Here is a 141,799-nt window from a genome sequence, read left to right as displayed (position 1 = left end):
GGTGCTGAAGACTTGGCTCTTGCGCGACTTGCATCGTCTCTGGAACACAGTACGCCCAATGCACCGATGCCCCTTTTTGAACCATCGGTTCATCCGGTGCCTATAAGCTGATTTAGCTTCGATTCCCTTCTGCACCAAAATACCATGGCATTGGTTCTTCCGACAATGATCGGATGCACCGATATTCATGCGTCGGTTCTTGCGGTGCTACCGACAGAAGAGTTTCAGGTGCCCACCGTGAGCTCACACGCCTCGGGTCAGGTGGCGACGTCGCGTGCGCGCGCCAGGCATGTGCATGTCCCCCCGCTTCGTCCTCGAGCTCGAGCTCGATCGGGGGATGATGGATGGAGGGATGGATGGATGGATGGTGGCCGGAGCGGAGCGCCGAGCAGACGCCGCCGCCCGCGTCGCTGTCGCCGAGTCAGATCGGATCGGCTGTCGACGGCTGTGCTGGCTGCTGGATGACAGAGCTGGCGGTTGGCTAGGGCGTACACGGATGCGCGAGCAATCATGCCACGGCGCCTGCTGATCGCCATCGTCAGTTGCGTGCTTAGCCGAGCCGATGGTTCCACCTCGCGCGTACTAGGTAGGATTCATGCATTGCGCGTCCCGGCCGGGTCTCGTTCGTTATCCGGGTCCGGGGTGATTGGTACGTCTGCGCCTGTATTGGATTCGTACGTGTTGGTGCTGCCAACACGTCGTAGCCAGTTGGAGCGTAGTAGTACGAAAGCAAATCTAGCAGTGATACGGGGGTCGTCACACAGTCCACGCGATGGAGACGCAGGAAATTTCAATTGGGTTCTTTCCCCTTGTCATACACCACCAGGGTTTTATTTCCCAACCGGTTTCCGGTAACCGCCGGGCTCCGGTTCCGGTTTACCGGACCGGTTTGACCGGTTACCGGTGGAAACCGGTTGAATTCAAATCCAAATTCAAATAAATTCAAATTTTCCCGTGCAACCGGTTCCGACCGGTTTACCGACCGGTTTGACCGGTTTACCGGTTACCGGTTTAACCGGTTTACCGGTCGGTTTGACCGGTTTGAAATTCAAAAGCTCCCGTGCAACCGGTTTACCGGCCGGTTTTACCGGTTTACCGACCGGTTTGACCGGTTTACCGGCCGGTTTGACCGGTTTGATCGGTGGGCCTTCATGGGCCGGCCCATTTTTTTTCTTTTTCTTTTTTGATTTAACTTTAAATTCCCACAAACTATACTAAATGAATGAATTTTTGAGAAAATTTGACACCATTAGATTCATCACACCTTGAAGTATTTTTAGGAATTTTTTGGGAATTTTTCATTTTTTGAATTCAAATTTAAAATTTGAATTTTGGCCGGTTGGGTACCGGCCGGAACCGGAACCGGACCGGACCGGTTTGACCGGTAACCGGTCAAACTGGACCGGTTCCCACCGGTTAGGTTAACCATGTACACCACACGCAATACGTGCGCGGTATTTTCAACGAGAGCATCTCTCTCTCTACCTGAGCATCCATCGAGAGCTCCATAGACTGATCGGCGACGGACGATAGGTGTGGCCGGCCAACGTCCGGCGGTCCGTGCGGACTCACAAGTCCAGTGTAGGAGAGACGAGAGAGGCAGAGAGCGAGCAGCTAGCTCGCTGTCGATCGCCATCACCACGCTCCAGTCACCACGCATATGCCACGGCACTGGTGCGGGCCGGCGCTGTGCAGCTCGGACAAAAGCGTCGCTTACGTAGGTGCGCGAGAGGGTCGGGTCGTGTCGGCCGTGCGCGGCGCCGATGCCCCTGCCCTGCCACCCCCGCCGGCACCCCGTCCGTGCCACGCCATACCGGCAGCAGGCAGCCCAGCAGCGACCGGCTGACAAGGCGCGCGCGGGAACAAAGCGAGGGGGCCGCGCGGCGCAAGCGGCCGGTTCACGGGGGCGCGGCCGGCATCCGCGGGCGCGCGCGCGAACAGTTGTGAGGTGACAGGGCCTGCTGGGCCGCGCCGCGCCGCGCGCGGAGGGAGGGAGGGACGCCGACGACGCCACGACGGTTGACTGATCGTCGATGCCCCCGGGCACGCACGCACGACCCGTTCCGCTCCACCACCGCGTGTGTTCACGTGATGAGCGACCTGTCTCTTGCGCCATGGGTATTGGGGGGTAGCGCCGGGTGGCCACCGGATCGAACCAACGGCGAGCCGGCCGGCGTGGGGGCTCTGCGGTCTGCGCGGCGAGCGTCACCACCTCACCAGTGCTAGCGAATGTGCTGGGTCTGCGTGTCCATTCGGGTGGCGTGTGGTGGATGAGCCAGCAGCCAGCCGGGGCCCATGAGCTCTGGACACAACCCGCCGGGGCATCGTGGTTACGCTAAGGCCAAACACACACGACAAATTTTCATTTTTTGATTAAAAAAGTAGCCGATCATCAAGTACACTCTGGTAATGAAAGTGTTAGACTCTTTAGATGGACTACGTAGTAGATCGGCGGGTTACTCACTCATTCTTGAAGAACATACCATCAATGATTGAATACGAACTCGACGCCGATGTCCAGAACGCCGGCGACGGAGTCGTGGACGAGCCGGAGAGGTTCGAAGTAGCGGGCGTTGGCGGCGTGGCGCAGGGGCGGTGACGTCCTCGCTGTGTCGAGGACGGTGGCTTCGGTAGGTTTCCCGCCATAGCAGCAGCCCCCTCTCTAGATCGGGTCATGGTTTAGGGCTAGGTGTCCCCGATCAGGACGTGAGTCAAGGTTGGCCCAGTCGTTGGACTGGCCCGGTGGAGATCAATACTAACAGAAAGCTCAAATCAGTCATCGATCCTAGATAGTCCATATATGCATATGGACCTGTTCTCACAGTACACTAGCACCATGCTTCACAATCGACCGTGACGTACCATTCGTTCCCAAGCTGCGAAGGAGAGGCAATGTTGCCATCAAACAGCGTCGTCGTCCATCATCGCTGTTGCATGACCCACCATGGCTTTTCAGCGACGCCTGCCCCTGTGCTGGGCTCAAATGCTGAATGGGTTCCAAGACACTCCAGAGGCGCTCATGGCCGCCCGCTAGCTACGCCTCCGAGTCCGAGGTAGCTAGGAACCCTACCAGGATACCGACATCGGAACAACTCAAAAGCCATCCTAGTCGTAGCTAGTCTCAAAGAGATACAAGTGGATTCTGCGAAGCCTTCAGCAGCCAACTCATTGCCTGCACAAGAATTCAACCTCGAACTGTCCTACTAGTATATAAGAATCTACTCCAGCTAGCCAGATATTCCTTTTTCCTTTTGTATTGAAGGGAATTTTGGTCCTGCAAAAGAATCCAAATTGCTCAGTACTATAATGGACTTAAAAACACACTTCACCAAACACAGCATATGCTATCTCAAAAGAAAAGAGCGGAAACCAGCACATAATGCACGCTACTTACGCCACCTAGGCTGTGGCTGAGCAGCCAAGAGAATGACGGGTCATGTGGGAAACATGGTACATACAGTTTGAAAACAAAAATAGTAAAAAGAAAGGACACGCTAGAGCTGGTATGCTGGACTAAGAAGCAAAATAACATGCTAAAGCCGCCATCTTGGGGTTTCACATGTTAAGAGGACATAATAAACAGAGTTTATATTAGCACACGTTGCATGTTCTAAAAAAAAAAGGAATCATCATGCACAAGGAATTACCGCCAAACACATGAAAACACGAACACAAGTAGCGGACACATTACAATTTGAGAGGGTAGTTCAAATTTACAATGACACACCTCATCAAAGCACTTCACCATTACCAGAGTCCAGAAATTACAGTAGGAAGGAGGATAAATGAAAGCATGGTATATATCACAATTTAAGAGGATAGACTCCATAGTTTGAACTTACAATGACACGATAAAAAAACAATCAAACAATACTATCTGTGTTATTTGGAAACGAGAACAATAATCGCAGAAATCTGTCATCAAAGGACAGAGCTAACCAGTATATATATATATTAAAAAACAACTTGTTACTGTGAATTTCAGGTCAAGCTGATCTGGTAGTGATGTCAGGTGGCTTTTGGAAGTCTGCAGGTCCATGATTTAGACATGTTTGCGTTCAAAAAATGATTTAGACACATGTAACTCTATTTGACAAACTAATCCTGCAGAAATTACAGGCTATGAATTCTGAGCACAAAAGAAGGTGAAGGTGAAGGTCAAATGTCCGTACCTTCCAGGATTTATCGTTATCAAGAACGTTTTTTGTGACCATGATAAAGGAGATCAGGAATCAGGATGACCGCAACCTATAATTCTATAAGGAGACTGAACTCAATCTAGGTTTTGATCATTTATAATCCAAATTAATAGAAAGACGCAATTACCAGGTAACAAGAAGTCCAGACCCCATGCTTTAATAATACTCGAAGCCTAAAGCAGGCCAAAAAGGTTTTCTAGACTTTGGTAGAAAAATCCCAGGTGTTCGCCATGCATTTGAAACATCTGGGGCCTAGATGAATTTTGGCCAGGTTAGTGTTTGGTGCAAACCAAACACGCATGTGGCATCTAACAGATGAAGAAGTTTGTGAAGCGAAGGGGGGCAGAGCCTATGAAACTTCAACTGATAAATGATACGATGCTTCAGAGGCTGAGCACAATTTCATCTGATATGACAGACTACAACTCATGATGGGAGGAAGAATAAAAAAGAGATGCAGGAGAAAGGAAGCAGCATGTGGTCCTACGCACCTACTCTATAGCTTGTCCATACAGCCATACAAAACCTTACCTCAAAAGAAAAGATAGATTGTCTCAATCCAGAAAGAAACGCATACAGTTAAAGCTAGATTTACAACCCCAGAAAATCAAACGGGTGTTATTACTTGTCAACTGATGAAGAATTTGAATATACTTGGCCAAGTGTTGTGTATGAGCCTTCTGCTTGTGTACGTGTTACACTAACATCTTTGCTGATTCGCAGGTCCATCATACAGCAATTGTGTTAAGAACTAATGTGTTTGTCGTGTACTGAAAATCAGCCATTTTCTTTGAGCTTGTAGATAGTAGTGTGATACAACTAAGCGACCTAAACCCTCAAGGTCAGCAGTGATCATTATTTTCCAACTTGAGTTGGATCAGTATTATCACTTATTTTTCAAATAAATTTATGATTTGCACACAAGAAAATGCCATACCCTTGGCCCATGATGTAATCATTTGACCAGAATATCAGACGATTTGGACCAGCCATCAAATTGCAGAGAAAACGCTGTACACCCTTGTACACTGAGAACACGAAATAAAATAGCAATCTAATTACAAACATGTCCCTAGACCCCTGTTTAGACCCTGAACACCCCGTTAACCTATCATTTTATGCGCCAAACAACCTCCGATCAATCCAAAACTTTATCACGCCAATCCTAACATAGTGTTGGCCATGCCATTAGGAAACCGCCCTAAAATATTACCCCTATCACCTTATCTTAATTATTTCCGATTCGAGCTCAACGATAAAAACTTTTATTTCTTTTTATTGATTGTGTGTTTGTTTGTATACGCCGTAGATCATGGTGTGAACGAAGGAGAGCCCGTCGACGAGCAGTACTGCGAGCCAGCAAACAAGGACCAGTTCTGCGACCCCGAGCCCGAAGGACAGCACCTCGATCAGGACTTCCCGGAAGGATTTGAAGATGGCAAGTTCAATCCCGCCCTTTGATGCATGCTTTGGTCCTAGTTTTTATAAACACAACCCATTGGCCTGTTTTACAAAATTGCATATGTTTTGCCTGCTGAAAATACGGTTGGATAGCCACCCCTTGATTTGTTATAACCATTCCTTGACCACCCAGATTAACGTCTGAATGTGTTTTGTTTGGACGTTAATCACTGCTAGAACGCTTAGGATCTTATACACAATACCACTTGTTTTATAAAGAAAAGGTGTGTGTGTGTGTGTGGGAAAGGATAAAAGTGGAATTTTCGAAAGATAAGTCTAGACGGGATGGATGGCATTTCTGTGTGATTTGCCGTTTGGTGTGCTTGTGCCTGTGTGGCAGAGCAAGGAAGGGAGATATCCATCTTGTCACCACTAAGGACCGAGTTGGTGTGTCATCTCACCTAACTCCACTATCGTGCAAACCACTCGACCGTTGAATGGGCAACGGCTTAGCATAAACCCCACTAGTTAGTCTGATAGCCATCAGGAGAGCTGAGAGCAACGGATGACCAAGGAGAAGGGATTAGCTCTGTGTGACTTATGCCCCGGTTACAACCTCTGTGATAGGTCAATGACCCCTTGGTGTATCCCGTGATCGCTGGTCAAGTCTAGCTAAGGTGGGTAATGGCTTTGTTGGGATCTGCACCGACACTAAGGTGATCGAGCTGCGGTACCTCGCTTGTGGGTAAAGTTGCACACCTCTGCAGAGTTAAAACCTATTCGAATAGCCGTGCCCATGGTACTGGGCGAGTTACGGTGTGGTCACATAACTAGTGTTTATTTTGGGATGGGTTGGCGTGAGTTGTTTCAGAAATGTGTCCGGCAGTTGTGCCGTGTGCTACGGCGGATGAGGAGTCCGGTAGCAGTCTAAAACTTGGATCCTGTGTGGATCAACCCTTCGTGTTACTCGGTACAAGAAAACTGGTTTTGGAAATGCTTTCTTTCAAATGAACCCTTGCATAAAATATTGCTTTCCGCAAAAGTAAACCTTAACCCTATCCTTGAATTATCCTGTGCATTATACTCTGTTTATTCCCCCTCCGTGGGTGTGATTGGATTTGCTGAGTACGTTTGTACTCACCTCATTCTTAATTTTTACAGAGGAAGACACAGACTTCGTTCCTGACGACGTCGAGTAGGGTACCGTCCTGCACCCATCCTTGCCTGTGGATTAGGGTCACCCGCAGGAGATACCGTATGGCGCAAGACTCTGATGACCCCTTTTTATAATTAATATCGTTGTGTGGGTGTGGGTTGTAATCCTCGTGATAGTGGCGCTTCTCTGCCCATTACCGCGTAGAGTTGTACGGTGATGAACCATATGATGTAATAAATGTGTCATCAGCCTCCTGGGACTGATGTTGTTATCACATTTAAGTATTCTCTTATGAGGGGACGCTTCAAGGAAGCAGAAGAAAGAGTTGCCGAGATTAGAGAAAAGCTGAAAGCAGCCCAGTCTCGACAGAAGAGCTACGCGGACAAGAAAAGATGGGAAATAAGTTTCAACCCAGGAGATTTCGTGTATCTCAAGGTTTCACCCATCCGAGGAACTCGAAGATTTCAGATACAAGGAAAGTTGGCCCCTCGGTACATTGGACCATACCGAGTTCTGAAGAAAGTCGGAGCCGTAGCGTACCGACTGGAGCTACCAGAAGAAATGTCGGACATACACCCAGTGTTTCATGTCTCGCAATTAAGAAGGTGTTTGAGAGTACCCGAGGCAGAACACGTGCCAATAGAAGCAATAGATTTGCAGCCAGACCTGCGTTATTAGGAGATACCGGTCAAGATTCTGGACACTGTCACCAGGAGGACAAGAAACTCCGAAGTACGGATTTGCAGAGTCCAGTGGAGCAGACATGGAGTAGAAGAAGCGACATGAGAACGTGAAGATGCTCTGAAGAAAGAATTTCCTCATCTGTTTAGGAGCCAGCTGAATCTCGAGGACGAGATTCATTTTAAGTGGGGTAGGTTTGTGACATCCCGAAAATCTATCAAAATTAAATCACGCGCTAAAACAATTTTTCATCGTTGAGCTCCAAAATCCTCCTGAAACCCTGAACCCTAAGTCCCGGAATCTTGCTCTATTCCAAACGTCCGATCTCCAACACCACCCGCCCCTCCGCTCCACCGCCTTTCCTCGGCTATAAAGAGGTCCCCGAGCTCCACAACCACCACCACAAGCCACGCCGCCACCGCAGCTCCCGCTCCCCACGCCGCCGCTGCCACCTCCCTGTGCTCGCCACTGCCGCCGCCCACGCCTGCCCGAGCCATTCCATCACCCTAGGCCAGCCTCGCCGCCCGCACGTCGCTCCACGACACGCGAACGCGACCGAATGCCATTAAGGCTCGCCGCGCCGCTCGCCTGCCGCCACCACCTGCCCCGCCCGCTCCACCGCCTTCCCTCGGCTATAAAGAGACCCCTGCCTCGCCTCCGAGCTCCGCAACCACCTCCACCACCGCGCAGCTCTCCCCGAGCTCCCGAGCGCCGCCACCGCAAGCTGCTCTGCTCGCCTCCGCCGTCCACCGTGGGTGCGCCGCTACAGGCTGCTCCTGCTCGAGGTGGGTAGGGGATGGGAACCTCCTCGTCCTCCTCCCCGCGTTGCCCATAGTCCTGGCCGCCGCCAAGCCCCGCAGCGTCACCGTCGTTCCGGCCAGAGCCGATCGCCGCCCTCCGCCTTGGCGCCGCCTCTCCAGGCCACCACCACCCGAATCGAGAGGGGGAATCACTTCTCCTTGTCACCCTCTCTCTCTCTCTCTTTCCCCTCCTCCAGGCCGCCGCCGTGCCCTGGGACGCCAGAATCGGCCACCGCCGGCGCCCTGGACCCCCCTCCTCTGTTTCACGGGAGAGGAACGGGCGGGAGGTTGGAGAAGGGCTATTTTGCCCAAAACCCCCTTCCCTTTCCTCTATTCTATAAAGAGCCCTTCCACTCTTTTACCTTTTTGCAAATGAATCCCTGCCCTTTATTATATTCGCAAAAAAAAACCCTTCCACCATAAACGCACAATTTCAATTATACCCCTACACTTTTCCAGAATGGCCCCGATGTTTTCAAAAATTACATCCAAGCCCTTGCCCCTCAAAAATATTTACAAAAAGGCCCTTGGACCCCGCTCGATCCCTAAACCTCTCTGTAACCCATCATTTCATGCGCCAAACGATCTCAGATCGACCTGAAACATTACCACGCCTCTCATAACATAGTTTTGTCCACGCCATTAGGAAACCGCCCTAAAATATTACTCCTATCTCCATATCTTAATTGTTTCCGATTCGAGCTCAACGATAAAACTTTTATTTCTTTTTCTTGATTGTGTGTTTGTTTGTATACGTCGTAGATCACGGTGTGAACGAAGGAGAGCCCGTCGACGAGCAGTACTGTGAGCAAGTGAACGAGGACCAGTTCTGCAACCCCGCGCCCGAAGGACAGCACTTCGAACAGGAACCCCCGGAAGGATTTGAAGACGACAAGTTCAATCCCGCCCTTTGATGCATGTTTTGTCCTGGTTTTTATAAACACAACCTATTGACCTATTTTATAAAATTGCATATGTTTTGCCTGCTGAAAACATGGTTGGATAGCCACCCCTTGATTTGTTATAACCATTCCTTGACCACCTAGATTAATGTCTGAATGTGTTTGGACATTAATCGCCGCTAGAATGCTTAGGACCTTAAACACAATACAACTGGTTTTATAAAAGGAAAATGTGTTCAAAAGATGAGTTTAGACGGGATGGATGGCATTTCTGTGTGATTTGCCGATTGGTGTGCTCGTGCCTGTGTGGCAGAGCAAGGAAGGGAGATATCCATCTTGTCACCCCTAAGGACCGAGTTGGTGTGTCATCTCACCTAACTCCACTATCGTGCAAACCACTCGACCGTTGAATGGGCAACGGCTTAGCATAAACCCCACTAGTTAGTCTAATAGCCATCAGGAGAGCTGAGAGCAACGGGTGATCAAGGAGAAAGGATTAGTTCCGTGTGACATGCCCCGGTTAAAACCTCTGTGATAGGTCAACGACCCCTTGGTGGATCCCGTGATGGCTAGTCAGGTCTAGCTAAGGTGGGTAATGGCTTTGTTGGGATCTGCACCGACACTAAGGTGATCGAGTTGCGCTACCCCGCTTGTGGGTAAAGTTGCACACCTCTGCAGAGTTAAAAATCTATTCGAATAGCCGTGCCCACGGTACTCGGTGAGTTACGGTGTGGTCACATAACTAGTATTTATTCTGGGATGAGTTGGCGTGAGTTGTTTTGGAAAAAGTGTCCTACAGTTGTGCCGTGTGCTACGGCGGATGAGGAGTCCGGTAGCAGCTTAAAACTTGGATCCTGTGTGGATCAACCCTTCGGGTTACTCGGTACAAGAAAACTGGTTTTGGAAATGCTTTCTTTCAAATGAACCCTTGCATTAAATCTAGCTTTCCGCAAAAGTAAACCTCAACCTCATCCTTGAACTACCCTGTGCATTATATTCTATTATACCCCCTCCGTGGGTGTGGTTGAACTTGCTGAGTACGTTTGTACTCACCCCATTCTTAATTTTTACAGAGGAAGATCCAGACTTCGTTCCCGAGGACGTCGAGTAGGGTACCGTCTTGCACCCAGCCTTGCCTGTGGATTAGAGTCACCCGCAGGAGATCCCGGATGGCGCAAGACTCTGACGACCCCCTTTTTATAATTAATATCGTTGTGTGGGTGTGGGTTGTAATCCTCGCGATAGTGGCGCTTCTCTGCCCATAACCGCGTAGAGTTGTACGGTGATGAACCATCTGATGTAATAAATGTGTCATCAGCCTCTTGGGACTGATGTTGTTATCACATTTAAGTATTCTCTTATGATGAGACGCTTCAATGTCTCAATTATTTTTCTCATAAATAAAGTTTCTTAGTTCTTGTGTTCTTCTCTCTCTCCCCTAACCTCACGATGATTCAACCTGTTTATAGCCTATATGGCCGTGCTTTGCATGCTCCACTATTCCTGCGTTTTGAATATTTTTAGCATTCACTAAGACTATCTCCAACAGAGGACCTATCATGAGACCCAAACCCATATATGGGTCATGCATAGTGAATTTGAGGGGAAAATGGGCCTCCAACAGAGGACCCAAACTAGAAACCCATTTTGGGTCCGATGGTGTTGGCAACCCAAAAATAGCTCTCTCTCTCTCCTCGACCCATCTTTTGTGCCAACCGTTCCCTTCACGGAGAGGGGAAAAAAAAGGAGCCGCCGCTGCCGTCGCTCGTTCGCGCCGCCGCTTGTCCCGCTGCCGCTTGTCCGCGCCGCCGCCGCCGCTTGTCCGCGCCGCCGCCGCTGTCGTCGCTCGTCCGCGCCGTCGCCGTTCCCCCAGGCCGCCGGGGTTGAGCTGCCCCATGGCGCCGGGGTCGAGCTCCCCCATGTCCGCGCCAAGGTCGAGCTCGCCCAGGCCGCCGGGCCGAGCTCTCCATGGCCGTCGCCGCCGCCAACCGCGAGGCTGGGAGCTGCTGCCGGCCAGGGTTGAGCTCCCCCATGGCGGCCGGGGTCGAGCTCCTCCAGGCCGCCGGGGCCGAGCTTGTCCGTGCCGTCGCCGCTCCCCCAGGCCGCCGGGGTCGAGGTCCCTCCATGGCTGCGCCAGGGTCGAGCTCCTCCTGGCCGCCGCCACCGAGCTCGCCCAGGCTGCCGGGGCCAAGCTCGCCATGGCCGTCGTCGCCGCTGACCGCGAGGTGGCAAGTATTGAGCTCTCCCATGGCGGCCGGGGGTCGAGCTCCCCCATGGCGCCGGGCCGAGCTCCCCCATGGCGCCGGGGCCGAGCTCCCCCAGGCCGCCGGGGCCGAGCTCCCCCATGGCGCCGGGCCGAGCTCCCCCATGGAGGAGAGAATTTTGCGTTCGCTGTTGGAGATGCCGAGATTTTGGGGTGGAACCCATTTACTGTGCATGACATAAAACATGGAATGGGTCTCGTTTTTGGGTCTTCATTGTTGGAGATAGCCTAATGTGGAGGGATTTAGGTCAATTTCAGTGGGAGTTTCATGGACACAGATATCTAAACTGAAAACTAGGTAATCGTGCCAGATAAATTTCATAGTGATGAAACTCTCTTCACATCCCATAAAACTTCATTCTTCTCTCTTCTTGCCACGTCAGCAAAATTGATGATATTTAATGTCACGAAATTCTCCATGAAAGGGTTGAGACGGGCCTTATAAGGGCAGTCCCAACCCTTCAACTCAGTTGGTTTCCATAGCATTAAATATATTGTCATGTAAGTAAAAAGCTGAGGTAGCAAAAGAATTAACGAGGAGAGAAGAAAAAAGATGAAGAAATCAGATCTCATGCAAGAAACTATATCTACACAAAAAGCAAGACAAAAGAAACTAGGATTAGAGGAAGAAAAGAGAGAAAGAAATATGATTGGATTGCGATTTTTTTAAAAAAAATTATTCAGTGGGGATGTAGTTTCTATAAGTAGTATCTATATAACATGACAAATATAGAAACCATCATTAGTAGTGTTTTGGATTGGGATCGCCTAAAACCCCTTACAAATCCTAGTTTTAGTCGTCCTGCGTCACCAAGGACTCTGCTGGTTGGTTCTCCTTTTCTTCCGGCGCCCCCTACCCTTCTGCGAAAGTCGTTCGATCGAAATTGAAACGGCATGAGTAATTATCCGTGGTGAATGGTGTCACGCCCCTTCGTAAATGCAGCTGTAACAACCCATCCATATCTCAGCCAGCAGCTCCATCAAAGCTCGGGATCGTCCTCATCCGTGCCTCCAACGACTCAGGCCCTGTTTTTCCCACCCATAAACTCCGTAAACACAAAAAAAATATCATATCGAATATTTCAATACATATATGGAGTACTAAATGAAGTCTATTTACAAAACTTTTTGCATAGATAGGCTATAAATCGCGAGACAAATCTAATGAGCCTACTTAATTCATGATTTGCAACAGTGAGGTTATAGTAATCATCTGTTAATTATTAATTAATCATGGATTAATTAGCATCATTAGATTCGTCTCGCGATTTACAACTCACCTATACAAAAAGTTTTATAAATAGACTTCATTTAGTATTTCAAATTAGTAAGATTCCATCGCAAAAAATTTTTGCGTACAAACTAAACACGGCCTCAGCTGAAACCGATGAAAAATGGTGGAAATTAAACGCACGTCCCGATCGCACCGCGTCCGTAACACATTTACTCCGATCCACCCCCCGCCCGCCCTCAACCTCTCAAGCATGGCGGAGCTGTAGCACGCACGTTCTTCGCCGTCCTCAGTCCTCACCCGTCGCCAAGATGCCCCGTCGGTAGAAGAAAGCCACACCACGCCGCCATAGCTGCTAGCTTAGCTAGGGTTTCGTTTCTCTCTCGCTCACACATGAACACTTGAACAGACGCAGGCAGACTGGCAGACAATGTTGTTGTTGGCTTGCTGGCGGCCTGGGCACCTCTTCCGATCCTTTGCGGCGGTCGAGAGCTAGCAGGCTAGCAGCAGCCAGCAGCTGTGTGGGGGAGGGCTAGAGGAGGGAGAGGGAGGGGTCCGATCGGGCAAGAAAGCTGGGCGTGGCCCGGGGAATCTCATTTATGTGGTTGCACCTACATATACATCCATGTACTACTCCACGATGATGTTGGAGAATGGAGATGGAGAAGACAGACAGGGCCTGGTTTCCATTAATGCCGCAGCCAGTCTTACTCATTTGGTAGCCGGAGGGACTTGAATGCCCACCCACACAAGATCGATCGAGCTGCATAAGTTGGAGCCCCTCCTCCATTCTCCAGCCGCCCCAGCCCCCATCCGTCCTCCCTCTCTCCCTTCTCCTCTTCTTCCAACTCCATCTCTCTTCTCTTCTCTTCTCTCCAGCTACTCTTCGCTGTTCATCTTATCTGCATGGCCATGGCGAATTGGCATGTGCCTGCTCCTACTTTCCATCACCAATCGATCTGCAGGGGCCTGCAAAAGGAAAGGAGGTGATGAAATAGTAGCTATGATGTTGGCTCGGCTCACTCAGATGACCACGCGGGATGCCATGCCCGCGATATGGTGTTTCTGATTGAGCCGTGGCAATATCTTAGTACTCTTTCATACGAGATTCGGTCGCACTCCCTACGCTGTCTTGTTCACTTGGGATCTTGTATGATGTTAAGGTAAGAGCGGCTATATATGGGCAGACTGTATTATATACTCCATACTCCTGATGATATGTGAGCATTCTGCATTCATATGCTAGCGCTTATGCCTGCGTTTCGTTCCGGAGCAGTTTTTACCTGGCCTAGTGTCTGCATAAATCCGCTGCTGCGACGTAGTAGTGTAGATGATTTTACTTGTTCAGGCTTCAGAGTTCAGACTTCCAATCATGCGCGCGTGCATATTTAATTCTTGGTGCTTGAAACGCACATACAAATCACGTTGACAAGCATAGATTTTGCACAATCCTGCTGTGCAAAAACCTTCAACTACAATGTTTTACAGGTGATGCATGAGAGCGAGGTTGTCGACCACTGGAGTAGAAACGGGTAGTAGTAGTGCAGCCTGTAAAAGACAGTATAGTAGCTACGGCGAAGCCAAGCCTCCAGGGCACCATACACTGCTTGGCCTGAAAATTCTTCTTGGATCGATCTTGAATTTCTGTTGGAGGCCTGGAACATATGAATCCATGCATATGCAACAGTCAGTTTCTCATACACTTTTTTTTTGAGGGGTGTTCCTCATACACTTGAATGTATGCGCCTTTACTTATTGATCATGTCTTATGTATATATCTCCATAGTATATATAGGATCGGAAAAGTTCACTCGTGTAAGCCCGGCCTCCATTTTATGTAAGGGCATGCACCGGTGCCAGGACAATTTAATGACTTGATTTGATTAATCTGATACTCGGCTGCTATCTAACCTGCAAATGAGTTACACTACATATATAAGCTAATTAGTAAGAAAAAAATCTGAAGTATGGCTCTTACAAATATATATATGCACATCCCAACTCCCAGTTTTCAAAACTACACTCGTCTGAATTCAACAAATTTTAACGATTATGTATGTAACCACTCTAACGTACCTTTTCTTCTAATACAAGTACACAAAAAAATAAACAAATTCAAGTGGTCACGAGACATACGCATGCTGCTGGTCTCGGAGTGTACTGTACCGGTATCTCTGTGTATTAATGATCCAGCGCGAGCAGCTTCTCTCCTCCCCCTCTGCCTCTTTCTCAATCATGTCTTCGTGCTGTAGGCTAGCTCTCTGATCCATTTTGAAATTAAAGGTATGCATGCATCGCAGCACACAGGAAGCTGGAGAGACCTGCCACTACAGTGGATCACCACGAGGTCCGGCTTGCTCTAACGTTCTTATGCTCAGAACATGGATACGGATGACACAGTGTTGTCTTTGCTGTTTGCATTGCTACCCCCAGAAATTGCAGGTCTCCTATGTGTGATTTGTTTTACTTTCATTTGAACCTATACAAGTACAAATCTCCTGATTTTTACTTTTTTTGTATTATATGAAACTTTGTTTGATACACGGAAGAAGAATGTAATTAGATTGATAGAATTTTTTTTTAAGATTGCTATGCATGTGAGACTAATTGGTCAATTTGTTATCTCGTTTTTTTTTTGCCATAGGTTATTGCTGCAATTACTGTTAGCGGGTTGAATAACTTGTGTAGTGGAACAACTGTATAGCATTAGCATATAAGGGTGTGTTTTTATTTTATCCGTGCATGAGATTTTAAAACGTGTGTCGCAGGCTAATCACTCTTTTGACCATGGGGGTCACGCTGTAACCACTACCGGATGTTGGACCCGAGTTTTTTTTCCTACTCTCTGCCCCTATCGACGCACTCCTCCCTCCCTTCCATTTTCTCTCTCCCCCACGGCTCTGGTCTGCTCCCTTCTGGTGCTCCCCACTCCCCTGCGCCCTCCTGCTCGCGGCGTGCGGAGGCCGGCCGGCGCGTGGGGCGGCGGCGGCCCGGCAGAGGGGAGCGCGACGGCGACCGCCTCACGGGGCACGCGGCGGCGGCCAGCTCGGGCGAGGGCTACGCGCGGCGCCGTGCTGCCTTGCGGCTCTCCCCTCGCTCCGTTCCTCCCCACTCTCTCTCTCTCTATCGCTCCCTCTCTCTCCTGCGCCGGTCGGATCGGCGTAATCTTCGGGATTATGTTTTGCAATTAAATAATATGGATTGCAAACAATAAATTCGTGAGATTTAAATAATTACAGGAATTTAAAATGCATAAAATAATAACATGTAATGAAAGTTAATATAGTGGACTTCAGACCACTATTGAATATTATAGCAGGCTTTGGGCTGCTATTATGCACAAATCAAGAGTCTTTGTGTATCTAATCGAAAAAGGGCTTAAAAGGCTTCAGGCCTTTTATTTTTGAGCCGGTGGACAGAGGTCACGAGCTGCTGCAGTCTGGTCAGCAAATATTAATGAGGCTGAGCCTCCCACCGATCTTATCCTCTCGGAAGGCCACACCGCCACTTTTTCCATTCTCTCTCCCTTATCTCCTCATGTCCACACGGAGGAAATAGAGAGGAGGCGGTTCCACCTCTGACCAGGCCGCGTGGGGGGGTCGCGCCCGCGCTGGGCTGGGGGAAGCGCTCCGAGCCGGGGGCCCACAGCCGCGCCGGCGGCCGCGCCCGTGCCCGCGCTGGGCTAGTAACCGGGGCTGCGCCTATGGGGGGCGGCTGGCGGCCGGGATCTGAGCGGGCGGTGAGGCCGAGGCCCCGAGCAACTCACCTGCAGATGGGTGGGGGGTGCGGCTCCGGCGCCCGGATCTGGCAGGCGGACGGCGGGGTTGCAGCCGGGGGGGCGGAGCTCGGGCTGGCAGCGGGCGGCGGCGGCCGGCTCGTGGGGGCGCTCCCCACTCCCCTGCGCCCTCCTAGCGGCGGAGCCGAGGACGGCCGGCGGCGTGCGAGGCCGGTAGCGGAGGGGCGCGGCGGCGAGCAGCAGGCGGCGACGGGACTCCTGCGCGAGGACCGGGCCTCCCGCCGGCGGGAGGTGCGGCGGCACAGCGGCGCATGCTGGCCGTTCGAGGGTCCGATCGGACCGTCGATTTTTTTCTAGTGATGTGGCGCGATGAGAGGCCGGGGAATGACACCGGAATCGTGTTTTAGAGATATATAGTAAAATAATACTCCAAATCTGATAAGACCAATATAGATTGTCTTAAATTGTACAAATAAAAAGATAGCGCTGATCATACTACTCCATAGTGAACCACATGTGATGAGCCAGCAAATACCACTTGGTTTCCCGTTTGAGAGAATGGAGAGCATCTGCAAAATTAAAGAGTGCGGTTGCATTACTTGGGTGACTCTCAGGATAATTTGGTAGTTCGAATAATCCAAATACTACATTATACATTCATCTGATCAGGCTGTGAGTGAGAGGACATTTCAAATGTTCTTGCTTACGCATGCAGTACTCCCATGGTTACATATAGTCAAAAGAGTTGTTGACTGATGAAAGTAATTCATCATGCATGTATAGCTCCCAACCATCTCTGATAGATTATGTCACTGTATTTGGTAGTACTAATATTTCCCAGGGTATATGTATGCATGAGCCGCGGTGTCCATATACTTCTACTACTACTGTAAATCAAAAGGGCGAGATCCCCGTGGGTAGGTAGTTGGGACTTGCAAAGGAGTAACTAGGGGAAGTAATGAGACGAGCGTAAATGAGATGGCAGGGAAAAGCATCAAAGGGGACAGCAGGTAGAGAAAGAATATGGGGCATGCTCACTTTGGTCAGGCAGGCAGCGCCAGCATTTACACTAGTATCACTGCTAGCTAGATCAGCCGGAGGATGAGGGAGATGCACGGCCGGAGTGCCGGACCTGGCCGGAGGAGGCCCTGCCGACTGCCGTGGCCTGGCCTCCATAGCGTCAGACAAAGATTCCCTCATTCACTTCTCCAACCCCCGCTCCGGGCCGCCACGGGCCGCCACGGCAAGGGGGCTCCCGTCCGGTACCCACGCCGATTCATCAATGCCTGGGCAGAGACAAGCGCCACTCCGCCACATGCCCACATGGATGCATGGAGTCTGGTCCGCCCTGGTCTGCCGTCTGCTCACCTTGCTGTGACTTGATTTGCCGCCCATTTCACCTTTCTCTATAGAAAATGTAGCGGTCATGACATGTCTTTATTTATTTTTTTAAAAAAAAGAAAAGAAAAACCTTTGGACTGACTACCATTTTCCTGGGACTTAAATGGGCTGGTTTGAGCTGATTACCATTTTCCTGGACCATGCTTCGATTATTTACTGGAGCTGCAACTGCAGTTCTGCTCTCTGGGAATGTTTGACGTGCAATGCAGGCCATTCAAGGCGGCCCAGAAAATGACCATGAAGAAAGCAAGGGCTAGACAGGATCGTTGGGGGTACGGCAGTAGATCCTGGGCTGGGGGCATTGGTTGCTCATCAGAAGGTGTGTACAAATGGAATTTAGTTGATGCATGTAATTGCCCATAAAGCCTGCTGAGATGGGCAACCAACCCCAGGGACCAAAGAAACTGTCCAGGCACTCTTTAAGACAACAGAACTGGCATGGGTTTTCTGGGAGAAGTTCAGATCTGAAAGTCTGGTAGCAAAATTAGTTGCATCGAGCATATGGACATGAGTGCATAAAATCCTCATCCTTGTACTTTTGTGATCAAGGTTTGCAAACGTATCAGCAATTGATAAGTTGGTGGAATAACAAAAACAAATATGTATGTTACGGACAGTGTCAGTCTAACAGGCTTTGTTTCCGGGAGAATATTACCATCTCGGTACTGGGTAACCAAACTTACTACATAGGTGCATAAAAAATATGAATGGTTAGAGTATGCAAACATCTATCATCATACAAAATTTGTGGTTGAACAAAAAACTTGTGTAAAAAAAACCAAAAAAAGAAAAATCAACACTTGAATAGTTGCGGGTTCAACTATTCCAGGTGGCAACTGCAAGTGCCAAAATCAACAAGAAAAACATAGACAATACCAATCGAGAAAAAAATAAACAAAGAATGCCAACCACAGAAACAATGTATCCAATATTTAATAACGGAATTTCCCAATCCATCACAGCAAACTATATGGGAAAAAGGGTAGGTACAACTCATGTTTATTTGCATATACTACCCCGTACAACTATTGAATAAATGTGAAAAAGGTCTCCACCTAAGGGCCTGTTTGGGACAGTGCAATCATGGCCCATTGCACGTTGGTAGGGCGGAAATCTAGTCAAATTCCTGGCCCGCCCCCACGTTGACTGGGCCGGGATCAGGCTGTCCCAAACACGCGTCCCATGGACCAAAAGAAGACAGATGCGAATCTGATAAAAGTTTTTGGCATTCATTACATATATTTTGTCATAGCTCAGTGGCTCACCCCCAATTATAGTAGAGCTCTGACCTAAGGAAAGGTTTGGTCATCAACAATCTCATGGGCTCAATCTCAACTGTAACCTGATCTACTCATTGCTTTCAGTGTTTTTTTTTTCTTTGAAAACTAGGCCAGGAGCACTGCCATGTCATTGCTTTCAGTTCTGAAGGTAAACTACTTCCTGCAACCAATTGGTCCAGTCAGGCCAACAAAAAGAAAACAAAAAAGGAAAATAAATGAATCAAAAACATCTAGTTGGCCTGTACCTACCTCAAACTCAAAGCAATACCGTACACTGAAAAGTGGCACCCAGCAAGCCAATCTCGGCCATAAACCTCATTGACTCCAACTGGTCACACACCCTCCAGGTAAACCGAAGCATGCTGTTTTTGTCCTCGGAAGCTTTTAAGTAGTTTGATAAGCTCATATGTCCGCACATGGTGGCCTAGACGGAGGCACAACTCCAAAGGGGTCAATCCATCCTGAAAGGAATTCACCAACAAAATTATTCCCCATTTAGCAGAGCACTTGTTTCAGAAGAATATAGGAAACATTAGACTGCCATAATGCATCGTAACTACCATGGAAAAATACAATGAAAAAATTGGGGTGACAACGTGATGTTATTTCAGAATTCAGCGAATGCGATTCACAAACAATTCAGTTCAGCCTCCATAAATGTGTTCATACTAAATCAATTGAGAACTGTTGAATATTCACTTTACTTACTTTGGTTTTCAGAGTTCTATCGGCCCCCTTTATTAGCAGTAGCTTCACAATGTCAGTCCTCTGTGTTTGTACAGCAAGATGCAAAGGTGTCCATCCATACTGCAAGTGGTGAAGCCACGCAGTTAGTCCAACTAACAGAAGAGAAAATAAAGCAAGATATTTCAAGAACTTAGCATACATCGTCTGGATGGTTGATGTCAACATTGTACAGCAAAAGAGTCTTTATGGTCTGACTGCATGCAGTTTGGACAGCATAATGCATTAGGGTTGCACCATCCTGTGTCACCAAAATTGTGAAGTTGGTGGGATTAAATCAGCACAAGTGACAAGAAACATAAAACACATGGAAAATAAATCTCATCTATAATATTGCATCAGACCAGAGGGAATCAAGGAGCATGCCAGTTCATCATCACAGCAATGATGATTAAATAAGGCAAATGCAATAAACTTTGGCATACAGAAATAGAAAAGGCAAATACTCAAAGAGCCAACTTTCAGATCGAGGCACCAAGGGACCTAAAGTAATGAAGACAGGTCCAAATAACGCTGCTTGCAAATAGGTTCTACATAAACAGTTTACAAGCATGTTAGACAAGGTCTGCACTCACTTTATCTTGGATGAATGGATTTGCTGAGTTCCTTAAAAGATAGTTGATAATAGCAGCCTTCTTTGAAAGAATTGCTTTGTGAATTGCTGGCAAACCATCCTAAGGGAACCAGAAAAAGGTGAAATCAACGGTAATGACCTAAAAAACAAAGAAGTCACACAAAGCAAAAGGTTAAACAGTAACAATTACCTTATCAAGCGCATTTATGTCCACATTATGTTTTAAAAGACTTTCCAACAGATAGAAATCCCCAGATGCAGCAAGGGTGTGAAGTGGAAGCCATTTACTCTACAAGGAATAGATAAAAGATCGCATTACACAAGAAAGTAAACTTGAAATGACAAAAATCATCATAAACCAGGCTAAGAGGCAGAAGATCCGCACATCTTAAGAAGTGAGTATAAAAATAAAAATCTCCATGGTTCTCATGACTCAGAAAGTAGCCGCTACTACACATTACTATTGACTCAACAAAAACTGATCTGTTATGAATAGGGATTGCTTACAGAAGCAGCGGCTTCCAGATCAGGCACTCGCTTGTTCAGAAGAACCTTCTCCTCATTCGAGAATAGCTTCTGACGGTCTGAAGTATAAAAGAAGTAATTGTTATGCATAATAATTAATAAACAAAAGAATGACATATAAGAAATTAATGAAAGTTGTATCGAAATGAACTTCTACTTCATCCAACTGGCCAAACAGCAGGTGATGTATTCTTTCAGAAAAGCGGCATTGTCTAACAATCAGCCATCCTAGTATAGCTAGAGAAACTAACATGTCTACTGAGGCAATATAATTTGCAACGCACTATTGATAATATCTGTTTGGGCATAGATTGCTGTAAGGTATGAGTGTGAAGAATTGTCCAAAGCCATTTGCAGTAATATAAGAACCTGGCAACAGCAGTAAAAGCACACGTATTCTACATTGCATCACCACTGAAGGAGCTATTGCATTGCCATTTGATGTAAGCTCATGAACTGCCATGATTCTATCTGTTGCGGTGTTATTGGTGGATGCAGTGAGTTTTTATATTTGAATGATCGATTTAAACTACTCTTTATTGTAAAATCCAAAGGAAAAAAAAGGGCTGATCGGTGCAGCATTTCAATATCGTAAAACATGTCATCAGAACTCACTTTTGGGGCCTTTGCTGTCTTCCATCTCGCCCTGAACATACTCCCGACTGCTAAAAAACTCGGAAATGTCCTCAAGGCTGCCAACATCCATCCCCATCCTCGGGTTCTTCGGGGCCACACGCGTCCCCGGCTCCGGCGGCGGAGGCTCCTCCACCTTCTCTGCCGGCGGAAGAGTCCTCTCCAGTGGCCCCCAGTATACATTTGCAACGTGCTCACTCTCCCCTTGCAGCGTCCCCTTGCGGTACGCGCGGAATTCGTCAGGGGCGGCAACGGCCGGGGGCGCCCGCCGCTCGAGGCGACTCCCGAATCGCAGCCCATGAGATATGCGGCGCTTCTCCTTCTTCGTCAGGTTGATCTCCTCCGCGGCATCCCTCCACCTCTCCGGCACCAGGCTCGAACCGTAGCTGGCCTCCGCCCTCCGGCCGCATCGGGAGGCGCTCGGAGGCGGCGGGGACGAGGGGAGGTCGAGGTCCGGTTCCTCGAAGGCCTCGTCGTCAAACACGAGGCAGTCCCCGATGACGACATCCTCGTCGTCGTCGACGGCAGCGACCGCGAAGGCAGAGGAGAAGGCTGGTCGGGGCGATAGGGATATGACGATGGATTTTGGGAGTTGATGGCGGGGGCGAGGCGAGGAGGTGGCGAAAGGGTTTAGGGTTTGGATCGGGGACGGGAAGGGGAGGAGGAGGCGGTGGTGGTGGTGGGATATGGCGGCCGGCGTCATGGCGTCGACCCCTCTCCGTGCGGTGAGGCCGTCCCGCGTCGGAAGCGGAGAGGATTGGCCGGTGAACCCGACCGTTTATGCCTGGGCCGGATCGGACCAAGCCAGCCGGTCGAATGCTTGGTTCTATCTGGGCTAGGAATTAGCCAATTGGGCCTCCAACTAATAAAGTATGATAGGATTAAATTGTTATACTTTTTAATCGAGCATTACTTTCATTGTCCTCTTTTTTTTTACTCATTTTGCTGCCATGGCGTGTTTCATTTCTAAGCGTTTGATTCTAGTTTGCAAAGTACAGCTACAAGTTACTAAATTTTTTAACAATCTTCCAAGAATCGAGCGTAATTGTCATGTACACCTAGCAAGATAGGAATTGCGTCAGAAGCGAAAAATCATCAAGCTTTCTTGGTTGATACACATCAATATTTTCTACACATGCTAAGCAAAAAAGTTAATCTATTTGAGTATAATGAAGTTATATTTATTTAAGAAGGACACAGCATTTTGAGAGTACATAGACCCAGATGACAACTGAAGTCAAGTTTAAGGATCCAGATATGTATTTTGAAAGCATATATAAGGACTTACTCCCTCCATATAGTAAATAGATGACGTCTAGGACAGCGACACGGTCTTCAAAGCATAACTTTGACCGCTTATTTTTATAAAAATATTTGTTGAAAAGTGATATATGTATATTTTTATGAAAGTGTTTCTTAAGACAAATCTATTCATATAATTTTCACTTTTTCAAACTCAATAACTTAAAAGTTATTCATGATTTATATTCCCAATGTTTGACTCAAATCTTGTCCAAAACGACATCTAAATCCTATATGGAGGGAGTATTAGATGGCACATGAAACCAAGTTTAAGGGTCCAAATATATAATTTAAGAGCAAAGTTCCTCATACAAATAAGTTTAAGGAGATCATGCACTTTAATCTTTTACAATATGTATGCTCCTTCGGTTGAAAATCATAGACAGGTTTAACTATTGCAATCGGGAAGCAGAAAAGAGAATGTACGTACCCAAGTTGGTTACGAGGCACATATGCATATATATTCAGAGTTTAAAATGAATTTTCATCATAGAGCCATATCCGTACGATTTGTGTGTATTCAGACATCGATTTGTTCTTTGTCACGCATCCATGTACGATTTTGGATCTCTACTGTTTACATGGACCATAAAATAACGAATCACTATCATTCCATGTACTAGTGTACGTGCTAAAATGCATATAGCTAGAGACTACTGCGCTTACATACTTTGCATGTCGTCATTGAACTATCAGGGAACAGGATCGCCATATAAACAGGCCAAGTTCTTCCTTGTTCTCTACCCAATATGCTATGTACTTAGCAGCGCCTGCATACGGTTGCTGACTCGCGATTAAGCACCAAGCTAGCAAAGGGAATAAAACCACATAACACTACTGTTTCCTCATATGAGCATATGGTAGCTCCATGACAAATCTAAGAACTGTATGAACCGTTTCCTGGAAGGAAAAGAACAAAAGTCCACAGCTAAACTTACATAAGAAACAATCCAGGTTCTTGGCATTTAACCCAAACCATGTCGCGTGATACATGGTATCAATAATCCCACATACAAGCAGGAGTACTGCATACAAGCCATGATCCAAAATTATACAAACCACAAGAAATGATCAACTTACAATACCTGAGCAAATCTTTAATTTGCTGGGATTCAGATGGCTCATACTAGCTACACTCATAGATGAACACTACTATATATATAGCTCTATATTAATTCATGGAGCAAAGCCACGGGACGGAAGGCATCAAGAACAAGAACGACCAATAATCGACCGGATTTATATTCAATTCCATGCGTTGGATGAAACTTCGACCTGCTAGAGACATCTCCCTCCATACCCGGCACTCCTAAACAATGCCTGCTTTATCTCGTCGGTGCTTATCACTTGCCGCTTCCCGTCCTCCTACCATAAATTGACAACAAATACTTGTAAAACATACAGGTAGAGCTGGATTAATGAGGCCGATGAACGATTGCATATGGAACAGTATTTCAGATCAAACAATGCAAAACCCCTTGATTATTATTACTTACTTGTAAGCAAGAGGCCTGCATGCCAAAGTCGCTGAAGCAGCTCACCACGCACTGCTCGATCTCCAGCCCCAGCACCTCCAGCGCGTTCACCGTGGACAGCAGCACCCCGGGGTTTGTGGGGCAGCAGATCTCGATCTTCGTGCTCCCGTTGTCCCGCTTCTCGACGTCGAACTGTGACGACCCGGCCGGCCACATGGATCAAAAAAAAAAATCACATCAGCTGTTTGTTTGTGTGTGTGTGTGTGTCTGTGAGAGAGAGAGAGAGAGAGAGAGAGAGAGAGAGAGCGAGCACAATCGATATTGCTGTGCTCTACAGTCGAGCTAGATACATGCATAGTGATCGGGACTCGAGAGTGTAGTGTATGCATGTGAATATGAGAGGCGTGCATACCTTGGTGGAGTTCCTCACCATCATCTCATTGTTACTGTTGGACGAATAATCTTTCAAGGTATTCAGAAGGTTCAGGTCCTCCGGCGAGGCGCCGATCTCCTCCTCAAGGGCTTTGATCCGCTCTGTCAGCTCCTTCACATAGTCAATGGTGTCCCCAAGAATGGATGTCCTGTCCATCTGATGACCAGCCGCGACACCAGCATATATACGATCGATCGGTTTTAGTCGTCGCTAGTCATCACATACATACATGCATAATGAAACCTTAACTACAAATTAAAGCTAGCTAGTCGATCAATCGATAGCCCGGATGCTTTGTTTATTACCTTGCTGATCTTTGGAACAATGGAGCGGAGCATGGAGAGTCGGTCGTTGAGCCGCTTCCTCCGGCGCCTCTCAGCCATGAGATTCTTTGACGGCGCGCCGTGGAGCTTGGTCTTGTGGTGGGGGCCGCCGACACCCCTGATGGGCGCCATCTCCGAGCTCTCGCCGGCGCCTCCTCCGAACACGAACGTCGGGGAGCTGCCCCCGCCTCCGTAGCACTGCCCCTTATCACCGCTCGGCTCCTCGTCCACCATGGCGTCGTGAAGGGGAGCGTCGAGCGTCTGGCCGGGCGCTGCCTCCCCCGGGGCGGCGACGCCGGAGCTCCTGTAAGGGTTGCACACCTCGCTCAGGCAGTCGAAGTTGAACTCCTCGTGCGGGGGCGCCGCGGGCGGCATGGGCACCAGCTCCTGGAACGGCGGCAGGTCCATGCCGCCGCCGCTTCTCGCGTCGGCGCCGTAGAAGAGGAGGTCGCTCATCATGACGCCGCCGGGGTAGCCCTGCCACGGCGCCGCCTCCCCCCGCAGCGACATGAGCTCGTCCAAGAACGTCTCCTCGTCGAGCTCCATGCCCGGCCGAGCTCTCCTCCTCGCTCCTCTCTCACTCTCACGGATACTAGATGCTACCCCGCACAAACCCTCACGCTTAGCTTATAACAAAGTGATGAACGCGGCCGTCGGCTGGTAGCACCACCACATGCCCAACTTGCAGCGTGTGGGGTTGAGCACGGAAGCAACCTGGGAATTAATCCCCGGCGGGGCCGGCCGGTGCGTGTCCTTCGCAACCTGAGCGACAATTATTCCTTGGCAATGACCACCGGCCGTCTGGTGCTCTCGCGGGCGCGTTGGTTCAGGCGGCGTATCGCGCTCGGCATGGGCATCGCCACAAACCCGGACACCCGTCGGTCACTCTGCAAGTAGCAAAGCATGGGCGCCTAAGAATGGACTGGGAATCTGCGCATTAGTTTAATCCGATCCCCTCGGCAACATTCGGTTTGAATTATCGGCCGGGGCACGTCGTTTTCGCCTGAAATCTGCAATCTCGCGGCGGAGCGGGCTTCCCTTTTTAAATCCCCCTCGTCGCTGGCGGCGTTCGACCGACCGAGGTCTGGAAGCAAATGGAATTTTTAGCCCTACTAGTTAATCGGGTTGTCATCAGGCTGGTAGGCCCGGCGGAGACTTACTGTCACGGCGCAGCGGCGAGGCGACGAGCGTCAAAAAAGGGCCGGGCTAGCTAGGCGCCGTTGTTTAATTTAATGCCAGATTCCATGGCCGTTTTGACGAGTTGGTACGGCCGCCGGATGGGGTGGCGCACGGCCGCTGCACGGCCCACCGTGAGCTCACACGCCTCGGGTCAGGTGGCGACGTCGCGTGCGCGCGCCAGGCATGTGCATGTCCCCCCGTTTCGTCCTCGAGCTCGAGCTCGATCGGGGGATGATGGATGGATGGATGGTGGCCGGAGCGGAGCGCCGAGCAGACGCCGCCGCCCGCGTCGCTGTCGCCGAGTCAGATCGGATCGGCTGTCGACGGCTGTGCTGGCTGCTGGATGACAGAGCTGGCGGTTGGCTAGGGCGTACACGGATGCGCGAGCAATCATGCCACGGCGCCTGCTGATCGCCATCGTCAGTTGCGTGCTTAGCCGAGCCGATGGTTCCACCGCGCGTGTACTAGGTAGGATTCATGCATTGCGCGTCCCGGCCGGGTATCGTTCGTTATCCGGGTCCGGGGTGATTGGTACGTCTGCGCCTGTATTGGATTCGTACGTGTTGGTGCTGCCAACACGTCGTAGCCAGTTGGAGCGTAGTAGTACGAAAGCAAATCTAGCAGTGATACGGGGGCCGTCACACAGTCCACGCGATGGAGACGCAGGGAATTTCAATCGGGTTCTTTCCCCTTGTCATACACCACACGCAATACGTGCGCGGTATTTTCAACGAGAGCATCTCTCTCTCTCTCTCTACCTGAGCATCCATCGAGAGCTCCATAGACTGATCGGCGACGGACGATAGGTGTGGCCGGCCAACGTCCGGCGGTCCGTGCGGACTCACAAGTCCATGCCACGCCATACCGGCAGCAGGCAGCCGATGCCCCTGCCCTGCCATCCCCGCCGGTACCCCGTCCGTGCCACGCCATACCGGCAGCAGGCAGCCCAGCAGCGACCGGCTGACAAGGCGCGCGCGGGAACAAAGCGAGGGGGCCGCGCGGCGCAAGCGGGCGGTTCACGGGGGCGCGGCCGGCATCCGCGGGCGCGCGCGCGAACAGTTGTGAGGTGACAGGGCCTGCGGGGCCGCCCCGCAAACGAGGGAGGGACGCCGACGACGCTACGACGGAGCCGGCCGGCCGGCGCGCGGCGGATCCCTCCTATCCCCCTCTCGCTAGCTAGCTAGCTAGCGGCGGCCGGCCCGCTGGATCGACGGCTCTCTCGCTCGTGAGGGCACGGTGCCGCCCCGCAAACAGCGGCGGTGTCCGCGCGTGGACGCACCCACCCGCCCGCGGCCGCTACGGCCACGACGCGGGGTGTGGTGTGGGTCGGCGTGCGCCGCTGGCGTATGCGAGGGGGTACGGTCTTCTCTTTTCCACGCCCCTCCTCAGTCCTCCCCTTGTGTCAGCATCGTTTCACCGTAATCTCAAAAAAAAAAAGCATCGTTTCACCGTGGGCATGGGCGGTTGACTGATCATCGATGCCCCCGGGCACGCACGCACGACCCGTTCCGCTCCACCACCGCGTGTGTTCACGTGATGAGCGACCTGTCTCTGGCGCCATGGGTATTGGGGGGTAGCGCCGGCCGGCCGGGCGGCCACCGGATCGAACCAACGGCGAGCCGGCCGGCGTGGGGGCTCTGCGGTCTGCGCGGCGAGCGTCACCACCTCACCAGCGAGACAGTGCTAGCGAATGTGCTGGGTCTGCGTGTCCATTCGGGTGGCGTGTGGTGGATGAGCCAGCAGCCAGCCAGGGTTCATGAGCTCTGGACACCATATGCATGCCCAGCGCAGGGGGCGCAGCTGATGAACCCGGCCTCTGATAGAGAACAGATGTCTGGGTTTGCTCTGTTCCCATAATTGACTGCCGCTCTACCAATCACCACCCGCCGGGGCATCGTGGTTACGCTAAGGCCAAACACACACGACAAATTTTCATTTTTTGATTAAAAAAGTAGCCGATCATCAAGTACACTCTGGTAATGAAAGCTCAAATCGGTCATCGATCCTAGATAGTTCATATATGCATATGGACCTGTTCTCACAGTATCCTAGATAGTGCTGCCAAGGAGAGGCAATGTTGTCATCACACAGCGTCGTCGTCCATCATCGCTGTTGCATGACCCACCATGGCTTTTCAGCGACGCCGTCGCCTGCCCCTGTGCTGGGCTCAAATGCTGAATGGGTTCCAAGACACTCCATAGTCATACAGAGGCGCTCATGGCTGCCCGCTATCTACGCTAAGAGTGATCTGGAGCCCTGTTATTAAAACGACGTTTTCACGACGTGAAAACGACGTTTTCACGACGTGAAAACGACGTTTTCACGAGAAAACGTCCTTGTGAAACAACGTCCGTTTAAACGTTAAAACGTCTATCGTTTCGTTAAAATCTACCCTCTATTCGTTTCGTCGTTTTATCGTTTTAATAAGCTTGATCTGGAGCTCTAACCTAAGACGGGGAGGGGTGAATTAGGTACTAATAAAAAAATTTGACCTATGGCTCTAACTAGTTTGCACAAAATTTAAACTAATTCAAACTATCTAGATGTGCAACTAGGTTGTTCTAGTGTGAAACCCATATCCCAAAAGAGTTATGCACCCTATAGCATTTCCTAACAAAAAATTATTCTATGAAAGTAAAGGCACAAATGTTGCAAGTATTAAATGCGGAATCTTAAAGAGCGGGATAGGAGATAGCAAACTCTTGACGCGGGTGTTTATCCCGTGGTTCGGTTAGCCACAAAGGCACACCTACATCCACATTGTTGTAGCACTCACTAAGAGTATTGCTACTCGGCCACCAAGTCTTTTCCGTGAACACAATCATGGTCACCTTGGCCCCGGGTTCCACTAAGGAGCTTTTCCACAAAGGATGGGGGTCTCCACGTCCCCCGCACAAAGATGTCGTCGCCGCTCCACACCAAGTCGGAGGGTCGATGACGTTGTCGGCGAGCTTCGCAGCTCTAAAGAGGCCGGCGCACCAAGCTTTTGTTTGGTTCACTAGAGAACCACAGCACAAAGGTTCAATACCTTGCAATCTCACTCACTAAGAGTTATTCTAGCACTCACACTTTATAAGCTAGTGCTAAAAGCTAAGGATATGATCTTGATGCTCTTGTATGGCTTGGAGATGATCTTGGGTGTGTGTGGGATGTTCAGCAACTCCAGCAAACTTCAAATGGCCGGGGTGAGGCGTATATATAGGCCACCAAGTCTTGTAGCCGTTGCTCCAGCGGTCAGCAGAAAATCTGCGTATCATCGGATGAACCGATGCCTCTGGCTGGGGTAGCGTCGGTTCATCCGGTCACTCATAATCCGAAGTAGCCATTGAACTCCTAACAGCTGACGTCATTACACCGATGGTATGCACCGATGTTTCACCGATTCAACCGGTGCTGAAGACTTGGCTCTTGCGCGACTTGTATCGTCTCTGGAACACAGTACGCCCAATGCACCGATGCCCCTTTTTGAACCATCGGTTCATCCGGTGCCTATAAGATGACTTGGCTTCGATTCCCTTCTGCACCAAAATACCATGCGTCGGTTCTTCCGGTGCTACCGACCGAAGAGCTTCGGGCCTAACTTTGCCTATCTTCTCTTTGTCATCACTTGAACCTAAAAGCCGGAGAATGATTATCTTAATAATCATATTAGTCCAAGTATTGTGTATGTCATCGATCGCCAAAACAATATATTGAAATATGACATGAGAGGCCATTTTCGCTACATACGCCTCCGAGTCCGAGGTAGCTAGGAACCCTACCAGGATACCGACATCGGAACAACTCAAAAGCCATCCTAGTCGTAGCTAGTCTCAAAGAGATACAAGTGGATTCTGCGAAGCCTTCAGCAGCCAACTCATTGCCTGCACAAGAATTCAACCTCGAACTGTCCTACTAGTATATAAGAATCTACTCCAGCTAGCCAGATATTCCTTTTTCCTTTTGTATTGAAGGGAATTTTGGTCCTGCAAAAGAATCCAAATTGCTCAGTACTATAATGGACTTAAAAACACACTTCACCAAACACAGCATATGCTATCTCAAAAGAAAAGAGCGGAAACCAGCACATAATGCACGCTACTTACGCCACCTAGGCTGTGGCTGAGCAGCCAAGAGAATGACGGGTCATGTGGGAAACATGGTACATACAGTTTGAAAACAAAAATAGTAAAAAGAAAGGACACGCTAGAGCTGGTATGCTGGACTAAGAAGCAAAATAACATGCTAAAGCCGCCATCTTGGGGTTTCACATGTTAAGAGGACATAATAAACAGAGTTTATATTAGCACACGTTGCATGTTCTAAAAAAAAGGAATCATCATGCACAAGGAATTACCGCCAAACACATGAAAACACGAACACAAGTAGCGGACACATTACAATTTGAGAGGGTAGTTCAAATTTACAATGACACACCTCATCAAAGCACTTCATCATTACCAGAGTCCAGAAATTACAGTAGGAAGGAGGATAAATGAAAGCATGGTATATATCACAATTTAAGAGGATAGACTCCATAGTTTGAACTTACAATGACACGATAAAAAAAACAATCAAACAATACTATCTGTGTTATTTGGAAACGAGAACAATAATCGCAGAAATCTGTCATCAAAGGACAGAGCTAACCAGTATATATATATATATTAAAAAAACAACTTGTTACTGTGAATTTCAGGTCAAGCTGATCTGGTAGTGATGTCAGGTGGCTTTTGGAAGTCTGCAGGTCCATGATTTAGACATGTTTGCGTTCAAAAAATGATTTAGACACATGTAACTCTATTTGACAAACTAATCCTGCAGAAATTACAGGCTATGAATTCTGAGCACAAAAGAAGGTGAAGGTGAAGGTCAAATATCCGTACCTTCCAGGATTTATCGTTATCAAGAACGTTTTTTGTGACCATGATAAAGGAGATCGGGAATCAGGATGACCGCAACCTATAATTCTATAAGGGGACTGAACTCAATCTAGGTTTTGATCATTTATAATCCAAATTAATAGAAAGACTCAATTACCAGGTAACAAGAAGTCCAGACCCCATGCTTTAATAATACTCGAAGCCTAAAGCAGGCCAAAAAGGTTTTCTAGACTTTGGTAGAAAAATCCCAGGTGTTCGCCATGCATTTGAAACATCTGGGGCCTAGATGAATTTTGGCCAGGTTAGTGTTTGGTGCAAACCAAACACGCATGTGGCATCTAACAGATGAAGAAGTTTGTGAAGCGAAGGGGGCGGAGCCTATGAAACTTCAACTGATAAATGATACGATGCTTCAGAGGCTGAGCACAATTTCATCTGATATGACAGACTACAACTCATGATGGGAGGAATAATAAAAAAGAGATGCAGGAGAAAGGAAGCAGCATGTGGTCCTACGCACCTACTCCATAGCTTGTCCATACAGCCATACAAAACCTTACCTCAAAAGAAAAAATAGATTGTCTCAATCAAGAAAGAAACGCATACAGTTAAAGCTAGATTTAAAACCCCAGAAAATCAAACGGGTGTTATTACTTGTCAACTGATGAAGAATTTGAATATACTTGGCCAAGTGTTGTGTATGAGCCTTCTGCTTGTGTACGTGTTACACTAACATCTTTGCTGATTCGCAGGTCCATCATACAGAAAGTGTGTTAAGAACTTATGTGTTTGTCGTGTACTGAAAATCAGCCATTTTCTTTGAGCTTGTAGATAGTAGTGTGATACAACTAAGCGACCTAAACCCTCAAGGTCAGCAGTGATCATTATTTTCCAACTTGAGTTGGATCAGTATTATCGCTTATTTTTCAAATAAATTTATGATTTGCACACAAGAAAATGCCATACCCTTCGCCCATGATGTAATCATTTGACCAGAATATCAGACGATTTGGACCAGCCATCAAATTGCAGAGAAAACGCTGTACACCCTTGTACACTGAAGAACACGAAATAAAATAGCAATCTATTGACTAAGGCATGCACTTTCTTTTAATCTCTTAAACCAGCCAGATAAAATTACTTGCACAATTCACAATTCGCATAGTAATAAGTAAGACATAAAAGCTAAATCGTGCCCAGGTCTCTAATGTGAGAGCGTATGACAGGACAGCTAACGAGTCGACAGGTAGGTAATGAAACTCGAACGAACACATTATTATTTTGCAATATTGCCATCAACATCAAGAAAGTAAGGACGAACTAGGGTTTTACCCCCCAAATAGCCGGGACAGCCTGCGCGTGGGGCGTGGGCACAGTGGTTACCTCGTGCAAAGAATTATGGACTTGTTGAAGCGGAGGCCTCGAGCCACGCTGCCACGGCGGACGACCGGAGAAGAAATTGGCTGTGGCCGTTGGCGATGGCGGCGGCAGGCTGCGCGTGCCTACAGAGATGGGCAACTGGCCACGAGCTGCTGCTGTGTGGTGGTACAGCGCCTTTTTTATTTTTATATTTTTCGAAAATATTTTTTACAAAAATATATTTTCAATATCACATTTTACAGTTTTGTACCCCTACCGCACAGCAGCGGGGCGGCAGGGGGCCTGCCGCCCAGCAGCGGGGCGGCAGGGACTTATATGTAAATTTAAAAAAAATTTATTTGCGCAGATGAGCAGCGGGGCGGCAGGGACTTATATGTAAATTTAAAAAAAATTATTTGCGCAGATGCCCTTGGTGGGAGCCTGCCGCCCCCCTGGCGGGCGGCAGGCTCCCTGTTGTGAACGACACCATTAGATGTGTTTTAGATATGGATACAAATAAAAACCATTAGTAAAGAACATGCATATGAAAAGTATAAGCTAGCAATTCACACTCATACACAAATGAGAACGAAATAGGTGATGTATGAGAACGAAATAAGTATAACATGATGACATGTCCATAACAAAAATACAGAAACAGCTAGACGCACATCCTAACCACCCCGGCCATGTCGACCTCTTTTACGCTGAGCGTGGACGTGGTCTGTAGAGTAGGTGTGTCGCTCTGGAGGCCCTACATCTCTACTTGGACGTCCGGTGGGCACAGGTGTCTGGAAGGTAATATCGGCCTGCGGGTTAGGTGTAGAAAATAACCGACTCCAATCTTCGAAGTTCGCCTCAAAGGTATCCTGTGTGGGCCCTATACAGTAGCAATTAAGATATCTTAATATCGTCTTATAAGTCATATATTTTGGTATATATTCATCATACATACCTGGTGGTGGTGGATACGAGGAGTGACCCATATCAGGAAGCTGGTGGTGCGATCCTGTAAACCGTTCAAATTATTTAAAATATTCATAGAGATAAGAAGCACGTGATAAATTCGGGCTACAGATTAGGTATTTACCTTGCGTTCCTTCTGCTGTCGCCGTAGGGTAATACGAAAAAGGTCCAGCATCATACCCCTGTTGTGATCCTATATGTAAATACAAAAGGAATTAGACTTCATACCACAATTAATTGAAATTAAGATATTAACTATATGTTTACCGAAAGGTCGTGGTGGTGCCTGTGTTGGTTGAAATGACATCCCTGCAGCTGGTGCCATGGTACTAAACTGAGTCCCTCCGTGAGGTTGGTAAGGTGGGTGTGCATCACCTGTATGGACTGGGAATTAATTGTTGGCTTCAAAGTAGGAAGTTAGTAAGTATCCTCACGTACCTGGATAATGCTGCTGAGACCAATAAGGTGCTTGGGAAGACTGCTGCTGTGTGGGACCACAAGGAAACGAGGTCGAGGCTTGAGACGAACCGTACGAGTCATCGTACGATGTCCGGCTACCAAAGGATTCAAGCATGGAATGGGCTCTTTGTGAAACTCGGGTCCAGGCTGACTCTTGCTCATTCCTATCCATCATAGATCCCCCTCGAATCCTCATCAAATTCGCCCTGGCATCTAAGTCCATCAACCTGCACATTTCAAACTGCAAGCAAGAAAAAAAAATGCATTAACAATGTAATCCAAAGTATTTGAAAAGCGATGATAATTTTGACTCACCGCCCCAGCTAATGCTTCATCCCTATATCGTGCGTATCCATCCTGTGCTGTCGCAACATGCGGCTGTGGTTGCATGTCAACATATATCAAGCGGCAACGAGTCTGAGGCTGGTACCAGCTCAGGTACGCCCTGTACGAAGCCTCCGTGTGTGCAGGGGTCGCAAGCGCCACGTTCTCCTCTGCCTGGTCCCAGCCGTCGACCCAAGGCTGCACCCTTGTCACCCACATGTTGGAGAAGGGTTGCCCAGTCCTCGATAAACTAAATATTGAAATCAATTTAGTCAAATATGATTAGTTAACTCTACAATGCATAGTCACTGAAATAGTATATGAATTGTTACCTGTGGTCATGGCGTTCGACCCGATCCAATGCGGACGGCACAGGATACAACTGCCTTTGACCGAACTGTCTCCTGACTCTGTCCGGGCAGTGAGCCTCAATGTAAACGTCGTACACCAACGCTGTAGTTGTCATCCATAAGGCCTGGTCCTGAAAGCAAACCGAAGATATCCCGATCGGTGCACGAGTGTTTATAGCCAACTCGGAGTAGGGCTCCCACACGACGTCTTCAGGTGTCAACCGATCAAAATCAGCAACAAAATCAGGATAGGCCCGGCGAGACTGTACGTGGGCCCACCTCTTCTGCACAAAATTAATAATAATATGTACAAATAAGAAATACAAAGAAGGTAAAACAAAGCAACAGAATTGCCAACAGAATAGTACGAGTAGCAGTTATTTCCGTACCTGACGAGCGTACCGGAGAGTCCCCATGGTGGGCCTATCGTCCTCGGTGTCACCGTACATATCCAGCTCATACGGTGAGTGGTCGACAATCGGGCGACCAATTGCTATCCTCTCGTACGACCAAAGCTGTAGCAGAATTGGACATCCTGTAAGAATTGCATTGTGCTTATTTTGCACCGATGCCTTGCAGAGGCCACGGTACGTGGTTGCAAGTACCGCTGCACCCCAACTGTATTGAGGCATTTCCTCCACAGCTGCCTCTGTGATCTCCAGTGCGTAAGGCACAAGCACCCTATCCACATAGGCCCCGTGTGAGTTGTTGAACATTATGTATCCAAACAACCACAACAGGTATGCCTCAAGGGATCGAGTGACGCTATCATCATCAGCATCATGTGCCAAATTGTCGGGCTGCATAGAAAAGATGAACATTTATGAGTACGAGATCAATTATAAAATAAAACCATAACTGCACTAGTAAAAAGCATAACTCTAACATTAATCGTTCCATAACAATGTATGTACCTAGAACTGGAGGATCCATGCCTTGGCAGGGCCTGTTGCTTTTGGGTGCTCTTCTACATCAATCGCGATATCAATATTTGCAAAACGCTCTTCTAGATCGTCCAACCACGTAGGCGGGACGACACGAGGCCCTACGGCATCCCCACTGATAGGAAGACCCAGCAGCATCGCAACGTCCTGTAGGGTCGGTGTCATCTCCCCACAAGGGAGGTGGAAGGTGTTTGTCTCAAGCCTCCATCTATCAACTAGAGCCGTCAGTAGGGACCTGTCCAGCTGTACTAAACCACTCTCAGCAAGACGACCTATAGTAAGAAGACCAGCCTCACTCAACCTGAAAAATAGAACGATCAAATGTAAGTACATTATGTACGAAACGTATACGAAACAAACGTATTTTTAAAAACATAATCCGACGACATATCACCTGGGCACCCATCGTGGCTCAACAGGAATAAACTCCGCTGGTGGACGTGGACGCAGCACGTTAAGTTTCACGCGCTGAACCACAGCAAGAAAGGACCGGTGCGACGAGTCTATGACTTCGTCAAGTAGAGCTGGCGTATCTCCGGCCATACCTAACACACAAAAAATATAAATTTTCTGCATTTTCTACAATTTTTCTGCATTTTTCTACAATTTATCTTAAATTTTCATAAACTTTTCTAACATTTTCGTGCATTTCCTACAAAAGTTGTTGGTAAACCTAATTGGGTTTTCTAAAAACTAATCTTAATTCTACCTAATCTTAATTCTACCTAAATTATATTAAAAACATTATCTAAATCGCGAAAATATCATTACTGCTGCATACACTAATTATAGAATTAAACATACAATAAATTTAGATCGAGAAAGTTGAGAAAAATTTATTACCTGCGGTTAGGATCCAAAATCCGGCAGGGCTTCGCCGTTACAACTCTCTCCCTCACCCCTCCTCTCTCCCTCCCGCTCTCTGGATGTCGTGGGAAGCAAATGAGGGGGGAGAGGGAGAAAAACCCTTTTATACAGGAGTGGGGAGCCTGCCGCCCCCCTGCCGCCCGCCAGGGGGGCGGCAGGCTCCCGCCAAGAACTTCCGCTCAAATAATTTTTTTTAAAATTTATATATAAGTCCCTGCCGCCCCGTTGCTGGGCGGCAGGCCCCCTGCCGCCCCCCTGCCGGGCGGTAGGGGTACAAAACTGTAAAATGTGATATTGAAAATATATTTCTGTAAAAAATATTTTCGAAAAATATAAAAATAAAAAAGGCGCTGGTGGTACAAATGATGCGCGAGGAAGATGAGAAAGCCACAGCCCAGAGCGCATGATGGCCCGTGGGCCGGAAACAAACTACGGAAAGGCATCTGAGGCCCAGTGGGGGCGAGCACGACGAGGTGGGCCGTTGGCGGACGGGCTGCCGTCGCCCGTCGGCACAGCAAAGGCATCACGACTTTTCTGGGATCACGCGCGCGAGCGCGAGTGCGGTTGGGCAGGCGGCGGTGGAACCGGATCCGCTGCAGTAACGTCCCCTGCAGTTGGGTCACTGCCACGTGGGCCCCACTACATGCAGGCCCCACACGCAGTGACTCAACTGCGGGGACGTAACTGCAGCGGAGCCTCGTCCGGCGGCGGTGCCACCGGCACCTTCTCTGTCCTTGACTCTCCTGTTCCTCCTGTAGCGCATGGATGCGGCCTGGAGGCTCTTGTCGCCTTGTCGCCTTGTAGTCTCGGCGTGCCGCGTGCCTATGGCTTCGTGCCGTCATGGCATGCCGATGCCGCCCTCCATGGCGGCCATGCCGGCAGAGCACGCGTGCGACCGCCTTGTAGGTCATCGACTCATCGACGCTGCTGTGGTTGAAACGTGAGAAGATAGCTGATAAAATTCTGAGAGCGTGGTATGGCACGCTTCAGGAAATATGGCAGCTGTCGGTACAGTGGCTAGCGTAGCGTGTATGTACTCGTAGTCAAACTAAAATTCATAATGTGATGTGATGAAGTTCTTTTTCTCTGAATAATGTATCCAAGCCCTTGTTATGGTCAGACCATTCTAGATAGGTGTTGTCCATCTTTAAATATTTTTTTTCACTTTAATATACTTCTCTAACATCTTTGGTTGTCCTTCCTAACTAGTATTTACTAATTGCTATCTATCCTTATTTTCCCTTTTCTGAAGCATTCTAGTGCACAGGCATCTTCTACCATGGTATTTAACGCCTATCTAGCCTGATTTCTTTTTGTCTGATAGAGCGTTCTAGATTTTTTCCCCCCTGCTAGTGCGCAGGCATCTACTAGTATAGGATCCGGCGGTTAATGGATAATTGGACACTAATCTAACGGCTAAGGCCAGCCTCAGTGGAAGTTTCATGGGATGTGAGGATAGTTTCATCACCATAAAATTCATCTGGCACGGTTACCTAATTTCTAGTGTGTGTGTGTATATATATATATATATATGTGTCCATGAAACTCCAACCGAGACAAATAGAAATTTAGCTATCGTGCGGTCAACGAGGTGCATCGGAATGCATCGACTCTTTAGGTGAAAAGATCTGTCTTAGGTAGTTAGGTATTTTAGATATACTATATTTTGCTATGCAACAAGATATACATTCTATCTGTATCTTATGTATAATAAAAGAAAGTCAAAACGAATTGTAACTTGTGACCAAGGGAAATATTATGTTTCAAGGTGTCCACCAAGAGGCTGCAACTTGCAAGGTGAAGAAGATACGACACCACGAAAGTGTAATTTCAGGATTTGAGTTGGATTCTCTAAGCTCGAAAAAAAAGGCATTTGGCCGCTCCATAAGCTATTCTTAATCCCTACCACTACACACTACTCCCTCCGTGCACATCTAGAATTTAAAATTTGTCCCACAAAATATAGCTAATTTGACTCCACTAACATAAAAGACAAGAGTATCCGGAGTCTTCTCACAAAAAAGACAAAACAATATCCGCATCCTTCTCACAAGAGACAAAATAGTATTCGGATTCTTCTCAAAAAACAAAAGGTATTTTTGTAATTTCACATCATACATTGATTTACATATTCGATCTTAAATGTACAAATATTATGGGACGGAGAGCGTACCTAATTTCCAATATTAAAGCACTTTTACTTAGCTTTGCCCGTTTTGACAGATGACGCTTTAGCAGAGCAGCAAAGCTCAAAGGTAAACTTTTCCGGAGTGACAGAGTAGACAGAGTGGGGTGGGATAAAGGATAGAAGTGGGCCTCGATCTCATGCCGAAAGAAGCCCGTGGGCCTCCGTTTGTCTGCTACAAAAGTAAGTCATCTGGTGATTCAGTGAATGCTGATTTGACCGCGGGGGGAGAGGAGATAAATCATCGAGTCCCTTGGTGCACCTTCAAACTCATCCCATCCCCTGCCTCCTCTTCGATGGCAAATGTGGAGAGGAGATAAATCATCCCCGGTTCTTTATATGATTTTCGACAAACTCTTTTGGGCTTTGATGCGCATATGATCTTGCAAAAAAATATTATTGCAGATAACGTTGGCATTACATTTGCATCACATAAACAGACTACAATCCTACATTTTGTGTGCATGAGCTTATTGAGCAACCAGCCAATAACCCTTTGTTTGCAACGCACAATGCTAGGGTCATGTTTGGTTAGGGGGTGAAAAATTTTTCATGAATTTTTTTTGCCATTTTGACAACTAATTAGAGGTATTAAATGAAGTCTAATTATAAAATAACTTCCAAAATTATGGTACTGTAGTATGCGCTGTAGCTAATAAGTTTTTTGACCGCATGATTGGAGAATGATTAGGGACGGTTACTGTAGCATCACTGTAGCCAATCATAATGAAACTTGGCTTATTAGATTCGGCTCGAAAAGTTACCTCCATCCATAAAAAAATTTAACAAATAAATTTTATTTAGTACTCCACGTATATATTCGTCTTTTTTTTGAAAAAGTTTTCACGGGAAAACCAAACACGGCCGAGGAGTAGTTCCATCGTCAAGCCGGATCAGAAGCGAGAACAAGAAGCAAAAAAAACTTCCTTTTTTTTTGCCGAGGAGGAAGAAGAAATTAGAAATCCAGCCGCCAGCGCATAGAAGGATGACGGTAGGCCCAAGGCCCAAGCACGCACACATGGCAGTACAGCAGGATGCCCGTGCGAACCGGCCTCTCCAGCTCTCCTCCCTGTATCATCCGCGTCCGCGCCAGCGCGTTCCGCCTCGTGCCCCCCGCCCCGTGCCAAAACCAATCTGGCTGGCTCTGGAGCCTACCACCACGGCACCACCACCCGACCTGCGTCACTTCCCCATGCACGGGCACGGGCCCGGGCCCGGCGGGCCCTCTCCAAACTGGCAAAATATTTAGGCCCTGTTTCGTTGCAGTCTGTAAAAATTTTGAAAAGACATCTTTCTACATTTGAAGTACTAAATATTGACTAATCATAAAAATAATTACAGAACTGGTCTGTAAATCGCGAGACGAATCTAATGAGACTAATTAATCTGTCGTTAGAGGTTATTTACTGTAGCATTACTGTAGCACTTTAGCATCTAATTATAGCCTAATTAGGTTCGTTAGATTCGTCTCGGCATTTACAGATAGCAGTCGCAATGCGTTTTTTATTTCGTCTAGATTTAAGTCTCCATGCAGGTGCCGGAAAAAAAATTTAGAATTTGGAATTACGCAACCAAACACGGGCTTAGTGCAAACCCCTTTTTCGATAAAAAACATAAAAAATCTTTAAAAATTTATAATTACAAGTGCCTAAAAAATTTCAAACGATGCACATCTATAGTGCCTCATTAAGTGTGCTTTGTATCAAAAGTTGAGATGCAAAGTCATTTTGAAAAAATTCATATGAAAATAACGAATTCCATATACAAGTGCACTACAAGACAAAATTGTCTTGTAGTGCTTTATACACTTTGAGTTTGTCGTTTTTGTTTGAATTTTTATAGATTGAGTTTGCATCTCAACTTTTGATACAAAGTACATCTAATGATGCACTATGAATGTACATCGTTTGAAATTTTTTTGAATCTTCCAACTATATTTTTTCACAAAATTTTTACATTTTCACCGAGAACTGAATATTTCCGGCCCTTCGGGGTCCTACCCATAAAAAAACTCGGCAGCCGCCGCAGCAGCTGCACCCCCGGGCCCTGGCCCTGCGGCATCGCCATCGGTCTCGCGGCAGCCGTCCGATCGGATCGGAGCCCAGCGCCACAGGGGGGCGCGCCCCGCCGCGACGTGCGGCGCGAGCCAGCCGCCCCGCACGCGCTCCGCCCAAAAATCCCGCTTGCTCACGCGCTCGCTTGCTTAAATCCCCGAAGCCCCCCCAAATCCCCCGGCCCTCCTGTTCATTCCTCTCCTCCTCCCACTTCCCCTCCTCGCCGCTGAAGAGGGAGGTTCCCGGCTCCCGCGTGCGTGCGCGCGGGATGGAGGCGGCGACGATGGCGTGGACGGCGGCGGTCGTCGGGGTCGGGCTGGTGTACTGGTTCGTCTGGGTGATGGGCGCGGCGGAGGTGAAGGGCAAGCGCGCGGTGGATCTCAAGATGGGATCCATCACGCGGGACAAGGTGCAGGACAAGTACACGCAGTACTGGTCCTTCTTCCGCCGCCCCAAGGAGACGGCCACCACCGCCGCCGCGGCGGAGAAGGTGCCCGACTTCGTGGACACCTTCTACAACCTCGTCACCGACATCTACGAGTGGGGCTGGGGCCAGTCCTTCCACTTCTCGCCCTCCCTCCCGGGCCGCTCCCACCGCGAGGCCACGCGCGTCCACGAGGAGCGCGTCGTCGACCTCCTCGGCGCCAAGCCGGGCCACCGCCTCCTCGACGTCGGCTGCGGCGTCGGCGGGCCCATGCGCGCCATCGCCGGGTACTCGGGATCCAACGTCGTCGGCATCACCATCAACGACTACCAGGTGAACCGCGCCCGCGCCCACAACCGCAAGGCCGGCCTCGACTCCCGCTGCGAGGTCGTCTGCGGCAACTTCCTCTCCATGCCCTTCCCGGACGCCTCCTTCGACGGCGCCTACTCCATCGAGGCCACCTGCCACGCGCCCAGGCTGCAGGACGTCTACGGCGAGGTGTTCCGCGTGCTCAAGCCCGGCGGCCTCTACGTCTCCTACGAGTGGGTCACCACATCGCTGTACCGCGCCGAGGACCCGGACCACGTCGACTGCATCCAAGGCATCGAGCGCGGCGACGCGCTCCCGGGGCTGCGCCGCCAGGACGAGATCGCGTCCATCGCCAAGGAGGTCGGCTTCGAGGTGGTCAAGGAGCAGGACCTCGCCCTGCCCCCCGCGCTGCCCTGGTGGACGCGCCTCAAGATGGGGCGCATCGCCTACTGGCGCAACTCCCTCCTCGTCCGCGTGCTCACCATGCTCCGGATCGCCCCCAAGGGCGTGTGCGAGGTGCACGAGATGCTCTTCGAGACCGCCCAGCACCTCACCAAAGGCGGCGAGACCGGCATCTTCACGCCCATGCACATGGTGCTCCTCCGCAAGCCCCCCGCCGCCGCCGCCACCGAGGAGGCGAAATAGGGTAAGACTAGGACACTCGACCACCGCAAGGGGGAGAAGAAATAATCTGGCAGGAGCAGCAGAGGTGGTAATTAAGGAGAGCCGGCTACTCGGAGAGCTTCAGGAATCAGATAATTTGATCTCTTAAGAGAGGATACTGCTAGGAAGGAACCATATGCTTGTTGTTACTCTTTTCTTGTTCGTAGATTTCAGTTTGTTTTTTTTGTGTGGAGGATTATCCGGTTGGAGAGAGAGAGGGAGGGAGAGGAGGTTGGAAGTTAGATTTGATTTCTCGCTCGCTTGATCGGTGGATCCATCTATATTTATCTACTTCTATCTATCATCGCATCGGCCATGTTTTTGTCTGCAACAATACGTTGGAATTGAATTGAATTCCCCTATTTTACTGGTACCAGTGAGGAGGAAATTGTTTGCTGAGATCTGTGGAAACCTTAGGGCTTTTCGTACCAGTTTTACTTTCCCCGTGTCCCACGGCCCGTGTTCCGTCGTGCCGCGCACACGGCATGCCGGCCGGGCAGGGCGCGGGCGCGGTGAAAATGGTTGGAAACGACAAACATTCCCGCTGTTTCACATTCTACCTCCTCCTTTGAAGGATTGAGCAGCGTGTGGTGCGTGACAGTCGCGAGCTACGATCTCTCGTCCCATGGCAGATACCGGATCTGAAGCGTTGTTTAGGCGGATTGATGGATCTGCCCGGGTAAAATAAAAATTGGCGGAGTGGTTTGGGGCGGGGCGGGGGACGGGGACAAGCCGGGCACGTGAGCTCGTCACGGCGGCCGAGGCGCGGCACGCCAGTTTCGCCTCCTTTTCTTTCTTTTCTTCTGCACTGCCGCGCCCGCGCAGGGACACTGGAAAAAAGCTGACACCTGCTTTCCCGCGCGTGCGTGGCCCCTCGCGCGCGCGCCACTAGTCGCGTGAAAAATATCCGTTGGGGGCGGCTCCCAGTGGATGGTGGGCCTCCTTCCCTCCCGCGCGTCACCGGCGTGCAGGATCGGTCGCTGTCAGAGGTGGCATGTGCTGCTCAGGGTTAACCGAACCGTCGGTAACCGGTGCGGTTTGACCGGTTACCGGTCCGGTTCCGGTTCGGTATGAAATGGTCTAAATTCAAAATTTAAATTTAAATTAAAAAAATGAAAAATTTCTAAAAAATTTCTAAAAATACTTCAAGGTGCAACGAATCTAATGTTATCAAATTTTCTCCAAAATTCATTCGTTTAACATACTTTTCAGGCATTTAAAGTTAAAACAAAAAAGAAAAAGAAAAAAATGAGACGGCCCATTAAGGCCCACTTGATAAACCGGTCTAACCGGCCGGTAAACCAGTCAAACCGGCCAGTATACCGGTCTAAAACGGTTACACATGCGATTTTAAATTTGGATTTGAATTCAAACCGGTCAAACCGGCCGGTAAACCGGTCTAACCGACCGGTATACCGGTACGAACCGGTTGAACTGAGTTTTTTGAATTCAAATTCAAATTTGACCGGTTTCTACCGGTAACCGGCCAAACCGGTCCGGTAAACCGGAACAGGTGGCCGGCGGTTACCGGTTAGCGGTCGGATACGTTAACCCTGGTGCTGCTCCGCATGAGAGCAAAAAGAATGGCCCAGTTTTTTGAGCAAAACCTTCAGATATTCGGGCCCAGTTTGGTTGCATAGCATGAGTAGCACACACAATTCCAAAAAAAAAATCTCACAAGCATGGAGTACTAAACGAAGTTTATTGGCAAAACCTTTTCACGGATGGTTGTAACTTTTCACGACGAATCTAATGATAGTAATTAATCGATGATTAGCTACAGTGATACTACAGTAACCATCCTCTAATCGTGCGGTCAAAGGTCTCATTAGGTTCGTCTCGCGAAGTAGTGCAGAGTTGTGGAGTTAGTTTTACAAATTGCCTTTATTTAGTACCCTTAATTATTGGTCAAAATTTTTATGCTACTCATGCTACAACATACCAAACAGGGCCTCGAACGGATTATCTCCAAGAGAGTGAGTAATTATTTTTGACTTCCTATTTGACTCTCAATATGATTCTCTAAACAAATTTCTCTTTATATTGAGAGGCTAACTCAAACAAACTCTCCACTTTTCATTCTCCAAATCAAAACATCTCCTTCAATTCTCACCTCCACACCCACTAACATGTAGGTCCCACACGTCATATTCTTCTTCCTCCTTCCTCATCCTCCCCACCGGCCTCATGATCCTCTGCTCCCCTCCATCCCAGCCTGACGGCCCTATCCGCCCCCTCCTCCGGCGTGACGCGGTGCGGGGACAGTGTAACATCCCGAAATCCACCAAAATAATTCACTCGATAAAATGGTTTAAAAAGTTTTTTGTCGTTGGGCTCGAACCTTTTTCCCGCCCGATCTCCCGATCCTCGAAAGACCCGACCCCGACATCCGAATCCATCACTCTGTTCACCCTTGACCCGCGCACGCACCCGACCGAACACGCGTGATCGGCGCTGCGCATGGCCGACCGCGCGCCGCGGATCCGGCGCGAATCTCCCTCCCTCTCTCTTCTTTCTCTCTCTCCCCTCCCTTTTCTTTTTTTCTCTTTCCCATTTTCCTTTTTCCTTTCTCCTTTTCTTTTCTTTTCTTTTCTTTTCTTTCCTCTCTCTTCCCCTCTTCCTCTACCGCGCGGCCCGACCGCGCCACCCTCCCCGCCCCGGCCTGCTCTGCCCCGCTCCCGAGCGCCGCCCGACCCGGTGTTCCTCCCCCTCGCCCTGCCCCGCAGCCGCTCGGCCGCGCGCACGCCGCCCGGCCCGGCCCCGACCTCGCCCCCTCGCTGCAGAGCCGCGTGCCGCCGACCCCACGCGCCCTGAAGGACAGGACCTCCCCGAAGGCTACGAAGACGGCAAGTTCAATCCCATCCTTTGATGCATGATTCTGTCCTAGTTTTCATCAACACAATCCAATAGCCTGCTTTATAAAATTGCATATCTTTTGCTTGCATGAAAACATGGTTGGATAGCCACTCCTTGATTTGTGATGACCATTCCTTGAGCACCTAGATTAATGTCTGATTTTGCTTGGATGTTAATCGATATTAGTACGCTTAGGAAAATGTGTGCGTATGTGGGATGGGATAAATGTGGTGTTTTTTTTGTAAAGAAAGTTTAGACGGGATGGATGGCATTTCTACGGATTTGCCATTTGGTGTGCTCGTGCCAATGTGGCAGAGCAAGGAAGGGAGGTATCCATCTTGTCACTACTAAGGACCGAGTTGGTGTTACATCTCACCTAACTCCACTATCGTGCAAACCACTCGACCGTTGAATGGGCAACGGCTTAGCATAAACCCCACTAGTTGATGTGACAGCCATCAGGAGGGCTGAGAGCAACGGGTGACCAAGGAAAAGGGATTTGTTCAGTGTGACTTATACCCCGGTCGTACCTCAGAGATAGGTCGATGACCCCTTGGTGAATCCCGTGATGGCGAATCAGGTCTAGCTAAGGTGGGTAATGGCTATGTCGGGATCTACACCGACACTTCGGTGCTCGTGTTGTGGTACCCGCTTGTGGGTAAAGTTGCACACCTCTGCAGAGTTAAGAATCTATTCGAATAATCCGTGCCACGGTACTGGGCGAGTTACGGCGTGGTCTCACTACTAGTGTTTACCTTGGGTTGGGCTAGCGTGAGTTGTTTTGGAATTGTGTCCGGCAGTTGTGCCGTGTGCTACGACGGACGGGGAGTCCGGTAGCAGTTTAAAACTTGAACTCCGTGTTACTCAATACAAAAACTGGTTTCTGAAATGTTTTCTGCTAAATAAACCCCTGCATAAAATTTAGCTTTCTGCAAACTAAACCGTAACCTTACCCTTGATTTACCTGTGCATATTATCCTGATATAACCCCCTCCGTGGGTGTGGTTGAAATTGCTGAGTACGTTTGTACTCACCCCATTCTTACTTTTTACAGAGGAAGACCCAGACTTCGTACCAGACGACGCCGAGTAGGGTTATCGTTCTACACCCAACCTTGCCTGTGGAACCGGCCCTGTTCGGGATGTTTTCGCTGACGCAGTACTCTGAGCCCGAGCTAGACCCCATGTGGGTTGCGGTCTGGTGTTATGTCGTAGCTTGGTTACTTTTTATTATCATCTGTATCGAGTATCCTCCTTGGAGGTTTGTATGGTAATGAACCATCTGATGTAATAAATGTGGCATCAGCCTCCTGGGACTGATGTTTGTATCCCATTTAAGTTTTCTCTTATGAGGGGACGCTTCAGGTGGTATCAGAGCCGTAGGTTGGCCGTAGGACGTGACCCTAGGAGCGAAACCCTGTTTTAAGCCCTTTCACACTAGGATTATTCCTTCCTTAACCTTTTCTCACAGAAACACTCACCACTGGTTCTTGCCCTGTTCCAGATGGCTGACAATGGATGGATCGGCGGAATCTGTCACGCAGAGCCCGGCCTTCCTAAGTTGTTGATACTCAGCCTGGAATGCATCGGAGTTGTGGACCCACCAGAGTTTCTCTATCAGGAGTACGACTCCAAGGGTACTCTTCGGTGCGACCTGATGATCTTCGTGGCAAGGAGCACCCGCTACCCAGATGTGGATCCCTGATTCATCTCCACCACTAGTTTTCGCTTCCCGGACACTTATCGAAAGGCCGCCCGCAAAGCCCTGCGACGGCTACGCACAATCTACAGGCATCACCTTCGGCGGACTCCTATGGGATTTTTCCCGCCGACTGAAGGAAGAGGCCGCACATGGATTGCTCGGATGAGAGGACATGGAAGAGAAGAAGAAGACCTAGAAGATACAGTCTCTCACCTATCTATCTATCTCACCGGCCTGGATGAGCTCTACCGCGAACAAGCGGCACAACTGAAGCAACAAGTCCACAGAGCAGAAAAGGCAACCCAAGAGCTGGACGAACAACGGACAAGAACCGTCCACGCCGAGTATTCCCTAGCCGCCCTCCAAGTGCTAATGCAAGAAAAAGAGGCGGAACTAGAGGAACAACAGGCAAGAGTCACACGCGCCGAGAATTCCCTAGCCGCCCTCCAAGCCCGAATGCGAGAGTACGAGGCTCGCAGAGGAATAGGAGGATGGATAGAAGAAGAAGAAGAAGAAGAACCCATGGAAACTCATTGGGATGTAGGTACTCAAACGGAAGAAGAAGAACCTGAAGAAACCCACTGGGATAAAGGTACTCAGACCGAAGATGACGCGATGGATCGGTATCTTCCACTGAAGAAGCGCCCTCTAAGGATCGAAGAAGGGTCCCCATGATAGGAATAACCCTTGAGCTAGGATCTCTGCTCTAATAATCGTGTACCAATAAAGTCTGTATCCCACCATGTTGCAATAATAAATATCATCTACCCCCCTTTTGTGTACCTCAAATATTTGTGCAAACTTTTCACTCTATCTTTGTTTTCAGATGGCTGAGGATGGATGGACCCAGGGCGACTGCCAAGCTGCACCTGGCTTCCCCAGCCTCTTGATCAACGCCCTGGAAAGCCTTGGCGTCACGGAACGCCCAAGGTACTACAGCAGAGAGTACGAACATCGTGGCACTCTCCGCTGTAGGGTGATCCTACTCATCGCCAGAAGTGACCGCTACCCCGACATCCAGTCATGGCGAGTGACCGCTACAGGGTTTAGGCACCAGGACACCTATCCCTTAGCCGTCAGGAAATCACTCCGTTACCTGTGCAGGATTTTCGAAAGACACCTCCCCCCACACCAATGAGGTTCTTTCCGCCGGCCATCAGAACCCCAGTGTGGGAAGCCCGAATGAGAAGCCTAGAACGGCGCCGCCATGAAGAAGGCCTCTTGTACCAAGTGGCTACCTACGTAGCTTCCTTAGATCAGCTTTTTGACGAGCAAGCCAACTTGCTGAGGGAATAGACCCATCGAGCCGAGCAAGCAGAGCTCGCGGTAAGACTGCAACAGATCCGAGCAATCCAAGCCGAGGCAAGAGCCGCAGCCGCGGTCAGCAATGAAGCGGTTGCTCAGGAGAGCCTCAGGCAAGCCCGGGATAGGCGTACGCAGGAATGGACTAGAAGTGGAACCCCAGTCCCAGCAATAGGAGAAGACCAAGTTCTGCTCGGAACGCCCGTCATAGGATGGGGACCACTCTTTGGACACCCACAAGCCCCACCCGAGAACCCTGGGAGGTCTACGGCCGCCGCCGCAAGAGAAGCCACTACACAACCCCGGGAAAACGGAGATCTAGAGGACGGCGAGCAAGGACCGCTCATTCCCCTAGAAGCCGTGAGTTCTCTTCCGAGGGAAGAACCCACTCAAGCCGATGAGTTTGCCTAAAGTACTAGCGACCGTCGAGGGATGAAGCCATGTGGTCCGAAGAAGACTTGCACCCCCTTTTCTTTTGAAGCTGTGTACCGGACGTGTAGTACGCGTTTGGCCTTGCCCCGTGTTGTACCTCCCTTGCAGTAATAAAGTTGTTGTGCTTGTTGTTTGGTATGTTGTGTGCTTATCGGCAGTAGATAGATACTGCCTCTTCAAAAATACGTATTAAACAACTTAAACATAACCTAATCTTAGTCCCAATCCACTCGATCTGCAGATGGTTTCCCGGAGCGTCACGAGGGCCTCCCGCAACCAAATCCCTCCAGTCGCTGATGTGGGAGTGCAGCCGAATGGACAGAGCCCTCCTCAGGATGAACAAGAAGTGAGCCAAAACCGAGGAGAAAACCAAAAAATGCCGCTGCCACCACCACCACCCCTCGGGGACCTGGCACAAATAATCCACAATCAGACCCTCATCCTTGAAACACTGGCCAATGCTCTTGTCAATAGGCAGCCACGAGGACAAACCATGAATGACAAGCTGACAGCATTCCTGAGGACCAAGCCGCCCACCTATGTTGGATCCAGCAACCCGTTGGATGCAGATGACTGACTGCGTGTGATCCAGAGGAAGCTTGAGCCATTCGAGTGCCAGGATTGAGATAAAGTTCTACTGGCAGCACATCAACTCATCGGGTCTGCCTTAGCCTGGTGGGAGAATTACAGCGCTGCTGCCAAAGATGCCTCCACATCACTTGGAATGAATTCGTGAAGGAGTTCCGCTGTTATCACATCCCCTCGGCCACCATGAAGCGCAAGGCAGATGAATTCCGCGCACTTCAGTAGGGCAGTATGTCGGTGGAAGAGTATACTCACCAATTTATGGAGCTGGCTCGCTATGCACCAGAAGAAGTGAACGACGACGAGAAAAAGCAGGATATGTTCAAGAAGGGGCTAAACCCAGAGCTCAGGACCCTGCTCACCCCACAGATCTATCCTGATTTCAACACCTTGATGAACAAGGCAATCCTCATAGAGAAGGCCAAGATTGATGAAAGAAAGGATAACAAGCACAAGTTCCTGGAGAGCAAGTCACGCCAGCAGGATCGTTTCCAGAAGCCCAGAAGTTTCAGCTACAACGCACCAAGGTCCCAAGCCCCAATGCAGTAAAGAACTCAGTCTCAAGTGACAGGACCACGGGCCCCTAACACCCAGCTCAGAAGCCAGAACACCATGAGGGCCCCGCAAAGTAATGCAAGCCAGGTCACCACCAACAACAACAATGTAAGGGCCTGCTTCAACTGCCGAGAGACGGGACATTTTATCGCCGACTGTCCCTATGCCAAGAACAAGCCCGCTACGTCAGCCTTCTCCAACACGGTGAACGGACCAAAGCTAGTCCTGACCGGTGCCAACCGAGTGCCCATCCGCAACAACAGCAACGCCAACAACAACAGTCAACAGATGAGGCAGCCTCAGCAGTCGTTTGGACGAGCCCGCATCAACCACATCGACGCACAGGAAGCTCAAGGAGCTCAGGGCATAGTACTCGGTGAGTACCTAGTCAGCTCAACCCTCGCAATAGTATTGTTTGATTCTGGAGCATCACACTCATTCATATCCTCAAGTTTTGTGGAGAAACATAAAATACCTATAGTACTACTAAAAACGCCCCTGTTGACCCGAACACCCGGAGGTGACATCATGTGTCAACTGGGTTGTCTACGGGTAAGGATCAATTTAAGTGGGGTAGAATTTCTAGCAGACCTAGTAGTACTTAAGTCAGAAGGGATAGACGTGATCCTTGGAATGGATTGGTTAAGCCGACATAATGGTCTCATAGGCTGTACTGATAAAGTGGTACACCTAACAAACCCAGAAGGAGTACGAGTGACCTGCCATACCCGGGAAAGTGGATTAAACCCAATGGTATTTAGCATGGAAGCCAAGTCATTGGAAGAAGTCCCAGTAGTGAATGAGTACCCAGATATCTTCCCTGAAGAACTTCCTGGTATGCCGCCGGATAGGGATGTAGAGTTTGTTATTGACCTTGTCCCTGGAACTGCCCCTATAGCCAAGAGACCTTATAGGATGGCGGCCTCCGAGTTGGCAGAGTTAAAGAAACAACTAGAGGAGTTACAACGAATTGGCTTCATCAGGCCAAGTTCGTCGCCTTGGGGAGCCCCGGTTCTATTCGTCAAGAAGAAGGACGGAAGTATGAGGTTGTGTGTTGATTACCGAGCACTTAACGAAGTCACTATCAAGAACAAGTACCCCCTTCCCAGGATCGATGACCTTTTTGATCAGTTAAAAGGGGCCAAGTACTTCTCCAAGATCGATCTGAGGTCCGGATATTTTCAGCTCAAGATTAGGGAGAGCGATATCCCGAAGACAGCCTTTGTCACCCGATACGGGCAATTTGAGTTCACAGTGATGTCTTTTGGACTGACAAATGCACTTGCTTATTTCATGAACCTCATGAACAAGGTGTTCATGGACGAGTTAGATAAGTTTGTCGTAGTCTTCATCGACGACATACTTATTTACTCAAAGAGCATTCAGGAGCACGAGCAGCACCTGAGGGTAGTTTTGGAAAAGCTGAGAGTGCATAGGCTATACACTAAATTCAGCAAGTGTGAGTTCTGGCTGGAGAAAGTAGCCTTCCTTGGTCATATTCTGACCGCAGAAGGAGTAGTAGTGGATCCCGAGAAAGTCGAAGCAGTCTCCAACTGGCAGCAACCGACCAACGTCAGTGAGATCAGAAGTTTTCTTGGGTTAGCTGGGTATTATCAGAGATTCATTGAAGGATTTTCCAAGATAGCCCGACCCATGACAGAGCTGCACAAGAAGGAGAAGAAATTCACCTGGACAGAGTCGTGTGAAAGGAGTTTCCAGGAGCTGAAGCGAAGATTAACTACCGCTCCAGTACTGACCCTACCAGATATTCATCTGGATTTTGTCATCTATTGTGATGCATCCCGAAAAGGATTGGGTTGTGTACTGATGCAAAACGGGAAAGTCGTCGCATATGCTTCCCGCTAGCTCAGGTCTCATGAGCAGAACTATCCGACCCACGATTTGGAACTTGTAGCCGTAGTGCACGCTCTTAAAATTTGGAGTCATTATTTGATCAGGAATAAGTGCGAAATCTATACTGACCATAAGAGCCTGAAATACATCTTCACCCAGCCAGATTTGAACTTAAGGCAAAGGAGATGGTTAGAGATGGTTAAGGATTATAACTTGAAAATCCACTACCACCCCGGAAAGGCAAACGTAGTAGCCGATGCCTTAAGTCGGAAATCCTATGGACCCAAAGATGACCATCTGCGCGAGGAGATGGCATGATTAAATGTGCACATTGTCCCTCGAGGCTCCAGCCAAGTGCTGAATATCCAATCCACACTAGAGGACAGAATCAGAAAAGCACAAAGATCGGACAAGAGGCTGATGGAAATCCGGAAGCAGACTGGAGAAAACAAGGCACCAGATTTTAGAGTAGATAATAAGGGAATCCAATGGTATAAAGATAGAATTTGTGTACACCAGAAAGGAGACTTCAGACAAATGATCATGGACGAAGCTCACAACTCGGCATATTCCATTCACCCAGGATCCACCAAAATGTATATGGACCTAAGACAAAAATATTGGTGGGATGGAATGAAGGCGGACATTGCACGATTTATCGCCCGTTGTGATACTTGCCAAAGGATCAAAGCCGAACACCAGAAGCCGGCAGGTTTGCTGCAACCCTTACCTATTCCGGTCTGGAAATGGGATGAGATAGGGATGGATTTTGTAGTAGGTTTGCCCAGAACCCAGAAAGGACACGACTCCATATGGGTAATAGTGGATCGACTAACTAAATCAGCTCATTTCATACTCGTACGAACCAATTACGGCGGAGAAAAGCTAGCCAAGCTCTGGTGTGCCCAGCCGAATTGTTTCAGATAGAGGGACCCAGTTCACCTCTAGATTTTGGAAAAGTCTGCATAAAGTCATGGCCACCAAGTTGGATTTTAGTTCCGCCTATCACCCACAAACGGATGGTCAGACAGAAAGGGTAAACCAGATTATGGAAGATATGTTGTGAGCGTGTGTCCTCACTTATGGCAAAGATTAGAGAGAAACTAAAAGCGGCCCAGTCCCGACAGAAGAGCTACGCCGACAAGAAAAGACGGGAAATAAGTTTCAACCCAGGAGACTTCGTCTATCTCAAGGTTTCACCCATCCGTGGAACTCGGAGATTTCAAGTGCAAGGAAAGTTAGCCCCTCGGTACATTGGACCGTACCAAATCCTAAAGAAAGTCGGAGCAGTAGCGTATCGTCTGGAGCTAATGGAAGAAATGTCGGATATCCACCCAGTGTTTCATGTCTCGCAATTAAGAAGGTGTTTAAGGGTACCCGAGGCAGAGCACATGACAGTAGAAATAATAGATCTACATCCAGACCTGCGGTACCAGGAAATACCGGTCAAGATTCTAGACACAGTCACCAGGAGGAACAGAAACTCCGAAGTATGGATATGCAGAGTGCAGTGGAGCAGACACGGAATAGAAGAAGCTACGTGGGAACGCGAAGACGCTTTAAAGAAGGAATTTCCCCACCTGTTTAGGAGCCAGCCGAATCTCGAGGACGAGATTCATTTTAAGTGGGGTAGGTTTGTAACATCCCGAAATCCACCAAAATAATTCACGCGATAAAATGGTTTAAAAAGTTTTTCGTCGTTGGGCTCGAACCTTTTTCCCGCCCGATCTCCCGATCCCCGAAAGACCCGACCCCGACATCCGAATCCATCACTCTGTTCACCCTTGACCCGTGCACGCACCCGACCGAGCACGCGTGATCGGCGCTGCGAATGGCCGACCGCGCGCCGCGGATCCGACGCGAATCTCCCTCCCTCTCTCTTCTTTCTCTCTCTCCCCTCCCTTTTCTTTTTTTCTCTTTCCCATTTTCCTTTCTCCTTTTCTTTTCTTTTCTTTCCTCTCTCTTCCCCTCTTCCTCTGCCGCGCGGCCCGACCGCGCCACCCTCCCCGCCCCGGCCCGCTCTGCCACGCTCCCGAGCGCCGCACGACCCGGCGTTCCTCCCCCTCGCCCCTGCCCCGCAGCTGCTCGGCCGCGCGCACGCCGCCCGGCCCGGCCCCGACCTCGCCCCCTCGCTGCAGAGCCGCGTGCCGCCGACCCCACGCACGCACGCGCGCGTGGTACGCGCCCGCCGGCCCCGAACGCCGCTCGCCCCCGCCTGCCTACCCCGCGCGCCACCCCGGCCGCTCCCTGCTCCCACCCGCGCACGCCCGCGTGTTCCACCCCGGCCTCCCCTCCCTGGCCGAGCAACGCGCCACGCCAAGGTAGGCCGCGCCCGCGCTCGGACGCGCGAGCTCGCCGCGCCACGGTGCGCCGAGCCGCGGCACCGGCCCGCCTGCACGCACGCACACCGGCCTGCCCGCGCACACGCACACCACCACCGTTGACGCCCGCACAGCACCGCCTGCACTAGGTCGCCGCCTGCCCGACGCATCACGTCCAGCCTCGACGCACGCACCGTCGCTCGGCGCACGCACAGCGCCGCCTGCGCCGGTCGCCAGAGGCGTCGCGTCACCAGCACTTGCTTCGCCGACCGCACCACCGCCGCCGTTGACGCACAGCGCCGAGCCCCCCCCACCGCCATTAAAGCCGGCCGCAGGGCCGCCAGGCCGTCGCCACCGCATTCCCACCTCCACCGCCTTGGTCGCCTATAAATAGGGCCGAGGGGCACCCCCCCGAGCTCCACAGCCCCCACTCCGAGCTTCACAACCCCGTGCCGCCTCTCGCCGAGCTCCCTAACGCCGCCACCGGAGTAGCCTAGCGCCGCCGCCGCCCGCTCTCGACGACCCACCGCCTCGCTCCACCTCGGGCCGAGCCAGGTGGGGGAATCAAACCGCCGCCTCACCCTCTCCCTTTCCCCTCTACCCCGGACCACCCCCGAGCCCTGGGGCCGCCGGATTTGGCGCCGCCGACGAGCGCCGGCTCCCTCCCCTGTTTCCTAGCGCGGGGGAGGAAGGGGACATGGCATTTCTCCCATAACCCCCTAGCCCTTTCTCTATTTACTCAAAAGTCCTTCCACCTTTTAACATGTTTGCAATTAAAACCCTTCTCTTTAATGTATTTCGAAATAAACCCTCCTCCAATATAAACATAATTACAAATAAACCCCTGACTCTTTTAGAATGACCCAAATAATTCCTGGAAATTACAAACCAAGCCCATGCCTTCTCAAACATAATTACAAATAGGTCCCTGGACCATTGTTTAATCCCTAAACCTTTGATTAACCTATCATTTCATGCGCCAAACGACCTCGGATCAATCTAAAACTTTACCACGCCTCTCATAACATAGTTTTGACCATGCCATTAGGAATCCACCCAAAAATATTACTCCAAACTCTATATCTTAACTATTCCCGATTCGAGCTCAGCGATAGATCTTCATTTTCTGTACATTGATTGTGTGCTTGTTTGTGTGCGTTGTAGACCACGGAGTGAACGAAGGAGAGCCCGTCAACGAGCAGTACTGTGAACAGGTGAACGAGGACCCGTTCCGCGACCCCGAGCCTGAAGGACAGGACCTCCCCGAAGGCTACGAAGACGGCAAGTTCAATCCCATCCTTTGATGCATGATTCTGTCCTAGTTTTCATCAACACAATCCAATAGCCTGCTTTATAAAATTGCATATCTTTTGCTTGCATGAAAACATGGTTGGATAGCCACTCCTTGATTTGTGATGACCATTCCTTGAGCACCTAGATTAATGTCTGATTTTGCTTGGATGTTAATCGATATTAGTACGCTTAGGAAAATGTGTGCGTATGTGGGATGGGATAAATGTGGTGTTTTTTTTGTAAAGAAAGTTTAGACGGGATGGATGGCATTTCTACGGATTTGCCATTTGGTGTGCTCGTGCCAATGTGGCAGAGCAAGGAAGGGAGGTATCCATCTTGTCACTACTAAGGACCGAGTTGGTGTTACATCTCACCTAACTCCACTATCGTGCAAACCACTCGACCGTTGAATGGGCAACGGCTTAGCATAAACCCCACTAGTTGATGTGACAGCCATCAGGAGGGCTGAGAGCAACGGGTGACCAAGGAAAAGGGATTTGTTCAGTGTGACTTATACCCCGGTCGTACCTCAGAGATAGGTCGATGACCCCTTGGTGAATCCCGTGATGGCGAATCAGGTCTAGCTAAGGTGGGTAATGGCTATGTCGGGATCTACACCGACACTTCGGTGCTCGTGTTGTGGTACCCGCTTGTGGGTAAAGTTGCACACCTCTGCAGAGTTAAGAATCTATTCGAATAGTCCATGCCCACGGTACTGGGCGAGTTACGGTGTGGTCGCACTACTAGTGTTTACCTTGGGTTGGGCTAGCGTGAGTTGTTTTAGAATTATGTCCGGCAGTTGTGTCGTGTGCTACGACGGACGGGGAGTCCGGTAGCAGTTTAAAACTTGAACTCCGTGTTACTCAATACAAAACTGGTTTCTGAAATGTTTTCTGCTAAATAAACCCCTGCATAAAATTTAGCTTTCTGTAAACTAAACAATAACCTTACCCTTGATTTACCTGTGCATATTATCCTGATATAACCCCCTCCGTGGGTGTGGTTGAACTTGCTGAGTACGTTTGTACTCACCCCATTCTTACTTTTAACAGAGGAAGACCCAGAGTTCGTACTAGACGACGCCGAGTAGGGTTATCGTTCTACACCCAACCTTGCCTGTGGAACCGGCCCTGTTCGGGATGTTTTCGCTGACGCAGTACTCTGAGCCCGAGCTAGACCCCATGTGGGTTGCGGTCTGGTGTTATGTCGTAGCTTGGTTATTTTTTATTATCATCTGTATCGAGTGTCCTCCTCGGAGGTTTGTATGGTAATGAACCATCTGATGTAATAAATGTGGCATCAGCCTCCTGGGACTGATGTTTGAATCACATTTAAGTTCTCTCTTATGAGGGGACGCTTCAGACAGCAGCCGCTGGTGAAACCCGCTCTCCTGCTCCTCGGCGCAGGGGCGTGCGGCGAAGGGCGCTGGTCGGTGGGGACGCGCGGCGGAGGGCGCTCATGGGAGGAGCCGCGGAGGCCGCCGGCCGCGCCGCCGGGGAGTCGCGGGGGCTTCCTCGCGTGCCGGCGTGGACGCCCGCGGGGGCTTCCGCGTGCACCGTCCGCGCCGGCGGGGGAGAAGCTGCAGGGGCAAGCCGCGCCGGCAATGGAGGTCCAGCGGCCGTTGGCCGCGCCGAAGGGGAGCAGCGGGAGGGAAGGGCGCGAGAAGAGTGGCTGGCGGGAGAGGAGAGGGAGGGCGCAGGACCGCGGTCCCGCGCAGGAGGAGTATGGCGAGTGCGATTCGCGATGTAAAGATAGCTATCGTGGAAAGTGGGATACTGACTAGGATACCGAGACGAGCAAGATAGAGAGACTCTTGGATCTAGTTTTCATCTTATTTTTGCTACTTTTACCGATTCAACTCATTTTATAGAGACTGTTGGAGTTGCTCTTAATGCTGCTGGCAACTCATTCTCGTGCCATTAACTATTATGGAGTAGGAGGCGGGCGATCTGCCGATCTGGATCTCCATCCAGTGACATTGTTGTATGCATCCGTACCAAGTAGTGACACTACGGTATGTACTGGGGTTTTGTCTAGTTTAGCTTCAGCTTTACTTGCTTTATTCAAATTAAGGCCCCCTTTGGTATAGCTCCGCCAGCTTTAGCTTCGTATATTGTAGTAATAATGTATAGTACTGTAGCACGAAGCTGAAACACTCCTAGGTGGAGCGGTGCCAAAGGAGCCCTAAGATACCGAGTGTGAAGCCGTTTGATAAATGGGAGCTAAAATATACTAGAAACCAAATAAAGCTAGTATTGTTGGTTTCGCCGGTTTTAGCTTCACTAGCGAATCCTTTTTGGCATAAGCTATGCCAAACGACGTCTAGCTGTACAGTCTAGGGCTGCTGATTTCGAATCCTGAAGGCTTAAGAGATCTCTAGAGAGAGACGATTTTGAGCGCACACTAGTACAGTACATTACCCTGTTTGCTCTGATTGAGTGATTGTTTCTCAAATCAAACGAAAAGGAAAAGAATGAAAAAAGCAAAGCAGAACATAAGTAGGGAGACCAACGCTGGGCAAGAGGACCAAGCAGCTCCTGCGAAGCAGCGCTCGCTGTCTATGGAAGAGGTAAAAGCCAGACAGTTTCGTGGTATCGCAAGGCAACGGAGGCGGTTAATTATTAGCGGGCCCGGGGTGGAAGCGAAAGCGGAAGAGGGATCCCTGATCCCTGATCCTGATCTGCCCCGGCGGTGAATCACATGCCGGCCTGCCTTCCTGTCGACACTGCGGCGCGCGTGAGGGAGGGAGCGGGAATATCTGCTGCCCCGTCCGGCGGCTTGGGCACGGCCTTGTTTGTTTCGTTGAGATTCTAGAACACAAAAGCATAGAGGATTAAATGAAATTTATTTATAAAATTTCTTTACGAATTGGTATAATTTTTCATAATGAATCTAACGATGATAATTAATAAACAATTGACTACAATGATACTACAGTAATCATTCTCTAATCGCGCAGTCAAATATTTTATTAAATTCGTCAGGATTTCTAGCACAGAAATTTTGAAGTTGGTTTTGTAGACTACTTTTATTTGATATCTCTAATTAGCATTAAAGTTCTTTCTAGACCCTTTGCTCGGCTCGGCTCGGCTCGGCTCTGCTAGTGTGCTGCTTGTGTTGCTGCTGCCTTGGCAATGGCAACGGAGGGAATATCTCCGAATTAAATGATCTCCCCCGATTTGGATTTGCAGCTGGGCTCCCGCGCGTCAGCTCAGATGCACGCCCGCTCCCAGCACCACGAGAACCAGATGGTCCAGGCTGCTGGCCTTGGCTGGCTGGGCCGGCCCCCCTCCGGCTGCTGCTCTGGATCTTGCCCAGCCTGGCTCTCCTGTGTCCTCGTCCTCCCATCTTGCTGCCGAGCTCCTTTTGTTCTGTTTTGCCCCATCCAATTTTTTTTAAAACTTCAATTATTATTATTATTTTACGGGGCTGTTCCTAATTAAGTATCCCCAATTAGTGAGTTCCACTAGCTGGCATCCAACCATCTTCGATCGTGGGCTGCCAGACAGATGCCCGTTTTTTCCCCTTTTCTTTTCCTCTCTGATCAGATGCTTACAAGGCGTTGCGGCTTTTTTGTGTCGCTGTCCCGGCTCGAGATACGCATCGCTTCTTTGTGTCCTTGTCTGTCAATGTGGGCGGGCTGGGATCTCACCTAATCCCGACCCTTCAACACAAGTGAACAAGGCCAACACAGGTCTAAGACCACCACCAAGTGCCCCGAACGAAATCGCTCATGTGGACGTACACAAGCAAGCATGACGATCCCAGCGGCGCCTCGGCACGTGTTTACAATTGGTGGCACGTGTAGCATTTGCCTCTCAAGTAGAAGTAGGCATGCCGCCATGCCGTTCCCGATCCGAACGTTTTCTTTAGGCGTTACTACTCCTGGCTAGCGGCTACCCCCCCGGATCGCCGCTGATTTGGAGTTGCGTTGGAAGATCAGGCGGGCGGGCCTCGCCGCCTGAATGATGGAGATCTCCCCCCACTGGTTCTAGTCTTCCGTGCCGAGCTGCCGCTTGTGGAGTGCTGGCGACAACTGACCCCGGAATGGCGGAGGGAAGCCTCGTCTCACCTCGTCATGGTGGTGGTCCGAATAAAAATGGTCCCGGGCTTCGTGTGTGGCTCGCGGCGCTCGATCATCTCCATGGTTGATAAAAACTGACAAAAGTCGTGGTGATTCGTTGCGGTAATCTAGTGATTGGAGTTTCTGGATGCCAGTCGGAGCTCGGAACTGAAAGCCAAGGTCGAGCGAGACTTTGGAGTTTGGAGGTTCGAGCGTCGTGCAAGCACCGAGACGTCGTGCTCATACGCCACCGCGACGTCACCGTAGTGTTTGCTGGGTCTTTTTTGGCCGAGCGCGTCGGTGGATACACGTCTCCTCCTAGTGGTGATCGGGACTACCAATTAGGCACCTATCCTTACATTCTGCAGCGCGATTCGTGTTCGTGCTCGGTGCTCTTCTGATTCGAGGCTCCAAGCTCCAGCTGCATCTATCTGTGTGGCGTACTGCTCGTCCTTTGCGCGCAGAACATGTTGACAGCTTGACATCATGCATGACATGTGTTTGTGCTTTTCTTCCGTGCTGTAAACAGGGTGTCATGTTCAGAAAGAAAACGAGAGAAGTTTCTGCCGAGAGTGTACTGACCTGGCCTTTGTAGGTCGCGACTCGCGAACCATTATCTCAGTGGATTTTCTTTTGTCTCCTTGATGACAATAATTCCTCTAAAAATTAAATCGAAGTATTCGTCTAGTTTAAGTCAAAAGCGGGATTTCAGGGTTTACACAGGCTCATTCGGTTCTGGGCTCGGTTTTTTTCCTGATTCCGGGTATCCTGGCTTTCATTTGCGTGCAGAACATGTTGCCATGTTCAGGAAGGGAACGGAAGAATTGTCCGGCCTGAACTTTTTGTAGGTTACTAGTAATTGTTATCTTCGCGGCTTTGTGTCCTGAGGGAGAACAATTTCTATAAATATTAAGTCAACATATTCGTCTAGTTTAAGTCAAAGGCAGGAAATTCGGGTTTACATACGTAGGCTCATCAGAGACCCGTTGTTCAAAGCAGTTATTATTCTGTTCGGTCGGCTGAGTATGATGTTTGTTGGGATGTTAGTTTGGTAGATGTCCAGGCAGGGAGCATAAACAGAATGTAAATGACAATAGAAATGGACGATAAATACTCTAGTAAATAATTAGAAAATTCAACTCCGCACATGGTGGAGGAGAGAGGCTATTTATGCCCTCAGCCTCGGCTATGCTATCTCCAAATTATCCTTCTCCAACTCATTTACAGCTCACTAACAGGCGGTTTCGTTATAAAATTACAAGGTGAGAGGTGCACAAATCCGACTTTCTCACGCATTCACATTTTACAGGCATGCATGACCCTCACGAAGGTCCTAGTATCCTTCGTCTGGGTCCGGACCAACGCTCGATATCCTTCGGGCTTCAAGGTCCTTCACATGTCTTTGTCCCTAAGCTTGTGCTCCTGAGTGATCAATCATCACCTTCGTGTCCGAAGGTGGCCTTCCTGGTCCCCCGTGCCATGGTAGACGCCCCGGACCGTCGACTCCGAAGGTGGCCCTCTTGTCCTTTGTGCCCTGGTAGACGCCTCCGAACCTTCGGGCGTATTTGTTATCCAGCGACGGAAAGTTGCAGAAAGGTCAGGAGATGTTTTTGAGGCTGGGATTAACTTCCGGATGCATTCTCGAAGGTCCAATCTCTAACAATGTTGATTTGCTGTGAGAGAAAAATACGTAGAATAGAGCGTACACTTCAAAAATATGGATTACAGGCTCTGCATCGCTTCAGCAGTGGGGTGGGGCCCTTAACTTGCAGAGTATCGTGTTACTGTTTCAGTACTGATTATCTTGGAATATTGTGCCTTCTCAAAAGCATGATGAAAATGGACGGAGCCGAATGGCACGCAGCAGGACGCAGCATGAACAACAAATCGCAAGATGAAGGATAGGTTCCGCGTTCGATGGGCCCGACTGCTGTTGCATATTCCTAACCAGTTTGCTGCAATTGGAAGCCCAGGAAAGGCCCCATAATTTTCTCTCCGGTCCATGGGCTAATGGGCCAGGTGGCGTGTAAACAGCACAATCGGAGGAGGAGATCCGCAAAATCCTGAAGAAGCCCGTGGCGCGCGCGGGCACACAACGAACTCCTCCAGACGGTAGGTGCACCTGCTCCATTCAAACTCATACAACTTTATTGTTCCAGCAATCGGACGGGCACGACTACTGGACTAGTACTAGCGCTACAACTGAACTGACTCTACTAGGGCTCGGCGGCGGCCGTCTCGTTCTCGCGCGACATCTCCTCGAGCGACTTCCCCTTGGGCTCCGGCACCAGGAACGTGAGCACGAACCCCGCGGAGCAGCACCCGGCCAGCACGAACAGCGACTTTTGCACGCCGATGCCCGGCGGGTACCCGCGCGCCGTCTTGGCCGGGTCCGGGCTCTGCGCCAGGTACAGGAACCCGAACGAGCCGATGATGGCGCCCACCTTCCCCGCCGCCGCCGAGATGCCGTGGCACGTGGCGCGGAGCCGCGCCGGGTAGATCTCCGCCGGCACGATGAAGGTGGTCGCGTTGGGCCCGAAGTTGGCGAAGAAGAAGGTGAAGGCGTACATGACGACGAACCCCGTCTGGTTGCCCGGCGCCGTCCAGTGCTCATACGGGAACGCCAGGCCCAGCATGAAGGCCGTCATCATGAGGAAGCCCGCGAGCTGGATCCCGAACCGCCCCACCACGTCGATGAGGGCCACCGTGAACCAGTACCCCGGCACCGTGCCGCACAGCGCGATCAGCGTCTGCGCGCGCGCGATGTGGAACAGCTCGTCCAGCGCGCTCATCGTCCGCGCCGCCGGGATCCACCCGATCGCGCTGAAGATGTCCTTCTGGAACAGGTTCTGCGAGTAGTAGGCGATGTCCAGGAGCAGCCACGTCGACGCCGTGCCCACCAGGTGGGCGCCGTGCCGCCGCGCGAACTCCCACGAGAAGAGCCCGAACGGCCGGCTGCACTTGGGGCACCCCGCCGGCGCCGCCACCTCGGCCTGCTCCTTGGCGATCTCCACCCGGAGCACCCTGGACATGTCCGCCGCGGCGCGCTCCGCGTTCCTGGCCACCAGCGCCGTGTACCGCGCCGTCTCCGGCATCTTCATCCGCCAGTAGAAGGTGAGCGCCGCGGGAGCCGCGCCCAGCATGAGGATGATGCGCCACACCAGGTCCGCCTGCGCCGGGGTGGACGCCGCGGGGTCCGCGGTGTACGGGGGCGCCGGGAACCGGCTCCGGAAGACGGAGGCGACGCCGATCGCGACCGCGCCGCCGGCCAGGATGCCGAAGCCCTGCATCGCGAACACGGCGGCGATGAAGGCGCCCCGCGTCCGCTTGTTGGCGTACTCGGACATGATGGTGGCGGACAGCGGGTAGTCGCCGCCGATGCCGAAGCCGAGCCAGAAGCGGAAGAAGCAGAGCGTGGCCATGACGCCCGCCGGCGAGTGGCCGAACGAGAGCCCCGACGCGACGGAGCAGACGATCATGAGCAGCAGCGTGATGCCGTAGACGCTCTTCCGGCCGACCCTGTCGCCTAGCCACCCGAAGAAGAGCTGGCCGGACAGCGTGCCGACGAAGGCCACGCCGTTGACGGCCGCGGAGACGTGCGGCGGCAGGGTGCCGGGGTTGGGCGAGCCGTCGACGGTGTAGTAGACGCGGCCGATGAGCTTGGTGACGAGGGAGATGCAGAAGAGGTCGTAGGCGTCGGTGAAGAAGCCCATGCCGGCGACGACGATGGCCGTGAAGTGGTACCACTGCGTCTTGGCGCCGTCCAGCGCCGAGAGCACGTGCACGTTGCTCTGCCCGCCCGCCATTGCCCGATCGCTCTGGCGATGCGCCTCGTCAATTATATTGTAAATCTCTCCAAATTAAAACAGGGCGGCTGACGCAGGAACTGATCGAGGGGCGCACTGCCGCCAATGCAATGTATGTATAGCGAGGAAGAGGTGAGAATATTCTTGGCGCCGGATCCTTCATTCCTTGGCGCCCAACTTCTCAGGCCGCAAATTCTCCCAACTCAGCAGCTTCCTTCCTGGTTCCATGCAAAGGTTTGACGGTTCCATCGTTGTTCTGTTATCCTGGTTCCATGCAAAGATCTTGACCCTCTCGACAGATGAAGATTCGGGAGGGCTACGCGAGCCGTGCAGGCCTGTACGTCTAGCATGAACAGAATTTTTTTTTTTTTTGAGGGGGTCTAGCATGAACAGCTTAGTAGACTGGGCCCAAGTATTTCCATGTTAGGCCGATGCATCCCAATTAGCAGCTGGGCTAGGAAAGCTTAGCAGGTCTGGGCCGATGCGTTCCAAGCCCAGCAAGGCTGCTGACACCTGCCCAGCCTTTGACTTCTTCTCCTCCAAGCTAAGTAGCTAACGCCGGTCCAACGCGGCAGCGGACGGTACGGCGACGACAAATCTGCCGTGCTTCCTTGCTCCTCCTCCCCGGAGTAAAAATCCGGAAACCACCCGAGGCGAGGAGCCGCACAGCCCAATCCCCCACCCTCCAGGCTCCAGCCGAGGCGAGGCCTCCGTCCAGCGATCCCATGGCGTCGGCGCCCGCCGCCCCCGCCAACTCCTCCGCCTCGTACCGGTGCGCGGCGTGCGGCGCGGACCTGAACCTGTCGGCGGCGCACCTGTACCCGGCGGGCGTCTTCTTCGAGGCCGGGAACAAGGGCACGCTGTCCTTCGCGTGGGTGGACGAGTCGCGCCTCCGGTTCGCGGCCGAGGACCGGATCCGCCCCTTCTTCGAGACCCGCAACTACTGGGGCATCCACCGCAAGCGCACGCGCATCAGCTGCGACGCCTGCGGCCGCCTCCTCGGCCACGTCTACGACGACGGCCCGCCGATCATGCAGGGCCACGGCCAGTTCGGGATGGGGCCCAGCCAGGTCATCCCGCGCCGCCCCAGGTACCGGATCAAGACCAAGGCCGTCGCCGCCGCTGCCGCCGCCGCCGCCGCGTATGGCAAGTGAAGCGAGCCTGCTGCCGCGTATGGCTTCGATTCTGGTCGCCGTGCCGTATCGTGGTGCGATTTTATTCTTCCTGTAAATTAGTACTAGTAGCATCCTGTAGATTGATGGTGGTTTCACCTTTGGTTTGGTTGCAATAAATTTCGCCACTGTATTCCTTTGAGGTACACATGCAAATGGATTCTCAAATTTGATGCGCTTCGATGAAAACAAATTGCAAAGAATACACGTAAAACTGTGAAACGATTCAATCTAGTATTGTGAGATTAGGGAGTGATTTGCTTGGGATTGGTGTGGTCGGTATTTCAAGTAACGACCACGGGCCACCCATGAGCACAAGTGATTTGCATGTAACTTAAGAACGGGATTGAACTGTTTTCAGTTCTTGCTCCATCCAATTCTATAGAGAAAATAAAGCTCTTTCTCGAGATCACCATCCTTAATAGAAGTATAGAACGAAGTAGATGCTGCCCCCCCCCCCCCCCCCCCCGGCGAGCACCAGATGTCTTTGAACGACGCGGTTGGTGCTTCTCCATCAGGGCAATAGATTGCTTCAACTGAAACTTGCAGTAATCTTCAGAGACCTCTGAACTGAAGACTCAAAATGCCCCTAAACTAAGTACCGTGGAACATCTGAAACTCTGAAAGTTCAGTACTCTAGTCGCCACAATCTTTCACTTTGCACTCGCAGATCGAAGCAATTAAATCAGATAGAAACTAGACCAAAACAAACAAAAGTACCAGGCGAACGATTTGGTTGTGCGATTCCAAGCATGAAAACAAGGAACACTAATTCCTTTGTTATTCAGCATAATAATCAGACAATATCATTGATAAGCTTTGATGAAACTACAGCCGTGTGTATTACATCGGTTTTCCTCGTAGCAGATGTACAGAAGACTAAGAAACAATTGCATTACAGTAGAGGCCTAGAGCCTCGGCAAGGGCAAGAGCTGATCAGAAACACGTGACGCCAGCAGCAGGGACCGCGATCTTGTCCTTGATGCCGCCATCTTCCACTTCCACCTTCGGGAACTTGACGCGCTGATCGTTTGCTGGACTCCGCCCCCGCTGTGACAGAACTGTCAAATTAAAACTCAAAATTAAACGAAATGACTATTATTTGAACACATCAGGCACATTTGACTTAACGGTTTAATTTGACAGCCCTTTCGGAATTGACCTTCCGATCGAAACAAACACCAGTTGCCTCACACAAAGTTGAGCGCAGACAGTACAAACATATCAAGTACATGCAAATACAACTACAATACAGAGTAGAGTGCATTAAGTTTTACAAATCTGGTTTAATTACATAAATAATATATAAGTGCACTACCGTTTTAAAACAAAGTTCGAGACAGAAAACAAAGTTCGAGACAGAAAACCTGATGTTTATAATACATAAAGAGCAGAGTCGAATCACACACTCAGCCCACGGGTGTGTGATTCGGTAACTAGCTAGGACTAAGCATCTGGTCCGGCCACCTCCCAACCATCTGCGTCAAGCTAGATGAACTTAGCACAACAAGGGCAGAAGTCTATCTCATCCTGGCCTGAAATAGTTTGAGCCACAACCCTGAGTATACTAATACTCCGCGAGACTTACCCGACTATGGGTATACATAGCCCACTATCTAGACATACATGGCTTTCTGGCTGTGGGTTGTTTTGCGGAAAAGCAATTAAGAGTGAGTCCTTACTTTCAATATTTTAGCTCAAGATTAGGAATGAGTACCTATTTTCTACGGTTTGCACTTCTACACCAATCAGTGTGAAAAACAATTGATTAGGTACAACTATACTGATCATTTCATTCCCTTTCATGTTCTTACTACGATGTGACTCGGAGATCAAGGTGCTCATGTCCGAGAGCGACTGACGGCGAATCGATCCAATTTAACCTTGCAAGGTGGGCCTAACCAACACGGCACGCAAAAGCCCCGTCGGACCCCACGCACCGACCTCCCCCCCGCCCGCCTCGAACTACAGGACCGCCCCACCATCATATGGTCAGCCGAGCTCAACATGAGACCACCAAAAGTAAACATATGCAACCCCCATTTCTCCGCGACTACTCGACTACCCCAGAAGGTGAGATGGAGTCCTGTACTTTTGAGGTGAGGCAGTACTTGACTTACCGGTTTCGACTACCTCATACTCCCGGTATGCGGTTAGTACAATTCAAACATGATCAGCAGGGCCGACAACGGTACGGTCCTTAACAGACACAGACGGGGCTAGACAATTCCCGCCGGTCTCCAATTTCTTTCCTTTCCTCCATATTCCAATATTCCATAATCAAATCATAAAGACATCCTATATCTCGCGAGTAACAGAAAATTACTCGACTTCTACCGAATCCTATTTTTAGCATGGCAAGGATAACGACATACACATACTAGTATTCCGACCAATGAAACCTAGGAATCATGCAACTAGGGTTTCATCCAACGCCTAGAAACTTAATGCTTAATCAAGTATATATATATAACATTTCATAAGTTAAAATAATAGATTATGCTCCGGGGCTTGCCTGCGGGCTGCTGCTCAGAGCTAGTGTCCACTGGGCCTTGGGCCGGGTCGTCACGAAACTCCTACGGGGCTTGCTCCGTCTGCTCCTGCGGCTCCGCGATCACCTCGTACACGACTTCCTCGGTCGCGGATTCTATATGTATGCATATGAGACAATGAGTAAATGCCATGCATATGAGACAATGAGTAAATGCCAACATGACTTTGCCATTAGAAGATAAACATTAAACAAATTAACAATTTACATAAAATGACGCAAGTATGGTGATAATTAACTTTAACCCTAAATGCTAGAAACAATTAGAGGCCAAATTATCAATTAGAGCATGATTTACTATAAAATAAAACATGACAAGCAAAGACATTATTACTTGTCTCTTATAATTTGTATAAAATTTTACATGTAAAAATATTATTATTCCTACACACATATTTAAGTTTGGTTACATTTTATATTCATATAATAAACTAGGTCCTATGAATATGAAAATTTTACGGTGGATCACTCATGCTTAAAGTAAGCTACTGCAAAAATTTCACAATTTTTAGATTAACAGATCTATAGAAACTAATTAAGCAAGACTAAACACAATTTAAATTTTTGCAAGGGTAAAAAGGTTATTTTGCCAACATGGATATTTTTCCTCCATAGATCTTACTCTAATAAATCCAACAAAATTTATTTCATATTTTTCACATTTTTCCTTGATTTAATATGGATTTTACAAATTACACCGAAACTAAACAACAAAATAAAGAAAAACCCTCCCCTAACTCCCTCCCCTGACCAGCGGGCCCCACTGGTCAGTGGGAGGGGTGGTCTGCCCAGCCCGGCCACGCACGCCGTGGTCGCGGCGGCGCTCTGGCGCAGGAGAAAAAGGGGTCCGCGGCGGCGATCCGCGCGGCGGTAGCGGTCCGGTGGGGCCCCCGTGCGCCCCCAGGCGGCGGGGTGGCCGGTGACGGCGGTGCCCTAGCGGTGGCGCGCTTGTCCCGGCAGCGGTGGGGCCAAGCGGCGGAGGGGCGGCGCGGTGCGAGCACCAGTGAGGCTGTGCGGCTCCGGTGCGCGTGCAAGCGTGGCAGGGGGGGGGGCGAGCGTGGTGCGCAGCGTACGGCGGCGGCAAGCACCTCGGCCGGCGCGCGGCATGGCGTGGAACGAGCGTGGAAATCATGCGAACGCGAGGGAACATGGAGAGCACGAGTATTAGTGTCTCACCTAGAGTCGATTTGAGCTACTGGGCGAAGAAAATGGGGACCGGAGGTGGGAGTTCGACGTTGAGGTGGAGCTCGGGCGGCTTTAATGGCTGGCGGCCGGGAACCTCAGATTCCCGGTGAGATGGGACTTGGGGCTAGGTTTGGTGGGGTTGGGAAGGGCGCTAGAGAGGTGGAGGAGCTTCGGGTGAAGTGGATTTGGAATCTATGGAGAGGAGCTCGCGAATCGGGCCGGCGAGCGCGAGCAGCTTCAAGCGCCGTTCATGGCGAACTGAGGAAGGAGAAGAAGGGGAGGGCGAGGCGTAGACGGAAGTGAGGCAGGTGGCGAGCTCGGGAAGAAGGGCGTGGTCAACTTGGCGACGTTGCCGGCCAGGAAAACGGGGAAGGCTCTCCGACGGACAGCGCATGGCGGTGAGGAGCTTCGGGAGGCATCGGCCTCCATACCGCGCACTGTGCGGTACAGGGAGAAAAGAGGGTGAGAGAATGACAGGTGGGGCCCACATGTAAGCTCCTTCAAACATTTTTGAATTTTCAATTGAATTTAGTTTGAATTGTTACAGCCGCCGCCCGCTTCTTGTTCCTGCACGCCTCCGAGGCGTCATCCGCGGCCGCCATGTCGAGCAGGTGACCCACCTGGTCCACGACAGCGGCCAGCCCCGGGACTTGCTCCTTGAGCAGCGTCAGGGTGTCGGGACCGTCGGCCTCCAGCGCGGCCGCCATCTCCCGCAGCTCACGCGCCGACCGCGCCGCCAGGTACCGCGTGACGGAGTCGAGCGGCGGAGTCCCGGACACGAGCGAAGCGGCGTGGATGGCGTCCTCCAGGCCGACTGGCTCGCGGTGGCTCCGGGCGCAGCGGCGCTGGCGGCCGGCGAGGCCGACGCGGAGCTCGCGGCCGCGCAGGTTGTGGCCGTCGAGGTTGCGGCAGGCGCTGCGCGCCGTCTCGTCGTCGGGGTACTCGACGAAGGCGTACCCCTTGCGCTTGCCGGTGGCCGGGTCGGCGGCGAGGCGCAGGGAGCGGATGGGCCCGATGAGATCGCAGGCGTCGCAGAGCTCCTCCTCTGAGGCGTGGAAGGGGATGTTGCCGACGAACACGACGCGGCTGTAGCGGCAGTTGGCGGCGGCGGCTGCCAGGGACATGGACATGGTGCCGTCCGTGCGCGGATCGATGGAAGAGACGCCAACGGATGATGGTGCGGGGGAGGAGAGGAGCGCACACCCGCGTTTATAAAGCCGGCGGCAATTCGAAGTGAGGTCGGAGTCGGACACACCCACTGTCGGACCGACTGTAGATGGCGTAATGGTGACGTCACCAGCTGTTGTAGTAGGATCGATCAAACCGCCTTTTTTTTGAGAATACCGGGATTTTATTTCACATATAAGAGTAAAGGTTTACAATGCAACTCTTACACAAACACCCTTGAATAAAAAGAAAATTACATATTAGTCCATACAAGGGTCTCCCAGTTATCTTCGTCACCGGCGAATGGAGGAACCCCTCGACGAGCAGCCATCGCACCAGAGGTAGGAGAAGATGCACGCCAAGGTTGCAACTCGAAGCCAACGCCCTTCCCGACGAAGAAACTTCAAGATTTTTGAATGGCACAACGAGTAGCATGTCAACATCGACATACCGTAGAGCCGTTGAACGCACAAGCCGAAGAACATGACCATTGGTCATGACGCCGCCGGAGTACATGGGAGTTGTTGCCGCAAGCATTGCAGGCACCCCCCAAATCAACGGACAACCAGACAACCGAAAGGGAAAAGGAGTCGCCCAAACAGTTGCATGTAAACCACCACCCGGAATCTCTAGAAAAGTGGTAGGCATACCTCTCTAAAGCTTCGCCGGAGAGGACATCGTCGCCGACGACAGTCCCGAAGAAGCCAGGGTAGGGACAAAAGCCCTCATCGCCGAGATCCGAAGCTTCAAATGAAACTCTAGATCTGATGAGGTAGGAAATCACCGGCCCATCACCGCTGCGCACGGCGAGGTGGAGGAACGGTTGGAGAAGCTTATTCCAAGGACACAACGCCACCTCCACCCTGCGGACGCCGCCTGGAACTACTGAACTTCGCGTCGCCGTCAACGAAGCGAAGGACTGAAACCCTAAACTAGCTACTAAAGCTAAGGGTATATACAACGGCCATCGATCCCGCAACTCCTCACCACCTCCGGCACCGGAACGGTCGCCAGACGCGAGCGAGGAGGAGGCGGCGAGATCGCCTCGCCGCCGCCCTTTTGAACTGTAGCAGGGAACGAGGTCGAGAGAGTTCGAGTGGGACCTTAGAAATTGTGTCTAAACCGCCTCCGCGTCCCTCCCCACCGACCCGACCCACATTAATTCAGCCCAGCCCAGCCCAGTCCAGCCCAATCAAGTCTGATTCTCCACCGCCAGCTGTGCTGCCCGGGCTAGCCAGACCCAAATCAGATTCGGACTCTGCAGCAGGCCGCAGCAGCAGGAGGCATGGCCGTAGCCGGACGCGCCCGCGCCTCCGCCGCCCTGCGCACCCTCGCCGCGCCGAGGCCGAGGCCGCGGCCGCCCGCGCGGGCCATCCACGAGGGGCCCGACACCTCGTCAAGAAGCCGGCGGCGGTCCTCGACGACGACGCGGCGGAGGCCGAGGCCCGGCGGCGGCTGACGAGCTCCCGGCGGGAGGCGCTGGGCCTGTACGGGGACATCCTCCGTGCGACGCGGCTCTTCGCGTGGCCCGACGACCGCGGGGTGCCGTGGCGGGAGGTGCTGCGCGCCAACGCCAGGCGCGAGTTCGAGGAGGCCCGCGGGGAGCGCGATCCGGAGGTGGTGGCGCGCCTCCTCATCGGCGGCCGCGACGCCGTGCAGCAGGCGCTCGACCGCCTCGCCGACGCGTCCCGCCGCGCGATCGAGGCCGAGGAGGCCAAGCGCCGCGGCGGAGCGTAGATTCAGAACGGGATTTCCCAAATCCAAGCGTCCTGTACTTTTTTTTTGTTTAATCTTCTGTAAACGACTAATGTATGTTTGAAAGGAAATGGTTCAGAGGAGAGGATTGATAAATCTGAAGCAGCAACTCCTCTGGTACATGTTTGATTCTCTTGGCAAGAATTGCTGAGAGTTGAAAACAGCCTTCCTAGCATTTGATCAGAGTATGATGTAGGTACAATCGAGTTACCTGTAATTCAGAGTCTTTTCAGTTGAAATTTGAAAAGAATCAACTTGTTACATCATGCTACTATCAATTGCTACAAAAGATTACATCTGGATTTGGTTCGTGTATCAAAACTGTAATCAGTACTGTAAGTCACAGTATTTCCCCCTCGCTGTGTCAAAAGGGGGAAAAATGCTATTCCCTCGAGCCACGCCATGAGCCCCTCAGAATGGATGTCCCACGTATCATTTATGTGTCCTCAACTTTAATCTATGCTGTAAAATCTTGCCATAGATCATACCCTGTGCCAGTTCTAATGGATGCTGGGTGTTCTGCATCCAGGCACGGCGTTGCTCTTCCAGAAGTTCATTCAGGCATTCCATCAACTTCAGGTAAATAACAATTCACCAGTAGTCGCCACAGCAACACGAGCCATCTGAAAATACGTGATAAATCTTTGTGTCACCAACAATAATCTTCCGTCTTGAGTATTTTGATATCAACTTCAGCGCATGATGGCAGTGGTTACATACACGCACATTCTTCTTGACAAGAACAGGAGTTCCAGCCTCAGATGCTATCAGGCCAAAGGCAACAGCCAACCTTACACTATGCTTATTGGGCAATACTGTTTTCCTTGATGCGAAAGGATCCGAATCGCTGAGATTACTTGGGCTGTCAAAAGTTTCTCCAATCTCTCTTGAAAGAATATCTGAGAATTCATGAATTTCCTCGCTCTGAGGGTGAGACATGTCCCCATTGACAAAACTGCACTCTTTATCATGAAGCTCGACAAGGCTTCTTGCTTCTGTCCTTCGGAACCCCTTCTCCTTCATCAGAGATCTTATCCTCTCTACATCCTCCCATCTCCCAGCATCAGCATACATGGAAGACAGAACAACATAGCATCCTGTGTTGTTATGCTCCAGTTGGAATATCCTCTCTGCTGCATATTCTGCTACATCAATATCATTCTTGTTTCTGCTTGCAGTAAGCAAGGAACCCCAAATCCTGGATGTTGGAGCTATTGGCATGTTTTCAATAAACTGGAATACCTTTCTAAGGTCACCTGTTCGGCCCAGAAGATCAGTCATGCATCCATAGTGCTCAATCTGTGGCACCATACCATACTCTTGTTGCATTGAATTGAACTGCTTCCATCCCTCAGCCTCCAGGCCTGAAACACTGCAAGCAGTCAACACGGAGACAAAGGTACTCACGTTTGGTTCCATACTGTTACATTTCATCTCATCGAACATTTCCAATGCAGTCTTTCCCTGTCCATGAATTGCATATCCTATAATGATTGTGTTCCAGGAGATCACATCCTTGCCTGGCATTTTGTCAAATATCTCCTTTGAGGCCACAATATCGCCACATCTTGCATACATATGCACAACTGCATTCATAATGAGAGTGTTGTCTCCATAGCCTAACTTGATAATGTAGCTGTGCATTTGCCAGCATTGTCGTAGTGACCCTAGCAAGACAAATGCTGGTACTACTGTCGTCATGGTGAAATAATCAGGATAAAGTGGTTCATTCAGTAACTTCAGGAACAATGTGATGGCTTCCCAATACATTTCCTTGTACATGTAGGCGGCAATCATATTATTCCATGATACCAGTGTTTTGTCAGTTATCTGATCAAATACCTTTTCAGATGATTCCACCTTACCAACTTTTCCATACATCTCCAGAAGAGCAGTTTCAAGCACCACGTGAGGAAGAAAATGTCTCCGAATCACATAAGCGTGAACGCTCCTTCCATAGAGTGAACCTTCAGCTTGAGCACAGGCGGCAAGCAAATTGATAGCAGTGACCACTTCCACCTGAAACCCTTCCGCTCTCATTTGCATGAAACAATCAAATGCATCCACAGGCCGCTCATTCAGAGCATACCCACCAATCATACAATTCCATGTTACCACGGTCCTCAATGGCATCGTTGCAAACACGTTCACAGCGGACGCAACCTTGCCACATTTGCAGTACATATCAAGAAGAGAAGTCCCCACCTTGACATCCTGCTCCAGCCCGCACCTGATGGCATAGCCGTGTATCTCCCGCCCCTGCATCAGTGCCGACTCCAGGCAGCAAGCCGCAAGAGCAGCTATTATGCCAACACTGTCATGCTGCACCTGCGGGGCATCGTTCATCTCCTGAAAGCACGCCAGAGCCAGCGCCCCCATCCCGTTGGACACGTAACCATCCACCAACGTGTTCCACGAGACGATGTCCCGCGCCGGCATTCCGTCGAATACCATCTCGGCGTCCCCGACGAGGCCGAGCTTGGCGTAGAACGCGACGAGCGAGTTGCCCGTGTACACGTCTTTGCCCAGGCCGAGCTTGATCACGGCGGCGTGCGCCGCGCGGCCCTCCTCGAGAGCGCCGAGGCGCGCGCAGCACTTGACGACGACGGGGTAGGTGAAGCGGTCCGGGCGCGCGCCGGCGGCGAGCATGGCGCGGTAGGCCGCGAGCGCGTCGCGCGGGACGCCCGCGTCGGCGAAGCCGCGGATCATGACGTTGTGGAGGAACGCATCGGGGCTCCTGACGGCCGCGAAGGCGTCGGCGGCCTCGTCCATGCGGCCCGCGGCGACGTGGGATAGGACAAGGCTCTTGGGACCGTTGCCTGAGCTGGAGCCCACTCCCCCGCCGCGCTTGGGCCGGACGCGGGGCGGGGGTTCCTTGGCGGTGGCCGCGGTGAGGTGTTGGGAGGCGCAGGTGGTGGTTGCGGCGGCATGGGCAGCTCGGGAGGGGAGAAGGAGCGGCGTGGCCATGGTGTGAGGGCGGGCGGGGAGCCGCGGAGGGAAGCGGACCGATGCGAGATGGGATATTTCTGTGTGTTGTTGGGTTTTTGCTTTCACGGTTTATCCAATCAGGGAAGGGAGAGGAGGGAACCAACGTGTCGTGGGGAGAAATTCGCAATGCCTCCTCCCGTGCTCTAGTCTGAATGGCGCGGCAATACTCAGCAAAGTAGCAAAATCACAGCAGATTTTCAACAGAGTAAGCATACTGCTTAGGGGTGGTAATGAGTCATGGTGGCCTCTTCACAGCCCAAGACCCTTACATTATTTAGTTCAAAATTGTATAAGATTAGAACCCGTCTCTTAGATTTTCTAGTTAAAAATCTTGAACCCTTTACCACCCCTAATACTGCTGCAGAATCATACCAGTCAATATCTTACTTCAGATCAAATGCATCAAGCACGTAAGAATGATCAATGAACCATTTGGAGAGGGATTTTATTCCAATTTTTCAGCCAAAAATGATCCTCCAGTACATAGGTAAGAGACGAGATTACTGAAGATTAAGGCAGCAAGCACCTATGAATGAACCATTCTTAGTGGCAACTTCTTCCCATTTTCCAGCCAAAAATGGTCATATCATGGTGTGACATGACAATGACATACTCCAGAACATAATTACTCCCCCCTCCCAAAAAGAATGCATCTCTCGTTTCCTAAGGAATCAAACAATTTTAAATTTGACCAAATTTATACAAAATAGTATTAATTGTTATGGTACCAAATAAATATCATTAGATTAATTATGTAATATATTTTCATACTAAGTCTATTTAAAGACATAAATGTTAGTAATTTTTTGTATAAATTTAGTCAAACTTGAAATTGTTTGACTTCTAGGAAAAGCGAGAGTTGCATTCTTTTTGGGACGGAGGGAGTAGGAATTAGAATTACAAACTACATACATGGTACAGTTTGTACATTGACACAAAAAAAAATCTGTAGTTGCTCTGAGTTGGATAAATTTATCAGCAACAAGACTCCACCTAAAAAAATGTGTAGCTCTTTCTGTAACTCATCTGCCACAGGAATACTCGGTACTGTCCATTGTGCGACATGTCAACAATACTCATGTTTCAGAAAGAAGCAATCAACCACATTGTTTCCTTTTCTGGGCCTGCAATATCAAAAGGCCAACTATTAATTCTAACTTTTCAAAACATTCTATGTCATTGTGACTCGATAATGTGACATCCCACACCCTTTATTACACCCCTGAGACACAATCAATAGACTGGGTTATATCTAGTAACTACTAATAACTAATTACCTCTTGAAGTTTCCGGAATACCGATGCTTCCAAATCGCTAAATCCAGTTCCATCAATGTTGCTTGTCCTCGATTCATGGGCTTGAGCTGACCTTGCTGGTAACCCACCCGATTCTTGAACAGGAGCAACATTTAATGGGAAAAGAGAAAAATGGTTCTGTATTGCTAACAGCTGCCAAAAGAGCAAACAAGCATTTGTTAGAGGTAATGCAGAGTAATATAAAATTCTAATGCAGAGTAATACATTTTAAAAAAAAATACCAAAAAGTATGGGAAGTCCCTGCTGTGATTTTTTATAAATAAAAAAAGAAAGGAAAACGGGAACCTAGTACAGACTAAGCAAATGTTGCATGGCAACCTCCAAGGACTTAATTTGCTCCTTGGATAACCAGTAAAAGCTCATCCTTGAATTATCGTTGCCATCAGGATAAAGATGTAGAATTATTAACTTATGCAACATTCACACATAATTGTATTTAGCACTCTCAAATCCTGCCGTGAATTTGAATTAAAATAGCAAGTCTCTTTCCTAGGATGGTATGAGATGCACAGTTGCCCCTACCACCTGATGTAAAGTTTTGGATCAACGTAACACTAACAAAAAAAATCATAGTTTACCAACCAGCACAAGTCAAGCTATTCTTCTAGGTCAAATATTGAATGCTTCCAAGGGCAAAAGAGTAGAAAAACAGGACTTACAGCAGCTTCCTTGCTGCCCATGACTACAATTGCTGAGCCCTTCCTCCTCGATTTCCTTGTCTTGATCACTACATCTTCGACTTTGCCAAATTTCTGGAAGAGTTCTTCCAACTTTGCTGCAGTGTAAGAATCGGCACTCCCATCCCATGAAACCTTCAAGATCTTGCCCTTGTCTGTTTTCACCCCATCTTGCGAGGTTCCACCCTTCTTATCCCCATACGCCTGAACATATAACCAAGTCGTGGCCATTGTCAAAATGCAATTGTTAACCGATAAAAATCTACTATGTTGAACAAGCCTCTTGCAAAGCCTTAGCACCGATTCAATAAGTACAACTATAACCAATTTCCCCAGTGATCACAGTCTAAAAGAAATATGATGCTTCAAGTGAATCATAATGTATACAAATTAGAAACTGAGAGATTTACTGACGCCCAGGATCCCAAAATGTGGTGATTTCTAGTCAAATTAAATGCAAAATCAATTGACGAAGCATTATCCAGTTATCCTACCCAATTCAACAAACTAACTGAATAGATTTCCTAGAGCTCGCAAAGACCAAACTGAAAGAGTTCAAGATTCCTTACCGAAGTTGCCCCGGCACCTGAGGCGGCAGCCTGCTTGGCGACGCGGAACTCGTCGAGCTCGCGCTGGATGTCGGCGGCCGCCCGCTCCATCTCGCGCTTCGCAAGCTCTTCGGGGTCGGCGTGCTGGCCCGCGGCGGCAGCGCGCTCACGCTCCTCGAGGTCGGAGACAGCCTTGCGGCGCTTGACGCCCGCGGCGGCGGCGCGGGCCGCTGCCTCCCGGCGGCCGCGTAGGCGAGCATCGAACTGGCGGCGAAGGGACTCGTCGCAGAGGAGCTTGTAGGAGCTCGAGAGGCGCTGGAAGTCCGCAGTGGCGTTGGGGTCGTCGCGGCGCTTGTCGGGGTGGCGCAGCCGCGACTGCGTCCGGTAGGCCTTCTCGATCTGCTCGATGGTCAGCGCGGCGCCTTCCTCCCCCGACGGGAGGCAGAGCACCTCGTAGTGGTCGATGTCATCCTCCTGCTGCCCCGTCGCCGCCATGGACGCGCGGCCTCAAATCGTTCACGCGGTGACCGAAGAGAGGCGCCCCCGCTCGCCTTCGCCTCCGGTTTGCCGGATGGCGAGTTGAAACGAGCGAGGGACACGGCGAGGACGGGGAGGGTAGGAGATCAGGCGCCGAAACCCTAGGTCAAGGCCGAGGCAGCGGGAGTTGCCGAATTAGGGACGGGACGTGTGAACTGAGAAGGCTGGTAGGCCGGTGCTCGTCGGGCTGAGGACGACGCTGTGGGTCTACGCGGAATTTCGAGTAAATGATGGGTGTTTTTTTTTAAAAAAAAACAGACATAATCAAGCCCCTAGGTGGTGGAAGTAGGGAACCGTGGAGTATTGCTGATATGTAAAAGTTTTCAGTAATGTGCAACCTTTTCGCAATCTTCTTATCAGTATTTATTAAAAATAAAAAATCACTATGGTATTGGTATTGGATGATATGAAACTGATGAAAATAGCACAAGAAAAGATTACATTTTTTTGGCAAATGCAATGCTTTCCATATTGACTTGAATCTTCTATTCCATACATTCCAAATTATAGAATTAATAATCGTCTTGATTTTTCTAAATATAAAGTTCTATGTATTTAGCCATAAAGTATATTTAGATGTCTAACAAATGCTATGCATCTATAAATATATTTTAAATGATGAAATATGATAATTCTATGGATCTTCGGTCGTTACCGTTTTCTTTTTCTAGCACCTTTATTAGTTGGCCCGACATTGTTAGGACCTATCAGTTCTTGTATCATTTATCTGTTTTTTGCATTAATAGCATCTAGAATTTTTTTTGTTGATTTTAGAAAACTGGAATATTCATAACTCTATATTGTATCTTTTTAGAAAATAAATTATTCCTGCCTTTGCACCGTTCAATGTATATACAGCCTATAGTGCTTGCTACAGAAATAGGAAAAAAAGATTACGCAAATCTGTATTACAATTTGCAGTATGAGTACTAGTGGAATGGGTTAGGTTTTTCTTCTTCTGCTTTCCTTATTACAGATCCAGAATGTTTTTTTTTAAACTTTAACTGTCCTTCAAGAGCTACCTAAACTATATTCTTTATTGTATGAGTGTTGTTTATTTACGAACATTGCATGAGGGGAACACCAATACGGCAGTACCCACCAAATAAAGGCGAAATAGTACAGTTCGAAGAAACAGTAGGGGCCGCGCCCCTGCTAGCCCTATGAATCTACATCAACATCTACATCTACAATATACTAATGAGCGAAGAATTTAGGCAGGAAATAGCGTCTCTAAAATTCAAATGTATTTAACATTTACGTACTTCTAAAAGGAATCAAAACACAGGTCTCACAAGAAACCAATAACAATAAGCTAACAGTTCCCACTGCATCAGCATTAAACTTCAACAAGAGACCAATCATTTACATCATGGGTAACCATTGCCCAATGTATATTCAGTGTTTGCAGGATTCGGAAAATTATTAACATGTCTCGAGAAAGGTTAAGATCACGAAGCACCATAAGCACTCCAATTCTTGCTGGAGGGCAGTAGCTCACAAAATTTCTGACAGTTCTCTGTGCCCAGAGATTATTAGAACTTAGAAGTACTCAAAAATGGGCTGTGCTGAACAAACCGTTTACATCAATCATGTTTCGCCTCATCTCAATGGTACAATCTATTGCTCTGCAATCTTTCTAGTGACGTACGGTAGAATGCCTCCATGGTCGTAGTACGCAAGTTCCACCTGAACATTAGTATTGATAAAAAAAACACAATATCAACAGATCAGTATAGTTAAACAGCATCAGCAGCTAATGCCACGGGAAAGAAAAATCATACCTCAGTGTCGAATCTGAGCGTGCAAGCGAAAGACTTCCCAGTATCAGTTGTCACGGTAACATCTTGTCCAGGCTTTATGTCACTCACATTGGTCGGAAGGTGGATCGTGTAGCGCTCATGGCCTGTTAAGCCAAGGGTGTCTGCATCCTCCCCTGCCTTGAAGCAAAGAGGGATAATTCCCATGCCAGCAAGATTGCTTCGGTGAATCCTCTCAAAGCTCTTTGCTATCACAGCCTTGACTCCCTGCAGCCAGTAAGTGAACGTACCCCCATCCGTGAGACAGTGAGGTTAGCTAACGGCATAGCTGAAGAAAATAGTGCAAGCAATGTTACCTGAAGCATTGGGCCCTTTGCAGCCCAATCCCGAGAGCTTCCACTACCATACTCAGCACCAGCCAGGATTATAGTATCATGCCCTTCATTCTTGTATTTCTGTGCCAGTCAACAAAAGGAAATGGATCAACATCAAAACTTGAAAGACGGGAGCACATAGCATGTATCACTGAACTACATGATATGGATTATAATTATATTTACCATTGCAGCATCAAAAACAGCAAGCTTCTCCCCAGACGGAACATGGATTGTTTTTGGGCCAACCTCACCCTTCAAGAACTTGTTCACAAGGCGGATGTTGGCAAAAGTTCCCCTAGCCATGATCTCATCATTTCCTCGTCGGCTACCATATGAGTTGAAGTCCTTCCTTTCAACACCACGCTCCTTCAGAAATTTTGCAGCTGGGCTGTCTGGGTGAATGCTTCCGGCAGGGGAGATGTGATCGGTTGTGATACTGTCTCCAAAGTTCAGAAGGCAATATGCATCCTTCACAGGTCGTGGGCCAGGAGGGGTCATTGTCATATCCTTGAAATAAGGAGGCTCATGGATGTAAGTAGATGAGGGATCCCATGGGTAGAGAGTGCGTGTTGAGACTGACAGCTCATTCCACATAGGATTTCCTTTTGTGATTGCCTCATATGTGCTCTTGAACATATCAGGGAGAACACTGGTCTTGACAACCTAGCAATTAAAAGGACAAGCATTAAAAGCATGTTGTAACAGTACAAGGCTTCATAGCACAAAGGCCAAGTTAGGGAAATGAAATAACTAATTTCTCTGCTGGATGCTGACCTCGGCTATCTCTTCTGTGGAAGGCCAAATGTCCCTGAAGTAAACCTCTTTCCCATCTTTCGAGATGCCAATAGGTTCTTTCTCAAAATCAATATTAACCTAAGAAAAATTAACAATTCATCAAATAAGAAAAGACCACAAACAAAAAATCACATGGAAGTTATAACACATTAATAAAACTAACTTCATGCAATGAATCATTTGAGCATAAAAAAATAGCCGGTACATTAACCAATAAAACACAGGGAGTGCCACTGATTAGTTTGTTTCAACTCCATATATTGTATTAACTGTACTATAACAGCATTTTTCTTGATCAGCGAAGAAAGGTCTTCCTGTAAAAATGTGTAGGATAGCCTTAACAGAATAAGCAACATTTATTTATTCATTTGGTTGCATATTAGAAGCAATCCTCCCACTTACCGTGCCAGCCAAGGCATAAGCCACAACTAGTGGAGGAGAAGCAAGGTAATTTGCTCTGGTCAATGGATGTACACGTCCTTCGAAATTCCTGTTACCAGACAAGACAGCAGCAGCAACAATATCTGCAAAAAAAAGGGGGGGGGGTATAAGCAATATGCTCTACAAAACTTTACATTTTAACTATCAAATGTCATCAGAATCACCATTCTCAGAAATTGCAGCTGACACAGATTCATCAAGTTCTCCAGAATTTCCAATGCAGGTTGTGCAACCATAGCCAACAATATGGAAGCCAAGCTGATCAAGATATTTCTGCAGACCACTGCAGAATGGGGGGGACAACAAAGCAAAAATTACAAAGTCTTGCAGTACAAGATAAGCATTTGAGCTGAGGACCCAAGATTTACCTCTTGTCCAAGTACTTCTTCACAACACCAGAACCAGGTGCAAGGCTTGTCTTGATCCACGGCTTGACCTGATTGACATGAATTGTTAAACTAAATGATGGTATTAGAAAACATAGAACTGTGGCATTGAATTAATTTCATTATACAGAGGGTTAAAAAAGATCATTTGGAACAATAGTCAATCAATATTAGCATAAAAATAAAACTAATAAGGTATAAATCAAACAACAGAGTTCTTATGCTTTCAAGTAGGCTATCGAATATTGACAAAATAAATATGGGGAAAACAAGATGGAAGATGTTGTCCAGAACCAAACCTCTAGGCCTAATTCACAAGCCTTTTTCGCAACCAAAGCAGCTCCCAGCATTACATTAGGATTTGATGTGTTGGTGCAACTAGTTATAGCTGCAATTACAACATCGCCATGCTTTATCTTTGCAGGAGTCCCATGGAATGAAAACTCTGCAACTTTGCCCTGTGATTCTTTGGGGACAGCGAAGCCCTGCAATACAGTTGCTGTGAGCATAGGATGAGGGAAATGGGAAACAAAGTACACAACAATATCAAGTACATAGTACAAACTGTTTGGACCTGTATCCTACTATGAAATGCAATGTTACAAATATATATAGAGAGAGAGAGCTCCAGTGTACTTAAATATCAATTGATAAACATGCAATACAGGGGCTGGTGGAACATACACAAATAAGCATGGTAATTGCAATCCATAGAGGAAATCCTTACCTTAAACCCTACATTGTTGTCCAAGCAAGAATGCCAATCCGACTTCATGTTCTTCAATGTCACTCGATCATGAGGCCTGTTGCAAAGGAACAAATATATTACAGAACAGAGGCAAAGATATGCCAATACCACTTAAAAATAAAGTACACTACCGTTTTGGTCCTGATAGACATGGTTCAACCTCTTCAAGGTTAAGTTCTAGATAAGAAGAATACACTCTTTCAGCTTCAACCTACATGCCAGACGACAGTGTCAATAAAACAAAGCATAAACCAAAACTATCTGATTGTGTTCAACAGACGAAAAACAATCACCTGGTTGTGGTCGACGAACATCTTATTGGCACGCAAATAGGACTCTACCATGGCCACCTAAAACATGATATAAAATTAGACTAGTGTCTTTTTATCAACGCGGATAAGAAACAAACTGAATACAATCACCGCTAATAGCTTACTGTATCATCACTTCTGCCAGTAAGTTTTAAATAGTCCAGTGTCTTTGCATCAACTGGGAAGAAACCCATAGTTGCACCATATTCTGGTGACATGTTTGCAATGGTGGCCCGATCAGCAAGTGACAGTTCACTCATACCTTGCCCTGAAGTTTAGAGGTTTGAAATATATAACATTAGAAAATCTCATCAAAGAAGCTCTTCGTATAGGAAGACATTGGTTTTAAAGGCATTATGATTACCATAGAACTCGACAAATTTTCCAACAACGCCATGTTTACGAAGCATTTGAGTTACTGTTAGAACCAAATCTGTGGCTGTAACTCCATTCCTCAGCTTGCCTGATAACTTGAAACCGACAACACCTGGCAAGACCATGCTCATTGGCTGCACATAGAAACCACACTCAATACGTAAGTTGCCAAAGTAGATGCTGACCAAATGGGCGATAGCAAAGAGAAAATGTACTTGTCCATAACACTGCCAAGGTTCAAACAAGGTTCTATGGTATGAGAACAACAGATTTTAAAGATATCAAAATGAACTTCACCTGGCCAAGCATTGCAGCTTCCGCCTCTATGCCACCAACTCCCCATCCAGCAACACCGAGACCATCAATCATAGTTGTGTGAGAATCAGTTCCTACTACGCTGTCAGGGTAAAGGATCCCACCATTGTTAAACACAACCCTGGCCAGGTACTCAAGATTCACCTAAAAGGTCAAATGGAGGGTTAAAGGGTTTTGAATCAACAAAACCAACTCGGTTGGGATAACAGCTATATCAAAATGATCACATCATAAAATTACCTGGTGGACAATGCCAGACCCAGGTGGAACAACAAGCATGTTACGGAATGCAGAAGACCCCCATTTCAAGAAACCAAACCGCTCCTTGTTACGATGGAACTCGAGCTCCATATTTGCCTGAACAGCATTTTGTGATCTTGCAACATCGACTTGTACTGAATGATCAATAACAAGGTCTACAGGAACCTGCAAACAATACATATACATCAACAAAAAAAATGGTACCAGCATCTATACGCAATATCTATATACACGCAAGCTACATTATGGGGGGTGAACGAGAGCATTGTAGACTAAAAGTTAACTGAAGGGTAAAAAGATGTAACTGGGTTGAGTTAAAAACTCCAGGGTATAAATTAACAGGAAGGGCAAAAACTCCACATGACTCCTTTCAAGATTCCAGACTCAAAAGAAGAATCCATCCAATTCAAAAGAAAATACAACTAACATAGGTTATGCAAGACTCTGGAGAGACCATAAAGCAATAATATGCTTAGCAATTTAAAAAGTTGCATTCTTCGGCCCATTAAAAAAACAAAGGCTGACCTATGATGTATGTGCATTAGATAGTGTATTGCAACTATAATGTGTATAGTTTTCTATTAGAGAAGGTGACACCAACCGTTGTTGATTGCAATGGTAATGTTTCTTAAATTATAAGCACTTCATAATAAACAGATAAGATCCGTAGCAGTTAACATAAAAGGTAATGTTCATATTGGGAGTTTAAAATATATCTACCGTACAAATTGATGGCATACTCAAGGATAAGGTGCATCAATACAAGAAATGGCAGTAAGAAAAAAAAATACAAAACGCCAGAAATTATGAATTGCATTAGACTGTGTACTCACCAGAGGATTAATTTTGTTTGGGTCGCTGCCAAGTTTGCTCACAGCATCCCTCAGGCATGCAAGATCAACAACTGCCGGGACACCAGTAAAATCCTACAATTTAACCAAGAGGTAGAAAGAAAAAGATTGAGTTACCAGTTAATTCATAACAGATCAGCATGCAGAGCAAATATTCACATCAGCTATAAACCTCATTTGAAAAGTATTATAGACTAAATAAAGCAACATGACCAGCTTTTATGTAGCAATTGCTATGGTTCTTTTATCACTGTTAGGAGAGCAGTCAATGTAGATAACTTTATTCTGCCACCAAAACAGTCTGATGTCTGTGTCTGTCATTAAACAACTCAAAAAGTCAACGGATAGTACCAATCAAACACCAAGCAATTGGCAAATGGGCAAGGAACTCCACTTTCTCGATAGGATTGGAAAGTGGGGCTCCAATCAAAAGATTCCTGTAATCAAAAGCTATTGATGGGAATATTTCCAGCTCACACTTATTCTACCCACAGAATTTGGACAAATGTAACAAAAACAACTGGGAATTTGTTCAAATAATTTGGTACCTGGAGAAGAACACGGGCGGGCTTGAATGGGATTTCAACTTGCTTTGGTGCGCTGTTCTCCCAATCCAAGATCTTCTCAACATCCTTACCAGTGACCTGGAAGTCATCGCAGTTTCTGATTGCCGATTCAAGGAGAATCCTTATGGAGTAGGGGAGCCGATCTGACAGAAGAATAGGCCAGACACATGGGTCGAATCATCAGAATTTTCAGATAACTAGGTCATAGAAACAGATAAAAAAAACCTACAACACTACGTGGTGAAAAACAATAATGCTTTCAACAGATATATCAACATCTTCCATTCCAGAAAATTCGCAATCCAGCATAAGAGCAGATCAGAGACTCTAGCCCTCTGAACTGGCCCCACTAATTCATCCACATTACACGCAGTTGAGTGAAGTAAACAGATCGGAGGAGACAAAACTCATTAAATTTCAATTCGACAACAGAAACTCATGATCAAACCAAGTCGCATCTACAAACTAAACAATTCACGCCAAAATTGAGTACGGGAGCGTCAAGACGAACTCACCAATCCTCGGATCGGAGAGAGCGGGCAGACTGTAGTACTTCCCGAACTCCTCTCCGCCTCCTGGCCTCCCGAGGCCCGTCAGGATTTCATCGTAAGTGTTCCTGGTCGCTGGGAGGGGAAAAACAGGCCGAGACAGAGACTAGTCAGAGCAGAGGGATGCAATAATTTGACCCAGTTTGTCCATCCAGGTCGTCGGAATCCGTACCCGCGGAGGCGAACCGGCGCTCGAAGACGGCGGTCGCAGACGATGCGGAGCGGGCGGTGGCGCGGTGGCCGCTGAAGAGGCGGCCCGCGAGGCCGGACGCGAAGGGCGACGCCGGGCTGGGGCGCGGCCTCGGGATCGGGCGGGAAGGGGGAGGCGAGGACGACGGGGCGGCGTCCGCGGCGGGCCTGGAGATCGCCGCGGCCGCCGCGGCGGAGACGCGGGTGGATGAGCCGGTGGTGGAGCGGGAGAGCAGGGCGCTCGTGAGGGGAGGCATGGCCGCGGAGCCAAAAGGGTGGAGGACGGTGAGGGGGGAGGGCGGATGGCAAGGTGGTGGGGGCGGGTTTTATATAGGCGGCCGCGAATTTTGGGAGACGCGTGGTGGGAATGCGCGGCGCGGCGCAAGGGCGACTGGGCGAGCGACCGGTAGGGTTGCCGAGATGGGTTTCGTCGCGAGTTGTGCGGGTCTTCAACACAGAGCCCCGCCGCCGCCGCCGCCGCGCGAGGCTGGACAGCGGAGGAGAAGTTTCGCTGCGATGTTTTTCTTTCTTGGAGCCGGGGCCAATCGGCGAACGGGACGGTGGGAATATCTTTCCGTTCGGTTGGCCAATCCAGCAGGTCCGCATGGCAGAGATCACGACCGTTGGATGGAATCGGGAAGGCCACCAGTTCACCGGGCCCTGTCCTGTGTGCAATCCATTTTGCTTTCGTACTACTCCCTTCGTTTCAAATTATAAGATGTTGGACAGTCAAATTTTTTTATATTTGATCAAATTTATATAATAGAATAATGACATTATTATATAAACTAAGTATCATTACATTCTTTATTAGTTATATTTTCATAGTACATCAATTTGATATCATAACTCTTTATATTTCTCTTTATAATCTTGGTCAAACTTGAGATTGTTTTGACTCTCCAAAATTCTTGGGATGTCTTATAATTTGAAACGGATGGAGTACTATGCTAGATTGCGTAAATGGTTAAGTGCAATTCAGTGCACAGTTACAAAAATTCAGGATTTGATAACAATATCATATGAGTTTTCATGGGATGAACTCCTCTATCATCCTATAATAAAACTCTTTCTTATCTCTTCTCATAATAATAATGCCCAATCAGCAAAATTGCTGATATTATATATTATTTAATGCTCACAAAACTTCTAATGAAACTCACATTAAGACTCGAAATGGGATCAGTTCCAGCAGAGAAAAAGGTGTTTCCAAGGGCTAGGCAAATATTGTTATGGGCATTAATCGTGTTAGAAAGTATCTTGGTGTAATAACATCGTGCACGTAGGTAAATTGCTGCCTAGGTGGTGTGGTACCACGTGCATTGTTGGTATCAACGAATGCCGTGCTTTATAAACTTTTCCTGGTTTAGTTTCTTTCAACGTCCCTTTTCAGCATGTATTATATGGGGACCATGTGCATACCTTGCTGTTCAAGCACATTTTCACTTTTGGAACCGCGTCAAATTGCCATCAACGGGAAAAAAAGAGTCACAAAAAGAATCGGCCTTGTGTACCCCAATCGAATTATATATATAGCTGAAAAGTGAAAACCATTAAGCACGAGACAAAAAAAACGTGACTGCCTGACTGGTTCCTATCGAAGGTGACGTGCCTCATCCAAGAAAATGGTAGCTTAACCGTGATCCTTATCCATAAATTAACAAATCAATCGCTGCGTTTCCGTTCAAAAAAAAAATCAATCGCTGCGTTAGATTAGCAGTACCATTTTTTTATACTTGATTAGCAGTACCATTGAGAATATGTTCTGCAAACGAGCGAATGGCGATGAAAGCAGGGCAGACCAATGGATTTGTCCTTGCGACAATAGAAAAAAATTAAGATCATGTGATTGAATGCTTTTTGTATGTCTGCTTCATCATGGCAGGCCTTTGTCATTTCTACTTAAAAATTCGAGAATATATATTGTACAGGTACCAAAAGATTCCTGCATGATGTTTGGTGCAGGTGGAAGCCAAGCCACGATTCCCTTTGAGATTTGAGAAGTTTCGATCGCATAAAAAAACAGAGGAGAGCAAAGTTAGTTTCGCTTCCTCGATGTTCAGATTGTAATGGGATGCAGTGGACTCTTGCCTTGTGCAAGTTCCTCTGACATTCTCCCTCGGAAAGGTCAACTATGGTTTTTCTTCTACTTTTCAGAGTACCCAGGGCAGGCACACTGCAGGTCCATAGGGATTTTCCAGCTTTGATAACGAAAGTATCATATTTTCTTTTTTTTTCTTAATGGAACGGAAAAATAATCTTCTGCAAGATGTGCTAGCATGACACTTACTACGTCCAGTTGTGTTTCAGAGAATCACAGTATAGATGTGACAGTCTTCCACGTCTGTCTTCCTTCCGTTTTGGAGCTACCCGCTCTTGTAGGCAGCACGCTAGTCGCTGTCGGATGAACGGGTGCCACCAGCTGTCTCTATCATGAATCGCCACAAACGTGCAGTTTTATAAGTCGATGAAACTTCATAAAAACAGAGTTTATATGGAAAGTTAAAAATTAAAAACATTGTTTAGAAAGTTATTGAAGACTTTTAAGAAAAGCTGCAGCTAAAGCAAATAGGCTACACTCTAAACCTATGAGCCTGCCATCCTAGTAAAAAGAACCAATGTGAGAGTGCTAAAATGGATCATCATTGCCGATTGGTATGTTTCAAAAAACTATAGATAACATTTTCTTTCTAAATTCGTATCATAAAACTCCTAACAAGAGAGCGAGTGTCCAGTCTGGAGAGCCCAGACGGGCGTGACACTCAGAAATCGTATGTTTCTATTCAGCGGGTGGAAAAGCTGGTTGATTTCGGCTAGTTCAATAGTGTTCTGTGTAAGAGAATTCATTGGAAAAGCTGGCCGATCCCCGGGTACTTCATCCTCTCCCTTACCATCCTTCTTTAGGCTGCTTGGAGCTGTCCCCTAGTAGAATGATTATCATGCTCCGCTGGACTGGAGTTGTTTCTCTTCATTCGAGTTGCTTTGTTCTTATTCCATACCAAAGATAGAGATTTTAATCCACTCTAGTCATTGAGGTAGAGTTACTCATCAAAGTCCACTGTACTCATTGGATGTAGGTTTCACTCTGGTCATTTCGGAGACTCAAGGCTGCCGTAATTATGGTACTACCTGTACTTGTTTCCAGTTTTCAGGATTGTCCTTCGTACTTGCAACAGAGAGGGTGTACACTTTTTTTGAGATTGCACAATATAACTTATACACTCACAAAGCACGCACAATCATCTTTATGAACACATACACAAAACTCTACTTGTATAAATATGTTTGAAGATTGAGCCGATAAATTGTCGAAGAGAGTTTGTACACTCTATAGCGATTGGCGCAGGTAGAAAAAAGTCTCGTGACTGGTTTCGTACTGGGCCGTGTCTAGGCCTGCAACCTAGAGATAGAGAGCATCTACGGCCCAGTTCTTCTGCATGCCCATCATCAAATACTCTTGGCAGAACTTTTTTCTTTTTTATATTTAAAAAAAATTAAAATTTCAAAAATATATGTCCGTTTTCAAAAATTTCAAAAATATACCCCGGTCGCCCTCCCATAGGGCGACAGGCCCAATGTGTAATTTTTTTTTCAAATTTGCAACGAAGTCCCTGGAGAAAAAAAACAAGCCCTGTCGCCCCCCAACGGGCGACAGGGCCCGGCCCACGGGCGACCGCCGCTGGGCCCGGCCCACAGTCGCGGCAGGGGGCCTGTCGCCCCCCCCCCCCCCCCCCCCCCCCCGCGGGCGACCGGGGTCTCCCCCTTATAAAAGCCCCAGCCCTCCCCTTCCCTCCTCATTTGAGCCCGAAAATTCCACCAAAAATCCAGAAAAAAAAGAGAGGAGTGAGGAGAAGGAAAGCGGCGAAGCCCTGCCGGATTCAGCACTTGTGATCTGCAGGTTAGTACATTTAGTTTAAATATTGTTATATTTAAGTACTATGTATTTAAATATGAGTAATTTAATTTAATTAGTGCTATAGTAGATCCATTTAAGTAGGAGTTCAATGATACTTTAGTTTGTAGTTACGTAGTAGTAAATTAGTTTAGAAAATTAGTTCTACGCATTTATTATTACAATTGCAGTGCTATTAGAGACATGTTTATAAATTAATTATGATTTAGAATAGAATTTGGCATATGCAGTATAGAATTCGAGAGTCATCACGTAGTTATGAATACTTATACGTTATAGTTGAATTCCATACTTAGTTTTTACGGATTATTGAATAAGGTAGTGAAGTAAAGAGTATAACTCGATAAGTATTATGTGATATACAGATATGTCGAGCAAAATGCAGTTTCAAGTATTTTATGGTGAATACAATGTTATGTATGGGCCAAATAGAGTAGATCTTTCTGCCTTTAAGCGCACATCTAGTGGCATAGATAAACCTCTGGAAAGGAGTTTTGGTTCCATATGTAAGTGGCTGCAGCGTGGGTTCCATGTTGATCCGTTGACACATGTGATCACTGTCCAGTCTCTTGTTAATTGGGAGGTAGAAAGTGAATTATGGGAATTAATGATGATACACAGCACTGATGACTGGCAGAAGTACATGCAAGCAGCTCTAGAGCGTGGGTGGCCTCTGGCCATTCTTGTTCAAATCCGGGATAAGACACAAAATGAAATCCAACATTGTGCAGATCAAGGAACTCCGAGTATTCGAAGAGAGACCAATTATGTTGAGCAAGATGAGTCAGAAGAGACAGAGAACCAAAACATGGGACCACAGGGCCTTGCTGATGAGGGAGAGAGGATACATAGCATTGTGGACGAGATGGAGGCAGAAGACCAAACCGCAATAGAAATAGAAGAATATGAGGACTCATCTGATGACGAGCAGTACTCATTGCCAAAAGAGTGGAAAGAGCATGATTTTGGCAGTCATATCGCAGAAGATGTACGAAATCAGGAGTGAGAGTACAGAGGGAATGAGGTAGTGCAAGGTGCAACATATCCAAACATTGAAGCCGTAAAAGATGCTGTGAGACTATGGGCAATCTCATTGAAACCAGAATTCAGAGTCGTGAAGTCTGGCAGTAAAGAATATGAGGTGAAGTGTGTGAATGCTGGATGTCCATGGCGAGTACATGCATTCAAGGAAAAATGGAAGTCAAACTGGAAATGTTCCATTGTCACAGAGCACACTTGTTTGCTGTCAGAAGTTATTCCCTCGCATCGCAATATATCATGCGACTTTGTTGCAAAGCAAATGTATGGGTTTATTATGGACAACTTAAATTATGAGCCAAAAATGATTATTCGACACATTGAGCAGACTTACTAGTACACCATCAGTTATTTGAAGGCATGGCGGGCTAAACAAAGGGTGTTCGAGATGCGGTTCGGCACATACGAGGCATCATATGATAACCTACCTCGTATGTTATCCCAGGTTGCTGCTAGAAATCCGATGTCTTGGGGTATTCACAGCTAGGAGGAGCACCACTTGGGATCTCTCAGCAGCAGACACCGCAGCCCCTTGCGCGTCCTGAGCGACAGGTGAGGTCTCCGGATGTTCTCACCTACTCCGAGGGACATGTCCGTGCCCAGCAGAGGGCTAAGAGGGTCTGACGCCCTAGGGGTGGTTAGATGTATATGATGTTTATTTGTAATGAGATAGCTGTGGACCGCTTATTTGTATCCGATGTTTATGATTGTGGTAGGTTACTTGTCATTTGTTTTTATAGATATTATTTATGTGATTTATTATGTTTGTGGGTTCCATAATGCTCGTGAAATAAGGGAAGTTCTTGCGATTTTTTTCCGTGATTTAATGAAAGACAAGTAACGTGCGGTAGGAGTTAGCGGCCGAGATCTTGCCGACGACGATGACGAATACACGCTCGAATAGCTCAAAATAGGTCCCTGCAAAAATAAAAGTCCGAGAAAAAAAAGGGGGGTCTGTCGCCCCCCCCAACGGGCGACAGGTCCCCCGCCTTTTTTTTTTCTCTCCAGGGACTTCGTTGCAAATTTGAAAAAAAAAATTACACATTGGGCCTGTCGCCCTATGGGAGGGCGACCGGGGTATATTTTTGAAATATTTGAAAACGGACATATATTTTTGAAATTTTAATTTTTAAAAAATATAAAAAAGAAAAAACGGCCTCTTGGCACGCATTCTTAGTCTTACAGGCCTCAGGCCCACTAGACGTGACCCAGCCTGTGTTGCAGGTTTCCCCAATTCATCAAATACTTATTTTTCCCTCTTAAAAAAACCAAATACTTATTTTTCCTTCTTCGGTGGGTGCTCTTTACTTGTCCTTTTTCGGCAACAAGTCTCCAACGAACCACCGCCGCACCGCTTGCTATACCAGTAGTGTATTGTGTATATTTGAATTTTCTACGCGGATTCAAACCACTGCATAAAACAAGCCCGGGAGGTCCAGAAACAGAAACCATCTAATCTGACGCGGACATACGGGGTGCACTGTTGGGCTACAAGCCATTGACTCCTCCGGTCGTCTCGTCCTGGCCACGCCATTTATCAAACCACCAGTTCAATCATCACCTCGCGGCTCGCGCAGAGTCATGCAGTGGAGTGGTCATGTGGCGCCGGCCATTTTTCTCGCATCGCAGTCGCAAGCTCCCTCCCTCCGAAGTCCGAACACAACTCCTATCGACGACATGAATCTTTTTTTATTTTTTTTCTGGAACAACTAACGACGACATGAAATTACCAAGCTTATCCTGTTCAGTCACGAGGCTGCCGCGACCAAATCTCGCCGCTACGTAACGCGCCGTGCCATGTACCGCCACAGTATCAGACGTCATGACTCATGTGGCAGGCAGAAGCAGCAGCTCGGCTCGACTCCCCCACGCTGCTCGCTTCAATACACTGTTAGGCCGTGTTTAGATGAAACGCAAAAAAATTTTGCGATGAAATCTTACTAATTTGAAGTACTAAATGAAGTCTATTTACAAATTATTTTGTATAGATGGATTGTAAATCACGAGACAAATCTAATGATACTAATTAATTCGTAACTAGCAGATGGTTACTGTAGCATTACTGTTGCAAATCATGAATTAAGTAGTCTCATTAGATTCGTCTCGCGATTTACAGTCCATACATGCAAAAAGTTTTATAAATAGACTTCATTTAATACTTCATGCATGTGTCCAAATATTCGATGTGACGTTTTTTTGTGTTTACAGAGTTTACAGATTGTGATAACAAAGCCTTATTGTTCGGCTCCATTTGCCTGATCATGTGACACGGACGGGCAGACAGGACCGGTCGATCAACCAATCCATCTGCCAAACCTGCACCCTTTTTCAATCCCCAACTGGCTGGGCCCGGAAGATAGCCGGCGCCCGGCAGGGGATCGAGCCGGTCGTCCTCGGTTCCTTCCGGAGACGCGAGGTGCGGTGACGCGGCGTGCCCGGCTCCCAGCACAGCCAGCGGCGGCCAATGTTCTCGTGAGCACAGCAGCCCGTATTGTGCTCGGGCGATGGATGATTCGTCGGCAGGCGCGGTGGGGGCCGATGGAGCCGCGCTTGCGTGGCCATCCAGATTCGGGGCTCGGCCGGCCGGAGCAGGCAGTCAACGGCGGCGAATAGATTAGTCCGGCAGGGCGGCTCGGCGTCAAGGCCGAAGGAGATCGACCAGCGTTGTCGGCCCAGGCGATGCTGCACCTGGTGATCACTGCCCCAGAGCTAGGTTAGACTCTGCTTATCTAAATGGGACGGTCAAATGTGGCGTCCTCTCTGTGTGTGTGTGTTGTTGGCATGGAAGGGAGGACTTTGATTAGGGGGCCGTTTATTGACGCCCATGGTGCTGATGATCATGGGATTAGTTAGGTATAGGATCTTGAAATCTATGGTCAAAGCCTGCTCGTCGGTTCATAATTTGCCTTTTGGCACGTAGCGGCGGCAGGACAACGCATGCTTGTTCCCTTGCTCTTATTCTCGCAGCCAGGTACGTGCCACACGCTTCGATTATTGTCTCTCTAAAATCTACTGGACCAAGCAAAGTGCTGCTGATAGCAGATTAGCAGTGCACTGAATCCATTTGGTGCATTGTACATGCCTATTACTTAGAACAAGTATTATAGTGGGTTACAAATTAGCTAAATTCTACATGAAAGTAGTTTAATTCTCTCTTTTGCACTCTATTAGCGAGCGCCCTCTCGAATACGCTTTCCCTAAACTGCTGTAAAAGACCATGACGTATGTTTCCTATCGAAGTAAACGGGGGATCCCCCTTTTCTCTAAAAAAAATCCTACATGGAAGAGAGAATAGGGGGGAGAGAGAGAAAAGCGGGCACTTCACTCCCCGCCGGCTGAAACAGGCGCATTCGCCTATGCTTCGTGGGCCTCAGCACAGAGCGGGTGCATGCGCGCCGCAGGCAGCCGACCGGCGGGCTACGTTGCTAGCCTTGCTCTTAGTATCTAGGTTTCTTAAATAACTAGAGAGCCAGCCCGCGCATCTGCGCGGCTAGTATTGATATTAGAAATACATCTTGCACCTTTTTACATCTAATTATTGTTCATAAATTTATTTTTTCTCAACGACATCATCTTTTTTATTGCACAGTGAAAGAATCTTGATATCGCCTAGAGGGGGGGTGAATAGGCATGACCCGAAAAATTACAACTAAAGCAGCGGATTAAAACTCACTGCCAGTCAAAACCGGTGCCACCGGTTTTGCAAAACCGGTGCCACCGGTTTTACTCTGAGCAGTGAACCCCTCTGAACCAAAAGTGAGGATAATGAACTCAGTTGCAAACCAAACTTGGAGATGATGATCAGAGTATCTTTATCGCCTATATCTCCAAGTATCTGCACTCAAAAAGCACATACAACACAAACGAGCAACTTCACCAAATTTACAAGTGAATGCATAAGAGGCTCAAATCAGCAAGGAGACACAAGATTTGTTTCACCGAAGTTCGGATTCACGTTCACCATGTGTGAGTCCTACTCTCTGTTGAGGAACTCTTTAGGATACGAGTCTTTTCAAACCCGTTCCACCGAGTCGGGTCTCACCGGACCACTTCCCCACTTCCACTAGTTTTGTTTCTTCCCTTTTGGAGGTGAAGCACGACCTTCACAAACTGTCCCGCAGCTCACCACACCTTGGTAGCTCACGAGCGACACCTAGCCGTCTAGGAGGCACACCTCCAAGAGTAACAAACACTTCACACGGGCTTGATGATGTCCAACAGTGCTCAAGGGGTTTGAGTGCTCTCAAACTGCTCACTTTGGCTTCTGTCTCTACTAACCAACTCAAAAATCTCACAAGATCAAGCAACCTCACAAAGAGGGGTTGGGAAGAGCAAGAATGACTTTGGCTTAGTAAGGAATAACAAGGAAGCACACTAGCAACCTCAGAAACAGCAGCATGCCACTGAGGGGGCCGTGGGGTATAAATACTCCGACTTCCCAAAAATTAGCCGTTACAGATCCAGTGAAAATCGGTGCCGCCGGTTTCCAAAACCGGTGCCACCGAGATTCAAACAACTAGCCGTTGAGACCGCTGACATAAAACCGTTCCCACCGGTTTTCAAAAACCGGTGCCACCGGGTTTGCTCTGACAAACCCAAGAAATGTGTACATGTGGCTTTTGTGTCTCTCAACAACTCACATGGGTTACTTGAGCACTGAGACATAGTCAAAACACCTTGTGATGCATCCCTCTTGATAGTACGGCATTCCTATACTCAAGATCAAATATAAAAGCAACGTCATGCACTTGAGCTTCGTCAACATGAACCATGCCATACTTTGTCAATATGTCCATCTGAGAGTTGCATCCATCTTTGTCTCTTTGAAATGAGCACTTCAACCTTGAGCTAGTGACTTGAACCTTTGTCTTTGAATGAAATTCACTTCTAGTTCAAATCATCATCTTTATAATACGATTCTAGAAAGATTTGATACTTTGCCAATATGAACATTATACATGGCCAAGATTCCTCAAGTTGAATCCAAAGAACATTTCTTCACCCTAGCATTGGTCCTTCGGCGCAACCCAATTGCCATTCTCCAAGCTTAGTCCCTCGAAACACTATCACGGATTCCAACTCTTCATCCTTGCATCACATAGAGCTTCATATACGCTTGTATCACATTTAAATCGATAATGAAATTCAATCTTTGATTCACTAGTCATTTTCTTCTCAAATGAAAGACACCTTTCAATATGAAATTCTCCTTGTCTCTTTAGAATTCTTGGACTTGATCATTATTGGTTTCCTTGCTCACGCCAAGCCGTCGCTTGCGTAGCCCCTTGAAACTCGCCTCTCGATCTCATCCATTTATTCACAATAGCCCTCTTGAACTCACATTGACTTGTGCCATTAGAATGAAAACCATTTCTTCAATTTATTTTGATCATCTGCAAGCCTTTGACTTTGAGTCCTCACATATGAATTAAAAGTTTAAAACCAAACTCCTTTTTACTTTTCATGCTTGGCTTGTCAATAATTCTCATTTGATTATAGCATAGCACACATCTTGATGTATGAGCCTTTTGTTATTAAATATTAATCTATCTCCTCACATAGATGACTGATATGATGATTAATTCCTGCTCATATACTCAACATGATGATTAGTCCCTTAATCGTGGTGTCAATCAATCCACCAAAACCCACTAGGGGCCTAGATGCTCTTTCACATAGTGTGCCAAATTGTTAAAAAAATAATTGAAATTTAGCTTTGCTGGCATAATAATTTTGTTTGCTATGACTCTACTATCATTATCTATATTTATTAATCTCCTCTAAATAATGGTATGACAGCAATCATTTTATTTATGTTTAGTTTCTATTATGATGAAAATATATAAAATTTTATTTATAATAATAATTAAATTCTTAATCTTTCACCAACATCGGTTCTCCTAAAGGCCAATACAGGATGCTATTATAAATCGCATCCGCACTTGACACTCATCAAGGCGGTGTGCGACGGTAGTTCTAGGCCAATACCACTATGAGTAGTAGTGTGTTGGCCTTGGGCCTTGTAAGCGTGCATTTATTTGTGTTTGGCCTTGAGCCCGGTTTAAACCCCGAGGGGGATGTATCTTTTCCTCCAGTCCTCCCTAATCCAACTTCTCCTTCATCTATTTCGAATCCACCTAGTTATCCTTGTGGTCCCTGATATTGGATTCCTATCGATCACGGAACAGGACAACTTGGTGTTGTCTATCCAGGGCTCGGCATAGGCGGCCTGTCTAATTGTACCGAAAGCGATATCACATTTTTCGTCGAGCTTGCCAGTCTACAGGATGCGCGCACACCCATTTCCACCACAACATGCTTCCCATGGAGGGACGTGTGTTTCTCCGCATTGCGCGCTCCCTTCGGCCTTCTTCCATCAAACTCAAATGGACTTGTTTAGGAACCCGAGAGAGGGAGTATCACTTTTTTTTTTGACGTCTAACATGTGCACACATGCTTATAATTAAGATTGTATGCCTGTTTGAATTTCCAAGCAAATTCTAGGTCCTCTTTTTTCCCCCATAATTTTGTTCCCATTTTTTTCCATAATTTTATTCCAACCTAAAATCCTTTTCTAATCTTAATTCAAATTCTTTCCTTGTTTTATCCATTCCCTTTGGTACCCTTTAATAATAGGTCCCTACCGAGTTTATCCTAAATAAAACTAATAGTATTTATAATATAAAGTGAATATCATTATGTATAATATGCATATATATGAGATAGCCTCGATGAACATGGGATAAACATAATATGTATATATAGCAAACACTATATTATTACCTTAAAAGTTTCTTCAAATAGTTTTCAATGTGAAGCCGTTGTTGATGATGACATCAATATCCAATCTCAACTAATAATTTCTTCTCAATGCATAAATTTGGCAAAGTGTCTAACCTTCTTTGAGAAATTATAGACCTCAAAATCTCAAATGGGTTCTCCAACAACTGCAACATTGAAAAACTTCTTTCAGCCGATGCCATAGTCACAAATATTGGGATAACAATCCACTTCTTCGACACATTGAAAATATCCATAGCTGACATTGTTTCATCTGGCAAAATCAACTGGGTAACACTTTGCTTGGAAATAAGATCATCAACAGCCTGTTGCAATATATCAACGGGTAATATTGATCAGCAATCTATCATTTACATGGATTTTTTAACATGTGGTTTTGATCATCATTTATCAGTATCATCTAGACACACTTCGTCTACGTCAATACCTTATACCTGTGTAATCTCCCTTGTGCAGTTGAGCCCTTGCCTTGCCATCGTTATTGGTGCTGGCGTGCTGCAAACAAACTGACGCCGTGGCGCAGCCGAGAGCCGGCGGCAGGCCTTGAGTGTTGCCACCATGCAGAGTGCCCTTTCACGCTGAGGAGTTCGGAGACTCGGATTTTGCCGACGGCGGCCGCCCGCCCATGTTATAATCTACATCAGCTAGCTATGCCCTAATCCCCGTTGCCTAATCGCTAATTGCACGTAGGCTGACCAATCATCAGGGGTGGACGGGCATGGAGTCATATGGCGCCGCAAGTACCTTCTTGCTTAGGTCTGGGCGCTGGATATAATATTTTCTTTTCATTGTTAAACTTAATATCAATGGTGCGTAAGTTATAGATTGATATATGTGTATTTTGGACTACTGTTTATTGTAATGACAGTGGTGGGTAATTTTAATTTCTCTTATTTTCTCCGATTACCGTGGGAATTTCTAGACCTTGGGAGAGAACGTGGAGGCTCTGTTTGTTGGCCAAATAATAAGATAATAGATAAATGTAATTGGCTCGTAAATGGTGGCCCGGATTCCTGTCGGTATATAGGATTAGATACCGCGGGACAGTTTTGTCGCGTGCGCTTCTCTATCCAGTTTTAGACTTGGATGCTAAAAAAATAAAAATGCATGCAAACAAATCGAAAAAGAAATGGAGTATCCTGTTCAAATAAGGTCGTTCCGTGTCGCGTACGCTCTTCTGGCTTGACAAATGGATCAATGGCTGCTCCGTGAAACGCATTGCCCCACATCTTCTCAATGCTATCTCGTCTAGAGTCTTTAAAAGGCGCACTGTGGCTAAAGCTCTGGTTCACGCCTTCACGGAAGATGGATACGAGACATTCAAGGAGATTTATCCATCCTGGCTCTACGGGACTACGCGCTCTTGTGACACACTCTTACGAACGTGCGACGACTGAAACGGATCGTTTCAGCTGGAGGTGGATGAACACCCGTGATTACACTGCAACTTCAGCATACCGGATCATGCACGAGGGCAACACCCGCACCCCTCGCGTTCAATGGGTCTAGAAGAACTGGGCGCCCCAACGAGTGAAGTTCCTCACCTGGCTTGCCCTGAAATGTCGGTTTTGGACAGCTGACAGACGACAACGCCATGGATTGGATGCACATGACGAGTGCTAGCTTTGTGATCAGGAACCTGAGACTGCCAACCACTTATTGATAAATTGCAGCTTTGCGAAAGACATCTGGTGGAACTCGCTATCCTGGTTGGGTTGCCCTTGTGCCTTTACACGACCAATGATGCTGCACTAGTGGTGGGATCACTCTGACGGCTCCAAAAACAACAGAAAAGGAGAGGATTTGACACTGTTCCTTTGGGCACTTTGGAAGGAGAGGAACAACCACCTGTTCGCGTGCCATACTTCCACCGCGCAGGAGCTCCAGGAGCGGATCAAGCGGGGATCACCGTGGGAACTATGCGCTTAGGTTGCTTAAGAAGAGAGTAGTCAGCTCTCAGGTTGGCCCTCTTGACGTCTTGTAACTATCCTGTATTCCTAGTGACACCCAGCGGGTGCACTCTGGACACGAGCTCCGCTCTGTGATGTTGTAAACTTTCTTTTCGACTTAATACAATGATGCGCAGCTCTCCTGCATATTGGAGAGAAAAAATGGAGTATCCTGTCGTATCTTCTTTCCAAAAAAAAAAAGAAAATCGGAGTATTATTTGCACTTGAACTTAGAGTAGCTTGTAGGGGCAGTACCTCGGTCTCGAAAGCTCCGCACAGCTGCCCTGGCATGCAAACTCGCAAGAGGCTCCACGGTTAGTTGATCGATTCCCCTGACGTGTAGATCATCAGCTAGCTCCTAGCTAGCTGTTGACTTGCGCTTATCATTTATCAAGAACACATGCATCGCCTTCCTTGCCCACTTATCTAATCGTCGGACGTTGCTTAGAGGAATCACGTATCTGGCGAATTGAATCAGGAACCGGGCATGCAATAATGATGCAAGTGGATTTCAGATCGCTCATGAACCAGCGTAAAGTTGACTGACTGGGTCAGGTGTACAAGAGAGGCGCGCGCGCGCACACACACTGACAAAAGACGAATTAAACTAATGTTACGTAGTACTACGCCAGTAAGCGAAAAAAAAAACTACTAGCATCTTGCTGGAAGATGTATGCATGCCAACTTCCTGCTGGTGCAAACGGAAAACTCTACTACTTAATCGTGAGAGTTCTTTCTTCTTCTTCTTTTGTTGAAGTGGCTATCACTACTCAAACAGAGTGGTGGCCTGAGTACTCCTACATGCGTCAGTACGTGCTCTTATATACTCTACTCGCGCTTTACCCTTCACTCTTTTGTTTCCCTCTTGCTGTGGACCTGTGGTTCCTTGGAACCAACCCCTGTAAGTGTGTTTTTACCATCTTCAATGAAATGTTCAGGCTGGCCCAACGGATCCGCCGTAATTGCCATCAAATAGGCCTGTTTGGTTGGAGGCCATTGTTGCCAGCCAAAATTGGCACCAACAGATCTGATCGATCGAGCCACTGTGACCTGTCCGGCAGGGACCGAATTGGCACCAACAGATCTGACCGATCGAGGCACTGTGGCCTGTCCGGCAGGGACCGGCCGGTCCAGGTAGAGTCCGAGTACAACTAGGGTTTTTCATAGATTTAGATCTGTAAACAGGATTTTTTGCGGAATAAGTCCACCACACTCTATAAATATAAAGAGTCACGGCCGATTAGGGAATCCAATCGAACAAAAATCAATACAAACTCTGCTTTTTATCCTCTTCTCCAAACCCTAGCTTTTCCAACCCCATCTGCTGTTCTTCCTTCGTCTCCGCGACGTTTGAAGGCGTTCTAGGTGGCATGCCGATCTGATCTTAGAACTGTATCAATATGGGGTAGCAAAAACAAAAATTTTCTACCGCATAAACCAGGATTACTGCAGTTATAGATCACGGGATAACCACTAGACGCGCGGTTGCGGAACTTCTGTAGCGCGTCGGTGTAGTGCAGATGGAAGCCGGCAGTGCAGTTGCGAGAACCTCCTCTCGTGCGGCTCGTCCTTGTGCACACCTCCCAAGTATCCACACGTACGGGAAGAAGCGTCGCGATCCGGACTGCTAGGTCCGCGAATGCGACCTAGGGCTTGGGCGTGAAGGAGGACCAGCACTGTAGCGCGCCGCGTCTACTGTTCACGGCGGCATTACTGTAGCGCGCCGCGTCTACTGTTCTCTGTGCGAATACGGGTGGTTGAGGCGTGCTCTGCCGCCGCGGCACACGGGGCAGCCTTTGACAAGCCTCACTGTAGACCGCATATTACCGAGGTACACAGTGCAGCCGCATGCGCCGCATCCGCGCAAAGCCCGTCTACCGCATTAAATGGATACGACGGCACGACACATTTTCATCATACCGCATACGCCGCAAGCTACACGACCCGTTCAGCTACGCTGGAGGCAACGCCACAAGCTACACCCTAGCGCCGTTTCGACAAGACAGGGCATGGCAATGCCGGACGGAGGATTCCCACGGGCAGAGCAAGGAAATCCAGGAATGAGATCTCCGTCGCCTGCAATGCCATAATGTCTGTACAGTATGTCGTTTTATACTATATCGTTGGGCCCACCTGTCGGGGACTCAACGGCCATGTACGCGCCTCCCTTGAGATATAAAAGGGAGGCGCTTGCTGCACACGCGGGGACATTCCAAGACTCTCACAACACAAGCTCGGTTCCACGCGCGAACAACACTGCTCTCAACCTCTTGAGAGCACAAGCAATACAACACACAGTGGACGTAGGGTATTACGCTCCGGCGGCCCGAACCACTCTAAACTGCTGTGTTCATTGCATTCTTCCACCGAGATTGGGCTAATCCTAGCTAACCCCCGAGTACTCACCCTCTGGGTTTATGCGGGTGCACTACGCCACCCGGCTGTGGGTTTGCACACCACGACATGCAGAAAAGGATTTAGCTGATTTAGCTTTTAATGGCTTGCGCTCTCATATTAATGAAAGATTAGAGGGCTATGATTTCTTTACTGTTACTCAGGTGCATCAAAAAGCTTTGGCTGTAGAAAGCCGATGTAAAGAGTCTCAAGAATCTCATAGGCATCATCGTTCTAGTGTGCATGCTTTAGAATGCAATTCAAATTGTTCGGACGATGAGTCTAATGATGTATATGCTGCTGAGTTTGCTTGGCCATCTCAAGCTAAACCATTTATTTGTTCTGCTCTTAAGCCGATTCATAAAAATCGGCAAGATGAACGATTTACTTTTGATGTATCCAAGTACGAGAGGATATTTGATGAGTTATATAGGATTGGATATGTCAAGATGTCACATACTCCACCGCCGCTTGAAGAGTTGAAGCGGCGAGCATATTACAAATTTCATAATACTTTTTCACATGCTACTAATGATTGCAATGTGTTACATAGACAAATTCAATCGGCCATTAATGAATGACGATTGGTTATTCCTAATATGCAGGTTGATCATAATCCTTTCCCAGTGCACGTGTGGGAATTGAATAATCCTAAAGTGCTAGTTCGGTCGAGTCAAGCCGAGTCAAGCCGAATCAATCAAGGGGAAGAATGTAGTTATTGGTGATGAAAGACCTGAAAAGAAGCTGACACAGAAGATCCCTCAAGGCGCAAAAACACTCGGAGGGCAAGACAAGAAGAAGAAGGCCGACAACAAGTCGACCGGTTTGACCGGCCACAGCGGTCTGACCGGTGCGCCCAGTAAATCCGGGAAGTCCTCCAAAATCAAGACAAAATCGAGTTTTAAGGAACTTTTGGCCAAACATGAGAAGGAAGGAAGTGCTCAGAGACAGAGGGGGCGACCAAGCGAAGTCAAGGATACGGGATCATCGTCAAGACATCAAGAGCAATCGAGTCAAGGTAATTATTCTTCATCTAGTGGACCGATTGCTCCATGGTATTGCTGATATCCTTAATTTTATACACCTATGGATTATAGTAGGATGCATATGCAATCATATTATATTCAATATCCTCCTATGTATCCAAATCATGCATTACCACAAAGACCGATTGTTGCTACCGATAATCCAGTCAAGCAAGATGTTGATTGCAGCAAAGAGAATGAGAAGAGCAAGGAGCAAGATTCAAAGTATTTACAGCCGAGGTGGTGTCCCTCAGGCTTGTCTCATACTCAGAAGCGAAGGCTGCAACGTATGCGCAAGAAGGAGGCAATGGAACAACAAGTGGAGGCCGTGCCAAAGACGTCAGCGACAATGAAGAAGGTGTGGTGGCTCAAACAAATTGTTTCAACATCGACTTGAGCAAAATATGGCCGATAATTGTTTATCGCCTTTAGTACAAAAAATGACCGATGTAGTGTTAATCATAGCCCTTAGACAATTTTGGCTCAGAAGAATAATTTTTGGCAAGCAAGCTTTACCAAAAAATAGGGGGTATATGTTGACAGCCAAAATTAGCACCAACCGGTCTGACCGGTCTGACCGAGCGGTCTGACCGGTCGAGGCATTGTGGCCTGTCCGGCAGGAACCGACCGGTCTGACCGGTAGGCCTGACCGGTCTGACCGGTCCAGGTAGAGTCCTAGTACAACTAGGGTTTTTCATAGATTTAGATCTGTAAACAGGATTTTTTGCGGGATAAGTCCACCCCACCCTATAAATATAAAGGGTCACGACCGATTAGGGAATCCAATCGAACAAAAATAAATACAAACTCTATTTTTTATCTTTTTCTCCAAACCCTAACTTTTCCAACCCCATCTGTTGTTCTTTCTTCGTCTCCGCGACGTTTGACGGCGTTCTAGGTGGCCTGCCGATCCTAGAACAACCCTACGTGCGCCTACCCTGACGGGATCCCTCCCGGGTTCGCGTTCGTCGGCCATCACCAATTCTCACCGGCGACCGGTTCCTTAGACCTGTCTGACCGCTCCATGCAGAAAGAGTTACATCGAGCTCTTTTTCCCGTCGCATAATCTAGTACGTTCGTGTGTTGAGCGAGATTTGCGTCAACAACCATACCTCGCCACGCTATGCACGCCTCTGCCACACTTTTGTGGCGCGGTTTTTGGCCGCCACAGTCCGTGGCGAGATGTGCCCTGCATTTATACGGCGAAACAGTGTCTGGACAGAAAACCAAGCAGCAGCTTTATGTATGTGGCAGCCACAGTTGTACTCCCTCTGTTCACTTTTGATAGCTATATTTCAAAAACTTAAATATTCAAAAATGATAGTTATATTTACTATTAGCATGGGTATTGATAATAAATAGCACTAGTTACAAGGAGTTCCTAGTTAAAACATTGGAGGACCAACAAAAAAGTCTGTAACATTTATTAGATTGATAAGCACACTTGTGGTGCCTTTGGTCATTGTGTCATATGGAAATACTCCCTCCTTCCCTGTTTATAAGGCATACACGTATATCAAGATTCAAACATTGTCATCTTTGACCAATAATTTGACTATTAAATTTTTATTTTTATAATGCAAATTTCATATGATTGGATTCATAATCAAATATATTTTACAATGATTATAAGTTTATAATCAAAAGTGATATAATATATGATAAATAAATGGTCAAAGTGTTGTTTAGAAGACCGTGTCATGTTCCACCATGCCTTATAAACGGGGAAGGAGGGAGTATATCTATCAAAACTGAAGGGAGGGAGTAGCGCGGTGGGGGTGTGGCTCCAAACCAAGCAGACTACCCGTGGCTGTGCGTGCGCGCACGATCAACCAACTCCTCGACGATCTACACCAACAAGTAGGCTCCTTATCACGGCCAGTCCATGGAACAGAGAACCAGGCTGCTTGATCGATGGTTGGCTTCTTGTTTAATTCGATCTACTAAGGCTCTGTTTGGTTCCAAATTTTTTTAGAAGTCTCTATTACATCAAAAGGAATCTTACTATTTTATAGTATTAAATAAAATCTGTTTATAAATGTTTTTTGACAGCTGAGTGCTTTTTCGCGAGACGAATTTAATGAGCCTAATTAATTCATAATTTGCTACAGTGATGCTACAGTAACCGTTCGCTAATCGTAGATTAAGATACATCATTAGATTCGTCTAGCAGTTTAGCCCCAGGGTTCTGCAGTTAGTTTTATAATTAACCTTTATTTAATACTTCTAAATACTAAAAAGTCCCTAGGACTTTTTTTAAGTCCCTGTTCCAAAACACCCCTAACCCACTTGAGAGAGCTAGCTAGCTGCTATCACTACTACAAAAACGATTTATAGAAACGTCCCGATTTTTTAAGAGCGGACTAAAATATTACTCGTTGCTACAGATAGAACGGGATTACTGTAGCATCCGACCCGCTTTTAGAAACACATTTTTAGGGGCGGGTCACCCCTCACCTGCCCATAAAAAACATTTCTAGAGGCGGGTGACGCCAAGAACCGCTCCTGAAAATGGTGGCATTTGTAGGTGTGGGTCATGGGCTCACTCGATTTGTAGCAACGGGTCATGGACTCACTCGTTGCTACAAATTATTTGTAGGGGCGGTCATATTACCCGTTCCTATAAATCCGATATTTAGCTACGAAAACTAGGTGCGTGTAGTGCATCCTTTCCTAAGGTGCTATTTGGTTTCACCGACTTAAATTTAGTCCATATCACATCAAAAAGAATCTTGCTATTTAAGAGTATTAAATAAAATCGATTTATAATTTTTTTGACAAATGAGTGCTAATTCATGAGACGAATCTAATAAGCCTAATTAATTCATAATTTGCAGCACAATAAGCTACAGTAACCATCCGCTAATTATGATTAATATATCTCATTAAATTCGTCTCGCAGTTTAGCTTCAGGGTTATGCAATTGCTTAATAAAACTTTATTTCATACTTTTAAATACCAAAATTCTCTTTGACGAGTCTCCTAAACCAAACAATTTTTAAAAATAATTTTTTATCCACCCCTAAAAATATTTTTTTAGTAGTGTGCAGATCAGACTAGTAGTATCTACGGTGGTGGTCAACTAATCACCATTCACCATGCGTCTGCTGGCTGCTGCTGCCCTGCCTAGATATATTCGAAAATCGAAGCGAACGCATCCTTTGCCTGCCGGTTCGGTACGCGGGAAAGCCGTGTCATATTGCTTGCCATCCTCCATGCACGCATCGAGCACGGAAGAACAGGGGGCAGGTGGCGCATGGACACACGGTGATCGATGGCGAGGCGGCAATCGTACCAGCAGCCTGCTCAAGCTCAACCAAGGATAAACTTACCGGCGGTAAGTCATTTACCGGACCGCACCGGTAACGGAAAAATACCGAAAACCGGCGGTTTACCGGATTTACCGGTCGGTAAACCAATTCAAATTTGAAACCACCGAATTTCGTATTTTTCGACCGGTTTCCGTTGTAATTTCGGTGGAATAGGCTGCATAATTACCGAAAAATGTTGACCACGGTAGAAAACAACAAATTGTGTTAAGAGAAGTGTAATATTTTCAGAGAATTATATCTAATTCTTATATATAATAGTTCAATATGCATAATGATTTTCTTACAAAGCAAATATTAATAGAATTGACGTAAAACATATGTATATCAATACAAACCACAATCCAAATGCAATAAAATATAGGTTCAACTTGTTAACACAATTTATAGGTTCAAATAAAATATAGGTTCAAATAATACAAGTCTCAAATAGTTAACACATAATATACTCTAAAATTTTTATTTCGGTGTTTTCCCATAGGAAAACCTTACGACCGACCGGAAATTGTTGATGACTCCCATTGTAACGTCGAATCCTATAAAAAGGAATAAATAAAATGGGTGAGAAGATGTAAAAGAAATGAATGCAAGTGAGAAAATAAGATGTGTTACCTACATATTTAGGTACTCATTCGGAGGGATCTTGCTCTGGGGGATATTCCTGATAGTACATGTGAGGATTTCCATATGGGAGATATCCTTGATAGTACATATGGGGATATCCATATAGAGGACGCGGAGGGACAGCCATCGGATGTGGTTGTGGTGGCCACACAAAGGAGGGTGCCGACGGGTAGCTGTAGGTGGAACTGACAGAGGTAGAGCTACCATCATCCTCACCGTCGTACGGGCCTAATGGACGAGTATTGCTTCTTGTGCGACGTTGAGAGCTGGGTGCTCCATGATCTTGATCTTGTGTGGCATGAGTGAAGGCAGTCTCTCCCGTAAATCTCATAGCACCAGTTGGAGCACCACTAGTAGAAGCACCACCACGATCATCCCCATCATCATCGTCATTGTCATCACCACCCTCATTGCCATCACCATCATCGTCATCGTCGTCGTCGTCATCATCATCACCACCACTACCACCATGTCCATCATCACTAGGCTCTGGTGTGGTATCGTCAGTGCCAATGCTTTCCTCCTCAACGTCACCCTTTCTTTGTTTTTTTCGTTTAGACTGATTTGGAGGAATTTTGGTCTTTCTTTTCCCTAGGTGGGTGTCACCAATATTCTCTCTGGCCCAATCATCAACATTTACTGGCTCACCCACCCTACGTGCGAGGTCAGTCAAGATCTGAGCAGGCACAGGAGGGTCGGCAAAATCAGAATCTTCATCTAAGGTTGGTGCTCTATTTGATCTACCATGCTGCATCCATTCTTCAATTGGCCTGGTCTGCCGATACAATGAGAGATCCATGAAGCTAGTAGCAGGATCGAAATCACTTGCCTCAACTGTAGCTGTTGCACGCTGAATACGAAGCCGAAGGTTGTAGTGCACATATACCAAATTATGGAGCTTCATGCTGCTTAACCTGTTGCGAAGCTTTGTGTGAATAAAGGCAAAGGAACTCCAATTCCTTTCACATCCACTTGATGATGCGCATTGAGAGAGTAGTCGCTTAGCTGCTATCTGAAGATGTGGTGTTTCTGAACCAAACATAGCCCACCAACTAGCTGGAGAAGTGCCTCTATCTTTTGCCATCCTCGCAGCAAGGTCAGATGAGAATTCTCCAAGTTTTCGACGAAAGAGCTCATACTCTTGTAGTGCACGTGCTGCTCTGTCGATGTCAAAAAGTTTCTCCAGCCCTTTCCGAAGGTCTCCAAAGACATTTTCTGATATTCCAAACGCATAACAAGCATATGGGTGTACGGCACAAGCAGTGTGCGCATACGTACCTTCGAACACACTAGCCAACCTTCTGTCAACAATTTCCATGATCCTGTCACACCTTGCCATATCTGAATGGAACCGGGTATGATATGTACGCTTGAGGCTGCCGTACTCCATAAGAACTTCACCCAAAGTTGGAGTCTTGTCTTGATCAGCAAATCGCAAAAAAGAATAGAGAGGCTCCACATCATTAATAACATACTGCATGTTTGCCCACCATTGAACAGAGGTCATGCATTCGAATGCATACTTGCCTGCTTCAGTCTTGTAGTGGCGTGATGATCTATATTCAGTTGACATCATCCATATCATAAATTGATCTTTCTTCTTCATAAAACTCTCCAGAAACATATAGTTAGTGCCAAATCTTGTTGCATTCCATTTAACTAGCTCCCCACCAGTGGCACTCTTAAACATGGAGTGCACACTATTAGAATTGTATAACCATTGACAAATATATTGGGCACTCTGAATCATGGCCTTGTGATCATCCCACTTTCCAATATCTTTAAGAATGAGGTTGATCGTGTGGGCAAGACATGGCTGCCACACAATGTGAGGGTACTCCTCTGCCAACAGCTTGCAAGCCTTCTTAAAGTTGCTGCCATTATCAGTGACTATCTGAATCACATCTTCTGGCCCTATATCGTTCAGAACAATTGTTATCTCCTGCAAGTTGTTGGAATCCATTAGAAAACTACAAATTCTTACAAATGTCATGATCCATTAGAAAAATACAAATGATTACCTTAAGTATGAGATGATGATCTTGTATTTTTCCAGTTACATCAATAGACTTCCAGAAGTACATCATTCCATTGCAATATACCAAGAAGTTGATTACGCTATTGCGAGAAATACCGGTCCATGAATCACATATGATAGTGGCACCATACTCAGGGAACTCTTGCTTCCACTTGTTGATCTCCTTCTTTATCTCCTCCACGTTCTCTGAAAGATATTTTCCATCAATGTCCCTCCCAGTTGGGATCGTGACCCCAGTACCTGCATGCAATAATCACATATGATCCGGGATGTACAATACAAATTGGCATGCAATAATAAATGATTATTTACCTTGTTTCTGTGTCTCTATGATGGCCGCCCTAAAGTAAGGGTCATCTACCTTCCGTCCAGGAATACCAACGGAGTGGCAAGCCTTTGACCACGCCCTACCCAGCAACTCTCTCGCAGTCCTCCCCTTAGACGTCCAAGGCCCCGTATCAATCCTCTGCTGCCTCGGTCCGGAAGCAGTAGCAAGGTTATAGTCCCTTGCCCGCTCGGGGATATGTGACCGACTCCTAGAAAACATCCTCCCAATTGGTCTAGAGCCACCACCTGGATCCCGTGCCTGGCCTGATCCAGAACCACCACCCCTCTCATACCTTGGACCAGCCCTTTGCCTAAACTCATACTCTTCCCGTGAATGTCTCAAAGCTTGCTGCAACTCATCATCCTGCTCTTCTTCTTCTTCTTCCTCACCTTCAAAGTCAACATATTGAGTACTTCGAGCTGCAGCATCTCTCCTACGCCTATCTTGCTGTCTTTCATACTTCTTCGCCTTTATCTTGTCCAACTCACTAATGAAAAAGTTCTTCACCGCGGGGGGAACCGAAGGGCAATCAATAACATCATGACCTCTATGTGCCAAGTGGTCCTTGAACCGTGTTGCCCCTCCACCGCTCTTTGATGTGCCACAATACTTGCACTTGAAACCCGATCCCCTTTTTTCTCCATGCTCCCAAACAGGGTCAACCATTTACCTGCAACGGTGCAACATTCATACACATGCACATGCATATTCACATACCAAAAAAACATGCACATTCTCAATTTGTCATAACACATGCATATTAATTTTCACATTTGTACTCATACACATACATAACAAAACATGAATAACAAATACATGCACATTCTCGTTTTCTAATCCATAAAAACATTGTATACTTCTACTAATACTTATATTACACTACTTGCTACCATAAAAAAATTCAAACAAAAAAAACCTTACCCACAGCAGCCGGATCCGGTCGGTAGGGAGAAAAACCGGTCGGAATCAAAGATTTACCGGCCGGAACTTCCGAAAACCGCAAAACCCGGAGCAAGCGGAAGCTACGCGCGACCGGCGACGAAATCCGGCCGAAACACCCCGATTTCCGCTCGGGAAATGACGGGAGCGGCCGGCAGCGGCACCGGCGCCCGCGCCCGCCCGGAAACCTCTTCTTGCCGGTCGGAAACCGCCTCCACGAGCGCGGAAACCGGTGGGATCCGGTCGGAAATCGCCGGGAGCCAAGGAGGGAGCAGCTCGGGTGTCGGAGGACTGGAGGAGGAGAAATGGGGAGGGTGGACGGCTGCTCGGGGCGTGCGAATGGATAAGGTGAGTCGTTCAACAGTAAAAGCTCATTTTCTTTTTTTTTTACACAACATATGAGGTTACATTTCAACAAAAAATATTAGTCCAAAATGCTCATAAAAATGTCTAGTTTTTTATCAGATTTTTACCCTATTTTATATAATTTTTTTGAAATTTTCAAATTTGAAAACGGTAAATGCGAAATATCACCGAAATCCATTTCTCGGACACTACCGGTAACGGTAAATTTTCCGGTAAACCGGATTTACCGGTCGAAATTTTTTTCCATGAGCTCAACTGCGTGCCTGCTCGCACGCCAGGTGATGATTAGGGTTCACTTAACTTGTGGGAACCGGTCCGATTTGACCAGTTATCGGTCCGGTTCTGTTTTGGGCCGGTATCAAACCGGCCCAAATTCAAAATTAAAATTTGAATTCGAAAAAATGAAAAATTTCCAAAAAAATTCTAAAAATACTTCAAGGTGCGACGAATCTAATGGTGTCAAATTTTCTCAAAAATTCGTTCGTTTAACATACTTTTAGGACATTTAAAGTTAAAACAAAAAAGAAAAAATAAGACGGCCCATTAAGGCCCACTTGGTAAACCGATCAAACCGGCCGGTATACCGGTCAAACCGGTTGCACATGCGATTTTAAATTTGGATTTGAATTCAAACCGGCCGGTAAACCGGTCTAACTGGTCGGTATACCAGTACGAACCGGTTGAACTGAGTTTTTTGAATTCAAATTTGAATTTAACCAGTTTCTACCGGTAACCGGTCTGGTAAACCGGAACTGGAGTGCTCCGGTTTGGGGTGTCCGGTTGGGGAAAAAAACCCTGGTGATGATCCGGCAAGTCGGCTGTTACCAGCAGCGGTGCATGGTGAGAGTAAGTATTATGACTGATTGAGAAGTGGCTGAGAGTCTAAGTGGCACATGAGAGAGAAGCACGCGGGCGTCTCGTCAAGCGCCGGTGCAAGCGGGCTGAGAAGCTCTGCAACCCATTCTATTGGTGCAGCTAATGGGACCCGCCACAATCATGACCTCCCTCCCAGCCCGCAGCCGGCGCGATTATGACCTTGTTTGATGAGAGTAGCACAGACGAACCTAATGAGATCTTTGACCGCACGATTAGAGGATGGTTACTGTAGTATCACTGTAGCCAATCATCGATTAATTACTATCATTAGATTCGTCGTGAAAAGTTACACCCATCCGTGAAAAAGTTTTGTAAATAAACTTTATTTAGTACTCCATACATATAAGATTCTTTTTTCGGAAATTGTGTGCTATGCTTTACTAGAGAAAACCAAACACGGCCTATAAACCATGCTCTGAGGAACAGGGTATGTCGGAAAGGGAAGGATGGAACCCTACCAGCAGGAAGTAGTAGCTCGTAGCTGGGGGCGGCGGCATGGCTTGTCACATGTCGTCACACACAGCACACCCCGTCCCCGTGCGTGCGCGCGGCGTGCCCATCCATCCAGGCATCCAGCCAGCCAGACAACAATTGAGGTCCGGTTTTTATCTGGTGCGCAGCTAGAGCTAGCTGCTAGTGGCTTCCAGGCCGTGTTTACATAGAACGCAAATTTTTTTCGATAGAATTTTACTAATTTAAATTATTAAATGAAATCTATTTATAAATTTTTTTTGCACAGATGAGTTGTAAATCGCGAGACGAATCTAATGATGCTAATTAACTCATGATTAATCAATAATTAATGGATGGTTACTGTAGCATCACTGTTGAAAATCATGGATTAAGTAGGCTCATTAGATTCGTCTCGCGATTTACAGCTCATCCATGTAAAAAGTTTTATAAATAGACTTTATTTAATACTCTATATATGTGTCAAAATATTTAATGTGACGTTTTTTTTATGTTGATGAGATTTACGTGTAAAAATCTAAACTGGGCATTAATAATGGAGGCCTTCTTGTCCTGGCGACGAGATCGAGCGGCCGGACGCGACGCGACGATTGCAACGCAGCGCGCAGCCGCGAGCTGTACCGAGTACCAGTGTGGCCCTGCTCGATCATCGCCTGCTGACAACGGAAGGCAAGGCAGGACGGAGCAGTGCAGTGAGCGCTAGCTGGAGCGCGCGGGGAGGGACCACGACCGGGCCGTCGAGCGAGCGAGCGAGCACCCGAGCACCAACGCCGTCGTTGCCCAGCAGGGCCGGTTTTGCTTGGCTGTACTGTACGCCCCTGCAAAATTATTACTAGCTTGTTCTGGCTGGCGGGCGACGCCAACCAGCACACACAGCAGCGACGCTTCCGTCCTCACCGGTCGACCTGGGGGAGAGAAATCATCAAAATGTCGCGTTCGGTTCATCAGCAACGACGGCGGCGGCGAAGCTGAGATTTCGGTCGAATTCTTGGCGTTTAATTTCTTCCCACCGAGTTTCTAGATTCCGTATACGCAGGCCCTAGAACAGTGCTTCTTTTGTTATTTTTTTCTCGAAGAAAAACGACGCTGGGCTCATTCATTGACTATATATACAGTATACGCCGCTGATAGCGATGCACACATACATGCATACAGAGCCCGGGCAGTCGTCGAGGTTGGCAAGGACGATAGGCTTATCGTCGCGTCCGTGTCCGATTCCGGCTGCAAGCTGGTGCCCGGCGGAAGAGATCGTCGCACGGGCGTACGAGCGCCTTGGTGCCTGTCGGGGGGAGGCGACCTTTCCCGGCGGTCGCGGCCTCCAGCCTGGAAGTGGAAGGCCGGTCGGCCGGCCAGCCCCGCAAGCCCGCGCTGGGTGCTGGGCTGCTGGCACAAGTAAGCCCAATGGAGACGAGACGATTATTCCCCTGCACAAGTCATGTATGGTTGCGTCCGCCACAGCGCTAGTAGTACACGTACGTAGCTAGCACTAGCAGCTACGGTCCAGCCTTGGGTTGGTATCGATCACATCGTCGCCCTCTAGGAAACCGTCCCGGGTTGGGTTTTGATGATGGCATTTGATCAGCACGGGAACAATTGGTACCATCTGCCTGCTGTAGCGACAGTCTGGCTGGCTGGGTCTGGGTGCGTGCCTCGCGGTGGGGCACGAAATTTGGAATGCTGGTCAAGCCGAGCACTGACCAGTGGATCAAGATTTTATACTCCCTAGTACCATAGTAATATCTGTACCGTTGAATCTACTATGGGGATACGTGCTATACCAGACAGATGTGGGGACATGTACTACTGACATGTACTTTTTTGTTAGTAGATGTATTGTAAGTATTTGCGTTCCCCGAGAAATACGTCCGACGTGTCGGGGCAGTAGCACATGTATCGGTTGGGGAACATTTCAAAATCATTTGAATCCTCTCAGTCCCCTGCTCCTCCCCAGCGGCGGAGCTCCCCGCGCCCTCCCTCTCCGTGGTGGCCGAGATCCCCGTCGCCTCGCGTGCTCCTCGTGGGCCATGGCGGGCCGGAGCAGGGGTGGCCGGGGCAACGCCTCCATGCGCTGCGGTCGCCGGAGCCGACGCCGCCGCCGGCCGCACTCGCCTTGGAGGCCTCCGGATCCAGTGCCGGCCCTCCCGCTCCTCTCCTCCCAAGCTCATCCTCGCGCCCTTGCCATGGATCCGGATCCGCTCTTTTCACCTCCCTCTCTGGCAGAGCTGCGCGGCCAAGGGAGCCGCCGCCGGCCATGCTCGAGGCGGGCCCCTGGCGGAGGGTGCGCGGCGGCCGGGTGAGGGCGCGCGGCCCCGGGGCGGAGGGTGCGGGGCGCGCGGCCCCCTGCACGGCGGCTGCGTGGCCTGCGAGGTAGCGGCGCGGTCGGTTCTGGTCCACCGACGGGTGGGCCGCCGCGGGCCGCACGTCCGGTCCGCTCCTCTTTGGCTCCGGCGTCATCGACTTCGCCGGCTCCGGAGTCGTCCACATGGTCGGCGGCGGCGGCGGGCTCTTTGGCGCGCTCTCTTCATCTCCCGTCTACCCCTCTTTCTGCTCGCGCACCGCACGCCGCCGCAGATCTGCACCAGCTCCAGCGCCCTGGGCATCGCGGGTCACGGCGCGGCGCGGATCCTTGCCCGCCTCTGACACCTCCTCCGTGGGGACCCCGCGGAGGCGCCGGGCACGGTGGCCGCGGTGCCCGCCACGGGAATTGCACACCGACCGCTGCCTCCACTAGCTCATGGCCGTGGACCGGGAGGATGGTGTACTACTAAGATCCAATGGCGTAGGTGCCAGATCCAGCAGCTCCGAGGCTGCCGCCGGGGCGTGCGGCTCATGGTCAACAGCGGCGGCGCCGGCGGAGGTCAAGACGACGTCGACGACACCTACGACGAGATCCACGACGACGACACCGCTGCCGTCGTGGAGGAGCTCGCGACGCGCTACCAACCCTCAGCGTGGCGCTCGCTGAGCATCGTGGCGAGGGTGCTGTTCGGGCTGGCGCTCCATGAGGACCACCGCGCCGCCATCGGAGCGGGCCGACCGCCCTGAGGCGGACGTGGCCGCCCCGCCGCGCCCCGACTGGCTTTCCAGCCAGGGCAAAAGGTGGAGGCCATGGTGAGGGAGGGGCTGCGGTGCACGCTGGAGCACATCACGTCGGTGTCGCAGACGCAGCCCGGGGAGCTGCTCGGCGCCATGGCTGGGGTCAGAACAAGAGCAGCGGCGGGGAGGCCGGAAGCAGCGGCACCGCGTGCTTGGTGGCCGCAGCGTTGTCCTAGTCTGGCGAGACCGCCTAAATCGTCCTCCAGCGAGGCCGCCGGCGCCCCTGCCCCCGGCGTGCCGGCTGCCGCGGCCACCGAGCAGGCCATCTGCAGCAGTGCGTGGGCGGCTCCTTGCAGACGGGGTGTCCTGGGCAACAGGAGGCCGTCCCGACGCCGCGCACAGCCGCCTGCGCCTCTCCGCCGATCACCATCCCACTCCACTCGTTCGGCGACGGCGACGAGAAGACGGAGAACCCCGTGTGTGCGAGCTGCCAGGACAGTGGCTCGGCGGCCGCCTCGACGACCCCAAGACGAGCTAGCTCTCGCTGCGGCTGTGGCTGCTGCTTCGACCGTGGCTGGCATCCTGCAGCGCCACCATGCGGCTCGGGTGCGCAAGCGCGGCCGCGCAAGCCGGCACGCGGCTCGGGCATCCCGGCGACACGAAGGCCGGCGCGTGGTACTGGGTTCTCTCCGATTCAGTTGTTTCTTTGAATATACTACTCATTCGAAGTGGCCATAATCCGCTGATGCTTCGCATTGGAGTTTCTTCACCAATTATTCTATTTGAATTGTTCCGGCCCTTTGTTTGGCCTTCGATTGGAATTATTTCGCAGAATCTCTTCATGGAGAATTTGAGATTTGCAAGCTCTGCAACTGGCTCGTTCAGGGCCAGCGCCGAAGCAGCGGCCATGACCATCCCCAGCACCAGCTCGTTCAACAACTGCACCACAGCCGTCCATAGCCGCCGCCGCCGAAGATTTCGAAGTCTCTATTTTTCATCCCGGAAGAGATTGAGGTAGCCGAGATGCTGTTCAGGCTCACCAGGTAGTTCTCGTGCCTTGTTTTTGGAGTTTCCGTACCTAGTATATTCACAATTAGCATGGTTACCAAGCTGTGTTTATGTGTTCTTCATCCGCTGTACCACGGTGTACAAAAGAGAAGTACCTTGTCGTACCTAATTTAATTAGTGTTTATAATTTATTTTTATGTACCTGGTATTTTATTATGCAAGAAAGCGTACCATGGTGTACATAAGAGTGTCCTGAGGTACCTAATTTTATTAGTGTGCTTATGATTTGATTTTTTATGTACCTGGTATTTTATTATGCAAGAAAGCGTACCATGGTGTACATATGAGTGTCCTGAGGTACATGATTTTATTAGTGTGCTTATGATTTGATTTTAGTTTTCTTCTATTTAATTGTACTGTACAAGAGAGAAGATGGCTATGAATAAATATTATTTTTATTTTATTAGTGCGTGGTTGTGAATGTTTATTTTTTGAAATTTGTTGTGTACCTATTCTGATTTATAATAAATTGTAGATCAACTACTTTTAATACGTTGAGATTTAGTTGTATATTAAAGTTTCTAGTATACATGGGTTAAAAAATATTTCAGTTGAACAAAGCTGATACATGAGAATTTTAATTTTATTTCTCTTGATATTTTTTTCTCATGAGCAAGATGTGTGTTCATGGCTTCTTCGTATGCAGTACCAATGTGTATATCAAAATGGTACCTTGATTTGTGTTCAAAAAAATAGGTCACCAGTTAAATTTAAAAAATATGGTACCTTGGTTTACGTTTAAATAGTTGGACCATCAGTCAAATTAAAAAAAATAAGAAAGTGGCCGTGTGCAACGGTAGCTTTTTAAATGAGTGGTACAGAGTGAGTCAGCTTTTTGCATGTCTCAAAATAACTTTATGTGCTCATGTGTCAGCCCGAGATTCCATCGGTGGCAGCAAAGGTGGGTATACGGTACAAAAAAAAATAACACTTGTATACGCTATGTGGGGACAGGATCTCACACGGTTGGCTTCACGATTGACGTCCAGGATAAGATCTGTCATGGCTGCAAGGTACACCAATGACTTTCCCGTGACGAGTGACCACCCACCCAACGCGTCAGCATCCGATCCCTGCGGCCGAGGCGGATCGTGGCGCTGTTTACTACTTGTTGAACAAGCAACAGCCACCAGTAGGAGTATTACATTTAGGGCTTGTTTGGTTAAAGGGATTTTTTAAGTCCCTGTCACATCAAAAGGAATCTTACCATTTTATAGTATCAAATAAAATCTGTTTATAAATATTTTTTGACAGCTGAGTGCTAATTTGCGAGACGAATCTAATGAGCCTAATTAATCCATAATTTGCTACAGTGATGCTACAGTAACTATCCGCTAATCATGGCTTACTATACCTCATTAGATTCGTCTCGCAGTTTAGCCATAGAGCTCTGCAGTTAGTTTTATAATTAACTTTTATTTAATACTTATAAATACTAAAATTCTACATAGTCTAAAGTTTAGCCTCTGGAACCAAACAACCCCTTACTCCTCCTCTGTCGTCTCCTGTGCAAATGGCTGGCAGGGGGTGGGGCACACGCGCACCACGGCCGCCGGCGCAGACCTCATGGGAAACGTGGCAATTCACCGTGGCTTTGCACCTCGCGCTGGTAGTGGTAGGGCAATGCCTATGCCTTGTCGTCATTGGTTTGCTCATCCTTCCCCATACCACCACCACCACACACACGGACTCACCACCCGTCCTCTCTGCCGTGCCGGCGGCTGCGTAGAAAAGAAAGTGCCCGTCTCTCGCCGTGACAGCATCTCGCCCCCTACATTCCTGTGGCTAAAAACCTAGATTGACTCGAGCACGTAGCCCGCCATGCATCATCCCATCACCCACCTCTCATGGGTGAACGAGGCCATGGCCACGTAGCTTATGTTAGATAACTAGGCCGTTCACGCCGGGAAGTAGACGAAGTAGTCGTTCGTTCACGCCGGAAAGTAGACGAAGTAGTCGATCATGGAGCGAGCAGTCGCGTCAAGACGCTCCCCAAAAACCTTATTGCCCGCATCCCGTGCAGGACGTTCAGCGAGCAGAGGTTCCGGAGGCCTGCTCTCGCTAGAGCTGTGCGCGCAGTACTAGCGATGGGAACAGCAGAAAGCAGCAGAGGGAGAAGGGAGAGATCTCCTAAGCAGGAGTACCTGGATCAAGTGCTGAAGTGTGTGTAGATGAGAGGAGGAAGGGGTGGTTTATATAGGCGTGGAGGTGCCTCAGGTTCAACGAACCTGGACGTCGTAAAGAGCTTTGATGAGCGGCAGTTACTGGTGTGATTCTCCAGTCATTAATGTCAACGTTTATTCTCCGTTTTAATGTTCTTAACAGCAAAACGTTCTTCTCATCTCAGCACATCATGTCGGCCCGGCTCAGCGAGGCGAGCGAGCGTACGCGCGTGTGTGGTTCACCGACATCCTCTTACCGGCTTCACAAGTGGTGTACACGAAGTCCATCCTTTAAGTCGGTTGAGATCCTCCTCAAATCCCGGTACGGAATTAAGCAATTGATTCCCTAGCATTTAATAGTGGGCTTTAAATTTTTTTATTGTATTGATTAGAATAAATGGGCTAAGCCCATAATTCCAACAATCACCACCAAGAAATTCAAGCCACACTAGAAATGCCCTCATTCCCTTATTGATGTACCAGTATTTGACAGAGACTGTTAAGTTGAACTTCCATCTATGACAAAAGCTACACTTATTCACAACTGTACAATGGACTATGCCTTGAATTTCCAGTCTTGTGCAAACAAGTTTGACCAGAGCCCTACACTGGTACTAGGCTGCAAAAGCATCCCCGCGGTTTGGAGCTTATAAGTCATACTCCAAGCCCTTCATGAGTTTCTAGAGAATACCCAGTTCTCATAGACCATTACTAGTAGTAAGACTCATATAGGTGTGTTTCTTTCAGATGTTCTGTAGGACAATATCTTTGTTTCAAGAAAACAACTCATTTGTTTTAAAGAAACCACCTGGAACACATTAAGGTATAGACCAACCTGCCATACAGATTAGAAGAAAAATGCACTTTATACACGGAATGAGCCCTTTTCACAAAGGTTCTCTTCTCTCGGTCAGACTTTAGTTTGTTTCACCATCCTAATTCACGGGATCTCCGATCACATAGGATAGGTTTCCACTATAGAATGACTCACGTGGGTCTCAAGCCAAATTCCATAGATGCATTGTCTATCACATTTCGTGAAAGACCCTATGTAAACTGATCTGCCAGATTTTTAGACGTCTGAACATAGTCCAGGGCTATAACTTCGGAGTTTCTCAATTTTCTGACAGATTTCAACCAACTTTTCACATGTCTAGATGACTTCATGTTATCCTTTGAACCGTTCACCTTGACAATCACCGTTTGATTGTCACAGTTCATTAGAATTGCCGGTATAGGTTTTTCAACTATCGGCAGGTCCATAAGGAGCTCACGAAGCCACTCAGCCTCAACAGTGGCGGTATCTAATGCTGTGAGTTTTGCTTCCATAGTTGACCTCGTTAAGATGGTCTGCTTGCAAGACTTCCAGGAAACAGCTCCACCACCAAGTGTAAACACATATCCACTTGTGGCCTTTATCTCATCAGCATCAGAAATCCAGTTTGAATCACTATACCCTTCTAGGACCCTTGGGGTACCCGGTGTAGTGAATTCCATAGTTCATTGTCCCCTTTAGATAGCGCATTACTCTTTCAAGAGCCTTCCAATGATCATCTCCCGGGTTTGAAACAAACCGGCTCAGTTTGCTTACAGCAAATGAGATGTCAGGTCTTGTAGCACTAGCTAAATACATCAAGGAACCAATGATATGAGAATATCTCAGCTGATTTCGCATTATCCTTTTGTTCTTTCTAAGAATTAAACTGGCATCATATGGTGTTGAGACAGGTTTATAGTCGCTATAACCAAAGCGACTTAACACCTTCTCCACATAGTGAGACTGTGTAAGAATCACCCCACCATTGCTCTCTTTTACCAGCTTTATATTAAGGATAACATCAGCTTCTCCTAGATCCTTCATCTCAAAACTTTGAGATAAAAACTCTTTGACTTTATTAATCACATTAAGGCTAGTGCCACAGATCAGTATGTCATCCACATACAAACACAAAATCACTCCTTCAGCCCCACCATAGCGATAGTACACACATTTGTCAGCTTCGTTCACAACAAAGCCAGCAGACGTCAAAGTTCTGTCGAACTTTTCATGCCACTGCTTAGGCACTTGCTTGAGACCATATAAAGATTTCAACAACTTACAAACCATTCCTTCTTGACCCTTTGATACAAACTCATCCAGCTGATCCATATAGATCTCCTCTTCTAACTCTCCATTGAGGAAAGTCATCTTAACGTCCATATGATGAACGAGAAGACCATAAGAGGCTGCCAGGGAAAGTAACACTCGAATTGTGGTCAATCGGGCAACTGGTGAATAAGTGTCAAAGAAATCTTCTCCTCCTTTTTGGGTATAACCCTTGGCCACAAGTCTAGCCTTGTACTTTTCAATAGTACCATCTGGCCTAAACTTTTTCTTGAACACCCATTTGCATCCAACCGGTTTACATCCATAAGGACGTTCAACGACCTGTTGTCGGTCAAAACCCACCGGCGAGTAGCGACAGGCAACACGAAGAGCCGGGAGGTCGCCGGGGCGATGGCAGGCACTGCTTCCTCGGACAACGGCCCGCAATCCGGCACACGCTGTTGACGCTCCTTAGCGCCCCCGATTTATATACCGCAAGCGCACGGTTTCGTGTAGCTTTTCCCTTAGAGTATTCCCCCAAGGTTTATCAATCCACGGAACCAAAGAAACAAGAAACAATCTACTAGCATAGAGATTCCTTTGTGTGAGATGGTGAAAACGAATCTAATCTACTAAAAACACGACAAACACCGAAGGTAGCAAGAGAAAGTTAGAGATAACCAATCTAGATCACCTAGATCATGCATATGTTGTAGTTCCAGCTAGATAAAGTGAAGTAAGATAGATGTGAATCTCAATGAAAAGCCTCTTTAAACCCAAAATCTCCAATCCGATCCCTCGATACCCAATCTACTCTATGGAGACGGCCTGTCACGACGCCCCCCTTTTCAACGGGATACCCTGAAGCAAGTCGAACTCACTTTGGTAGTTCCGCCATGAACCTCTATCCACCGTGACTACAAGATCATGCTAAGTGATCTATCTCGATAATAGATCTAAGATGAAGCGAACCCAAAGAAAAGAACGAAATCGAAAGAGGAGAACATGGTCGCTAAACATTCGGAAACACAAATAACTTCACCATGAATGATAGTACATCACAAGATCACAACCGGGGCCCTACCTTGATCTTGATGATCCTAGCTCCAGAACTCCGACGTGGTCTTCCTTGCAAGGTTCCCACGTAGGCTAGGGCAAACCCTAGACAACTAGCACGACCCTCGGCTCTCCGAGAGGTGTCCCTCTATCTTCTCTGCTCCTTGGCGTCGTCTCCCGAATTGCTCTCCCCGTGAACCTTGGGAAGGGGTCTTTAAATAGCCTCAGGGAACCCTCGGTCAAAGGGGAGGTCGAACCGACCTAAAAACAGGCTGGGCCGGCCGGCCCAATGAGCCTAGGCCGGCCGGCCTGGGTCTTTCCTTCACCGGCTGGTGCTCAACTTTCTCCCCAAGTCTCCTGGAATCTTCTAGAATTTATGTATTTCACGATTGCACCCCTTTAGACGTCGTTATCTTCGAGATTTCTTCGAGAAGAAGGATAGGATGGAAAATCCTTCCTTAAATATCTCTTTGCTTTGCTTAGCCCCGAAGCATCTCAATCTTATCTTGTGGGCTTTGTCTTTTGGGCTTCATTGGAGGGTGGATATGCATGAATGGGCCTCTAATCATCATGGCCTTCGATCCTTTGTTCGGGCTTTGGCCTTCGTCATTCTTCGTGTCATCGCGTGATCGTGGGCCTCGCCATTTCATGCTCCAAAATTGGTCAAAAACCTGCAAAAAACGAAGTACCTCCAAAATATATGTGCAAACGTGAAAACGATCAATAATTGGGCCGAGGTTAGGATGGTTAGTGATTTTGATATTAAATTCATGCCATTATCAAAGTTAAACAGGGGATAAAATGGATACTTAAGGAGCGCCAACATTCCCCCCATGCTTAAACCTTGCTCGTCCTCGAGTAAGTCTTTGATAAAAATCAGCACTGCCTTTCAGTGTCCAATCCCTGCACTTGATCATACACGAGAAAACACAATGCTCCCAAAAAATATTTTGTATTTATTAGTTCAAGTTGTACCCAGCTTTTTCAATGTGGAAGGTAGATACAAGTTAAATGCTTCCCCACAATTATTAAGCACATGCTCTCAAAATTAAACAAGTCTCAGGAGTAAGAAAGTAAGTTCCATAAGTAATGCTAAACCAAGATCAATAATTCAAACCTCATTGCAATTTGCTCATGGAAACTCTCAGCTCATCTTGTCTCTCAAACTTGCTGGAACTCTCTCCTTTCTTTCTCTCATATGTATGTGTGAGGCTTTATCTGGAGCTCTTGAAAGGTTAGTCCTAACAAAAGATATTATAATCAAGATATTATCAAAACAAGAAATACTTCTTATGGATTTACCGAGACTCGTCAAAAAGACCATTGGAAAATAATTTCTTTGTGGAGAGGGAGAGAATGGAACACACACTTTAGATGGTGGACATGTGCAAATGGCAACGGTTGATCCCAAGGCACGACTGAAGTCCTTGTTATCGGATTGCACATGGTTGGAATAATTGAGTATAGAATAATCTTCAAAGTACCTGGAGTTTAATGAAGCAAACGGGACCGAGGAGCTTTTCATCATTATTTATTTTTTTTCTTTTCTCTCTTCCTCTTTTTTTATTTCTTTCTTTTTGCTCCTCAGAACCACTGGCAACACAATGCACTTACTCCACCTCCCCCCATGCTTGAACGTTTGCTTGTCCTCAAGCAATGAAGTGATGATAACTTGATGGAGTGAGTGCACAAAACTTCTATCAATTCTCTGGACATAACTTTGGAATTCAAGGGAGCATCTCCTCGTGAAAGATTGAAGCCAACAAAGGAGGAAAAGGGGCAAGCCGGCCGGCCTAGGGGTGTTGAGCCGGCCGGCCTACTGCCTGTAGGCCTCCACTTCTTCGGATTTTTTCTTCTTCGAACTCTTTGATGCTTCCCAAGCTTACGTTTTACTGAATTTTGCTCTTGATTCCACTGTTTTGCCGTCGAAATAAATATATATACTCAATATATAGGTTGTGGTCAAGGAGGTGTTTCACAAAAAGATGTTTTTGGTTAAGGGTGGATATCCAGCGAGGTTTGCGATGTTCCCGGTATAGAAACTCACAATGCATGGATAGAATGGCTAGCAAAAGATAGGTACGCAAAAATACGGAATGGTCAACTTCTTAGTCTCGTACCAAAGAAGATAAATCCTGAATTAATTCACTTGAAAATAATTCTTGCTCTATGGTTTGTTATGATATATCATTTAAGCTTGTAGAAGGGTAGAGCAAATGCAAAAGGTATCATTGACAAGGTTAGCTCAAAATTAAATCCAAATTAAATTTTCCTTGACAAGCTTAAGTAAGAGAGCAAGAGTAAAAGATATGGGTCCTAATTTATCATAACCTCCACAATTGCATTACCCGGCATTTAATTAATTTTCAGATCATGTTAAAGAGAGCATTAGTTTAATCATGCATAGACCAAGCACAAGAAAGTAGACAAAGCGGCAACAATCATCATATTTTAACATGGCACAAACTTTCTATCATCATTACTAACCATAACATTAAAGCGTGGGTGATGCATTTATTTATCATGGTGATGAAGACAAATGAAAACAAATTGCACACATGCTGAAATAAATAAAACAGAAAATTGCTACGCACACACAAGCTTGCACACATGCTGAAAATGAATGAAAAGAAATAGAAAATCCAAACCACACGTGCGAGCATTTTGTTCATGGTCATGCCGTCGATCAATCTCCTTGATTGGCTCTTGCGTTGTATCCTTGATCATAATACTGCTGAAATGTTCCTCCATTAAATTGTTCCGGTGGCGCCAGACCTAGAAGTCCCATTTGATATGCAATTCCTGCAGTTCCATCTTCTAGTTGGGTTGTATGCCTCCGGATGGCATCTATATCTTCCATATTTCTTCTCGCATAAGCACCCATAATTCTCATTCCTTGTTCTGGTTGAGGGAGGTCAAAATATTGTGCTCCAAATAATGGGTCGGGCATCTCTCCTTGATATGACGAGGGTGGGCATCCGTAGTTGCTAAATGGTGGGGGTGCCGCCGCAGCGTGCCCCCATGCTTGTTCTTGGCTTCCTTCCCATTGACTCGTCCATCCTTGCGGGTATCCCTGTCCACTTGATGCACCTTGAAATTCATTTCTCCAATAAGCAGAACTTGGCGGTGGAAGATTTACTTCCAAGTCTTCTTGATGTGCCGATGCCGATGTCACTTCAATTAACCTTCCTCTTTTTGATTTCTTCACCTTTTTTCCAATATTTTCAACTCGCCAATCAGTCCTCCCTCTTGCAAATAATTTCAGCCTTTGATCGGGGAGGGAAATATCCATCTCAGAAATAGTAAATCCCTTCTTTTCATCTCCTCCCGATATAATGGCCTTGCCTCAAATGATCAATCCCAATATCTCTTCCCGGGACATAAAATTTTTGGATCACTCGTAACCTCGGATTCATTGCTCGGGCTATCATTGTGAGATAACATCCCGAACCAACTTCTCCCGTACCGGATGATGCTTCACAAAGCCACATTTCAACCATGATGTTGGTGGGATCAATTACTTGCTTCTTCACCAATGCAGCATACATCCAACTTAATTCCTGGTCGGTGACCTTTGATTCTCTCATCCTCCCGACAATTCTTTTGCTCAACCAAGAGTGGAATATTTGGAGGGTAACATTACTTATATTCTTTCTTTGGCGGTTGACATCTTTTGCTATTTTTGTCCAAAATTCATCAAGCTCTCCATCTCCAACTTGCACCATTTCATATGCATTATTTTTGAATCCGAGCAAGCTTCCTATTTCACCATAGGTGATTACTTTCTCTTCATTCTTGAGCCTAAATTTCAGATATGAAACTTCTTCACCATCCACCATTTCTGTTGATTTTTCTAATGTCATGAACATCTTAAGAGCCACTTCTTCTTGCATATCAACCGTGACACCATCGGAAAATAACTTCCAACCGATGTTCTCCAATAGCTCATAGATGTCATGATGAAATCCCAGCTTCACCAATGCTTCATCATCAAAATCATAATTTGCTCATAGTCTTCCCTTCATGAACTTGAGCCTTTCTTCTTCTTCCTTCGACAAGATAATAAACTCATATTCTGAATTCTTGGGCTTGTATGGTGGTGCGGATGACCTTGTCGAACGCCGTGGAGGAGGTGGCATCCCTTCGGTGAATCTCATGGAGGAGCTTCTCGGGTCTCTCATCCCACCAAGGAGCAACATGTCGCTCCTCGGTGCGGGGTTGTCTTCCTCCATGCTCCGCGGAGACTCGGAGACCGAGTGCCTCCGCGAAGAACTTGCCGATGCGTCGGATGTTGATGAACGTGTCCTTCTCCTCCCGGCGATGAACTTCAAGAGGCCACTCATGGTGACTCCTTGCTGCACACACTCAAAAACAAACACACCGGGGGTTTCTTGCCGGCGGGAGAACAATATATCGAAGAGTGGAACAAACTAGGAATTGTGGTGAATTTTCTGAGATTTTTGGAGTAGATTTTGGTGGACGAATTTTTCAGGGCTCTAACTGATGTTTCTGGGCAAAGAACTTGAAGAACATAAGCAAGGAAATGAGTGAGGAGCATACCTGCCAAAGGGGAGCACCAGAGGGCATAAATAGGGGCCAGGCCGGCCGGCCTAGGGCCTTGGGGCCGGCCGGCCTAGGGTGTTTTTCCATCTTCTCCACTTCAATTTTCTCTGGTGGATTCCTGGTGCAATTATTTGCTTATGTCCAGTACATCTTGTATGCTTTGCACCGCCCAAATCATGTGAACCACTCCTTCTTTGCCTTTGATGTCCACTTGCAACATTATTTCTCCACTTTGTGTCATTCACCTTGTCCCATGCTTAATCATTCATCACATGAAGCCATCTTTGCTGAAAATCACTTGTCCTTCCCATGCATGGCTGCTCCCTCCTTTGAATTATTTGCATGTGGTGGTAGGTAGAGAGCACTACTCTTTCCCGTGAACTCACTTTGATCAATGGATGTTAATCAAGCACATAAACCCTTTCCAAATCATGCTTAGATGTTTAATCCTCCTCTAACTTCGAAATTTCAGAATTGACTCAAAGCATGCAATGAGTTTAAATGAATAATTAGAGGGGAATTGAAACATCTTTACATTTGTAAGTCGAAAAATATTTCCCGACTACGTTAATTTTGGTTGCATTCGAACCGTTCACTTTCATGAATTGATAGTGAACAGTCTCGAATTCAACCGTGGGTATTGGGTTTAGGTTCTAGTTTTTGCCAAAATGAGAGAGAGATTTTTGAAAAAGAGAATAATTAAGGTTAGGAAAATTCTAGTCCTATGGTAATGAAACTGAAAATTCTCTCTAAGTTTGTGTGAACCTACGCATCAAGAATTTAAGTAACATAGCGCGGCTCTACTCGTGTGTTTTAACTCAACTTGGTCCGGCCGTCATGGAGAGGACGGTCGCCAAAAATAGGTATGGAATTTTGGATGTGGCTTTCTCAAGAAGAGGCAAATAAATCTTAGGATGGCTCATGTCATTGGTTTAAAATAAGAAATAACATTGGAATGACCGAGCGAATAAAATCCAAATTGAATTGTTCGACCGAACGACCAATTGTTCAAAAGTATATCATGTCCTTGCGTAGCAAAATTCTCGACTCACTTACCTAAACTTTTCATGGGTTGTCCTCCCGGCAGCTTATTCTTGACTCGACGAACGGGTTGCCTCCCACAAAGCGCTTCGTTTATAGTCTATAGCTAGACTTTCTTCTTCTTCACTTCGGACCAACGCTCGATGATGGCGCTGCAGTCTTGGGTACCCACTTCCGCACAATCCTTGGTGCGGGTTTGTCTTCTACGTTAGTCGTCTTTTTGGTCTTCACAGGCGGGCTTTTAGCTTTCTTCTTGACGGGTGCAACGATCTTCTTTGTCGCGATGGACGCGACGACTTCTATCTCCTTCTTCGCTTCCTTCTTGTTCGGCTCCTCTTCTTTCTTTGGCTTCTCCTCTGTGACGCGGCGGTGAGGCGGAACATATTTAACATTGATCATGTTGCATACCTCGAGGCATGGACGAAACTTGAATTCGCTTGTGGTGCCATTGATGTCGAACTTTATCTCCCCCTTGCCAACGTCGATGTTTGCCCTTGCGGTCTTGAGGAAAGGCCTCCCAAGTATGAGAGGCGTCTTGCTCCCTTCTCCCATATCGAGAATCACAAAGTCAACGGGGATTAAGTGTTCTCCAATCTTCACGGGCACGTCTTCGGCGATTCCCAAAGGATAGCGAACGGAATTGTCCGCTAACTCTAGGCACATGGCGGTGGGTTCCAGCTCCGGTAAGCATAGCTTCTCGAACACATTCTTTGGCATGACGCTCACACTTGCACCGAGATCACAAAGTGCTCTTTCGAACATAAGAGATCCAATGGAACACGAGATGGTAGGACATCCGGGGTCCCTCTTCTTTTCTGGAGCTTCATTAGCGATTGCCGCGCTGCATTCCTCAGTTAGCTTGACAGTGCTTGGTGGTATCTCGCGCTTGTTTCCCATGATGTCTTTGAAGTAGCGAGAATACGTCGGAACTTGTAGAGCGTCCAAGAGCGGCATATTGATGCTCAACCTGCGTACCATCTCAACAAATTTGTTGAATTGCTCATCTTCGTGTTTACCTTTGCGGTATCGTGGCCTTGGCGGGTAGAATCTTGGTGTCTATATCATCTAGCTCAAACTCCGGCTCTTCGGTGACTATCTCTGGCATAGGAGTAGGTGCCTTCTCCTTGATGATGGTCTCCACTTCAACTCTTGGCTTAGGCTTCCTTGCTCCCGCTGCATGTTCAGGTTCTTCGGTCTCCTTTCCCGAGCGAGTTTGAATTGCCTTAGCCGTCTCCACAGAGTAGGTTGGGTATCGAGAGATCGGATTGGAGATTTCTAGCATCTTCATCATGTTGAGTACTTGAAGATTAGAGCTCCCGACCTCCGTCACCTTGCCATCAATGTTCTCCAAGATCTTGTCCATAGCCTTGAACTTGGTGACGGTGTCCTTGTTGATCTTGCCTTGCTCCTCCATAAACTCCTTCAATTGTATACGAAGAGGCACCGAGTTTTGAATGGAAGAGCTTGCATTAAATTGGGGTCTACCTTGCCCGTAGCGGAAGTTGGTCGGCGGAATCCATTCTCCCTTCTTCATGTAATCGAGCATCTTGGCTTCCTCCGGGCAATTCTTTTGCACATGGCCGTACTCTCCACATTCTTCACATGTAGACCTTGCTTCGGCCGCCTTCACATCGATAGCTTGGGCTTCTCTCTTTTCCACTTCCATCTTCTCCAACCTTCTCATGAGCGAGTCGATCTTCCCTTCTAGCACTTCTTCGTGTTCCACTTGTAATACACTCTTCGCGGCGCCCACGGCTTGGAGTGGTTGCCGGCGCCCCGATGATGCCCATGCGTCATTGTCCGCCACCTTCTTGAATAGTTTGAAAACTTGAGTAGGCGTGAGTTCAATGATAGAGCCTCCGGCCGATGCGTCAATGATCTTAAATTGATGGTTCCCCGGCAACGGCGCCAGAAAAGCTTGTTGACGCTCCTTAGCGCCCCCAATTTATATACCGCAAGCGCACGATTTCGTGTAGATTTTCCCTCAGAGTATTCCCCCAAGGTTTATCAATCCACGGAACCAAAGAGACAAGAAACAATCTACTAGCATAGAGATTCCTTTGTGTGAGATGGTGAAAACGAATCTAATCTACTAAAACACGACAAACACCGAAGGTAGCAAGAGAAAGTTAGAGATAACCAATCTAGATCACCTAGATCATGCATATGTTGTAGTTCCAGCTAGATAAAGTGAAGTAAGATAGATGTGAATCTCAATGAAAAGCCTCTTTAAACCCAAAATCTCCAATCCGATCCCTCGATACCCAACCTACTCTGTGGAGACGGCCTGTCACGACGCCCCCCCCTTTTCAATGGGATACCCTGAAGCAAGTCGAACTCACTTTGGTAGTTCCGCCATGAACCTCTAGCCACCATGACTACAAGATCATGCTAAGTGATCTATCTCGATAATAGATCTAAGATGAAGCGAAACCCAAAGAAAAGAACGAAATCGAAAGAGGAGAACATGGTCGCTAAACATTCGGAAACACAAATAACTTCACCATGAATGATAGTACATCACAAGATCACAACCGGGGCCCTACCTTGATCTTGATGATCCTAGCTCCAGAACTCCAACGTGGTCTTCCTTGCAAGGTTCCCACGTCGGCTAGGGCAAACCCTAGACAACTAGCACGACCCTCGGCTCTCCGAGAGGTGTCCCTCTATCTTCTCTGCTCCTTGGCGTCGTCTCCCGAATTGCTCTCCCCGTGAACCTTGGGAAGGGGTCTTTAAATAGCCTCAGGGAACCCTCGGTCAAAGGGGAGGTCGAACCGACCTAAAAACAGGCTGGGCCGGCCGGCCCAATGAGCCTAGGCCGGCCGGCCTGGGTCTTTCCTTCGCCGGCTGGTGCTCAACTTCTCCCCAAGTCTCCTGGAATCTTCTAGAATTTATGTCTTTCACGATTGCACCCCTTTAGACGTCGTTATCTTCGAGATTTCTCGAGAAGAAGGATAGGATGGAAAATCCTTCCTTAAATATCTCTTTGCTTTGCTTAGCCCGAAGCATCTCAATCTTATCTTGTGGGCTTTGTCTTTTGGGCTTCATTGGAGGGTGGATGTGCATGAATGGGCCTCTAATCATCATGGCCTTCGATCCTTTGTTCGGGCTTTGCCCTTCGTCATTCTTCGTGTCATCGCATGATCGTGGGCCTCGCCATTTCATGCTCCAAAATTGGTCAAAAACCTGCAAAAACGAAGTACCTCCCAAATATATGTGCAAACGTGAAAACGACCAATAATTGGGCCGAGGTTAGGATGGTTAGTGAGTTTGATATTAAATTCATGCCATTATCAAAGTTAAACAGGGGATAAAATGGATACTTAAGGAGCGCCAACACACGCCAAAGATTCCGGAAAATGTAAGGCATGCCACCTGACCTATACCTGATCAGGAAGATGCGAACGTGCTTTAAACGATTAGCCTGCATGCACAAACACATGTAAATATTAGTCCGAGCCGTAGTCTGCTCCCCGGGATGACTCTTGCATCGGCTTTCAAAGAACCGATCAAGTCCCGGTGTCAGATCTGATCTGTATATCCGGATATCAGTGGATTAAAGCAAATAACTATGAAAACTTGCTTCAATTGAATCTAGCTAATCCAACCCACGACAGTAAAAGCTTCACCGCTGGATCGGAACATCCTACACATAACTAGGCCTAGCGAGTGTAACAAATAACTAAACCATAACCAAAAACAGAGGCCTAAGAACTAGCAATAGCCGATTCCCGGAACAATCCCCTATCAAGGCTAGAACAAAAGCATCTATTACATCACCGGAACATCCAATCCGTTTGCAAGGCCTAACCTAGCAGATATTGAGATAATCCTTATAAAATAAGAACAAACCATAACAGATTGGATCTACTAGATAGAAAAGAAGTAAGGTGTTAACTCTATACAACTAATCCTTTGCGACGAGAATTAGCTTAAGATCAAGCATGAACGCATAGAGGAAACATGATATTCGTAGATGGTAAACAATAAAAGCATAATAAATCTACTAAAAATCATGCTACGAACATCAAGATAACTAGCATTACTCGCCATAAAAAACGCTTCAGAACGAGTAATACCAAGGTACTCCTTCAACAGTGCTATCATCAACTCACGCAAGATTGGGTCTAACCTTTTGCTGATAAACGTCCGGTCGCGGCTTATCCCCGGGACCGATATCAACTTCCTCCAAATCGTCAGCTGACGTAAACCCGTACCCTAACTTGCCGCCGTCTGAAAGATCGACATCGACAGCAAACACAGGGAGATAACAAGAAAAATTTTCCGGCCAACCGCACGGGCTGGCCATTCCTGTATTTCCATTATCCTTCAAAACTAAATGCGCAGCAACTGACCAACTACCGGAGCAGGCCATTGTTTGTTCATAATGTAACAATTTTAACTCCAAACATATATTACTCATATTTTTTGGCCGGTCGCTGGGGACCGGCCTCTCTAATCATGTTGGATTCCGTAGCTTGCCAGGATGTTTTTACTCTGTGAGGCCAGTGGATAAGACCAGCCTCAGCCCATTTTTTGTCGCTTCAATCCGATCACAGTCTTCCAACGCGATCCCTGAGATCGGCTCTTGCCCTTCCGCATCCCAGGCATTCATGTCTGCAAGTGAAACCTCGCTGGAGTCATCTGCACGGACCACCTCCACTTCATCGCCATCACAATGGACCAAACACTGGTGCATTGTGGAAGGAACACAACAATTGGCGTGAATCCAATCCTTCCCAAGTAGCATTGTGTATGTACTCTTACTGTTGACGATGAAGAATGAAGTTGGGATGGTCGTGCGGCCAACTGTCAACTCCACATTGAGGACACCCTGTGCCTCCGACGGCTGACCGTTGAAATCATTGAGCATCACATTAGTCTTGATAAGATCAGCAGCGGAACGACTCAATCGGCGCAGCACTGAGTACGGCATCAGATTGACTGCGGCGCCAGTGTCGACCAACATCCTGTTCACAGGCTTGCCATCGATGAGGCCCTTGAGATACAATCCCTTAGGTGCTTGTAGCTTTTCTCCTTGGGCTTCTCGAAGATGATCGGCTGTGGGTCGAGATCCAGCTGCGCGATGGCCAATTCCTCCGGTTGGGGCGCCCGAAACTCCGACGGGAGCCACGAACACCATATTCACATTAGCCGATGGCTTTTCATCGGTTCTTGGCTGCTTGGGGCGCCACTCCCTCCTTAGAGGATGCCTTTCCACCCTTCGCGGGTGCCTGACTTGCTCCGCGAGATCCGGACGCGCCTTCCTCAGCACGTCGAGGTACTTTGCTTCTGCCTCTTCGAGATTGCGTAGACGCTGCACATGGGGCTTCTATGAGCGGCTGAGCACGTCAGGACACCATCGTGGACGATGATACTTGTCTTCCTCTTCTAGCTCAAGATCGTCCCTGGATGGCCGCTCAATATGATCGTCATGATGTGTTTTGGGCCCTAAGCGCTGGAACACCGACGTCTCGCCTGGATGGCGTCCCCGAGGCCTGCACTCCAAGCAATCATAGATAGTAGGCAATCAGCTCATGCCAGAATTCCAACAGTACCTGAAGAACGGGCAATGCCAGTGGTCGTGTATAGTTTGGCGTCGCCCCAGCGTTCTCCCTGTGCGATGCTCATACTCCTCCTCTTCCGATTCATATCGGCGGCGCAACTTATACTGATACTGGTATTTTTCCAGAAGCCGATTAGAAGCTGGGAGTTGATTGCGAATGTGACACACTTGTTCTTCAGTGACACGTTGTTGCTCCGGCTCGTGTTCATCCTGGGGCCATTTGCCAGAAGCGGCCTCTTTCCTCTGCTCGACATGGCGGTGCATGGATCCCGCCATGTTGATCTGGAACGCCAAGTTCTGGCCCTCGGGTCAAGATCCGACAGCTCCACCATGTTAGCCTGTGGGAATGGTTGACTGTCCACTTTCATCGTGTGTTGGGCCAGAATTAATCGGCCTTGCTCGATAGCCGATTGGATCTGCCGACGCAGCTCCTTGCAGTCATTCGTGGCATGATGTGAACGAGTGGTGCCACTTGCAGTACAGCCTTTCCTGCAGCTCCTGTGTCGTTGGAAGCTTGTGATTCTCTGGGAGCTTCAACTGCTTTTCTTTGAGCAGTAGATCGAATATCTGCTCTGCTTTGGCCACGTCAAAGTCAAAGCCCTTCACAAGCCCCTTCTATTTGACCCACTTGCACGGGACGGGGTTTGCCCCCCGGGTCCACTCTGCCACAACCACTTCTGTTCCTCGCCAGAATCATCGAAATCACCTGCTTGTGCCATATTGACATGGTGCTTGAATTTTTCTTGGTACAGCTCAGGGTGATAGTGTTTCATACGTCGTAAGCTTCTGCACCATGTGTGCCAGAGAAGTGAATTCCAACTGAAAGCCAGATCCTTGATCGCTTAGCGAGCCCCAGGACAGCCAAATCGACTGCCTCCTTCTCTGTAATGCGCGATGAGTAGCATCGATTCTTAACTTCTCTGAAGTGCTGGACATATTTTGACACACTTTCCCCTCGCTTCTGCTTGACCTGGGCGAGGTCAGCAATCCCGGCTTCAGCAGCCTCTGAATGATACTGGGTGTGGACTGATCTTCCAGCTACCTCCAAGTACGGATCGAATCTGGGGGCAGTGATGTATACCATCTAAAAGCTGAACCCGTGAGAGCTGGGAGAAGAAACAAACCCTTAGAGGATCCGACACTGAGATCATCCCGAGCTGCGTTAGGTATCGGCTTACATGCTCGATAGAGCTGGCTCCTTCTGATCCGCTGAATTTGGTGAATTCCGGGAGCCGATACTTGGGTGGCAACGGGATCAAGTCGTATTCACTTGGATACGGCTTAGAATAGCCGATCGCCTTTCTCTTGGGCAGGATGCCGAACTGGTCCCTTAGTATTGCACTGACCTGCTCCACACTAAAAACTCCTGGGGCCGAGGGCTCAGCACTCGGCCCAGTAGCGTACTTCGCCAGCCATGCCTGCTTCTCCGCGTCTGCCCCTGAGGCCCCTGTACTCACCAGCTGCCCCGCATGTGTTGGGTTGATATTGTCAGGTATGTACACGCACGTGTAGCCGTGCGGGATCTCCTTGGGCGGTTCGCTCAGGAATTGTCCCTCCCCGGGGTTACCGCCGATCTTGTAGACGACGTAGATCGGCGAACTCTGCGGTCCTGCTGCCGTGAGTGAGTATGATACTGGCGGCCTAGATTGCAATGCAGCTTCCCCTCTGTGGCTCCCTAGGACTGGTCCCGATGAGGAGTACTGGTTCTTGATCACCTCCTGGACAACGCGATGTGCCATGCGCTCGAGCTCGTTCATCAGGCTTTCTGAGTGCCGATGAAGCGTGTGAGCCACCATAATTCATCTCCTGGCGTAGGGCCCTGATGCGCTCCTCTGACGGCACAGACAGATCAACGTTGTCGAGAGCGCCCTCTGGTGAGAACCCCTTCCACCTGATGCCGTGGTTGCGAGTCCTCTCGAAAGAGCCGATGAGATCGGCTTTGAACTGAGCTTTGACCTCATATTTTTGCTTGTGTTCTGGAGTCAGCTCTTCATACGTGACAGGTTTGGTGACCGGCGGAACGGGAGCTTGGTCTTGAGGTCCAGTCATCTCTGCGGCGGGCGTTGTTCTTGATGAATGTCCCACTGGGCGTGCCAGAATGTGTTGTCGGTCAAAACCCAGGCAAGTAGCGACAGGCAACACGAAGAGCCAGGAGGTCGCTGGGGCGCTGGCAGGCACTGCTTCCTCGGACAACGGCCCGCAATCCGGCACACGCCGAAGATTCTGGAGAATGTAAGGCGGCACCTGACTTATACCTGATCAGGAAGGTGCGAACGTGCTTTAAACGATTTGCCTGCATGCACAAAAATGTGTAAATATTAGTCCGAGGCGTAGTCGGCTCCCCGGGACGACTCTTGCTTCGGCTTTCAAAGAACCGATCAAGTCTGTGGCAGAACCGCCTAAATTATCCCGGCTCAAGTGCGTAAACCATCACCATAAAGGCAACATTAGCTTTAACGCACGTCAAACGGAACAATTTTTGGTCTGTCGGGTAACGTCCCGATACAACCACCGATTCTCGGATCGAACAAGCATATCCCGCACGAAGGCGAGTTCAGAGATATTACAACCACCATTTTACAACACAGGCATATTAAAGATTACAAACCAGTTCAAAAGATTATTACAAAACCAACTTAAGTAAAACAGTTATAAAACATAAGTGTAGAATCAGAGTTTAAACAGCGGAAGTTAAAACACGATAACTACAACACGTCGCAAAGTACCGAGCTAGCCCAAGCCTGGTATCACTCGTCATAGTCATTGCCGGCCGAAGACGTATCCCATTCTACGGACCAGCCAGGAGGCAAAGCGCAAGGATAGGTCAAGCTAGCGATCTGATCCTCAAAACTCATACCTGAAAAAGGGTTTCAACAGCAAGGCTGAGTATTCTAATACTCAGCAAGACTTAACCGACAACGGGTATAAGTAGCCCACCTTAGCTAGACTATGCAAGGCTTTGTAAGGTTCTGGTTTTCCTTTGCTGAAAAGCAATAAAGAGTAGGTCCTTACTTTCAAGTTTTAGCTTCAAGATTCTAGTTGATTAACCATTCTATGTAAGCATCTACTAACCAAACATGGTGGAACTTCTAAGCAAGCATCAAGATTAATAAGAATATTGTTGCTCTTATTACTCTGTGTGGCAAGAGATCAAGCAGTCTCATTTCATCGTGAGAGGCGGACGATTCTGAATCGAGATTCAACCTTGCAAGGGTAACCTAGCACACACGTCTGGAATACCGTCGGGTCATTCCCAAACAACCGTTAACCTTTCTTTCCGGCTTGTGGATAGTGCCACTCTCCCCGACTACAGGGCTCCAAGGCCGAACCTTCCCTAGAAGTCGTAGTGTTGCGCAACATATAATAAAACCTATCCCTACTGAGAGAGTGGGAGGTATATCCACTCCCCGGTCCAATCGGCTACTAGGCTTGCCGCGTACCATATTTACGGCATGTGACTAGTACTTTCAAAAACTTAACCAGCACTACCACACACCGCGACCTTAGCAAGTTCTTTAACACAGACGGGGTCTCACATGAGGTCATGATATTGAACACAACCCCGTCCGTCGTCCTTATATTGATAACAGAAAGTAAACAGGCAATTCCTATAAAGCTCGCGAGTGACAGGCAATCACTCGACTTTTACCGGTCCTATAAGCTTAGCAAGTAGTCGAACTCAATTCTAGTGTTCAGTACATAGGTTCCTAGGATCATGCATCTAGGGTTTCAATTCAACTCCTATGAACTGTAAATGCACAAGTAAAATATTACAGTAAAGGATATTAATTTGAAGTATAGGTTATGTCCGGGGCTTGCCTTCTCGGTAGTTGCTAACTATTTCAGCGCTAGGCTCTTCCGAACTTTGGTTCGGGGCTTCAGTTAGTTCCGCAGTGTTTACTTGAGCTTCGAGATCACCTCCGTCAGACTCCGGAATCAGCTCGTAAGTCCCGTCTGACAAAGTAGTCGTATCTATATGTAATGCAAGAACAACATTATAAACAAACATGGGCAATCGTTTATAGAGTAGTTAAATAACAAATTTAACTACACAAAGCATCATGATCAACAGCACAAAAGAAGTTAACTAACTTCATAAAATTAGTGGTGGCGATTTCCTATACAACTAAGTCATGGTTTGTAAATAAATCAACAAATCAGAGTACAAATAGTAATAAAATCTACCAAAATTACACTAAACAGAACATGAACAAAGTAATCTACCCTGTAAAAATCATGCCAAGACATTTAACCATTTAAACACAATAAATCATTTATTCAGATAACATCTAGAACAAGCAAGAATTATACAGGTCAAACTAGAGCAGATTAGAAGCTCAAAATTTAACATGAGATCTACACAGGGATGATCTAGCCACTGTGAATTTTTCATGATTTTATCTGCACGGAATTAATTCAGATAAATTAAACTAAACAGACATCAGTTTAGCAATATTTAATTTTGCTCCTGTTCTAGACAAGAACTAATGCTCAAACTTCCTGGAAGCTAATATACTCCAGAAGAACACTCAGGAATATTTTCAGGATTTAACAAGAACAGAAACTATTTATCATGATTAAAGTCTACTAAACAAAGATTAAATCAAATAAATAGCTACACAAGAGAACTGATCATGAAATTTTATAGCAAAGCTAGTGTAACATGATTCAAACTACCACAAAAATTTCAGAGCAATACAAGCTTTTAAGCATCAGATAAGAAAAAGATTAAAGAACAAGTATTATATACCTATTAACACAAAACCATTTATACAGCAAAAGTTTGCAACTAAAGCCTAACATATTATGGTTCTACTGCATAGAGCTCTTCAAGAGGATTCCAAAACATCAAGATTTGCTATTTTACGAATTTTCTACAAATTGATATTGAATTTCAAAGATCACAGCAAACTATTTCAAACAAGTCCTCAGAGCACTATTCCTCTGAGTCACTGACATCGCAGACAACCCCCTGAGCTTTCTCAAATTCAAAACCGAGGTCCTCGGGTCGGGTCAGAGGGGGAGGCGAGGTTTGACCGGCGGTTTTCCCGGCGAGGGGCTCACCGGCGGCGAGGGTGGAGGGGTGCGTGAGCCTCACGGGTTCAAGGCGCACCTCTGGGTGCTTGGAATCGAAGCTAGGGCGGTCGGAGAGGGGGTGTCGACGGCGAGCGGCGGCTTGCGGGCTCGGAGCTCGGCGGCGGGACGGCTCTGGTGAGGTTTGGGCGAGGGGAAAAAGCCTGGGAGCTGCGCGAGTCGAGGCGGTGCTAATGGTGGGGGATGTAGGGGTAGAGCGGGTCTGGGTTGGCGGCTCCGCGGCGGGGCGAAGCTCGTCGGCGTTCACGGTGGAGCGGCGGTGTTCTGGGGTCTGGACGCGGGGAGAGAGCTAAGGGGCGAGCGAAATCGAATCCTGGGACTCTTGTAGTGCTCAGGCGCGCGAAAGAGCGAGAGCTCGGCCTCTGGTTTGGGCTCTCCACGGCGACGTCGCGGTGGCGGCCGCCGGGGAGGTTCTGGGCTCGGGGGGGCGCGTGGCGAGGGGTGGGGGCTCCAGCGCGAGGCAACAGGAGGGGGAGGAGCTCGCCGGCGACGCGTGGGAGACAGCGCACGGCGAATTGATGGCCGGGAAAGCCGGGAAGGCGTCGGCGGGCGGCGCTGTCGGTGGCCGGCGGCGAGAAGCAGAGCAGGGAGGGGGAGATGGTCATAAGGGCAGTTTTGCAATTTCCAAAAGTTCCAGGGACCTTTCTGTAAACCAGTGATAACTTTTAAACCAAAGCTCAAATGGAAAAGTGCCCAACATGAAAGTTGTTCAACTTTTCAAGATCTACAACTTTGATGTTGTGAAAAAATTTATTTGACCAAAGATTCAAGAGTTAAAATTAAAATCGTTGAAGGGACTTTGAATTCTAGGAAATTTGTCTTTTTCAACGTAAATTCACTTCAAACATAGACTTACAAGCAAAATTGGTTGTCATGCAATAAATGCACTGAAATTTTGCACAAACACCCTCCATAAAAGCTATAAACACAATTAACTATATAAAGGACCTTGCATAAAATCATAATTACACATATACCCTTTCATAATTACAAAAAGATCCATTTTAAGTAATTCAAGCACATGATGCAAAACAAACCTACACCATTACTGTGCAGACATTTATTTAATTACTGTGCAAACACCCGGGGTGTTACAAGTCCCGGTGTCAGATCTGATCTGTATATCCGGATATCAGTGGATAAAGCAAATAACTATGAAAACTTGCTTCAATTGAATAGCTAATCCAACCCACGATAGTAAAAGCTTCACCGCTAGATCAGAACATCCTACACGTAACTAAGCCTAGCGAGTGTAACAGATAACTAAACCATAACCAAAAATAGAGGCCTAAGAACTAGCAATAGCCGATTCCCGGAACAATCCCTATCAAGGCTAGAACAAAGCATCTATTACATCACCGGAACATCCAATCCGTTTGCAAGGCCTAACCTAACAGATATTGAGCTAATCCTTATAAAATAAGAACAAACCATAATAGATTGGATCTACTAGATAGAAAAGAAGCAAGGTGTTAACTCTATGCAACTAATCCTTTGCGACGAGAATTAGCTTAAGATCAAGCATGAACGCATAGAGGAAACATGATATTCGTAGATGGTAAACAATAAAAGCATAATAAATCTACTAAAAATTATGCTACGAACATCAAGATAACTAGCATTACTCGCCATCAAAAACGCTTCAGTACGAGTAATACCAAGGTAAAGGCAAGAACAATGTTGCCCTGATCGCAAGAAACGATCAGGCAGCATGACGCTTACTTGGATGAAACCCTAGAATTAGAGGCGGCATTGCGCCAAGGTGTTCTTGCAAAACGTGATGACATTCTTCTTTTTACGAATATCATAGGGTACATATTTATAGTCCGGAGACTTGGGAATCAATCTAAACCTAAAGCTTCCAAATCGGACTCTATCTCTAATCCAAACTGAACTAAATCTAAAGATACATGGCCTGCAAGGCCCAAAAATCACGCAGGAGCCGATTCTCAAGCCTTATTTAATCCTTGCTTCAAGCCCAACTCGCTTGCGGCCCATTAATTAACCCTGTTAATTTATGGCGATAACACGACCTCCCAGGTTCCATTAGACATAATAGAATCCATCTCACTCCTCACTGCTTCCTTCCAATAGTCAGCATCAGGAGATGAATATGCCTCTTCAATGGTTCTGGGTGTATCATCTATGAGGTATACAATGAAATCATCACCAAAAGACTTTGCAGTCCTTTGTCTCTTGCTCTTTCTCGGAGCATCATTGTTATCCTCCTCAGAATTTTCCAGAAGTGTATGTTCATTGTGTTTTATCGGCTCAGCAGAGCTATCATCCTCGATGAACTCTTGCCTAGATGAACTTGTTTCATCTCTAATGGGAAAAATATTTTCAAAAAATGTAGCATCTCTGGACTCCATTATAGTACCAACATGCATGTCAGGTACTCCAGATTTCACTATTAAAAATCTATACCCAACGCTGTGAATAGCATAACCTAGAAAGATACAATCCACAGTTTTAGGTCCAAGCTTACGTTTCTTGGTTATTGGTACACTCATTTTTGCCAAACAACCCCATGTACGAAAGTATGAAAGTGTTGGCCTTTTCTTCTCCCATTCCTCGAATGATGTTATCTCTTTATTCTTTGTAGGAACACGGTTTAGGACATGACATGCAGTCAATATAGCCTCACCCCACCATTCCTTGGAAAGTCCCGTTGTATCTAACATGGCGTTAACCAAATCCGTTAGAGTGCGGTTCTTTCTTTCGGCAACCCCATTTGACTGAGGTGAATAGGAAGGCCTCCTCATGAATAATACCATGTTCCTCGCAGAATAAAGTAAATAAATTGAGAAGTACTCGCCACCACGATCTGACCTAACTCTTTTGATATTTCTCTCAAGTTGGTTTTCTACTTCAGCTTTATAGATTTTAAAGTAGTGTAAAGCTTCATCTCTTGACTTCAACAAATAGATGTAACAAAATCTAGTACTGTCATCAATCAAAGTCATGAAATATCTTTTACCACCTTTTGTCAACACTCCATTCATTTCGCACAAATCGGCCGAATTAATTCAAAGGATGCCAAGCTCCTCGCCTCCGCGGCCTTATGAGGCTTGCGAGTTTGTTTTGATTCAACACATACATGACACTTAGAATTTTCGACAAAAGTAATCTTTGGAATTAAACTCAAATTAGCTAAGCGCATCATACAACCAAAATTAACGTGACAAAGCCTCGAATGCTAAACATTTGTTTCATCAACGTTAATAACATTGTTTGCAACTTTATTACAAACATCTGACAAAGAAAGACAGAACAATCATCCGCTTTCATAACCTTTTCAACAAAAGTATCAAATTTAGACAAGATACATTTATTGGACTCAAGACTAATTTAAAACCATCTCTACACAATAGAGAGCCGCTGACTAGATTCTTCTTGATGGTGGGGACATGCTGCACGGTCTTCCCCGAAGTAAACTTCAGATTTACCGTACCAACACCAAGAACACGAGCATGCGATCCGTTCCCCATCAGCAAGGAGGAAGTCCCGCCGTCCTGGTAAGAAGAAAACAAAGAAGCATCAGCACAAACATGAATATTAGCACCAGTGTCAACCCACCATTCGGTGAACAAAAAACTAAAAGAACTGTAGGTAATAAATTACCGTACCCCGATGTTCCTCCAGGTTCGCTAATGACCATGTTGGCGGAGTCGTTGCCTTTGCAGTTCGGACACTTTGCAGCAAAGTGTTCCGTACTAGCGCACACATAGCAAGCTCCCATCTTCTTCTTCTTCTTGAAGGTGGTTGTCTGCTTAGTCTTTGGTTGGTTCTGCGGTGGCTTTTTCTTGTTCTTGTGGGAGTTGTTCTTCTGAACAAGGTTGGCGCTAGAAGCACCAACAACTCCTTTCCCACGTATGTCCTTTGCTCTCGCCTTCTCCTCAACATCAAGAGTCCCTATGAGTCCATCTATGGTGAACTCATGTCTCTTGTGTTTTAGAGAAGTAGCAAAGTCTCTCCAAGAAGGTGGCAGCTTAGAGATAATACCTCCGGCCACAAACTTATGGGGTAACACAAATGGGGACTCTTTGCTACAATTTTTGAGATCTTTTGCCAGAGTATGTATTTCATGAGCCTGTTCCACCACAGAACGGTCTTCGACCATCCTATATTCAAGGAACTGCTCCATCGTATACAACTTACTACCGGCGTCAGACACTCCATATTGAGCCTCAAGAGCATCCCACAACGCTTTGCCAGTTGGCAGCCGGACATAGGAATCCACCAGGTTTTCACCGAGAACACTAATGACCAAACCTCGAAAGAGGGTATCAGCCTCATCGAACGCACTCCCTTCCTCTGGAGTGAACTGTTCAGGCTTACCCTCTTTTACATGGATCACTCTCGATATTGTTAACCATAATATAAGCTGATCTTGCCAACGTTTGTAATTTGAACCATCAAAAGGTGGTGGTTTGATTGATGCAGCAAAACTAGATACCGAAAGCTTATTAACAAAATCAGGTTTTTGGATTGTTAGATAACTAGGCAATTTTCGGTATATTTTAATTCTAAATATTACTAGCAATTTCATGACATAAATGAGTGATAATGTGTGAATAAGATATGTGCATGTGCTTATGTTATTCTTACTAAAAAGCATGAACAAAAAGTTAAACCAGAATATGTTTAGAGTGTACCCCAAGGCGGGACCAGTGCCGGAGGCACCGGTTGCGCCGTTACCAGCTGGAATAGACATGCTATTCGACTGGCCTTGTCTGAAGTAGCCGAACGATATGATGCAGGAAGAGGTTCGCAGTGCAGTCCCACGAACGGTCACCAGGAAGCAGATAAAGTAGTCATTCGTTCACGCCGGGAAGGAGACGAAGTAGTCGATCTGGGAGCGAGCAGTCGCGTCTGATTGCCCGCGTCCCGAGCAGAGGTTCCGGAGGCCTGCTCTCGCTAGAGCTGTGCGCGCAGCACTAGCGATGGGAACGACAGAAAGCAGCAGCAGAGGGAGAAGGGAGAGGTCTCCTAAGCAGGAGTATCTGGATCAATTGCTGAAGTGTGTAGATGAGATGAGGAAGGGGTGGTTTATATAGGCGTGGAGGTGCCTCAGGTTCAACGAACCTTAAAGAGTTTGATGAGCGGTAGTTACTGGTGTGATTCTCCAATCATTATTGTCAATATTTATTCTCTGTTTTAATGTTCTCAACAGCAAAATATTTTTCTCATCTCAGCACATCACGTCGCACCTGCACGCGCACCGTCCGCGCCTCGGCCCGGCGAGGCGAGCGAGCGTGCGCGCACGTGGTTCACCAACCTCCTCTTACCGGCTTCACAAGTGGTGTACACGAAGTCCATCCTTTAAATCGGTTGAGATCCTTCTCAAATCCCGATACGGAATTAAGTAATTGATTCTCTAGCATTTAATAGTAGACTTTAAATTTTTTTATAGTATTAATTAGAATAAATGAAACAAGCCCA

The 141,799-nt window shown here is 47.8% G+C and overlaps 11 protein-coding genes, 1 long non-coding RNA gene and 1 pseudogene across 12 annotated transcripts; 4 read left to right on the top strand and 9 right to left on the bottom strand.

The window, feature by feature from the left end:
* The first annotated feature begins 13,272 nt into the window (after positions 1 to 13,272).
* LOC120647392 lies at positions 13,273 to 15,370 on the top strand. Its single transcript, XR_005664773.1, has 2 exons — positions 13,273 to 13,796; positions 14,122 to 15,370. It is a non-coding gene; the product is annotated as an uncharacterized LOC120647392 (long non-coding RNA).
* A 3,585-nt stretch (positions 15,371 to 18,955) lies between these two features.
* Positions 18,956 to 22,322, bottom strand: LOC120647391 (ankyrin repeat domain-containing protein, chloroplastic-like). The gene is made up of 8 exons (XM_039924169.1): positions 21,509 to 22,322; positions 20,876 to 20,952; positions 20,559 to 20,657; positions 20,370 to 20,468; positions 19,937 to 20,035; positions 19,759 to 19,857; positions 19,300 to 19,511; positions 18,956 to 19,210 (listed from the first exon to the last, which is right to left on the bottom strand). The coding sequence occupies exons 1-7, from the start codon at positions 22,227 to 22,229 to the stop codon at positions 19,383 to 19,385; spliced, it is 1,323 nt and encodes a 440-aa protein (XP_039780103.1). The 5' UTR covers positions 22,230 to 22,322; the 3' UTR covers positions 18,956 to 19,210; positions 19,300 to 19,382.
* Positions 22,323 to 23,760: 1,438 nt separating this feature from the next.
* LOC120647390 (transcription factor BHLH3-like) lies at positions 23,761 to 25,799 on the bottom strand. Its single transcript, XM_039924168.1, has 4 exons — positions 25,042 to 25,799; positions 24,716 to 24,892; positions 24,325 to 24,495; positions 23,761 to 24,193 (listed from the first exon to the last, which is right to left on the bottom strand). The coding sequence occupies exons 1-4, from the start codon at positions 25,603 to 25,605 to the stop codon at positions 24,107 to 24,109; spliced, it is 999 nt and encodes a 332-aa protein (XP_039780102.1). The 5' UTR covers positions 25,606 to 25,799; the 3' UTR covers positions 23,761 to 24,106.
* Positions 25,800 to 40,592: 14,793 nt separating this feature from the next.
* On the top strand, positions 40,593 to 42,377 carry LOC120647389 (24-methylenesterol C-methyltransferase 2). The gene has a single exon (XM_039924167.1). The coding sequence runs from the start codon at positions 40,877 to 40,879 to the stop codon at positions 41,984 to 41,986; it is 1,110 nt and encodes a 369-aa protein (XP_039780101.1). The 5' UTR covers positions 40,593 to 40,876; the 3' UTR covers positions 41,987 to 42,377.
* Positions 42,378 to 61,081: 18,704 nt separating this feature from the next.
* Positions 61,082 to 62,890, bottom strand: LOC120647388 (probable inorganic phosphate transporter 1-7). Its single transcript, XM_039924166.1, has one exon. The coding sequence runs from the start codon at positions 62,770 to 62,772 to the stop codon at positions 61,183 to 61,185; it is 1,590 nt and encodes a 529-aa protein (XP_039780100.1). The 5' UTR covers positions 62,773 to 62,890; the 3' UTR covers positions 61,082 to 61,182.
* A 442-nt stretch (positions 62,891 to 63,332) lies between these two features.
* Positions 63,333 to 64,123, top strand: LOC120647387 (uncharacterized protein At4g08330, chloroplastic-like). The gene has a single exon (XM_039924165.1). The coding sequence runs from the start codon at positions 63,498 to 63,500 to the stop codon at positions 63,924 to 63,926; it is 429 nt and encodes a 142-aa protein (XP_039780099.1). The 5' UTR covers positions 63,333 to 63,497; the 3' UTR covers positions 63,927 to 64,123.
* Positions 64,124 to 68,198: 4,075 nt separating this feature from the next.
* LOC120648276 (cleavage stimulating factor 64-like) lies at positions 68,199 to 69,004 on the bottom strand. Its single transcript, XM_039925000.1, has one exon. The coding sequence runs from the start codon at positions 68,808 to 68,810 to the stop codon at positions 68,199 to 68,201; it is 612 nt and encodes a 203-aa protein (XP_039780934.1). The 5' UTR covers positions 68,811 to 69,004.
* Positions 69,005 to 70,063: 1,059 nt separating this feature from the next.
* On the top strand, positions 70,064 to 70,865 carry LOC120647386 (annotated as a pseudogene).
* Positions 70,751 to 73,635, bottom strand: LOC120647385 (pentatricopeptide repeat-containing protein At4g35130, chloroplastic-like). Its single transcript, XM_039924164.1, has one exon. The coding sequence runs from the start codon at positions 73,567 to 73,569 to the stop codon at positions 71,194 to 71,196; it is 2,376 nt and encodes a 791-aa protein (XP_039780098.1). The 5' UTR covers positions 73,570 to 73,635; the 3' UTR covers positions 70,751 to 71,193.
* Positions 73,636 to 74,007: 372 nt separating this feature from the next.
* On the bottom strand, positions 74,008 to 76,899 carry LOC120647384 (dnaJ homolog subfamily C member 17-like). Its single transcript, XM_039924163.1, has 4 exons — positions 76,153 to 76,899; positions 75,566 to 75,787; positions 74,868 to 75,038; positions 74,008 to 74,714 (listed from the first exon to the last, which is right to left on the bottom strand). Exons 1-4 carry the CDS (start codon positions 76,624 to 76,626, stop codon positions 74,688 to 74,690), a joined length of 894 nt encoding a protein of 297 aa, XP_039780097.1. The 5' UTR covers positions 76,627 to 76,899; the 3' UTR covers positions 74,008 to 74,687.
* Positions 76,900 to 77,973: 1,074 nt separating this feature from the next.
* LOC120647383 (putative aconitate hydratase, cytoplasmic) lies at positions 77,974 to 85,025 on the bottom strand. The gene is made up of 20 exons (XM_039924162.1): positions 84,575 to 85,025; positions 84,370 to 84,477; positions 83,837 to 83,997; positions 83,271 to 83,363; positions 82,417 to 82,602; positions 82,159 to 82,320; positions 81,851 to 81,995; positions 81,612 to 81,754; positions 81,469 to 81,525; positions 81,307 to 81,386; positions 81,155 to 81,230; positions 80,727 to 80,912; positions 80,410 to 80,477; positions 80,206 to 80,324; positions 80,003 to 80,124; positions 79,580 to 79,678; positions 78,989 to 79,468; positions 78,785 to 78,883; positions 78,453 to 78,695; positions 77,974 to 78,357 (listed from the first exon to the last, which is right to left on the bottom strand). Exons 1-20 carry the CDS (start codon positions 84,846 to 84,848, stop codon positions 78,289 to 78,291), a joined length of 2,970 nt encoding a protein of 989 aa, XP_039780096.1. The 5' UTR covers positions 84,849 to 85,025; the 3' UTR covers positions 77,974 to 78,288.
* Positions 85,026 to 106,665: 21,640 nt separating this feature from the next.
* LOC120648275 lies at positions 106,666 to 109,369 on the bottom strand. Its single transcript, XM_039924999.1, has 5 exons — positions 108,015 to 109,369; positions 107,686 to 107,942; positions 106,943 to 107,606; positions 106,804 to 106,879; positions 106,666 to 106,693 (listed from the first exon to the last, which is right to left on the bottom strand). The coding sequence occupies exons 1-5, from the start codon at positions 108,694 to 108,696 to the stop codon at positions 106,666 to 106,668; spliced, it is 1,707 nt and encodes a 568-aa protein (XP_039780933.1). The 5' UTR covers positions 108,697 to 109,369.
* Positions 109,370 to 112,611: 3,242 nt separating this feature from the next.
* On the bottom strand, positions 112,612 to 113,136 carry LOC120648274 (DNA replication licensing factor MCM4-like). Its single transcript, XM_039924998.1, has one exon. It carries the CDS (start codon positions 113,134 to 113,136, stop codon positions 112,612 to 112,614), a length of 525 nt encoding a protein of 174 aa, XP_039780932.1.
* Positions 113,137 to 141,799: the final 28,663 nt, after the last annotated feature.

This window comes from Panicum virgatum, chromosome 9K (assembly GCF_016808335.1).
Source record: "Panicum virgatum strain AP13 chromosome 9K, P.virgatum_v5, whole genome shotgun sequence".
NCBI classification, from domain to species: domain Eukaryota; kingdom Viridiplantae; phylum Streptophyta; class Magnoliopsida; order Poales; family Poaceae; genus Panicum; species Panicum virgatum.
The sequence above is the reverse complement of the archived record's forward strand: the minus strand, read 5'-3'. Positions and strand labels throughout refer to the sequence as shown.

Excerpts from the sequence above, each read along its gene's own strand:
- LOC120647391 (XM_039924169.1), bottom strand. The coding sequence starts at position 22,229 with ATGACGCCGGCCGCCATATCCCACCACCACCACCGCCTCCTCCTCCCC. Across the intron at positions 20,658-20,875 it reads ATCTGGAAGCCGCTGCTTCT|AGTAAATGGCTTCCACTTCA; the intron begins GTAAGCAATCCC and ends TATTCCTTGTAG. Across the intron at positions 19,512-19,758 it reads ATAGAACTCTGAAAACCAAA|GATGGATTGACCCCTTTGGA; the intron begins GTAAGTAAAGTG and ends AATTCCTTTCAG.
- LOC120647390 (XM_039924168.1), bottom strand. The coding sequence starts at position 25,605 with ATGGAGCTCGACGAGGAGACGTTCTTGGACGAGCTCATGTCGCTGCGG. Across the intron at positions 24,893-25,041 it reads TTGTTCCAAAGATCAGCAAG|ATGGACAGGACATCCATTCT; the intron begins GTAATAAACAAA and ends GCTGGTCATCAG. Across the intron at positions 24,496-24,715 it reads TGGTGAGGAACTCCACCAAG|TTCGACGTCGAGAAGCGGGA; the intron begins GTATGCACGCCT and ends GGGTCGTCACAG.
- LOC120647389 (XM_039924167.1), top strand. The coding sequence starts at position 40,877 with ATGGAGGCGGCGACGATGGCGTGGACGGCGGCGGTCGTCGGGGTCGGG.
- LOC120647388 (XM_039924166.1), bottom strand. The coding sequence starts at position 62,772 with ATGGCGGGCGGGCAGAGCAACGTGCACGTGCTCTCGGCGCTGGACGGC.
- LOC120647387 (XM_039924165.1), top strand. The coding sequence starts at position 63,498 with ATGGCGTCGGCGCCCGCCGCCCCCGCCAACTCCTCCGCCTCGTACCGG.
- LOC120648276 (XM_039925000.1), bottom strand. The coding sequence starts at position 68,810 with ATGTCCATGTCCCTGGCAGCCGCCGCCGCCAACTGCCGCTACAGCCGC.
- LOC120647385 (XM_039924164.1), bottom strand. The coding sequence starts at position 73,569 with ATGGCCACGCCGCTCCTTCTCCCCTCCCGAGCTGCCCATGCCGCCGCA.
- LOC120647384 (XM_039924163.1), bottom strand. The coding sequence starts at position 76,626 with ATGGCGGCGACGGGGCAGCAGGAGGATGACATCGACCACTACGAGGTG. Across the intron at positions 75,039-75,565 it reads TGGGCAGCAAGGAAGCTGCT|CTGTTAGCAATACAGAACCA; the intron begins GTAAGTCCTGTT and ends CTCTTTTGGCAG. Across the intron at positions 74,715-74,867 it reads TATTCCGGAAACTTCAAGAG|GCCCAGAAAAGGAAACAATG; the intron begins GTAATTAGTTAT and ends TTGATATTGCAG.
- LOC120647383 (XM_039924162.1), bottom strand. The coding sequence starts at position 84,848 with ATGCCTCCCCTCACGAGCGCCCTGCTCTCCCGCTCCACCACCGGCTCA. Across the intron at positions 82,321-82,416 it reads GGTCTGGCATTGTCCACCAG|GTGAATCTTGAGTACCTGGC; the intron begins GTAATTTTATGA and ends TTGACCTTTTAG. Across the intron at positions 81,996-82,158 it reads AAGCTGCAATGCTTGGCCAG|CCAATGAGCATGGTCTTGCC; the intron begins GTGAAGTTCATT and ends TTCTATGTGCAG.
- LOC120648275 (XM_039924999.1), bottom strand. The coding sequence starts at position 108,696 with ATGGTTGACCCTGTTTGGGAGCATGGAGAAAAAAGGGGATCGGGTTTC. Across the intron at positions 107,943-108,014 it reads CATAGAGACACAGAAACAAG|GTACTGGGGTCACGATCCCA; the intron begins GTAAATAATCAT and ends TATTGCATGCAG. Across the intron at positions 106,880-106,942 it reads GTTGGCTAGTGTGTTCGAAG|AAAATGTCTTTGGAGACCTT; the intron begins GTACGTATGCGC and ends TTGGAATATCAG.
- LOC120648274 (XM_039924998.1), bottom strand. The coding sequence starts at position 113,136 with ATGACGCCGGAGCCAAAGAGGAGCGGACCGGACGTGCGGCCCGCGGCG.